We start from the raw sequence: 144179 nt of genomic DNA, 5'->3' as shown, positions 1-144179 counted from the left end.
TTCCCTGGTGGCGCAGTGGTTGAGAGTCCGCCTGCCGATGCAGGGGACACGGGTTCGTGCCCCGGTCCGGGAAGATCCCACATGCCGCGGAGCGGCTGGGCCCGTGAGCCATGGCCGCTGAGCCTGCGCGTCCGGAGCCTGTGTTCCGCAACGGGAGAGGCCACAACAGTGAGAGGCCCGCGTACCACAAAAAAAATAAAATAAAATAAAAAAATAATAGCCATAGCTTATGTTGATTGAGAACTTCCTGTGTGCTGGGCACTATTCTAAGGATTTCCTGTACTCACTCATTTACTCCTTCCTGAAATCCTATTATTTCTATTTTACAGTTAGGGGAACTGAGACACAGTCTTTGGAAACTCTTTGAAACCTCTAAAACACATTAAACAAATGTAAGCTATTGTCTTAATTCTCCCGATAGTATACGTTCCCCTATCAATTTGACCTAAGTCCAGCAAATGGCAGCATTCAAAATCTAAATCTGCGTTTTGCTCCATTTGTATCAAAATGTTCCCTTTCGCCCTCTAAGGTTTCCCGCAGATACCATGACGGTCACGATGGTGTATGATAATTCAGAGGCAACGGAGCTCTGTGCGGCTCAGCACCTCTACCTCAAGCCCATAGCAAAGTTGATGATCAATGTATTGCTCCCTGAGAGCACGGAACCCATGAGGCCCTTCTCTAACTGGGAAGTTCTTGACCAGCTGAAGAGCCTGATTTGTCCTGACCAGTTCACCACAGTGCGGCTCTCCAAGAGTACTAAGGACTTCATCCGATTTGAGGGGGAGGCTGAAACTCGAAGTTTGGTTCAGATCCTGAAGGCCAAGTTACACGGGAAGATCATCAAGCTAAGCGGTTTGAAAACAGACTTGAGAGTAGTGGCCACAGATGCCCAGGGGGAGTGGGAACACTTCCCCAAAGAAAACGGGGCACCGTTGGCTGACGGGTCTGAAGAGCAGGACCACGATAAGAGCCCAGATTCCATATACTTCGAAGGCCTGCCCTGCAAGTGGTTTGCACCTAAAGGTTCCAGCGGGGAGAAGCCGTGTGAAGAGATCCTTCGGGTGGTCTTTGAAAGTTTTGGGAAGATCAAGAATGTGGATATTCCGATGCTCGACCCCTACCGAGAAGTCATGACTGGTGGGAGCTTTGGTGGGTTCAGCTTCGGCTTGCAGACGTTCGAGGCCTTTATACAGTACCAGGAGTCAACTGACTTTGTAAAGGCCATGGAGTCCCTCCGCGGGATGAAGCTGATGCTTAAAGGAGATGATGGGAAAGCTCTGGCATGTAACATTAAGGTAAGGAACAGCCAGGGGTTTTTAAACAAAATTTCCCACTGTTCAGGTGGTCCTGAGTAAAAGCTAGGAGGAAGCGTCTGCAACAAATTTCCTTAGACCCCAGTAGGCTCTGATCAATAGCTAATGTAAAGATTTGTGTTATTGTTAATCAATGGATGATTAGGGGAAAAAATATCATCCTGATTTGAACATTCTTCTGCTATCAGCCATGCTGCCAGCTGTGGTTTGAAAACGATGGTTGTTATAGTCTGGGGCTCTGCCCCAGCTTCTTGGGGGCATCAAAGGATTCTTCATGGTCCTTATGGAAGTATCTCAGATACTTATTCCATTTGACAAGTTGCCAGGAGAGAGGGCAACATGCAGCTTGAAACCACGAGGAAAGCAGTTTACTCCCTCTTTGCTACTGGGGTCACAATTTATTATATGTTCCTGTTGTCTGTCAGGTAAATTGCTGAAACAAAATCCCAACAAACCTGGATCCTTTCCTTTCAGAGTCAGCCTGTCTATGCAGGCATGTCACTCCATCACTGTCTGAATGCCTGGTCACCTCCTTCTTGAAGCTTTAATCCAGCAGAAGAAAAGATGCAGCTAAACCCTCCTTTTTCTCTAAATCAGTCTTTAGTGTGAATTTGGACTTTCAGCTTCGGTAGCTTCGTGTGTGTGTGTGTGTGTGTGTGTGTGTGTGTATGTGGGTTAAAATATATATTTGAAAATTATGAGCTATTCAGTCCGACAAAAGATATAGCAAATACTATAATGACCGCCCATGTACCACTGCCCAGCTTAAAAAATAAAGCATTACCAGTGATATGAGAACATGCTCCCCTCTGTGTACCATCCTCAGTCTCAGGCCCCTCCCTCCCCTCAAAGGTAACCATGATGGTGAATTTGGTGTTTATCACTCATGCATATTTAAATAGCTACTTCTGCCTCCATTTATTTTTTAGGCAAGTTTATTTGTAGCACCTCAATCTGACTTCCACTTTATTTAGAGATTTGCAAAGTTGTTTAATAATCACTGTAGTCAGATCTTGTATCTCATTTGGTCAGTTTTCTTACATCTTTGCTCTCCCACCCTCGTCTCACCCATTTTTGGACTCTTTTTGTCTCTGGTGATTAAAAAAATACGTTAACTCAGTTAATCACTATAACAAACCAGAGGCAATATACTCACATCCCTTAGAACTTGCATCCATCATGGCACTGTGATGCCGCCTATGGCTGTCAAGTGAGCTCCTCAAGGGTTCTGCCAAAGAAAATTCTAGAGCCCCACAAGGACTGTTTGGCAGGTAACTGAGAAGCAGTGGAACAGTCTGGGTGCTGGGATGCAGAGAAGGCATTTTTAATTCATTTGGTTTGGCACTGCCACGTACAAATTAGTTTTATCTCTCTGGCCTTCGACACACCCAGCCAGTGGGCAAACTTTTCTAATGAAACTTTGAATTGTTTGGGGGCAGGTTATGTTTGATACAACCAAACACTTCAGTGAAGGAGCTATAAGGAGGAGAAATCAAGAAAGGCTGAAATTACAAGAGCTGGAGGAAGAAAGGAAAAAAAAGAAGAGAGAAGAGGAAGAGGCTGAAAGGTGAGGAGACCAACTTCAATGAAGAGGGTTTTTTTAAACTTTTGATTTATGGATTAATCCCTTCAGGTGAATGGCTGCGGGGAGGAGAAATTGGTGCAGTCTTTCCACTGTGCTGTTACAAAACCAAAAGAGAAAGCAGTTGAAAGCAAGAGACTTAAAAAGTATGCTTGTCAGGAAGAACAAGTAATGAAGAATTGTGGGACCAGCCAGATTAAGATGTCTGGGAGGAAATGGTCATTAAAAAAAAAAAAAAAGACCAGGAAATTTTAGAGTGAAAATTCTAGCAGTTTACCTAAATTTACCAAATTTTACCTTACCTATCAATTGAAATTTTGGGGAAAAATTCTTTTTAGGTCTGGAAAAGATTTTCTTCCATAAAGTGATCAATAATCATTCTAACCCACAGGCCAGAAAGCATGGATTTGTTGAGACTATTTTTCTCGTGGGCCCAAGTTCTTTCTGTGAATTTGAGGAGCCTCTGTATTTACTTCTTTGAGTTTATCATTGTTCCCCAGTTTAGGAGCTTGAGACTAGAAAGGGCTATTGGATCGCCAAAGGTTTGCTAAGAAGGGACAAATGGTCCAGAACCACAGGGCTCCCAAAACCAGTTTTACCTCCCGGCTCCTCCCCTTGCGTGTTTATTCTTCCAGTCTTTTATGCAAATTATAGCCATTCAAAAGAGGAGTTTAAGAGTACCCTTCCATCTTCCTCTCACTTTTTTTTGGCTGGCGGAGTGCCAGGAGTTACTTGAGGTCACATCTGTGAAACCTGGCCAGACGCTGAGCCCAGTCAAGGTAACGATTCCCCCCAAATTTCCAGATTGACCATGCAGCTTAGCTAATCCTCCAGTTTTTGGCTAAGCCCTCCCTCAGGCCACTGTCCTTTTCTCCCCCCTTTTCCATGTTTCCATGAGGGCCTACCCAAAACAGCTGAAATTTTCAGAAAATGGCAGAACAATAAGGCCGTGTGCTTCTAAGCCAGTCTCTTTATGGTGGTGTACTCTGTTAAGTAGTCTGCACCAAAGACCAGTTCTCACCTTTATTTTCTGAGTGCCTTGACTTACTGTCATTTGCCCTGTGCCACCAACTCACGGAAGGTTTTGATCTCAAGAGAAAAGGAATCTTCGCTGTGAAAGCTGGATCCAGTAGCCCCTGCTGATGGTTTGAGAAGGTGGAGGCTAGAGGCCTCTCCTTTGAATTCAGTTGCTTTCTTCTTCTTTTTTTAATACTCTCTGCATGAGGTCTCCTATACATGTTTCTAACTCATCAACTTAGTTATGCGTTGTCGGGCCCTGGCAGGGGGACGGGAGTGGGAAGGGCGGCAAATGACTGATAAATACCTTCTGAAGGGTTGACTCTGTTAATCATTATCCAGAAAGAGAAAAGAGGAGGAGAGGAAAGCCCAGGAAAAGAGGAGAAAGGCCAGAGTCAGGAGGCACGCCCTGAAGGAAAGAAACAGACACCGGCAAAGGAGACAGAAGGACAGTGCCAAAGCGGAGGCCCGTCAGGGGCCCAGCTCTTCCGAGGACTGGGAAGAGAGGAAGGGCCTGCTGGCCAGGAGGCGGCTGGAGGCCCTCCGCCTGCTGCGGGCGCTCCTGAGGAAAATCGCAATAAGGCCCTTGCCCCATTGTTCCTCGCTTTGGGTAGGTACTGACCTTTCTGAGACACGACCTTTACTTTTTTTTTTTTTTTTGGCGGTACGCGGGCCTCTCACTGTTGTGGCCTCTCCCGTTGCGGAGCACAGGCTCCAGACGCGCAGGCTCAGCGGTCACGGCTCACGGGCCCAGCCGCTCCGCGGCATGTGGGATCCTCCTGGGCCGGGGCACGAACCCGTGTCCCCTGCATCGGTAGGCGGACTCCCAACCACTGCACCACCAGGGAAGCCCATGACCTTTACTTTTAAACAATGGCCTATCCTTTAAACAGCACACGTGGAAGGCTCACTGTATTCATTGGGGTTTATTTTCAATAGGCTGTTCTCTAATAACCCCAATTGTGCATTTACCAAAGGGATACCCAGATTTTCTGAAGGCGTTGGGTCTCACACCCCCTTCCCCCCCCCCCCCCCACAACCATCTGGCACACACACACTTTGTGTTTCTAAACTTTAGGATGGTTTCACCCGGGGCGATACAGCTCATGCATCTACTTTTGTAAGTTCCTAATTGAGGTAACAAAAAATGCATGGGGGAAGAAATGGGTGGTGGGGGTGTTGGGTTTGTAGTCCTCCATTAATTTTCATTGGCCATTCATCTGTGACAGGTTTGGATGCGAAGGGAGAACCTTGAACAGAGACCTTGGTGGAGCAAGCTCCTGTTAGTCTAGTCCTTTTTAAAACTATTTATTTATTTATTTTTGGCTGTGTTGGGTCTTTGTTGCTGTGCGCGGGCTTTCTCTAGTTGTCGCGAGCGGGGATGACTGTGTTGTGGTGTGCAGGCTTCTCATCGTGGTGGCTTCTCTTGTTGCAGAGCATGGGCTCCATGCATGTGGGCTTCAGTAGTTGTGTCACGCAGGCTCAGTAGTTGTGGCTGTGGGCTCTAGAGCTCAGGCTCAGTAGTTGTGGCGCGTAGGCTCAGTAGTTGTGGCTCGCAGGCTCTAAAGCGCAGGCTCAGTAGTTGTGGCACATGGGCTTAGTTGCTCCGTGGCATGTGGGATCTTTCCGGACCAGGGCTCGAATCCGTGTCTCCTGCATTGGCAGGTGTATTCTTAACCACTGCACCACCAGGGAAGTCCCTTAGTCTAGTCTTAAACTATTTGCTAAGGAATGTCTCACATCACAGGCCAATTGTTTTGCTTGGAGAGTTTCAGTTTCGGAAGTTTTTTGTTCTCCCACTTACTGACCTCCTAAAGATAACCAGACTCAGCAGATGTCCCAGAGTAAAGGCCAGAAAGGCCTCCCAAAGTGTTAATTTAAAAAGCCATATTCAGTGTTCTTAAATATGAAAAGTGAATGGCATTCGTTTTATTTTTTTAAATTAATTTATTTAATTTATTTATTTTTGGCTGAGTTGGGTCTTTGTTGCTGCACACGGGCTTTCTCTAGTTGCGGCGAGCGGGGGCTGCTCTTCGTTGTGGTGCATGTGCTTCTCATTGCAGTGGCTTCTCGTTGCAGAGCATGGGCTCTAGGCGTGCGGGCTTCAGGAGTTGTGGCACGCAGACTCAGTAGTTGTGGCTCTCGGGCTCTAGAGCACAGGCTCAGTAGTTGTGGCAGGTGGGCTTAGTTGCTCCGTGGCATGTGGGATCTTCCCAGACCAGGACTCGAACCTGTGTCCCCTGCATTGTCAGGCAGATTCTTAACCACTGCACCACCAGGGAGGTCCCGTGGCATTCATTTTAGATAGAGCTAATTTTATGTGTATTTGCCATCTCAGCTTTTTGTTCTCATTGGTGTGGCCAATCAAACTGCATGAAATCAGGATCAGAAAAACCTCACATTTCCCTTTACAATAAGGTGAGCTTGATCTTTTTTAGTTTACCTTAATGACTGCCAAGGGTGACTCCTCGTGAAGAATTTCTCTCTTTAAATATGTGTGGTGCCTAATTCTCGGCCTCATCAATACCTTACACTGATTATGCAGTCCGCAGGTTCTAATTCCAAGTCCTGGGTAAGCTCTGTGCCCTGATTTGTGCCAGGTGTCAGTGGGAGCTCAGTACAAGCTCTCCCAGCGAGATAGGGCCCATGTGCAGGACCTTTCACCTGCCCTGCAGTCGTGCAGAGCAGAGAGCACCACAGAGAGAACCACTGTCACAGCCATATTTTCTACTTGCTGTCTTGTTTCCAACCGGGGCGGGTGAGGTGGGCAGCTCAGGGTCACGCCCCTCTGCAATCCATGGGAAGAAGCTGGACTATAGCCCAGAAAGCCCTTTGTTTATCTTTTTCAAAGGCAGCTGACCCTTTTAGACACACATTTCACCCATCAGTCTTTTCTTGTTCTAGGACTGTAGCCCCAGGGAGGGCTCTAGAGCATTTCTTATGCCTCTTCATGTCCCCAGCCCCTAGCACAATACCTGGACAGTAAGTAGACTCATCCATTTGTGAACAAAGGAAAAAGGGTCATGTGCTTTTAAAAAACTTTTTAAAAATTGAAGTATAGCTGATTTACAATGTTGTGGTAATCTCTGCTGTGCAGCAAAGGGACTCAGTTATATACATACAGACGTTCTTTTTTTAAATATTCTTTTCTATTATGGTTTATCACATGATATTGAATCTAGTTCCCTGTGCTATACAGTGGGACCTTGTTGTTTATCCATCCTATATATAATATTTCATATCTGCTAAGCCCACATTCCCAGTCCTTCCCTCCTCCACCCCCCGCCCCCTTGGCAACCACAAGTCTGTCCTCTATGTCTGTGAGTCTCTTTCTGTTTTGTAGATGGTTTGTTTGTGCTGTATTTTAGATTCCACATATGAGTGATATCATATGGTATTTGTCTCTCTTTCTGACTGACTTCACTTGGTATGAAAATCTCTAGTTGCATCCACGTTGCTGCAAATGGCATTATTTTGTTCTTTTTTGTGGCCGAGTAGTATTCCATTGTATATATGTACCGCATCTTCTTTATCCATTCATCTGTCGATGGACATTTAGGTTGTTTCCATGATTTGGCTTTGTAAATAGTGCTGCTATGAACATAGGGGTGCATGTACCTTTTTTTTTTAAACATCTTTATTGGGGTATAATTGCTTTACAAAGGTGTGTTAGTTTCTGCTTTATAACAAAGTGAATCAGTTATACATATACATATGTTCCCATATCTCTTCCCTCTTGCGTCTCCCTCCCTCCCACCCTCCCTATCCCACCCCTCCAGGCGGTCACAAAGCACCGAGACGATATCCCTGTGCCATGCGGCTGCTTCCCACTAGCTATCTACCTTACGTTTTTTAGTGTGTATATGCCCATGACTCTCTCTCGCCCTGTCACAGCTCACCCTTCCCCCTCCCCATATCCTCAAGTCCATTCTCCAGTAGGTCTGTGTCTTTATTCCTGTCTTACCTCTAGGTTCTTCATGACATTTTTTTTTCTTCTTAAATTCCATATATATGTGTTAGCATACGGTATTTGTCTTTTTCTTTCTGACTTACTTCACTCTGTATGACAGACTCTAGGTCCATCCACCTCATTACAAATAGCTCAATTTCGTTTCTTTTTATGGCTGAGTAATATTCCATTGTATATATGTGCCACATCTTCTTTATCCATTCATCCGATGATGGGCACTTAGGTTGTTTCCATGTCCTGGCTATTGTAAATAGAGCTGCAATGAACATTTTGGTACATGACTCTTTTTGAATTTTGGTTTTCTCAGGGTATATGCCCAGTAGTGGGATTGCTGGGTCATATGGTAGTTCTATTTGTAGTTTTTTAAGGAACCTCCATACTGTTCTCCATAGTGGCTGAACCAATTCACATTCCCACCAGCAGTGCAAGAGTGTTCCCTTTTCTCCACACCCTCTCCAGCATTTATTGTTTGTAGATTTTTTGATGATGGCCATTCTGACTGGTGTGAGATGATATCTCATTGTAGTTTTGATTTGCATTTATAGTTTTGTCTGGGTATACGAAGGGTCATGTGCTTTTGAAGGTATGTAAACCGGGGTGCCTTCTAACATAAAGACGGGCACAGACCTAATGAAAGCAGCTCCTGTTAGACCGAGACATTTAATTTAGCACCTCCTGTTTCTTCAGTGTGATATTGTTCCTAATTTCAGTCTATCCTAGGTGTAGTTAGAAACCTCTTCAGAACAATGCTAGAAAGCCCAATTTTCTTTGAAAATTTTAGTCTGTTTAGTTTTTCATGGAGATTTTTAACCTTTTTCTTTGAAGGGGTCTATACAATTTAACCCACGGGAGGTAGATGTTGCAGTCTCCAAAGCTAATCGTGCTCCGGGGACCACACTGGGAGCTCTGAAGAAAGAAGAGTTAAACACTCAGTATCTTCAAAATCAGGAGGAAATGCCAAGATATCAGGTTTCCAAGTCAGATAACAAGCGAAAACAAAAAATGAAGGAAAGAGCTACGGCTCACTTACGTAAATCTTCCCACTACCTTGGGGAAAAAAAATTAAGATATTCAGCTAGAAAAGAGAGAACTGGAAAATTATTAACCAGTGAATACAATCACAGTTTGCTCCCTGATGGGAATTCTTTGCAAATTGCCATGATTCAAGGTCAATCTCTTGCGAAAGAAGACTACCATGGTTCTAATAAATCCTATTCTTCCAGATTAGTTGAGAGAGACCATGGCAGGAAACAGAAGATCTATGAAACAGATGAATTTATTGACTATCTTCTTAACTATTATCACACTCCAAAATATGCCCGTATCTGCCTAGAACCAAGTCACATAACAAGCACATGTCAGTGGCACAGGGCCGTCCATGCGAAAGGAAGTGGATTTCAAATCAATTTGAGAAAACATAAGCGTCATTTAACCAGTTTGAGCCAAATGCAAAACCTAGATAGGAGAGAACAGGTGCAAGAAGACGATTCCTGCACAAAGATTTGTACTCAGGATCCTGAGCATAAAGCACAAAAGAGAGGAAAAGTGGATTATGCCAAAGAGTGTAGAATGTTTAAGGGGTTTAAACATCATTGCAAGGACACAGTATGTGAAGCTGGTGATCGGCCATCCCCAGCTTTTGGAAAGAGCCATCTGTTGGAACAGACTCATGCTTACCAGGTCCAAGATTCCATATCCACAAGTCAAAGCCAAGTTTCCTCGCCCAACAGGTCAGCAGACTTTGATTTGAGGTTGACAGATTTCTTAGAGGAAATTAGCAGTGATTCTGAATGTTTCAGTGAAATCCTTAGTATAAACAAAGAGGAGAAAGAGAAATCTGTGGCCACATATGATAGCTCCCCAGAAAAGGGATCTCTTGACACTGATGAAATCATCACTTGCGATCCAGAAATTAGGTCAAGTCAGCAAACCTTGTACTCAGAGTGGAAACATGAGGAGGAAAAATACTCTAAATACGAGCTTAGGAAACCAGGCAAGAGGTCCAATTATGAACTGAGATGTTCATGGCTTGAGGGTGAAAACAGTTCTATTAGAGATGAGAAGAGCAACAGCAAAAAGAGTGAAATATTGGCCCCCAAATACTTATTTGATAAAATCTACCACCACGAATCCAGTGCCAGTGATCAATTAGACACTGTCACAAGAAAGAGGATGCAGTTTAGTGATAGTACATTTAACCAGAAAGTGAACTATAGGCCCTTTCATGTGCCAATAACATCATCAAAAAGTGCTAATGCTTCCTATTTGGGGGATTTTCCCAAAAGAAGAGAGGCTCCACGGAAGTCAGAATATAACCAGGATGCAAGGAGGTTTAAAAGATATGAAAATTCTGAAGATTTCATGCTGAATTCTGATAATTACTATACCAGACATAACAGTCAGGAGCACATTGACTACGGAAGCTATTTAGGAAACAACCACGCTAGTTCTTTATATTTTCAAATGTTTTGAAGGTCTCTTAGATCAGGAAACTCTTACTCACAATAAAAATGTGCAAGAAGAAGATTTCAGACCAAATGTAGCTATGTAGTTAGCAACTACAGAGCAAGAGAGCAACACTTCGGAGCACGAGCAAGGTCAAATGCAAAACCTTGTTTCTCTTGCCAAAGGATAAAGCATAGATCTAAGTGTGTGTGTGTGTTGCAGGTGTGTTGGCAAACTTTGGAAACACAAAACATCCAGATTCTGAAGGTTGGTAAAACAATGTGCTTGCAAAACTTCCTTATCCAAGGACAGACATTTCTACAGTTCGATTGCAACTTCAATTCGGTGCCGTCAAAGGAGCAAATTAACGCCGAGAGGAGTGAAGGCAGCCCTCGATGGCTCTTCAGCGGTCATAACATTATCATTTAGCATCATTTATCTTCAGAGGGAATGGCAGTGAATGAATAATGATCTTTTTACTTGTTCTTTAATTTCGTCAGAACACCATGTGCAGCAACAAACTTTCCTGACTTTTATCTAGAAATACCTATAGATAAGAGGAGAGATGACACCTAGAACATATGATAGACTTCTTCATGACATTAGACAGTTCCATGAGCATCTACTAGAAAGAAATTAATCTTATTAATATGTTCATAGGACTTAAAGAGTTGTCCTTTTAGAAACAAAGCCTTGGAAGAAGAATCTGAAAGGGGCTCAGATCGTCCTTTGAGGTTTACACAGATAGTGGACCATTAGCAGAGTTGTTTTTTTGGAAGAACCCCATGTCATTCCCTCCTAGAAAAGCAACAGGATTGAAGCGATATAACATGGGATTTGCCAAAGGAAATATTGAACGATCATGGGGCACCAGTAATGGCACTTGGGAAGAGAGGACATGACAGTATTCCATTTCAGGTTATGTAATCCTTTCACTCAGGGTTGGGTGACATCAGTTTGTAAAAAGCCACTGAATATCCCAAAACTGACTTTTATAAAACATTAACAAGTGCCTCCTCAATCCTCAATAATGCCATGGAGTTAGGAAGAGTCATGGGTAAAGCCCATAGTTTTCTAGCGGGGGAAAAATTGTATGTGTGCCGGATTTGTAAACTCTTAACATAAGCAATTTATCTTTTTACCTACTGGTTTTGGACTCCTTGAATATGTTTTTAAATTGAGATATTTTATAGATTCGCAAAGACATACATCTTAATGCAGTGCATGTTCTATTGAAAGCTCGGCTGATTCATTCTGCCTTATATTGGATTTAGGACCTCAGGGGGCAGTAGATGACTTTTTTTCTTCCAAGAAAGCTATAGCTGACATGGCAATTGAAGACCTCAATGAGATTAGATTGCCTGCAGTGGGGAAAAGGTGATTTTAATCCACTGAAGTAGTGGAAGGCAACATTTTCATATGACATGATTCATTTCAAATAGTCCTAATTTGATAGTCCATAGAAAAGTACCAGGCTGGTAAAGCCAAGGTAGGATGCCAGTCCTTGTGGTTGCCCAGAATGACGAGGCACGATGTGTGCTCATAACCACCCTCTTGAGCAACCTGATATCTGAAATGGCTATAAAATCTTCTAATTGATCTAAAGTAAGAGCCACAAGTTGTTTCATTGATCTCCTCTAATAGCATTTAATAGAGGTATGCCAGTACAAGCAAAAGTTCAGAAAAGAATGTAACATAGCAGATTTATACTTATTATCAATGAATGATTTGTTGGCTCCCTTATATTCAATTCCACTTGCAAGCCAGTGACTCTGCCATCAAAACCAGGCTTGTCTTGTCTAATCTGAAACATTGCTCCTAGGGCGAGTGCCTTTTCTCCTCTGAGGGCTAGCAGTGATTATTAACGTTCAGAGGACTGTTGTCCGGAGTAGGCTTTTAAACTACTAACAGCTTGTATTTTGTCAGACAACTTCTGGTAACCAGGTATTATTCTCCTCCAATGAGACCCCCACCTCCTTATTTTTTCATGTTTCGTGCCCTTGAAACAAAGAGCATTATGGGTTTGTAATGGAAAGCAGCTATGCTTGTTTTGAAAAAGAAAAAACACCAACTCAATCTCTTCTGTCATTTGATAATTTTTCTTTGCAGAGATTTTAGGCGTGAAAACAATTTGCTGCTCAGTAACCAGACATAAAAAAATAAATTGCAGAATACAGCATGTGCAATTAAAAATTTTTTTTGTATAATAGAACTGGTGCTAAGTCACTCCTATATAATATTTTGGTCTTGTTTTGTTTGCTAAATACCATCCTGGGACCTAGAAGAAAGTAAAATTACTGGTTTTATGTTTACTTTCTGTACAACCTTGGATTTTTATGTCTCGTGGTAATGCATTCTAGATTTGAGTAAACCTCTTTTTTGGGGGGTGTGTAGGCCTTAAACAAGGAAGAGAACAATTTATCCTGAACTTTTCAAATGAATTGGCTTAGTAAGGAATGAAACAGAGCCGAAAATGTTGTAATCACTTTCTGTTAACATTGTTATTCTTTGTTGTGCTGTTGTTTAAGTGGTGCAGAAGTATTTTCTCATATCGTTTTCCTATGTCCCATTAAGTGAGGGCCTGAAGTTTAAGCTGTGTCTTTTAAAATAGATGTTTTTCCTTGTACGTGCTAATAGTGCTTTAAGAAAGCTAAAAATCTGTCAGTGCGTTTTTGTTCAATTTGTTTGAATTTCTCAGGGTAGAAAGCCATGTAACCTGGTAATTTGGAAAATAAGAACCAAATAAATGTATTTTCACTTGTCGCAAGACTGTTCAAAATGTTAACTTCTAAATGCTGATAATTCCACTTTGGGGGGTTGGGATTTCTACCCGTGGTATGCTGCTTTGCACTAACGTTGTTGATCCTTTTTGTCATTTGCATTGGTAGAGAAATAATACATATTTGATTTTCAGATATATTAAAAATAAAGTCATAGAGTCTTTGTTCATTGACCGCATGTACTGGCTAGAAGGTTGCACACCTGCAGTAACATTCTCTATGAAAATATGTCTGGTTTCAGTGGTTTCGAGGCAACTTCCCCAGTTTATGGTAATTGCCTGTCAGAGCTCATGAAACCACAGTTGTGTTTTCATCTTGGATAAATTAAAATCATGGTATTTGGACTCAAGACTATTCTCCCTTCAGCAAAGGTTTTAGTTCTTTAAAGGTAGCAAAACGGACTCCACAGAATTTCATCTCATCCCTTCAGGCCTTGCCTTGGTAGAAGTGTTGAAGTTACTCAACATCCAGAAACAAGTCAGACACATGGGGGGCTTCAGTGATCAGTCTTTGACCTTGCAAGCTTTAGCTGTATTTTCACATGAAATGTACAGCAAACCGCCTCTAAGCATCCCTAACAAAGGCGGACTGTACCTTAGAGAACAACTGGGCACTTTAGAGCTGAAAGGGTTCTTGTTGGGTTCAAAGAGCTCTTTCTGAGACAGCAAGGGCTGTTCTTGCTTGTTCTAGATTGAGGATTTGCATGAAGTTTGGCCCTCTGAGGCAAGGTGAACAGGACATTGTGTAGAGAGGCCACAGATACCACAAACGCACAGTGAATGCTGCTTCTGACCCACAGATGCTGGGACTGAGAACAGTGTATCTGGGCAGGGGCCAGAAGCAAGCAGGTGGGGCGCAAACAGCGGACCCTTCCCCCGCTGAAACCACCACTCCCTCATCTTCTTAAATGGCGCCTTTTACATAGTATGGCTTACCCGACTATGCGAACTGGATTTGAGTTTTTAGATCAAAGTCCTGCCTGATGGTAATATCACTTTACCTGTAATCAATACAATGTTGATTTAGTTCTGAATGGAGGGGAATCTGGCTATTTGGGATTGAAGCTTTTAACCAGGCTCTGGATGTTTTCCTCCTGGCATCAGACAACTGTTTAACTTAGTAAAAGGAATAGCCTAATCTTCACATCTAAATGAGATTTCAGGCTGCAAAGGTGGCCCAATTTCTCTCTCCCTCCCCTTCCCCCATAGCATATGGCCTAACAGGTTGCTTGGCACAAAACGGGCAACTCGAATATTTGTTGAATGAAAACTAGTTGGGGAAAAGGACACATTTAAAAACAACAAAAACAGGCAATATGGTTTGAGAACGTAAAAGCTGGAAAGCTTTTGAGCCCTCTTTGATTCAGGGAGTACTTCCTTTGTAAGAAAAGTCTGCCAATTTTAACACTAAAATGGCAGAACACTAATATTCAGGGTAATAGGTTGTCTGTGTTTATACAACCAACTGCACGTGCAAATCTGATATCCTTCTTTCGGCACAAAGTGAATCAACTTTACTACTATAAGGATTCCTGAACACTTTACTAATCCGATGATACATTACAGCAAAAACAAAACCTGCCTTGGCACTCGGTAACAGTCTTCACTAGAGTTACTCCTTAGTGACCTTGCCGTAGACCTCAAGGTGGAAGTCTGCCTCTGAGTTTATTAAGTTCTGACTTGAAGAGGCAGAATTTGACAAGTCACAAAAAATAAATTCAATTCACTATTTTTTTAACAGGACAAGCTGGTATTTGGTTTGTAGTGTGAGGCCTCTGTAAAGTTCTGCCCCTTTACTTGTCTCTTTTGGAATACAAAAAAAGTCACTCAAAAGTGAAACTCTTGAAGCTGGTTACTCAGATTAAGGTTTAAAAAAACAGGGCAACCCACCACACTATACTGGGTAAAACCATTTTATTAACTGACCAAAGCACTTCGTTTTGTTTTCTGATTTGAGGTAAAACCATTAAACACAGTTCACAAGAAAATACAATGACTATTCAACTACAAGAAACCTCACTAATTGTTCATATAATACTTTTACAAACTCTTACAACTGTACAGTCTACTTAAGCTAAGTTTATTGTTAACCAAAAGACCAATATCAAAGACCAAGACACTTGACTACTACTCTTGCAGTGGCTATAGTTTTGTAACAACAGAAGAATAACTGTTACTTTATGAATACACTTTAAAAACCACTTGGCTAGTGATGTATTCGGTTTCCTTATTCTTCAGGGGTGTGAAGGCTCTTAGGAGAGCAATCACCTGTTCCTGTTCTGCATGCCCCTCTCTCACGTCCAACCATGTAAAATAACCATGAACGTGGGGACTGGGAAGATAGTCCTACAATCTTATTCATGTGTTTTAGGTTTTTAGGCAAGCCAGCTGATTTTTTCCAAAGCTTGCTTTTGAATGTTCACATCCTGTTTTAATCCTCACTGCAGATTACTATGTCAGTGAGGGCATCTGAGGGTCCCAAGGAGGACAAGGACAGTGATGCAGACTGGAAACAAAGAAAGTAGATTTCTTGCAATTGAGCCGAGCTTTGAGATTTCGTTTTGTTACTGGACACCTCTCTTTAATCAATACCAAAGCCTGTGGAACACTGCAGATTTGCTTTAGAGGTAGATAAAACAGAAATCATGCAGTTACGTCAATTGAGAAGTGAGGGATTTGGTGTCTTCAGAGAACATCATGACTAAAAGTTAATCCTTTTGTTCCTTGGTGCTTGAAGGACTTTGCACATTTAACATTTTTACCTGTTTGGGGGCAAATACCCATGTCTTACCTGTCTCTCAGGAAAAGCAAATTCAAATGCAGCCTGTACTGACTACAGATAGAAGAAAAACAGTAATTACAGCACTGCAGTTCACTTTCTGAATTTGTGACACACGAACATATCATGCATTCTAAGACAGAAGTTAGCTTTATCAGTGTCACTAGTGATGTTAATTAAAAAAATGTACAGCAAGTTCAAAACTTTTCTAAATATTGAAATCACCGTGTTTTAAAGACAGACTGGAATGTTACAAATGATTCTGCAAAATACAAAAATAGATATGCGTCCACTGCAGGCTTTAATCACTTTTCCGCGCACTCTCATCCTTTGGCTCCTCCTCATCTGAGTACACAGCGGGCTCCTCCCCCTCCTTCAGCAGTTTGCCCACGTGATGATACTTGACTGGAAGGAGAGAGGAAGACACAACGGTCACTCTCACGCTTTCGAGAAAATCATGACATTTCATTTGAAAGCACTTGTGAGAGGCCTGCGAACGACACAATAGCACGTTGGGCTTCCTGAAGGTGGTTTATACCACAGTCCCAGCCAAGTCCCAGGGAGTTAGAGTTTTGTGCAGCAGACAGAAATATAGAACAGGTAGCGATGCCTGACAACGAGTGTGCAAGGTAATGTCAGAATGAGTTGTGTTAGTGCATAGGAGGTTTAGCAGAGCAAGGGCTTGTTATGAGTTAGGTGGAAGGGTTGCAGAACACTTTGTGGGAGAAGGATATGCTTTGGAAAATGTGTAGAAGGACTCGGGGAGGGAGGGGGTTCCAGAAAATGCAAATACCACACACAAAGGCATGCAGGTGTGACCGAATGTATCTGGGGGAGCAATAAAGAGACCAAGTTGGCAGGAGTAGACTGGGAGTAGCGCTAGCCAAACAGGGCGGGGAAATCCTAAGACAGATGTGGAAAGCCAGCCTGAGGAGTCCGGACTTGTCCCATGGGTGTGGCAAAGGGCGTTGAAAGTTTACGACAAAGGAATGACAGGGTAAAACAGTGCTGTGGCCACTACGGTATCACTGTGTATAGAGGGCACGGCAGATTACGGTCAGGAGAGCCCAGGAGCAGGGTGACCAGGAGGCCAGCGGGTGGATCCACATGCAGAGGAACAAGAGCCGGGAGGAGGGGGTGTCCGTGGGGATGGGAAGGGAAGGCTATGAGACACGTAAAGGAAGCTGGAAACATGAGTAAATGAAGTGAAAACTGGAGATTCCGTGGACCGAAACGGGGACTCTGGAGAGGGAGCCACTCTGGAGGGGCACGTGACTGGAGACTGACAACAGGACTGGAGAAGTGAAATTAGCATTGGCAAGAAGCAGGTCCCTGGAAACGTTTGAGAAAGAAGGTTCAATGGAATCGTGGGGCTAGAAACCATACTGCAGGGAGCAAGGAGGGATGGAGCAATGGTTAGGGACAACCGCGGATTACTAGATGGCTGTCTGACAGTGAAGGGAAGGAGTGATAACAGTCTAGTGGGTGAAGGGGAGAGCAGGAGACAGAATTCTCCCCCAACACGGGGCAACAGCTATACGTGGTTAAAGGGAAGTGCTAACAGAGACCAGAGAGCACTGGAGACTTTGGAGAAAATAGATTTAAGAGGGCAACCAGAACGTAAGGGACCTGAGAAGGGATGGAGTCAGCAGACAACCACCATATTGCCTGTATTATTAGGGCCAAGCTAACGTAGGGTTCATCATCTCAGTGTCAAAGGCCAAAAGAACTCCTCTTTCTGAGTATCGGTAGGAATTAGAGGGGTAACCAATCTGTTTAACCAGGCAACCGGAGCTACTTTGGTGTGAAATAATCGTCAGGAACAATTGGAACTTCCCTATTTGAACATTTTATAAAAGTCCCTGTGCAAGACAAATAAAAGCCACGTGGCGCCTCAGAGACCTGCCTTAAGGGGAATCCACGCCAGCTCTGAGTGTAGCTGAAGTGTCACAACAGTATTTGCGGCTAGCCTTAGTTTAAGGGGTTGGGGGAACCACACTTTTTACCCCACTGATGAAGGCAAGCCCTAGAAAATGGAGCTCTGTAAGTTATGAATTACGACTCATTGGTTTCATATAGAAGAATCTATTGTTACAAAGGCATCCTGAAGATGCAAAAAATGAGGGACTGTTAGATAGCTGAATTATGTTTTCAGAGTAAAAAGACTTGCTCTGGACTTGAAAGCTATTAGTCTGCTCGGGATCCAGACTCTAAAGGTAGAGCCATACCTGGCTAATTATTAATCCAGAACTCTCTGAAGTCAGCATTGTTTTCAAAGAAAATGGTTGGATTTAGCCCAAAAAGCCAATAATATTTAACAGATTATAGAGAATGGCAAATAGAAAATGACATTTACAATGAAAAATCCCCCTCAAGGAAGTGGTCACTGTCTTTATATACTGTTTCAAAGCTGGGAAAAATTATTATTCAAATTCTTAGCAGTGAAATATTGCTAAAGTGATCATCAAACACTTGGGTTGGACAAAAGCCACTTCCCCAAATCTCAAAATATGAACTTAACCCCCATCCTTACTTCCCCGCAAAGACCTCAGCCCATACCATAAGCCAGGAAACAAGTGTCTCCTTTTTGCTTTCTTCTTAAAAATGCAGACACCATTGTTGCTGGGCAGATTATAAGCATCATTTGTAGATGAGGCCTATAGTTGGGCTCAATTAGATTCAAAGAGAAGCTGTTTTGTAGAATACAAGTCTCTCTTTCTTTAACAGAAATGTGGGCTGCTTTTAAACGGCAAGTTCTACAAGTGAGGGCTTATGAAAATTCCCTCTTTCTGTAGCCAACATGGCCACTCTCCTTTCCCCTGCACACCAAGCACCAAAGCCTATTGTGAAATCTATGCAAACCTCTCAAAAATTTAAAAAAACAGAAACCCAGGTTTCCACAGAGAACTAGCTAGAAATTGGTATGCAATCACGGCAAGTGACTCAGCACTGCTGCAATTACTTCAAGCCATGAACTTGATCCGTCCAAGATTCAGGAGCCTATCAAAATGCTTCCCAGTTGTAGCCTGCTTAGTAATAACTATTGTACTGCCGTGAATCCCATTACTGGTAGAAATTTGATCCAGGCACAATTAAAAAAACAAAAAACAACCGCTTACAAGTGAACTGAGAGTCCCAGTCATTCAGGGTCTCCTGCTGGGCAGGAGTGAGGTCAGAAAGGTCATCGTACTCGTCCTTCAGTGCTTCCTTATCCAGGCAAAATGTGGCAAGGCCCCTGGATGCGTCTCTTCCGGCAAAGACCCCGTATGGCCCCTCTTTAAAAAAAAAAAACAAAACCAAAGTCGATTATTTATTAGGCAGTCAATTTCTCTGTGGTTCACACACAGAAAATGGCTTCCTTACCCATTAACATGGAGAGCCTGCTTTTTGAATGTCAGATTCCATTTGGAAACCATAAGTAATGTTGATCCTTTGATCATTACCTAGTGGATACTGAAAGACCTGTTGTCATTAAACTTTTAAACAACTAAAACTAAATCAAAATGCTATACATTAGCATTCATTTCTTGTGATTTTCAAACAGCTAATAAAAAAGCCATAAATGATTATCTCCTGGGGGGGAAGGTGTTAGTAGGGAATGATCCAAGATAATAGTGAATTCGTGGGTCAGAATTCAACTTCTGGATATTGAACCTGGAGCCTGGCTCTGTTCTAGGCACTTGGGCTGCATCAGTGAAAGTTACGGATTCTGAAGATAAGAAACACTAAAGTGTAAATGAAAACATCTTCTTATAAACATACTCTGATACAATTTAATGAGTCAAGAGCGTCTTATAGAGATCTTTGGTTGCACGACTAGACCGTGTTAAACATTAACATGTGGCATCTGCAGGAGAACTCATTTTATGAATATCAGTGGTTCAGAAATCTATCCACAGGTTACATAATCTTCAGTGTCAACAAAGGAGATGGCACGGGGCTCAGGTCTGTCACCCTGTTTTGGGTGGGCTTGAAGACTGTGAAAATTCTATAAGATATCTGAATGCTATTATACGTAGTATTATGCTATTATATATGATACTAAATTTTTGTCTAAGAGAGCAGTGAATCATTCTGTAGGTACTTAAAGTGGATTTTTAGACATATTTAAATATTGCACAAGTAAATGAAGAGAAGCCAGTGTACTTTAAACAATGTGTTGTTTCCCCAAAGGTGGACTGAGTAGCAAGTCTGACATGAAAAAGTTTGTAGGTAACCACCATGCCAAGTATGAGAACAGATCAAGTTTCATTAGGACCTGGCCACCTGAAACCTCAATCCACTAGGATTCTTTTATTTTTACAAATTAGATGAAATGTATGATCAACTTTAAAATGCCAAAGAAAAATGGTTATTTTTAATCATCATTACATACTACCATTTCCACTAGAGAAGGTAAATAGGCCAAGTGTACGGGTTTGGACCTCACCATTTCAGAAATTATGGTCACAGAATACTTAAACAATCTGAGGGGAGCATTAAAAGTCTTTGAAGTATATATATTATTCACCAGAATGTAAAGTCACTAGAATGTAAGCTCCAGGAGCAGATTTGTGCCTGTTTTGTTCACTGCTATATTCCCAGCACCCACAAAAGTGCCAGGCATACAATAATATCATTAAAAATAATAATTAATTTTTAGGAATCCTTTATAACATCAAGTATAATTTCCAAATGATGATGTCACATATTCATGGCCTCACCGGACAATAGTGCAGGTAGAGACTGAGAGTTCTCACAATGGGCCATCCTTATCATTTTAAAGAGGAGCAACTAAGGCCCAGAGAGAACAATGTTTTGCTCCAGGTCACACAGCTGGTCAGTGATCCAACCAGGCGGAGAACCCAGGTTGCCTGACTCCCAGTTTGGGGCTCTGTACACAGGCCTACATTCCTCTCAATGACTTTGCAAACTACAATCATATGATGATGCTCCAGGCACACATTTCACTTGCTTTATGGTGTAGCTCAGTAAGAACAGATATTGACACGATTATGCTTACTGATAATGCCTTTAGGTGTGCCACTGTAAGTGACAAATAACGTAGGTGTGGTTTTCAAATTATCTTGACCATTACATGCCTACAGAAAGCAGGTCTTCTAAAATCCTCCACGAGGAAAAACTGCTAAGTGGGAGAGTTCCTTAAGAACCTTAGCACATCTGATTTTGATGAGCTGGACTGGGAAAGTAAAACAGACCAGGAGCGGGAATGAAGGCAGGTCACTGTCTGCTATCCTCTCCCTCATCTCCAGACCAGTGGCCATACTCCCTGAGCCCCCTTATTTTTAGAGGCATCCATATTGGAGGAGCTAAAATCTCTTCTTCCTCCTCTGATCCAAACATTCTATAAAGCAGAACTTTCCAAACCTGGATTCTTCTCGAATTTGCCTGGGGGTGGGTGTGTTAAAATGCAGATTCCTCGATCTTCCCCCCGCCTCCCGCGGTTATGGAGATTAGGCCAGGAATCTGTATTGTACCTCAAGCGCATCAGGTGATTCTGATCCCCAACCAAGCTTGGAAAAGCCTCATCTCCAAGGCCCCGTCAAGCCTGTCCCCCTCCAACAGCTCAGCAGTCACCCACCCCTCATTTCCCCTCCGGTTGGCTTTTCCTGAAATCCCCACACCCAGCGGCCGTCATAGCCCTACCCCTCTTGTTTCTCCGGATCCTCCCATTTCTCCCTCCCTCCATTTTAAATTTTTTTTTTTTTTTTTGGCTTCTAGTCCTTTCTCTCCTGCTACGGAGTATAATACTGTGCTACCTTCTCGTCTTGCCACATTCCTGTCGTCCGCTACATTCAGCCTTCCTCATCCAGCTCCCTTCCCCCATGGAGCCTCCCTTGTTCACCTCCCAGCCTTCCCCGTCTGCCACACACAGCACGCGCGCACACACATACCAAACACATGCCACACACATACCTGACACATGCCACATTCCTAGCGCACGCGCGCTCACGCACACACACTCATACGACAAGCCGCATACACCGAATACGCACACACACATCACTCAGCGCCACGCACAATGCTCCTACCTGCTGCTAATCCCATCTCCGATTCCCTTCTCCCAGAACCTCACATTCCACCATGGCTACTCCTGGCGTCATCGGCCTTCGCGTCCCCTCCAAGGCTGGACCTCCCTACCTCCTCCCGCCCTCCCCCCCGTCAGGTTTCCCTCGAGACACCCTCATTTCCTTTCTCCAGCTGGACACCATCCCCTCCTTCCAGGAACCCTCAAACCCGATACCTTCGAAACCCCCCAACACTGCGCTCTGCTGTACCACCACCCCCGGCCTCCACCTTCCAGCCTCGCGACCTCACCCACCCGCCCCCGGCTTAAGCGCTTCAGCCGTCTTCCTCCAGCCCACGCCGGGGCTGGCGGCGCGGACCGGGAATTCTGCGTCCCCCACTGGCCCGCAGCCCTTCTAGGACGCCTCTTGCCCCCTGCCCGCCCGGGGAGCCGCCCTGCCCCGCCCTCCCCGGCTTGCCGCCATTCCGCCCCCACCTCCCCGGGGGCGCCCCGCTCCCCCTCGCCTCTCCGGGACCCAGCCCCGTGCCGGGGCCCCTTCTTTTGTCTTTGGGGCCCCCGGCCGGCCGCCGTACCAGGCCCGTAGAACTTGCGGCCTTTGGTCACGTCGAACACCTTGCCGTTGATGGCCATGAGTATACGCGGGTCCTGGACGCCGTCGAAGCGCCGCAGCTCGGCAGGGGTGAAGTCGCGCCGCTTAAGGCGGGGCAGCGGGGGCGGCTCGTCGTCGTCGCTGTCGCTGGCCGTCGGCTGGTCCCCGCGCACGATCTTGTAAAGCAGGAAGATGCAGAGGCCGAGCAGCAGCAGGTTGAGCGGCGACGTGAAAATCTCCTGCAGCAGCCCGCCGCCCTCTAGCTCGCTCGGGTCGGCGCCGGTCCCCGCCACATCCTCGGCAGCCATTATCGCTAGAGCAAAGGTTGGGCCGGGATAGGGAGGGCTCCGGAACTGGCTTTCTCCTCCCTCTCCGCGAGCTAGTGGCGCGCGGGGCCCGGCGGACAGGGACTAGCCAGCGGAGGAGGCGGAGCCAGGCGGTGGCGGGGCCGGATGGGCGGAGCCTCTCAGCCCCGCCTCCCCGCGGCCTCCGAAGCTCCCGGCGCTGCTCAGTCGGGCCCCGCCTAGGTCAGGCCCCCCACCTTGCCTCGGGATAGTGGCTCCCCTCCCCCAGCCGGATCCTGCATACCCAGGCGCCGAGATTGCGGAGCACTCCCCTCAGCAATACCTGCGAGGCCTGGCCCCAGCCTCACGCCATCCCCACGCCATCCTCTAGCTAACCGCGACGCAGCACGCTGCCCTCCTCCGCACCCCCAGTTGCTCGTCGCACACCGACCCGCTCGGCCTTGCCAGGTTCTGTGTGAGGCCCCGTCCGCCACCTGATGCGAGCGAAACACTTCAACTCCATTTCCCCTGCTTTAAGCTTCTCCCCGCCTTCCAATCCGAAGACTCATCTTTCCCCGGCCAACCCTTGGGACCACGAGGCTCTCTTAGGAGACGGGAAACTCACTCCTTGAGCTCCTTTCCCACCCTAGAGACCCAGACTACCCATTTTCACCTTGGGAATCCCCATTCGCTGCCCTTGACGACCTTTCTCCAATCCTCCCCCCACCAGATGCTGTGGGGCAGACACCCCCGGGATAGCTAAAGTCAGTGCACAGGCCTCATCTGACAGCTCTCCCAATATATGGGGAAAACAGATCGGATCGTCCGATTTGCTTTGGGTTCGTTTTTGGAACACTAAATCCTTTTGCAGTCACTGATTTGCTCAATCTCATTGCAATCACTGATTTGCTCTTGCATCAGCAAAAAACGTTCTGTTGCGTTTTTTTGTTTGTTTATTTTTGTTTGTTTTGCTCAGAATAATGACCAGAGTTTCTTTGTTTGGCAGCGTTCTTCTATTTGAAGTCGGTCGAGCTGTCCTTGGCAGTCATAATAGCCCTGTGCTGGAGCCCAGAGGAAGGTGGGAGTTTGGAAGGATCCTAGGTTTGGTCCCTTCGTTTCCTCGGTATTTCATCCGGCCTTTGATGTGCTAACCGGCTGCACAGGAGCGGCCTTACGGAGGAAGCAGAGTCTATACCCTTCAGAGTCCTAATCTGGCCGCCCTCTTTATGGTGGCAGGGGGAGGGGAGCGGAAGCAAGGATAGAGAGAAGGGGGAAAAATAATTAAAACCAAGCCATGTACACATCTGCAGCCCAGAGCAGTACTTTTCCATCAAGAGTTCTTGCACAAAATTTACTCCCCCTCCCAACAGGCAGGAGACTGGAGAGAATTGGCTTCTTACCTCAGAATTTGAAAAATTTCTGGCACAAACTGCTTCCATCCCTGCCCCCACCCCATCTTCTTAAATCGTTTAAAAAGTGCATATGAACTGAACAATCTTTAAATCGGGCCCACACACTTTTATTCACAGATCTAAATTTAGGATTAGCTGAAATGGCCTTTCCAGATCTTCCGTCAAACCTCTTCAATTTAATCAAGGGGGAAACAGGCTGAAACTGGGGGCACTCGGCTGTAGTTAGAACCTAATTATCTTAAAAAAAAAAAAACTGTGTACGGCCAAGACATTTAAAAAACAAAAAAACTTGTGAAAAATATTTACATTTGCAGCAAATATGGCAAAGGGTTAATATCTTTTAAGAGCTCATTTCGATTGACAAGAAAAATCTAAGAGTCTAGTCAATGAATGGGCAAAAATTGAAATAGGGAGTTCACGGGAGAAGGGATACCAATGGTGAATAAGCATATGAAAAATGTTCAGTCTCAGCAATGAAAAATGGAGATGACACTGTCACCTACCACTTTCCTATAGAAAGGATAAAAGACACACACACAAAAAAGGTTGGGGTGATATACAATAAAAAAAAGGTTGGGGTGATATACAATGCTGGCCAGAGAGCTGTGCGCTAGACGCTTGTACACTGTTGGGGGGAGTAGACATTGGTATAACCTTTTGTTATCCATAAAAATATTTTCAATCCACTGATCCCACTTCTGGAAATCTACTCTTTGGTTCAGTAATTCCACCGCTAGGAATCTATCCCAAGGAAACATTTAGAAATGCAAATGAAGATTTCATTGCTAAGATGCTCATCAAAGAATCATTTGTAATATGGAAATACTGAAAACAACCTAAATGTTCAACTTCAAGAAATAGCTGACTAATCCACTTGGATTGTGACAAAACCATAAAATGGTGTATGATGCAGCCATCCAAATGTGATCATGCATGACACAGGAAAATGCTTGTGTTTTAATCTTAAGAGAGAAAAACAGGATACAAAACTATACACAGCATGAACTCAACTATGTAAAAAAAAAAATGCATAAAAGGAAACCCGAAAGGAAACATGCTCAAATGTTAACTGTTGTGATTGTTAGCTTCTTCTTTATATTAGTCTACATTTTCCAGAATGAGCACATGTCCCTTTTAGCCTCAGGGGGAAAAATGGTTTATTATTTCTTCTCTGAAAAAGTGTAGAATGTATTATAATACATGTTCACTACAACAAACCTAAACAGTATGTAAGTGTATAAAGTAAAAAGTGAAACTCGTTTCTCCCCCTCCCAGCTCCCCAAACAATCTTTAAATCCGGCCCACACATTAGCAGTTTGGTCTATATGCCTGCAGACATATGAGACACACACACACAGATTTTGTTTTACAAAACTACGGAAATTTTTAAAATAATAAAGGATTCTTCAGGGGTTTTTTCCCCTGACAAACAGAGATACAAAGTAAAAAATAAGAACAAGCCATTAGCTCCCACCCAGATAAACCATGTTGGACAGTTTTGAAAGTTATATTTGTTTAAGTTTATAAAATTCAAACTATGGAAAGATACAAAAGGTAAATTAAATCCCCTCTTCTCACCCCTGGTTCTCTCCTCAAAGGTAACCGCTATTAAAAGTGGGGAAAACGTCAGACAGAGAAAGACAAATACTGTGTGATATCACTGATATGTGGAATCTGAAAAAAAAAATAACAAAACTAAACTAAACTTTAAAAAACAGATTGTGGAATGATGGTTACCAGGGGCTGGGGGTGGGGGGATAGGAGAGATGTTTAAGGACACATATTTGCAACTAGTAGATAAATAAGTCCTGGAGATCTAATATGCAGTACAGTGATCGTAGACAACAAAATCATATTATAAACATTAAACTTGCTAACAGACTAGATCTTAATTGTTCCCACCACTAGAAGAAATGATAATTATGTGAGGTGACAGAGGTTTTAGCTAACACGACAGTGGCAATCTATAACAATATGAATGTAACAAATCAATATGTCATGCACCTTAAACATACACAATGTTATATGTCACTTATATCTCAATAAAAAGCAGGGGGAAATGTTTTTATGGAGGGATGGGGGTTTAAAAATTTTCACTTATCACAGTCCAGTGTCCTTCCTGCTATACCTCTGTAGCAGGGTACACCCTCGGAGGGTTAAAGGATTAAAGTCCTACTTCATACAGAGGTTAGAAAATTTGTGCCATTGAAAACCTCAAGAAGTGATACAGCTTGAAAATATAAATGCTTTCAAAGCAGATTTGATGTTCAATAAAGTGGGCTATTAGGTAAACACTGAGATGTTGAGATTGTTGAAGGCAAGCCTCCTACCATTCCAGCTCATGTCACAGCGCTCAGTGGGAAGGTCTCGTACAGAGTGACAATTCTCAGGTTCTCTGGAAATAAGCCAGGTGCTCTTGACTAAAAAGCCCTCTCCAGAACATGAGAGTCGCATTATATATATTCTTTTCTTCAAATCAGTGTCTAAAGCCTATGTATTTGACCTGAGAACTACTTATTTCCCAAGATATATGTTAAATCTTTTAATGTTTCCAAACCTCTTGCCTCCTTTAAACTATTTTCAAAGGTTTTAAAGAACTCTTAAAGAAAAATAGGACAATTGACTGATTAGCTAGAAAAGGTGTAGGAAGGAATTCAACCTCACTCATAATCAAATAAACCCAAAGGAATGTAATAGCAACATATCATTTCTCATCATTCAAATTATTGGAGCATTCTTTTCTACCTTTTGTTGCTTGAAGCTTTTTAAGAACTCAGTGTTGGCAAGCGCTCTGACACAATGCTGGCCAGAGTGAAATTGCTAGGATGAAAGAGTCATCTTGTTCACCAGTGTATTTCCTGTCTGCCATGTAGTAGGTGATCAATAAATATTTGTTGAATTCGATTATATTGTAATAAAATAGATAACTAATGAGAACCTACTGTATAGCACAGGGGCCTCTACTTGGTGTTCTGTGGTGACCTAAATGGGAAGGAAATCCAAAAAGGAGGGGATATATGTATACGTATGACTGATTCACTTTGCTGTACAGCAGAAACTAGCACAGCAGTGTAAAGCAACTCTACTCCAATTAAAAAAACTGATTTTAAAGATCAAAAAAATAAATTACATCGTAAGTGGATGCAGACTTTCTAGAAAGCAGTCTTGGCAATATGCAACAAGAGCCTCAAAGTATTTGTACCCTGTGACCAAAGAATTTATCTTCTAGAAATTTTTTCTAGGGAAGTACTCAGAGATATGAGTAGTGATTTGTACAGAAAAATCACAAAGCCCAATACATGGTAGCAAAGAACTGGAAACCATGTTAAGTATCCAGAGATGCTCTCCATCTCACTCAGAATAAAAGCCCAAAGTTCTTACAGCCGCCTAAAGGCCCTACAGGGTTTGCACCGCCCCACCCTGCCTTTACCTTTAAGGCTTTAGGACCTCATTCCCACTTCCTTCCCTGGTCACTGTGCTCCAGCCACAGTGGCCACCTCGCTGGCCCTTGAACAATCAAGCATATTCCAATTCCTCCGTACTTATGATTCCTTTTGCTGGACTGTTCTTCCCCAGATAGCCTCATGGATCATTCCCTCACTGCTTTCAAATCTCAAAACACCCTCCCCCAACTCTCCTTCCTTCCTTCTCAAATTTATTTTTCTCCATCGCAGTATCGTTTACTCACTTTTTTGGTCATCTCCTCCAACGTGACTGTGAGTTATATGAGAACAGAGATTTTGTTTATTTCCTTCACTGCTGTATCCCCTGTGCTTAGACTAGTGGCTGGCATATAGTAGGAGCTCAATAAATATTTGTGGACTTGATTTGTCTTTTTAAAATTTCTTTTCATTGAAGTATAGTTGATTTACAATGTTGTGCTAATTTCTGCTGTACAGCAAAGTGGCTCAGGTATACACTTATATACATTACTTTTAAATATTCTTTTCCATTATGGTTTATCCCAAGAGATTGGGTATAGTTCCCTGTGCTGTACAGTAGGATCTTGTTGTTTATCCATTTTAAATGTAGTAGTTTGCATCTACTAACCCCAAACTCTCAGTCCATCCCTTTCCCTCCTCCCTCCCACCTTGGCAACTACAAGTCTGTTGTATATGTCTATGAGTCTGTTTCTGTTTTGTAGATAGGTTCATTTGTGTCATATTTTAGATTCCACATATGAGTGATATCATATGGTATTTGTCTTTCTCTTTGACTTATTTCACTTAGTATGATAATCTCTAGTTGCATCCAGGTTGCTGCAAATGGCATTACTTTGTCCTTTTTTATGGCTGAGTAGTATTCCATTGTATATATGTACCACATCTTCTTTATCCATTCATCTGTCAATGGACATTTAGGTTGTTTCCATGTCTTGGCTATTGTGAATAGTGCTGCTATGAACATAGGTGTGCATGTATCTTTTTGAATTATAGTTTTGTCCAGGTATATGCCAGGAGTGGGATTGCTGGATCGTATCGTAGCTTTATTTTTAGTTTTCTGAGGAACCTCCATACTGTTTTCCATAGTGGCTGCACCAACTTACATTCCCACCAACAGTGTAGGAGGGTTCCCTTTTCTTTTGTGGACTTGATTTGAACATGGCAACCCATTATGTTAAATATACATGTATAGAAAAAAATATGAAAGAAATACACATAAAAGTTAATAACAGTTATCTCTGGGTTGTGAGATTATGGGTAATTTTTGCTTACTTTTTTATATAGTGAGCATAAATTTCTTTCATTATTATAAAAAGCAATACAAAGTTCAAACTTTTAAGGGATAAATACAAAATTCCAAATCAACTATACGTCAATAAAATTTTAAAAAATTCCAAAGTTGCCAACTATGTCTTAAGTAATAGGAGTATATGGATGCCACACTTTCAATTTCAGAGACTAGAGTAGGCAGCACTTGGTGCTGAGGTTCTAAAGAGACCCAAAATGGGTGTGCCCGTCACATCCTCTTGACCATCCTCTCTTGAACTCCTGTTTCATGCTAGGCTCTGTGGTAGGTGCTGGGGATTCAAAGTCTTTGCCCCCAAGGAAGGAGCTCACTGTCTAGTAAGGGGAGACAGACAGCCAAAGTGTCATAGATGCTGTGATCGTGGTCTACACACGGTAAGAGGGAGGCAGGCAAAGGAGGGATGGGAGGTCTGATCCAGGAAGGTTTTGTACAAGAGGTGACATTTGAGCTGAGTCTTGAAAATGTTTACCAGATGGACAAGGAAATTGATGATTTTTCTAGGAAAACCAGTGGTTCTCAAGCTTCGGTGAGCATCGGAATAATTTGGAGAGGGGAGAAGGTACTTATAAAATGTCTATTCCTAGGATCAGCCCTCAAAGATTCTGAGCCAGTAGGTCTAAAGTAAAGTCTGAGAATCTGCATCTTTAGTAATAGCTAACATTACTTGGGCACTTACGTGAGCACTTATTATGTGCCAGGCAATGTTCTAAACCCTTTGTATGGAATAACGCTTGTGCTCCTTTTTTTATTGAAATATATTTGACTTATAACCTCGTGTAAATTTAAGGTATACAGCAACGTTAATTTGATACATTTATATATTGTAATATATTTGCCATTGTAGCGATAATTAGCACCTCTATCTCGTTACCTAATTATCATTTCTTTTTAGTGGTTGGATAACTCTTGGGCTTTGCATAAAACACTCTGAGGCAGGTGGCGTGTGGGGCACTCCCTGCGGGAGTGACTGGGGTGTATTGTGACCTCAGCTTCTCCCTCTGCCTGATCCTGCTTCTTGGCCTGACCATTCAGGCACAGAACCCAAGAACACTCACCAATAAATTTCCTTTGCACTAACCTCATCATGGAGCCTGTTTTCCCAGGGACCCCAACTTGAGACTCTAACCTTCCGTGATCTGGCCTCAGCCTACCTATCTCCTGCTTTATGTCTTTCTACTTCCTGCTTACCCTCAACACTCCAACTTTACTGAAGCTATAGGAGTGACATGGCCAACATCACAGCTCACACGTGCATTTATTGAGTGCTACAAACACTTTACAAATATTGCCTCATTTATCTCACAAAGAATTAGGTTCTACTATCATTCTCTTTTTATAGATGAGGAAACCGATATACATAGAGGTGAAGTTACCTGCCCAAAGTCACACAGTTAGTTAAGAGGCAGAGCTGGGATTTAAACCCACAAGTCTGGCCCAGGCTTTCCATGAGATCATTTCACTTTTTAGAAATATCATACTGGTAGGACAACTGAGGATGCACTGGAGGGGCGAATGCTAGAGCAGGGACACCAGTGAGGGGCCTAGCCGCAGGAGAGCACGAGGGTGTCAATCAAGGCTGTGACAGTGTGGACACACATGCAGGGATGAATAGGATCGATGTTAAGGAGTTGGATGGGACAGAGCTTAGGATTCCTCCTCTACTTCTCCTACTCTCTCTACATCCAATTTATGTCCCAAACCCTTGGTTGGGTGTGTGGACAGAAGCTCTATCATCCACCAAGAGGAGGTATGCGGGAGGAGAGCAAACTTGCAGAAAGGACCTTGTCTTCAGATGGGGGCTGTGTCTTAAAGTGTGGTTCATGGACCAGCAGCGTTGGCTGGGAGCCTGTTAGAAATGCACGATCTTGGGCAGTATCCCAGACCCACCGAAGCAGAATCTCCACTTTAACAAGACCCCACATGAGTCACCTGCACATTAATGTTTGAAAAGCACCAGCAGATATATTTAAAATAGATACCCAACAAGGGCCTACTGTATAGCACAGGGAATGCTGCTCAGCATTCTGTAATAACCTAAATGGGGAAAGAATTTGAAAAAGAATACATACATGTATGTGTATAAGTGAATCACTTTGCTGTACACCTGAAACTAACACAACATTGTTAATCAACTATGCTCCAATATAAAAATTTAAAATTCTAAAAAATACAAAAAAGAGAAAAGCACAGGCAGAAGGAACATGCTGGAGAGATCTAGTAAAGTAGCCAGTGGAGTACTGGGGCTTGGAGCTCATGCTAGGGGTCTGGACTGGAGAGATAAAGGCAGGAGGGATCAGGCTGCGACTGGGAGTTGAAATAAGTCACTGGCGTTGAATCGGATCACCAGGGAGAACATAGGGCAGAGGTGCTGCCAAGGTTCAATGCACAGTGTGCTAACCCAAGGCTGAAAATTGGTGGCCCTGTGACAAGAACTGGCTCCAATCCATGCTTATTTGACCCTCACATTTATGTTACTTTAAAAAATATTAGATGTAAACACTTAAGCAAAAGATTTTTACATAAAACCCATATTTCTGACTTCTCTTAAAAAGTGGGACGATCTGGAGATTTCTTTAAAAAACTGAAAATAAAACTACCATACGACCCAGCAATCCCACTACTGGGCATATACCCTGAGAAAACCATAATTCAAAAAGAGTCATGTACCACAATGTTCATTGCAGCTCTATTTACAATACACAGGACATGGAAGCAACCTAAGTGTCCATCGACAGATGAATGGATAAAGAAGATGTGGCACATATATGCAATGGAATATTACTCAGCCACAAAAAGAAACGAAATTGAGTTATTTGTAGTGAGGTGGATGGACCTAGAGACTATCATACAGACTGAAGTAAGTCAGAAAGCAAAAAACAAATACTGTATGCTAACACATATATATGGAATCTAAAAAAAAAAAAAAAGGTCATGAAGAACCTAGGGGCAGGACAAGAATAAAGACGCAGAAGTAGAGAATGGACTTGAGGACACGGGGAGGGGGAAGGGTAAGCTGGGACGAAGTGAGAGAGTGAAATGGACATATATACACTACGGAATGTGAAATCGATAGCTAGTGGGAAGCAGCCACATAGCACAGGGAGATCAGCTCGGTGCTTTGTGACCACCTAGAGGGGTGGGATAGGGAGGGGGAAGGGAGACGCAAGAGGGAGGAGATTAGGGGATATATGTATATGTATAGCTGATTCACTTTGTTATACAGCAGAAACTAACACACCATTGTAAAGCAATTATACTCCAATAAAGATGTTAAAAAAAGCAAAAGTTGGACGATGTGGCATTAGATCCGCGTGTGGCTAAAGTTGACAGAGCCGATTGGCAGCTGCCTCCCTCAGAGGGCGCACCTACAGGAAGCCAGCTGCTCCCTACTCTATCCCCAATGCCGAGACCAAATATCAGTCGTCTTTTAGCATATTTGCTCTGTTTTTCTTAATAGTAAAGAGGAGTCAAATGTTTTTTGTACCCATGACTCCATTGAAAATGGAAGGGGAAAGATAGAGAAGAGGGGAAGAGGGTTGTTACTAGTGCTTCAAAAAAAAAAAAAGGAGAGAGCAGGTTTCTTTGTGAATTCCGGCTCGTACTACATTGTCACGTATCCACCATCCTCGCATGACTCATTCAAATTACTTGCCTGGCATCTATAGGTTGTTAGCCAGTTGTAGAAAGAAACTGAGGGCCAAGGTAGAATCTTGGGGGAAGACTGCCATTTTAGGGAGAGGTACAGGAAGAAGGACCCACCAAGGAGATTGAGATTAAAAACTCCCAGTGATGGGGGACTTCCCTGGTGATCCAGTGGTTAAGAATCCGCCTTTCAATGCAGGGGACGCGGTTGGGGAACTAAGTTGGGGAACTAAGATCCCACATGCCGGGGAGCAACTAAGCCTGTGCACTTCAACTACTGACCCCGCATGCTCTAGAGCTTGTGTGCCACAACTAGAGAGCCTGCGCGCCACAACGAAAAGACCCTGCGTGCTGCAACGATAAATCAATCAATAAATAAGTAAATAAATAAATATTTTTTAAATAAAACAAAACAAACTCCCAGTCACGGACAGATGACTAGGAGATTGTGGTCTGACAGAAGCAAAGGGAGGGGAGACAGTTTCCTGGAGGGAGAGGTTCACAGTGCTGCAGAGGGATCAAGAAAAATGAAGACTAAAGAGTAAACTGGACTAGGCCACTTGGAAGTCCCAGTTTACCTGTGCCACAGTCCTGTGAGTGTGGGAGCGTGAGAAAGACCAAAGCCTGGTTCCAGGGGCCTAGGGAGTGAGTGGGATGTGAGGATTGAGGAGATCCAGCTCTCAAACAATAAGCTTGAGGAGCTTGACTAAAGGGAAGGGATGGAGGACAGAGGGTAGTTGGATTTCTTGGTTTGATTTGTTTTTCTGAGAGCTGTGATAGACTCAGGCTGTAGTCACAGAGCTAGTAGGTGTTTAGAGGTTGAAAAATACAGAAGAGAGGGGATATTAATCAACCCTGTGGCAGGAAGTGAGACAGAAGAGGATGAAATCCAAGGCGACAGGGGTAGGGATCGGAGGCAGGGATTGTACTTCATCCTTTAAGAGGAGGGGGAGAAAGGTGCGGGGACCTCAAGGCAGAGGGAATTCACACCTGACAGCTTCAATGTTTTCCATGAAGCAGGAGGCAAGGTCAACTGCTGGGGGAGTAAAGTGGGGAGTAGTTGGGGGGAAGAGCAGGGACTTGAGTGTTAGCCAAGATTAATATTTTCACCATTCCTTCCATAGGGGCTTTTAGAAACAGGAAGAAACAGGAGACATCCAGGCATTATGTTGCCTAGGAAACTCAGTGGTTTGCTAAAGCAACAGTAGGTTGTTTTTAATCTCATTAACCCATTCGCATCCATTGTCACTTAAAAGAGAACTGGTGAGTAGGGGTAGAAACAGGGAGAGTTCTGCTTCACAGAGCACACAGTGGGCATCCTCTGTAGCTAAGGGAATGTAGAGGGGCAGGAGTGGCCCTGGGACAAGAGACTCCAATAAAATGGGAGGAATCATCAAATAAGTGGCAGACAGTAGGTGTCAAAGACAAATTTCCTTTATTTCCTTGTGCTTGTGTGTGTCTACCGAGACACACACACACACACACACACACACACACACACACACACACACACACATACACACACACTCCATACCTCTGCATGCGTATAGGTGTGATTCCACTATACCACCAACCAGAAATATATAGTGTTAAAATGTGGGAATTATTCCTTCTTTGATTTTTTTTTTTTCTGTGCGGCAGCATAATCTGACTGTTGCCTGTTTTCTCTGCTGTAGCTTCATCACTAAGTAAAATTTATTTTTCTCTCCCTTACTCAATCTTGCCACAAAGGGTGGCCAAGGCCTGTGACATGGAGGTCTGGACCTTACTTGCCTCAGGAGGAGAGTGAACAGGCATTTGTTTTCAAAAAGTCTAGGTTATTGAGACTTTTTGAGAGCTTAGAGCCGGATTGTCTGAGGGTGGAGGGCTCTGGGGCGGGGGTGGGGGTGGTGGGGGTGGGTGGGGGTGGTGGGGGTGGGGGGGTGGGGGGGGCATGAGCGCAGGCCAGCCCCGGAGAGTGCTAGATCCCCGCAGCTTGGCCCCACACTGGGCATGGAGGCGGAGTCCTAGAGAATCCAAGATCGAAGCCCTGGACCCCTTCAGTTCCCAGAAGCCTGCAGCGGGAGGTGTGTAAATTGTATTGAGGGAGACTTTTCCTCCAGGCTCAGTTGTCCTGCCCAAGGTTATGCGGTGCCTTTAACATCCACATGGCTGAACCATCCCACACTTCCCCTCCCACTTCCTTGATGTTCTTCAGCTCCAACGACCTTTTCCTCTACCCCCCCCACCCCCGCCCGCCGTCAGCCACCCTCTCTCTTGATCACACACTAGACCTTTTTGAAAGCACAACTCTGGTTAAACCCAATCGTCCCCTTATTCCCTAATTGCACATAAACGACTGGACATTGTAGCAGAAGGCATCATACTCTAGTGGCTGGTCTCACTTGAAAGAAATTTTTTTGGAAAATAAGAAGTAAAACTGTTTTTATTCACAGATGACACAATCATTTGTATAGAAAATCCAATGGATGCTACAAATAAGCTCCTAGAACTTATGAGTGAGTTTAACAAGGTTGAAGGATACAAAATTGACAAATAAATCTCAATTTTGGGCTTCCCTGGTGGCGCAGTGGTTAAGAATCTGAATGCAGGGGACATGGGTTCCAGCCCTGGTCCAGGAAGATCCCACATGCCTCAGAGCAACTAAGCCCATGCGCCACAACTACTGAAGCCTGCGTGCCTAGAGCCCGTGCTCCACAACAAGAGAAGCCACTGCAATGAGAAGCCCGCGCACCACAACGAAGAGTAGCCCCTGCTCGCCGCAACTAGAGAAAGCCCGTGTGCAGCAACGAAGACCCAACGCAGCCAAAGATAAATAAAATAAATACATTTATGAAAAAAAATCTCAATTTTATTTCTATATAATAGCAACGAACACTCAAAAATTGAAACGAAAAAGTTATTGTTTGCAATAGCATCAAAATATGAAATATTTTGGGACAAAAAGGCATACATGTGATTCCATCAGTACAAATCTCCAGAAAAGGCAATCTGATGTGTAATAACAGAAAGCAGGTCAGCAGCTGCCTGGGGGTGGGGAATGGGGAGGGGCTCACTTGAAAATTTTTGACTATAATTCACAAATGGACAATGCAGTCCAACAGTTATGTTCTACAGTCACTGCCACTCTCCTTCTCCCACTCTCTCACTCTCTCCCGCTCTCATTCTCCGGGAGCAGTATCTCACACCACCTCCACTCCTCAAACCTCCCATATTCCCTCTATTCTCATTCTCCACCGATGACCTTGCATTGTATTTCAGTAAGAAAGTAGAAGCAGTTAGATGGAAATTCCATCATCTTCCCACCACCAACCGCCCCCATCTCTGTCGACATTCTCTGTTTACCTCCTTGGTGCAGTGCAGTATCCTTCCTCCTATCAAGGACCTTCCCCTTGGACTCTGAATCCATTTCCCTCACATACTCTCAAGACCTTGGCTGCCACAGTTATCCACCCCCTCTCTCCTGCATATACATATCATCCTCTCTACTTGATCATACCTCTGTGCAAATAAACATGCTCCGGTGTTTCTTCTCTTATAAAACCCCTTTCCTTGACCCCAGATCTTCCTTCCAGCTACTGCCCCATTTATCTGCTCCTTAGATCTCCAAACTTCTCACAAGGGTTGTCTGTTCACACACACCATCTCCACACCCTCGCCTCCCATTCTCTCTTCCACCCACTCCGTTGGGCTTTTGCCCCCATCACTCCTTCAAAACCATTCTTGTCTATGCTCCCGATCCCAGGGACATTTCTGTAACCTTGACTTAGTCTCTCAACAGCATTTGACAGAATTGATCTCTGCCCCTCAAGATGCTTTCCTTACTTACTTGGTTTCTGGGATACACATACTCTGATGGTTTTTCTCCTTTCTCACTGGCTACTCCTTCTCAGCCTTTTTTTTTTTTTTCTTTTTACGATTTCCACCTCTCTTACGAGATTTTTTTAAAAAGATTTTTTTGATGTCAACCATTTTTTTAAACATCTTTATTGGAGTATAATTGGTTTACAATAGTGTGTTAGTTTCTGCTTTATAACAAAGTGAATCAGCTATACATATACATATATCCCCATATCCCCTCCCTCTCGCGTCTCCCTCCCTCCCACCCTCCCTATCCCACCCCTCTAGGTGGACACACAGCACGGAGCTGATCTCCCTGTGCTATGCGGCTGCTTCCCACTAGCTATCTATTTTACGTTTGGTAGTGTATATATGTCAATGTTACTCTCTCACTTCGTCCCAGCTTACTCTTCCCCCTCCCCCTGTCCTCAAGTCCACTCTCTACGTCTGCGTCTTTATTCCTGTCCTGCCCCTAGGTTCTTCAGAACCTTTTTTTTTTTTAGATTCCATATATATGTGTTAGCATACGGTATTTGTTTTTCTCTTTCTGACTTACTTCACTCTGCATGACAGACTCTAGGTCCATCCACCTCATTACAAATAACTCAATTTCGTTTCTTTTTATGGCTGAGCAATATCCATTGTATGTATGTGGATGTGGACCATTTCTAAAGTCTTTATTGAATTTGTTACAATATTGCTTCTGCTTTTATATTTTGGTGTGTTTTTTGTTTTTTTTTTGTTTTTTTTTGGTTTTGAGGCATGTGGGATCTTAGCTCTGCATTGGAAGGCAAAGTCTTAACCACTGGACCACCAGGGAAATCCCTAGCAGATTTTTAAATGTTGGAGTGCACCAGGTATGTCCAGGGCCAGCATCTGTTCTCACTCTCTCCCTAGATAATTTCATCCATCATCCAGTCCTACGACTTAAAATGTGATTCATAGACTTACGACTCACATACTTAAACTATTTACTCTGGTTTTATCCCAGACTTCAGACTCTTCTATCCAGTTAGGCATACCTGACATCAGTAGGCATCAGAATCTTTCCATGTCCCAAATAAGTCTTTCTATTTCATCCTTGTATTAGTCAGAGTTCAGTGGTAAGAAACAGAAACTGTTTAGTTATTTTGAAAAAGGAATTCAACACAGGGAAGTAAGTACTCACAAAATCACTAGAAGAGTTGGAGGAGTAGGGCGGCAGGAATGACTTCCAGGATGCTGCAGCTACGTATGCCCACCAGAGGTGCCTCTGCCCCAGTCAGGGAAGTGGGCAATCAGGAAGCCTCTACCAGGACTATTTACTTCAAGAACACAGCCCCGTAGCTGCAATCCAGGGAAGCCGAGCCACTGCCGTCACCCCCATAAACTGCTTCCCAACATCCAAGAGACTTGCTGAGATATAGGAACACTGAGTTGGGTTGTTGCCATTATTACAACTTTCTCTTGACCACCATTTCTCTTCCTTTCTCTCTCTCCTCAAATGCACATGTGTGCGCACGCGCACACACACACGCACACCAGCTAATGCTTTGTGCGTGCAAGGTACCATTCTATGTTCTGTCGTTATATTATCCCCATTTTACTGATGAGTAAACAGATAGAGGTTAAGTTGCCGAAGATTATATAGCTAGTGAGTTATATCTGCAATTATCTGCCCTGCTTTTATCTCTGAACATTCCTTTGTCAGAGTTTTCCACATAGCTAAAATGCTTCATAAACATAATTTTACTGACTGCATAAGATACCATCATATGTATTAACCATAATTTATTTCACCATTCTCCTAGTTGCATATTTAGGCTTATTTCCAATTTTTTTTGATGAGTACTATGCATACAAATTATTTTGCCTGTTTCTGATCATTTCCTTAGGATAAATTCCTTAAAATTCAACTTCTGGGTCAAAGGCTAGGATGAGTTCTAAAAATAGAATTATTGGGTCAGAAATTGTGAATGTTTTTAATGCACTTGGTGCAACGGTTGATCTTACGTGTCAGCTTGACTGGGCCAAGGGGTGCCCAGATTAAACATTATTTCTGGATGTATCTGTGACAGTGTTTCCGGATGAGATTGAATTTGAATTGGTGGACTCTTTGAAGCAGATTGCCCTCCCCAGAGGCAGTGGGCCGATGATCCAATCCATTGAAGAATAGAACAAAACAGAGGAAGGAAGGATTCGCTCCTCACCCCCATGCCTTCCTGCCTGCTTGAGCTGGGACATTGGTCTTCTTCTGCCCTTGAACTGAGATTTACACCATCAGTGCCCCTGGTTCTCAGGCCTTTGGACTCGGACTGGAATTACACCACTGGCTGTCCTGGGTCTCCAGTTTGCAGAAGGTAGATTGTGGGACTTCTCAGCCTCCATAGTCACGTGAGCCAATTCCTATAATAAATCTCTTATATACACATTGGTTCTGTTTCTCTGGAAACCCGTGACTAATACACTTGGGTGTACTAATGCATGCGCCTACTGGCAGTCAATAAGGGTACTTGTCTCCCTCCTCCCTCAAACTAGGCATGATTGTCTTCTCAAGTTTTTGCTCTCAGTATGCAATATTTTCATACTTATACTATAAAAGAAGCATTCTTTTTTTCCCCTGAATTCAAATTTAACTGGGTGTCCTGTATTTTATCTGGCAACCCTCCCTGAGGTCACTATCCAAGCCCTCTTCTCCTTCTTCTTTTTTAAAAAAATTTTATTGGAGTATAGTTGATTTCTAACGTGGTGTTAGTCAAGCCCTCTTCTTTTTTGAGGTAATCCCTCATTGTGAATCTGGAAAGCAAAGCCTCAACTCCCACCATGGAAACCAAGGGAAGCATATATTGCCTCTTCATCCATACGCCTTGGGGCAGTTAGGGCACCAACAGGGGACTCAGGCTCTCATCAAAGACTTTGAATCCTGAGAGATTTATACAAAAAGTGGAAGTTTTGAATTTATTCATAGAAACTGCATCTAGCAGAGGCCCCAGCAACCAACGTGGGATCAGCAGAGTCCAGAGGCACCAAAGATTTGTGGTGATGGTGTCTAGAAGCAGTGGACATAGCTGTTGCCAGTAGTGACATGCTAGCCAAGCTGGTCCTGTGGCATGACCTTAGCTGGGGTCCCCACTGCCAAGCCTCCCTGGCTTCCTGCCCATTTCCTTAGCTTGGTTCATCTGCCTTCCTGTTGTTTCTGTGAAATGCCCAATAATTTGCTTAATTCAGTCAATCTGTTGCTGTTGTTTGCAGTCAACAATTCTGACTGTTATAAATACAAGCCCAGATAGACTAGAGAAATATTGAAATCAAGATATTTCAAAAAATTCTTTTTGTATTCCTAAAAATGGTTCTTCTTTTTTTTCCCTTTAAAATATTCTCTCAAGCAAATGACTGTTGCTTAGAGGATAGATGTGGAGGCTCCCCAGATAAGCACTAGATGGTGCTATGAGGTAATACAGTCTTGATTGTGTAAGTGGCCAAATAACTAGGCCTAGGACAGTAAGACCACTACCAAGGGCACTGCCAACAGGAGTAGCTAACATTAATTGAGTGCTTAATATGTGCCAGAAACTGTTCTAAGTGTTTTCTAGAATGAACTCATTCCTTACAACCAGTAAAGCAAGTACGTTCATTACCCACATTTTGCAGAAGAGGAAACCAAAACACGTTCAGGTTTAGTAACTTGTCCAAGATCAGAACATTAATTAGTGCTAAAAATAAAATTTGAACCCAAGAAATATGGCCCTAGAGCCTGTAGTCTTTTTTTTTTAATAAATTTATTTATTTATTTTGGGCTGCATTGGGTCTTTGTTGCTGCGCACGGTCTTTCTCTAGTTGTGGCGAGCGGGGCTACTATTAGTTGCGGTGCGCAGGCTTCTCATTGCAGTGACTTCTCTTGTCATGGAGCACGGGCTCTAGGCACGCGGGCTTCAGTAGTTGTGGCACGCAGGCTTCAGTAGTTGTGGCTCGCAGGCCCTAGAGCGCAGGCAGAGCCTGCAGTCTTAACCCACATGCTCTCCTAGCTCTCATAACTATGCTATAGCTGCCGTTTACTGATTGCCTACTCTGAGTCAGATTCTGGGCCAGGCATCTTGCATAATGAGGTCGTTGCTGCCATTTTATGGTTCAGGGACCTGAGATTCAGAGAGGCTGAGTAACTGGTTCATGTTCCACAGACAGAGACAAATCCAAGAGCTTTTATATGTGTAATTCCATCATGTGGATAGTAAAATTAAGGTAAATGAAATAAAAAATAATCTGTCCCTTGAGAGAGTAATTCCACTTTGGAGAGAGGGAAAAGTAGACTTTGAAAGTGGTGGGCATGGTGAACTATTCCTTTTCATTTCAGCTCTTCAGGCAACTGTGGCCAAAATCTTCTTCCCTCTTTAGATCTCTCCCTCTAGGAGGTAAAGGAGGTATGACAGCACAATTGGAGCCTGGCTCATGTGGGCTTTTGCTTTGTTCATTATGAGGATGCTGTTTAATGATCCAAGTAGGTGAATTAGGCAGCCCCCAATTCGTATAACTTACGTGGGCTCTGGGAAGGAACCGGCCCTCCCGACAAAATGTAATATTTATCTGAAAAGAAAACAAATATAAATAGCTAAGAAAAGTTCAAATCAGAGGAGTAATGCTATCAAAAACATATTATAAAAACCACAGAATTAAATAAATAAAATTTTGTTTGTCAAAGTAGCATCATCATTCTCATTGAATTCTTTTATAAGTAAACATCATAAAATTTGAACTAAAAAAGAAATCTATTCTAATAACTTATATATATTAAAAAAGACAAACAAAAGAACCCCACAGCATTTAAAAGAGTGTGACTGTAGTGCAAGAAGAGACAAATCAATGAAACAGAATAGACAGCCCAGAAAAACGAAACAAAAATAGATGTGTGTGTGTGTACATATGTATGCATACATATATTTGAATTTATAAGGTAAAAGGAAAGATCAAAAATCATTGGGAAAGGGAAGGATTATTCAATAAACAGTGCTGGGATGACTTGCGATTTGGGGAAAAGTAATCACATCAAACACTGAAATCAATTCTGCATGTATAAAAGATAAATTTTTAAGAGGGAGGAAATGAGATTACCCATCTGATTCCCAGGTGGGGAAGTACTTTTAGGCATACATAGGATAGAAGAGCTCATGAAGGAAGAAATTGATTGGTATGCCTACCTAAAAATTAAGCCTCTGGACACCAAGAAACAGCATATACAAATTTAGAGGCAAAAACCCCCTGAAAGTTCTTGCAATAAATACTGAAGATAATTGATAAAGAGACAATATGAATCAATAAGAAAGACACTAAAAGAACAAAGACAAACAAATGGATAAAGAACTGAATAGATGAATCGCATATGAAGAAATACAAACATGTAATGAAATATTAACAAATTTTGACCCCACTTGAAATTTTTAAATAACAGCTAAAAATAAGATGGCATTTCTCACCCATCAAATTGGCAAAGATGTTTTAAAAATCACAACCCCTAACATTATAAAGCACTTGAATGCACTGATGAGAACAACAAATTGGTCTGACCTTTGGGGATGGCAAATTGGCGAGATGCATTAAAAACCTTAAGAAAAGTTCAGGCTTTTGTCCCAGAAACTCCTTGTCTAGGGATTTATCTTAAGGAACTAGTAATACAGACAGATTTTGTACAAAGACATTTATTTCAGCTCTGAATAACCTGAGGAGAACCATTAGGAGAACGGTTAAATAAAACATGGGGGCTTCCCTGGTGGGGCAGTGGTTGAGAGTCCGCCTGCCAATGCAGGGGACACGGGTTCGTGCTCTGGTCTGGGAAGATCCCACATGCCGCGGAGCGGCTGGCCCCGTGAGCCATGGCTGCTGAGCCTGTGCGTCCGGAGCCTGTGCTCCGCAACGGGGGAGGCCACAGCAGTGAGAGGCCTGCGTACTGCAAAAAAAGAAAAAAAACATGGGACAGCCATACAATAGAAAACTATGCAGCTATCAAAAATAATACTTACAAAGGACTTTTAATGACACAGGAAAATGTACAATAATAAATTAGACAATCTAGATGAAACGGACAAACTCTCAGAAACACACATATTACCAAAACTGACTCAAGAAAAAACAGAAAAGTTGAACAGACCTATAACAAGTAAAGAGATTGAATCAGTGATCAAAAGCTTCCTCTTATCACACAGGCCACTCCTACTCTCCATCAATACCTTTTATAAAGAAGAGTCATTTTTCAATGAAATGATTTATATACAATTTGAGGTTCAGGTTTTGGACGAAGGCAACACTGGAGATGGATAAATTTCGTCTTCACCTCCCTCTTCATATGCTTTTGGATCATCTCAGGGGCACTATTTTCTCTTTCCAGTGGCCTCTTGGTATCACCACGTGCCCCTCTAAGCAAAGTTTTCTGTAATGCAAAGAGTAAGTGAATGAACTTATACTCAGTTGTACTTGGCTGGTAATACACACTATTCCCAGGAATATTTGCTTGTTGATAGAGGCCAAAGCCTTAGCCAACAGAATGAATCCTGAGCGGCCAGGCATTCAATGCCATTCCCTACCTCCTCCCACTAATCTCCTATCTTGCTACCCCATATATGACCTGAGCTATGGGAACAGTCTCTTGCTCTTCCAGCCAAATGGAGCTACTGGCTGTATTCCCCCCAAGTGCTTCATACAAGCTCAGTTTTCTCAGGATTTCCTTCCATTTGGAAGCCTTCTTGCCCACCTACTCAATTCTTAACCATCTTCCGGGGCCACCTACATCCCACATCGCTCCTGAATTCTTCTTTCATTTATTCATTAATTCAAAGACTATTTCTTGAGCACCTGCCATCTTCCCGGTACTGTTCCAGGTACAGGAGATATAATGGTGGTGAAAACACACATGGGCCCTGGCCTCATGGAGCTTAGTTTCTTGGGAAAGACTGGCACCAAACAAATATACAAATATATGTATAATTACCAACTGTGATGTGTACACTGAAGGAAAAGAACGGGGTGCAGTGAGAGACCAATGAGGTCAGGGGAAGCAGCTTCCCTGAGTAGCCCAGCTGACCCTGACCCATCCCTAATTTAAACCCGAAAGCCTTACTGAGTGAACCACTCACTCAGATATGTATCTGGCATCCTTTTAGGTGCCAAGCCCTGTGTAATAATAATACCAAGTACCACTGACTGAGCAATTACTATATGCCAGGCACTATGCTCTCTGTGCACTTTCTATATATCCTCGCATTTGATCCTTAAAATGACTCCGTGAGAGAAGTACTGTTATTATTCCCATTGTAGAGATGAGGTGACTGAGTCACAGAGTGGGTCAGTTATTTTCCGAAGGTCATTCACTTAGTTAGTGACAAAGCTGGAACTCAAACCCAGGCCGTCTGAATCCTGAGCTCACCCACATAACCACAATACTGTACTCTGTAAGATGTGTGTGTGTGTGTGTATGTGTGTGTGTGTGTGTGTGTGTTTGGGGAAAGTGCACAGCTGAAGAGATGGGTCCAGCTGGGGAGTCCGCGCTGCATGCATTGACCGTATCTTGCCATAGCCCCGTCCTCTCCTTGGTGCACAGGGGGACGGGAGGGAAATCCAGTCTGCTGAAGTATGTGGGGGCACGGGTGATGGGGTTCACAAGATGCAACGACAGTATTTGAGCGGGATCTTAGCTGAATTTCAAACTTGTCTGTGGAGAAGGGGAAGAGAGTGAGAAGCCTCGACAACAGCCTGTTCAAAGGCACAGACATGGAAAGAACATGGAGTGTTTGAAGCACGGGCAGTCCGCTCTTGACCCCGCTCAGGGGCCAGGGCTAGGGCCGGGGCAAGGGGGCGGGGAGGCTGGGGCCGGTGCTGTCCTGTCTTCTTCCTTCCATGTTTGGAAATACATATTCTCTTTTCCCAGGGAAGGTGTCCATTTCTTCATTTTGGAGGCAAAGCCGGTCATTGAAGATGCACAGAGACAGGAGGTCACATGCTACCCCTCTGCTTTCCAGAGAGTGAAAGATGGTCACTGCAGGAAGCACGATGAAACAGCTGACGGCACATTCAGTCTCCCACGTAAATTACAAGAGATGAGTTATGGTTCTGTTTTTTTCTGGGACAATTTAGTCTAAACATCGAAAATTTATCCTCAAGCTAGAAAATGAAATCTTACCAGTCGCAAACTATCCATACTCTCCTTCAGTTCTTGCAGATCCTTTCAGTGACTTTATCCTAAACATCCGACACAATTTTTGTTCACAGAACCATTCCAGATTTTCGGGAACCTACTATCCGGTATCCCCCCAGAGTCCCTGGAAGAGTGCTGAACACAGACTAGGTGCCTCAATTTCCTCATCTGCTCTTACTGTGGTAATAGCCCCTACCTCAGAGAGTCGGTGGGAGGATTAAATGAGATATTGGATGGAAATAAAGTTCTTAGCAAAGAGCCTGGCACACTGTAAGCCCCTCCCCCCCATGAATGCTACTATCGCCCCTCCCCCCCATGAATGTTACTATCATCTTGAGATTTGTTGATTGTGTGTGGGTTTTTCATCTTGCTTTGTTTTGGTTTTCTAACAGTAAGCTGGGAAAAGAGGTATTTGATGAGGGCAAAGGAGTCTTTATGTTGCCGACACTCCTAAACACAGACAACATCTAAGGTCAACCCCCCTGGGGTTATTTTGACCATTATGAACTTAAGAAAAGTTTCTAACCAGTCACCCAAACAAGCCCCATTTCCCTTGGCTTGCTTCTCAATCCAGGGCAAGCAGAAATACTGCCTCCTGCCCCAGATCATCAGCGTATTTCTCTGTGGAAATCAACCAGTAACTGAATCTGTCACAGCCTGTTGCCTCCTGCCCCTTTTTTCTTGGTCTCTGGGAAGTATCCCACTGACTCCCAAGCCTGGTCTCAGCGTTAACCCCCTCCTGGCTGCCCTTCTAGGTTGATACACCTCATTGGCTATGGTTCTATAAACCATAAGATGGCCATGTTAGAAAAACCCGTAAAGGGGACTTCCCTAGTGGCGCAGTGGTTAAGAACCCGCCTGCCAATGCAGGGGACACAGGTTCAACCCCTGGTCTGGGAAGATCCCACATGCCGTGGAGCACTAAGCCCGTGTGCCACAACTACTGAGCCTGTGTTCTGGAGCCCGCGAGCCACAGCTACTGAGCCCGTTCGCCTAGAGCCCGTGCTCCGTTACAAGAGAAGCCACAGCAATGAGAAGCCGCGCACTGAAACAAAGAGTAGCCCTCGCTCGCCGCAACTAGAGAAAGCCCGTGTACAGCAAAGAAGACCCAATGCAGCCAAAAATAAATATTTATTAATTAATTAATTTAAAAAAGAGAAAGACCCATAGATAACGACTACTCACACTCTTCTCCCTCATTTTACAAAGGAAATGCACCAGAGGGGCAGAGTGGTGTGATTTAGTCAAGGTCACACATTGAGTTTGTGGCAAAGCCATGCCAAGGGCCTGGGAGCTTTGTAAATACAGCCTTGCATTGGTTTTATAAGTTCTTGAGGCAGATGCCAGAGTTGACAGCAGTGTCCAAATGACTGGCCAGGCACATCTCCTGGGTACAAATTAAAACCACCACATCATGACAGTGGTCAAGCATGACTATGAACTGTCCCACAGAGTTGTTTCAGGACTCTCAGCCTGACCCAGCAGCAGAGCTAGCCTGGGACAGGAATGGAGCCTGATTTTGGCACGTGCTCATCGTGCCTCTCCCTTTTCACTGGAGTATTTTGGCATCCAGTAAACACTGCTCTGGAGAGAGATTGTGCAGCCAGGGGAAGAAGATAGCCGGAGGAGCCATCTTGTTCTTCTAGGTGCCTTGCGCTTGGCAGGCACTCAACAAACATTTGCTGAGCTGAATTTCATATAGCTCTGAGGGCAAATATTCATTGCAGTGTGGATGAGGATGTATGCTGACTGGGCATTGAAAACACCCTTGATAGCACATTCAAAACGGGGAGGTGAATGAAACGTCAGCCAGATGTTGAGGAAAAACGTGTTCATGCCTAGAATCCCGGGGAGATGGGGTGAGCACAGTTGATCCTTATGGCACGATTCCTCTGCAATATTGCCAAGGCCAATGAAACCTTAGGTTACTTGAAATGTACACACTAATCACTTTCATGGGGTTCCTTGGGCTTTGGTTTTGTTTTGATAGGTTTCGTTTAAGCCGTTTTTTTTTTCCAGTAACCTCATCATCAGAGAAAACAGTCCTCCACCCACCCACCTTTACCCCATCCCTAGGGTTTCTTAGTTTTAGCAAAGGAGCATTTAGAAAACATAAAAGCAATGGCTAAATATTAATATAGTATACCAACTCTTAAGAGCAATTTGACAGTGAAAATCCAGTTACCCTTCAGTGTGTATACATATTTATGGGCTTCGTATGTGACGTGAATACAGACGTCTATCTGGTCTTTTTTTTTTTGGCTGCCCTGGGTCTTAGTTGCAGCTCGCCAGCTCTTCATTGTGGCACGTGGGATCTTAGTTCCCTGACAAGGGATCGAACCAGGGTCCCCTGCATTGGGGGCATGGAATCTTAACCACTGGACCACCAGGGTTAAGATAATTTCTTTGAAATAACAGCTTGATTGAGAAATAATTCACCTCTCATAATGTTCATTCCTTTAAAGTATATAATTCAGTGGTTTTTAGTATATTCAGAGCTGTTCAACCATCATCACTATCTAATTCCAGAACATTTCATCACTCTAAAAGGAAATCCTGTACCCATGGGCAGTCACTCTCTATTCCCTCCTCCCCCAGCCCCTGGCAACCACTAATCTACTTTCCGTCTCGATGGATTTGCCCATTCTGGACCTTTCATACAAATGGAATCAGACAATATGTGCCCTTTCTGGTCTCATGTCACGTCCCTGTAATGTGCCTCTGAGCACTTTTATCCACATCATCCTCTAGGCAACAAGCCCAAGAGAAGATGCCACTCAGGCCATCACGACAGGGGAGTTAGGAATGTACCTAGAGTAATGAGGACTTGAAAAGCTGGTATCATGAAGAGCATTGCTCTCTTTCCCAATCCAGAGAGACCAGGGATGGTGGAACCATGGGGCTTTCCCCAGGCCAGTGCTCACCGGGCAGTGTGGTGTAGCTGAGCCCTTCCAAATCCTTCTCCACAAACTGTCAGGATGCAGCCCCAGGTCTATCCCTCACCTAGTTCAGACTATGAGGCAAACAGAGCTGCTCAGAACCTTTGTTACCAGGCAGCACAAAGGAACGCAAACCTAAAATATGATTGATGGCAAAAGCATCATGTTCCTCATCTTCGTCACCATGGCAATCCAGACAGCCCCTAATATCAAAGCACCATTTAATGACACATGTTCTGCTTCTCTCTCTCTTCTTTTAGGCAGATTTCTTCTGCTGAATACATTGGAGGATCAGAAAACTGCGGAACTGGCCCAGTGTGATCTGCCCTATCTCAGCATCCCCTAAGGCTCAGCAACCTTTCCAGCTGTATTCCTTTCATTTACAGGAATCAGTCTCAAGCTACCTACTTCAGTAGAAGGTTTTGCTTCAGTTTGGTGTCTTGCTGTCCCAAGGACACAGCTGGCACGTACCACCCTATTTTTTCCCTCCAGACTGGGTCCCCTTCCTTCTTCTCTTAAAGGCAGTATCACAGGTCCCCTGGCTGGAAGCCCTTTGGTCACCCTTAACTCATCCCTTTCCTCATATCCACCAAGGCACCAGGCCTCAGAATCTGTCACCTTGATGACAGTCTTTACTGGACTCTCTGCCTCTAGTCCTGCCTCTTTCCACACCAGCCTCCACGCTGCTCTTAAATGAGCCCCGTTGAACTTTAATTTTACCATGTCATGATTATGCTCCTAATCTGTTAAAGATCTTCCACCCCCTTTCCTGCCCTAGTGGTCAACTGGAAAGCTCAACCCCGTGGATTCAGCATCAGCTTCCACATGGAGGGAAGGCACCCATCTGGTCTCTCCTGCGGCCCTGTCCCTGCTCACACCCCTTAGAGCTCATGAACTTAACTGTCAGTACTTCTTACACACACACACACACACACACACACACACACACATATACACACAGTCCTTGTGGGCCCAAGTTTCAGGTAGATACTCCTACAAATAAGTACAATCAATGCACTTTTTGAGTATCCATTGCATGCCAAGTGCTGCATCTTTACCATCTCATCTAATCCTCTAAACAAGCCCATGGTAGCAAATGATTATCCTTATGTTGCAGAGAAAGAAACTGGGCCTCTGAGAGGTTAAGAGAATTGATCAAGAACCAAACCTGGCATTCGAGCCTAGATCTTTTCTGACTCCAAAGACATTTAATCACCAAGTTACTGAAGACCAACAATACTGCGGTCAAACTTCTCTTCCTAGTATTCGAGGCTTTCCAGATACCAGTCCCACGAATCCCCAGTGCACCCCATCTGCTCTAGCCATTTACTTTGGATGGGTAGTCTTGTGTCCCCAACTGACAAAGAAGTTCCCTCGGGTCAGGACCAAGGCTTTAGTCACCTTGGGGTCCTTCACAGGGCCTAGAGCAGGGTACAAAGCGTTAGTTCTTGTGGAAGAGAATCGAAGTGCTTAAAATGCAGTCCAAGCAATAGCAAGCCATGCAGAGCAGTGCTTTGCAAAGGAAAGACTTGTTTTGTGACCTCTGATTACGAGTGAAGAGCAAGCCCTCCCGTGTTTGCAGGAACAAACTAGAAATGCTGAAAAAAAATCCCAATCTGAACTTGGAGAGGAGGTAATAAAGAACGAAGCAAAGTGTCAATGGAAGGACGTCGAAGAAACTGGTCCTAGTGCTTGCCTCAGGTGAGGGACCCTGAGTGGGACAGACGTGGGAGAGAGGCTTCTCCCTGCATGCTCTTTTGTACCTTTTGAGTTTTCAACCATAGAAATACCTTCACAATTTCAAAAGCAAATGAAAATGTAAATTTTTTAAAAAGAAAAACTGCATCGCTGAGTGAGATACAGGGTGGTATTTCAGATCTTGTCCTGAAATGGTTTAATTTACTGCACTCTGTGAAACGGAGCCCTTACCTGGCTCCAGGGTCTGAGGCCAGTATCCTAAGGTGCAAGGTATATGTCCCAAACATTCCAGGGCATCACAGTATCCAACTGCTTCCCCCAACTTGAGGACAGTCTTTGTTTATCCTTCAGGGCCACTAGAGCACAGAAGTCAGCATGTGGTGGAAATATACATACACAGACAGGAATCTGATGAGATACCCAATGAATCTTCAGGGAGATGGATTCTTTCCTCGCGTTCAGAGGTACCTCCAAGCCCCAGGAGATAGAGCTCCTTGGCTTCAACTACTTGTATTTGTCTGGGTCTGAGCAGGAGCTTCAGTAACTTCAGGAGCAGTAACTTCAGTAACTAGGATAATAGTTACTGAATGATCTGAACATGGCAAAGGGAAGAGAGAGATGCAGATCAGGTCTTTGTTCTCACTTAGCCACAATCCTTGGAATGTTCCCAAGAAAATGCTCACTGGGCTGAGAGGTGAGGTGGAGTAGGAGAGCCACGTCAATTCTTTTGTTCCTCTTGCCTGGTAAAACAAAGGATGTTCTTGGTTTGAGAAAGCCTGAGATGCATCCGTTAAAGAGATAAAGTAAGTGACATCATAAAATGATGCAAGATGCATTTTGATCTTGGGGTTATTACATTGCCCCTGCGGGATAAATAGAAGTTACGTTAACAGGGATTCAGAGGCCCCACCAAACCCTTTTTATTCCTCCCCTCACCCCTCAAGCCCTATGTAGTACGTTTTCTAAGTTCCTTTGGTACTGCGACCAACTTCAAGTGTGTAGCAACCTTTCACCCTTGTAACTCACTCCTTATATCTTACTTTGCACAAATCTGAAGTCATGGAAGATATCCTAGGCATCATCATCTGTCTCCAGACATAGTGCTACCTAGAAAATCAATGGATTTTGCATCCTGGAAACAACTCAAATGGCTAAAACCCAAATGGCTAAGGACTGGAAGTACAAATCAATGAGATCAAAAGTGGGCTGGAGGACATGAAACTAAGAGAGAGAGAATCGTTCTTTCATGATCAAATGCTAGGTGAATAGCTAGCTATGGCCTTCCTGTCTGCCTACTGTCTTTAAAAAAAATTGTGGTAAAATGCACAACATAAAACTTGCCATCTTGCCCATTTTTAAGTGCATAGTTCAGTGGTATTAAATACATTCACACAGTTGTGCAACCATGACCACCATTTACCCCCAGAGCTCCTTTCATCTTGTAAAACTGAAACTCTATATCCATTAAGCAATAACTCCCAATTCTCCCCTTCCCCAAGTCCCTGACAACCACCATTCTATTTTCTTTCTTTATGAATTTGACTACTCTAAGTACCTCATATAAGTGGAATCATACAGTATTTATCTTTTTATGATTGGCTTATTTCACTTGGTATAATGTTCTCAAGGTTTATCCATGTTGTAGCACCTTGCAGAATTTCCTTTTTTAAAAAAAAGTTTGAAAGATATTCCATTGTATGTATATAGCACAATTTTCTTATCCCTTCATCCATCAATGGACATATGGGTTGTTTCCACGTTTTAGCTAGTGAATAATGCTGCTATGAACATGGGTATACAAGTATCTCTTCAAGATCCTGCTTTCAATTATTTTGGGTATATACCAAAAGTAGAATCGCTGGATCATATGGTAGTTCTTATTTTTAATTTTTTGAGGAAATATCATACTGTTTTCCACAGTGGCTGTACCATTTTACATTCCCACCAACAGTTCACAAGGGATCCAATTTCTCCACATCCTCACCAAAACTGCTTTCTGTGTTTTGTTTTGTTTTGTTTTTGACAATAGCCATTCTGACAGGTGCGAGGTGATATCTCATTGTGGTTCTGATTTGCGTTTCCCTGATGATTAGTGGTGTTGAGCATCTTTTCATGTGCCTGTTGGCCACCTGTATGTCTTCTTTGGAAAAATGTCTGTTTAGATCTGCTGCCCATTTTTGCACTGGGTTTCTTTTTGTTGAGTTTTAGGAGTTCTCTGTATATTCTGGATATTAACCCCTTATCAGATATATGATTTGCAAATATTTTCTCCCATTCTGTGGGTTTCCTTTTTACTCTATGATAGTGTCTCTTGATGCACAAACTTTTTAAAATTTCATGAAACTCAGTTTGTCTTTTTATTTTCTTTTATTATCTGTGCCTTTGGTGTCATATCCAAGAAGTCATTGCCAAATCCAATGTGATGACACTTGTCTTATGCTTTCTTCTAAGAGTCTTATTGTTTTAGATCTTACATTTAGGTCCTTGATCTGTTTTGAGTTAATTTTTGTATATGGTGCTAGGTAAGGGTCCAACTTCATTCTTTTGCAGGTGGATACCCAGTTTCCCAGCACTATTCAGCACTATTAGTTGAAAAGATTGTCCTTTGTCAAAAAACCTATATGCAAGGGTTTATTTTTGAACTCTCTATTTTATTCCATTAGTGTTTATGCCAATACCACATTGGTTTATGCCAATACCACATTGTTTTAATTACTGTAACTTTTTAATATGTTTTGAAATCAGGAAATATGTCTTCAGTTTTGTTTTTCTTTTTCAAGATTGTTTTAGCTATTTGGAATCCCTTAAGACTCTGTCTATTGTCTTTTGTCATTGGATATAACATCTTGGCTACTCAAGAAGATGGAGAGGAGAATGCTTTGGCGGGGGGGGGGGGGGGCAGAGAGAAAAGAAGCTTTCTGTCCCCTGAAGGGGAAGAAGAACATACAGGTTGCCACTTCCTCTAATCCAGAAGATCTTAGAGTGGGGCCCAAGGATTACTCCTTAGGTAGTTGCAAACACCCCAAAACTGAAGGCATAACTGTGGGTCCATCCCAGGGGCATTTTTTTTTCTGGGAAGAAAGTCCAAAACTATTTTATCAAATTTTCAAAAGACTCTGGGACCCATTGATGGTTAAGAACCACTACCTTTGATTGCTTTCTCTTCTGGTCTCTACCTCCCCTTCCTGTACCTGGTTCCTTGGGAGCCCATATCTTTGTTCCAGCCATACTTTGGGAGGAGGAAGGGAGAAGAGGAGTGGAGAGATCTGGCTAAAAGTTGGGGTTCTCCATGCACAATTTCGCCCTCACAATTTCTCACACTGTTGCCCCCACCTTGCTGCTCCCAGGGAAAACTGCATTTGGGGGTGTGGGGCTGGGGGCTTGTGGGGCCCGTGCTCAGAGAGGAGTAGAGGGCAGTGTGCTCCTTGGGGCTGGAACAAGCAAACAGTACATGCTAGGAGGAAATCGTGGCCCTTACTTGTGCTGCCCCAGGGAAGAAAGGAAGGAAGGTGCTATCTTTGATCCTTTGGCTTTGACTTTCCAGGCTACCTGCACCCCAGAGAACTGTGCTCAGATGAGCATGGGCATCGGGCTGGGCAGGACCATCCTGGTGTGGAGGCCCAGGCCAGGCCAGGCCAGTTGAGGAAAATCTAGGTTTCCTTCATTCCCACCTGCACTATGGGAGCTGCCAGCATTGTGAGGGCCTTCCCACCAGGCTCCTCCAGGTCCACAGAGCCAGGGGTCAGGCCTTAGGCAAAGCTGTAATAGAAACAATTATAATAGAAACTCCAGTGTAATGCTTCCCCTGCTTGTGGTCCCTTCCCCCAATCAATACTCTCTTAGGGGCCAACCAATCTCTACATCCTGCTCTGTGGGTGGAAAAGACTTAATCAGCTAAATGTATCTAATCCCAAGTGCTTCCTCCCAGAGAACATGGAGCTTTAGGTCAGTGAAACCATTACATTCTGTACTTGTGTGGGAGAGACTTGGGGTCAGGGAGTTCTTTTTCCTGGTGCCCTTAAATCAGATTTTCAACATCCTCTACTCAGTCCCCAGAGCAGTGGGTCTTAAGTGAGGGCTGCATTTCATTTCCCCAAATCTGGTTTAAAATGTTGATGCCTGAGACAAAATCAGCAAGGGTATAGAAGAATTCAACATCATCAACCAACTTGATCTAGTTGACATATATAGAACATTCCACCCACTCCCACAAAATACACATTTTTTTTCTAGTGTACATAGAACATGCATCACGATGGGTTGTATCTTGTGTTATAAATAAACCTCAGTAAATTTAAAAGAATTTAAATCATACAGAGTAAGTTCCCTGATGACAATGGAATCAAACTAGAAATCAATAACAGAAAGAGGAAAATTTCTAAATACTTGGAAACTAAACAACAGATTTCTGAGTAATCCAGGGGTCAGAGAATAAGATTCAAGGAAAATTAGAAAATATTTTGAACTGAATGAAAATGAAAGTACAACATATCAAAAATTGTGGGATGCAGCTAAAGCAGTGCTGAGAGGGAAACTTACATCACATTCTTATATAAGAAAAGAAGAAAGGTCTCAAATCAATGATCTAATCTTCCTCCTCAAGAAACTACAAAAAGAGCAAAATAATCCAAAACAAGCGAAATAAGGAAATAAAAAATGAAATTGAAAACAAAAAAACAACAGAGAAAAAGCAATGACAACAAAAGCAGATTCTTTGAAAAGATCAATGAAAATGACAGACTGGATCCAGTAAGACTGACAAAGAAAAAGAAAGAAGACAAATTACTAATATCAGGAATGAAACAGGATACCAATACAGATACTGCAGACATCATAGGAATAATAAGGGAATACCTCCAACAATTCTATATCATAAATTTGACAATTCAGATGAAATGTTCCAGTTCCTTGAAAATCACAAACCACTCAAACTCACCCAAGAAGAATTAAATAGCCTGAATAGTTCTATAATTATTAAAGAAATTAAATTACTAATTTAAAACATTCCACCAAGAATAGCCCAGTCCCAGATGGCTTCCTTGGTGAATTCTACCAAACATTTAAAGGAGAAATAACACCAGTTCTACCTAATTTCTTTCAGAAAACAGAAGAGAAAGGAACACTTCTCATTTTATGAGGCCAGCATCGGCCTGATAACAAAACCAGATAAATATGGTCCAAAAATCAATCAATCAATCAAACTACAGACCAGTATTCCTCATGAATACAGATGCAACAATTTTCAACAACATATTAGTAAATAGAATTCAGCAACGTAGAAAAAGAATATGCCACAACCAAGTGGAGTTATCTGATAATGTAAGGCAGATTCTAATTTGAAAAGCAACCAATGTAATCCACCACACTAACAGTCTAAAGAAGAAAATATAGATGCCTGGGCCTCAAGTTCAGACCAAGTGAATCAGCACCTTTGGGAGCAGGGACAGGCCATCTGCATTTTAACAAGTCCCCCAGGTGTTTCTTGGGGTGTTTCAAGACCTGCAACCCTTCAGGATAAAGAATGCCCTTCCTAGCTTGGCACACAAGGCTCTTTGTGAGCAGGCTCCTGCCTACCACTCTGCCCTCATCTTTTATTTCTTCCCTCCTGAAGCTGGGGAAATATTCAACAACCTGGGGTAACTACTACGCTCCACACACACACCATGCTATCTCAACCATCTGCTCTAGACCCCTCTCTGGCCTTACTTAGCCCAGCCCGGCCTAGCCTAGCCTTTGTCTTGCTAATTCCTGTAAGGAACGGCACCAAAAACGGAGGAGCGCTTAAACAAGCTTTATTTGGGTACGCTCCCGGGGGAGGTTCACTGGTCCGAGAGAAAGGGGCCAGAGAAGTCGCGCCCGGGCAAGGGTTTGGGCAGAATTTACAGGGGGAGAAGGGAAAGGGGTGTGGTGAATCCGGGAGGGTGCAGGTTATTCCTTATTTGGTAGTCTTTTCAGGTATCGTGGGGGACCGTTAGTCCCGTCCCTCGAAAGACGGGAAGGCTGGGCCGGGTGGAAAGTCCCCAGGTCAGTTTCTGGAACTGAGTGGTCCGGAAAGTCTCCAGGTCAGTTTCTGGAACTGGGTGGTCCGGAAAGTCTCCAGGTCAGTTTCAACCTGTGAGTCTGATTGCTTTCCCCTGCCTCGGGCCAGTTGGCCTTACAATTCCCATTCTTTTTTCATAACAGCAATAAATGTCACCTTCTCTGGGGCCCCTTCCCTGAACCAGGCACCCTTCTTGGGGATCCCACAGTCTCTTTTGAGTTTTCCTCTCTCAGATCCCTGGTCAGACTATTGGGATTGTCTGTTCGTTGTCACCTTAGCCTTCTCTTTAACCCAGGGCCAACACATGGTAGGTGTCCAGTACTTAGCACTTAGCTGGGAGGCAAGGGCTCCCTCCTACAATTGTAGGGTAAAGGGAGTTAAGCAATGGTCACCTCTGAAAATCCCTCAAAGGCCAAGGGGCCAGTGACAGAGAGATGCCTGGGAACCCTCCTCCATTGCAGGAAGCCAGGGTTTGCTCTAGATTGGGTGCTATTAGGAAGCAGGGCCACTTCTGTGACTGAATATTTCAATAAATTTTAGCTAGAAGGAGGGCAGACTAGAGAGATGCTAAAGCTATAATTGGTGAACAAGCAGCAGCCACTCATATTAGCCAGGAGAGGGAGATGTTTGGTCATTTGGGTGGTTTGGACAACGGTCATGTTTTGCCTGGGTTCAGACCCGATTAAGGGGTGCTTACATTTCTGCCTTGGTCCATCACTGTTACAGAGCGGCCTTGTCTGATGTTGTTACTGAGTCCAAGCTCACTCTGCTCGCTGCATGACAGGCCAATAAATCAGAGACGAGGTGTTGAGGCAGGGAATAGGACTTTATTTGGAAAGCCGGGTATCCAAGAAAATGGCACACGACAGTCTCAAAATAACTATCTTGTCCGGGTTTGGATGCCAGTTTCTTTTTTTTTTTTGCCAGTTTCTTTTATAGCCCAGAGAAGGGAAGGAGATGAGGAAAGTAAAATAAAAAGCCCATAGATTTGCAAATGTCCCCTGGAATGGCCAGCCTCGGGGAGGGGATGTGTTAATTTCTTCTTTCTTGCAGCCATCCACAGGGGGTCAGGGTCCAGATGTTTCCCTGAACAAAGGCACTTTGGTTTAACATTCAGGCAGAGGGGCAGGGTCTCCCGAGGCAGGCCATTATGTATAGACAGTAACCTTTTAGTGAACAAAAACAATGGGAAGCAAAGGTTAAAGTAGAAACTGATCCAACATGCAGCCAGATTTGGCTCCTGCCTGTTACAGTATTACTGTTCATGAAATTGTTTATATTCAACAGGAGAAGAGCAAAGCCTAGCTGTGAGTGCAAGACCAGCTCCTGGATGGTGGGGAATGCTTCTCCCTTTCTCCGTATATCATATCATTATATCATATCATATTGTAATCCTATATTTTTTATATATAAACATACGTGTGTGTGTGTGTGTGTGTGTGTGTGTGTATAGAGCCCGCCACATCCATAGGTTCTCCATCCACAGATTCAACCAACTGTGGATGGAAAATATTCAGGAAAAATAATTCCAAAAAGTTCCAAAACGAAAAACTTGAATTTGCCAGGCTCCAGGCAACTATTTACATAGTATTTACATTGTAGTAGGTATTATCGGCAATCTAGAGATGACTTAAAGTATACAGGAGGATGTGCATAGGTTATATGCAAATATTATGACATCATATAAGGGACTTAAACATCCTTGGATTTTGGCATCCGCAGCAGGTCCTGGAACAAATCCCCCGCAGGTACCAAGGGGCGACTGTATGTTATATATATCATATTCCCATAACCTAGCGTCAACTAGTATTAACTTAGTGTTCTTCCTTCTGGTCATTTCTTCAGTGCCCATGTTTTCATTTGCACAAAGACTTTCTTTTCATAAAAGAAAACCAATTTTTATTGGTTTTCTTTGCATAAAGACTTTAAGCCTGCTCTTTGGTTACTTTAGGAGACACTGATTTCTCCTCTGAGACATCCACAAAGTTAGGACACTCCACCACCATGATTCTTCAGGCCTGCCCTCATCCCAGTATGGTCCTTCTCCCTTCCAACCCGACCATCTCTCTTATCTCCACAACCACTGAAAGCGTTTTCGTACTTGAGCTTCACCGTGAGAACACTGTAGCACGTACCCTCTCCTGGCAGCGGCGGGGAGGTGCATTTTGGCAGCAGAGGGGACCTAGCTGGTCCTTACCCCACACAGGAGAAAACAGCCCTAAACTAAAGGAAGGATGGAAGTTCAGGTTTAGCAAATGGTGCGGGGAGGCACCCTGAAATTACACCACTCAGATTTTAGGCCACTTAGGTTTCTGGGTGAGGGTTGGGGGATGCCCGACTTGATGGAGTGGGAGGTTTGAAACCAAACATGTAACTGAATTGGGGTCCTGATCGTCCCCTGGCTCTTTATCTGATCTCCAGCTTACAGCCTGTCTCCAGGGAATTGGGAGCCTAACAGCTGTGGATGTACAAGTGCTGGCTGAGTCCCGAGGATAGAGGGGGATCTGGAGAAGACTCCTTTGGACTCTTTCTCTGGAATGCCTTCCCTGACCCCTCCTATTATAGTCTCTTTCAAAGAAGTTCTTTGGGACCAGACTAGACCTGGGATCTTAACCTGGGTATATCAAGCTTCTTGGCCTCTCTGAAGCTGTTTCTACATCTTTATTTATTTATTTAGTTTCTACATCTTTAAAGAGATGCTAAAAATAGTATCCTCTTTGTAAGATCTGTTGTGAAAATGAGAGAAAATGTCTGCATCGTTCCTGGCACATAGTAGACACTTAAAACATGGCAGCTCAGGCTGCTCGCTCTGCCTCGCTGCACTGAGCTCTCAGCAGTGGGTAAGAAGGGTGAGGAATGCGCCCTGACCAGCTGAGATATCCACAAAGGCTGAGAAGGGAAGACTTCTCCCCCTTCTTACCTGTATCCTGCGTTCCCTTCTTCCCTCAACTGAGAGCTGGCAGAGTCTCCTCTGGTCAAAATCTACTCTTAGGTAAGATTAGGGCTATAACAGGGAGTCTGGCCTTAAGCTGGAGGATGTAAACTCTGAGGGGGAAATACCAAGCATCAAGCAGTGGATGGGAGAGAACCGGATGGGGAGGATTTGCTTCAGTGCCCCAGAAAGCCCACTCCAGACACAAGAAAAAAGGCCGTTTTCGTCAGGAGGTGTAATTAAAGAAGTCACATGGCCCTAGTAAGATACGGTCATTTCCAGCAACATGCCACCAATGCTAAGATTGCCCTGACCGTCCGTTCTCAGACTTTTGGTTAGAGTTAATGATCTGTAAACAAAATCATAACTGCAGGCTGGTCTTTCAAGACCTTGAAGGATACTCCTTCTGTAATCCCAACTTCTAATTTGCCTAATTTGTACTTCTAATTTAAAAAAAGCTCTCATGGATTCCCTTCTCCTCTCTGCCCTCCTCCTGTCCCCTCTATTTAACACAGCTTAAGTCTCCCAGACTCAGAATGTCACCCTAGACACAGGCTCTTTTATTTCCCTGCAGCAGGGCTGAGCTAGAGGCTCCCTGAAAACAGGAGGCAACATCTGGTTTAAATAGTAGCTACATTTCAACAAATGCTTTTACATGCCAGGTACTGTGTTTTCTCTTTTTTTTTTTCAAACTGAAAAACAATTCACAGGAAGTTGTGAAGATTCTCCAGAGGGTTCTTGCGTGTTCTTCGCCCAGTTTGTCCCGATGGTTAAACCTTACATTCCTCTACTACAGTATCAAGACCGGGAAATCGACACCAGTACAATGTGTGTATGTAGTTCACTATCATTTCATGGCAGGTGTAACCACCACGTCAATCAAGATCCAGAACTGTTCCAGCACCACGAAAATCTCCCTCTAGCTATCCCTGTGTAGTCACATCCGTTCACTTCCCATCCCCCTGTCATCCCTAACCCCTGGAAACTACCCATCTGTTCTCCATCTCTATAATTTTGTCACTTCAAGAAAGTTATATACATGGAATCATACTGTATGTAGCCTCTCGAGGTTGGCTTTTTCCATTCAGCATAACGCCCTTGATACCCATCCAAGTCATTGCATTTGTTGAAAGTTTGAATCTTCTTTTCATTGGTGGCTAGTGCTTTTGGTATCTTGTTTAAGAACTCTAACAAGCTCTTCGTTCTGAAGCTTTTCTCCTGTGTGTTCTCACCCATCACTCTAGAGAATGGGAACAAACCCTCCCTTCCCCGAAGCTCCACAGCCGATCCACCGCGATGGCCTGTTGATTCCGCCTCCTAACTGTGCCTGGAGCCTGCCCATCGCTTTCCATCTTCACCGCCCGCGCAACGTGAGGCTTCTGTCATCACCTCCCACCTGAATGCCTAGAGTGGCTTTCTAACTGTCTCCCCGTTTCCACTCTCGGCCACTCCCAAAGTCAAGGCAAACCTGACTCTGTCTCCCGCGAGGAGTCCTTCGGTGGCTCCCCAAAGTTCTTAGGCTGCAACCCAAATCCTTCTCAAGGCCTGTGAGGCCCCGGCTCTCTGGTCCCTCCTTGTTTATCCCCCAGAACTCATTTGAGCCCCTCTTCCTTCTTCCCTCAGCCCCAATGCCTGGCTGGCTTTCTGTTCTTTGAAAGCACACGCCATCCGGCCTCTGGGCTTCCATGTGCTATGTCCCTTCCCGCCTCTCCACCTAGCCAAATCCTGTTCATCTTTCAGCTTTAAATGTCACCTCCTCTGGAAAGCCTTCCCAGACCCCTCCACAGAATGAGGGCCTCTCTAGCAAAGCATTTAGCACAGTTGTAATTAATTAGTTATTCATGAAAGGAATTAATCTCTGTCGCTTCCATTGATTAGACTCTAAGCTCCCGAGGAGGCCGTGGCTATCCAGTTCCCCCTTGCATCTCCAGTTCCCAGAGAAGTGTCAGTGCTTTGTGGCTGTTCAGCAGATTCTTCTTGAGTACATGGATGAAGGAAAGTCGAACCAACTGGTCCTGAGTTACTGTGACTTTAAAAGACAGGGAGGTTGGGCTTCCCTGGTGGCGCAGTGGTTGAGAGTCCGCCTGCCGATGCAGGGGACACGGGTTCGTGCCCCGGTCCGGGAAGATCCCACATGCCGCAGAGTGGCTGGGCCATGGCCGCTGAGCCTGCGCGTCCGGAGCCTGTGCTCCACAATGGGAGGGGCCACAGCAGTGAGAGTCCCACGTAATGCAAAAAATTAAAAAATAAAAGACAGGGAGGGACTTTCTGGAGCTACTGGGAGGCAGGGATTACTGAATGACACACTGGCTGAACAGCTGGTTGTTCAAAAGGCCTCCTCGCTGTAACCTCATCCTCCTCTTTCCTCCCTCTTCCAACCTTCCTTTACGGGTGAGAGGCCCTGAGAAGGGAGAAGGTTTTTATGAGGTGCTAGGGACCCATGTCTGCAAAATGTTGGCAGTTTCTTCAGGACACTTAGATTTCAGGTTTGGCAGCACTAACTGGAAAGCATCCTAGGATCTTTAGGAGGTGGGGTGTGGCCTCGTGGTAAGAGAGGCCTCTTTTAAGTACCCTATCCAAACAAGCCCCCCTGCCCCTCTCTCCTCCACTAGGCTGTAAGCTCCAGAAGGGCAGAGAGCCTGCCCTGTTCACCACCGAGCTGCCAGGACCCAGCATGTAATAGGCGCAGCATAAATATTTATTAAGTGAAGAAATGGGTAAAGAGTGAATGAATAAAGGAACGAATGAATGGTCAGGTGAATTTCTGAAGGTCCAACGAGTTGCCTGGAAGCCAAAACTGACCAGCCTGATTATATGCTCTTGTCCGCGTGTCTTCCCTGGGAGCTCTGCCCTGTCCCCTCATCCCAGACTGAGAGCAACCAGAGGGCCGGAGCAGTGGCCTCCAGGCACAGCCTGGGGCCAGACCCAAGGCCGGCCCAGTGGCTTGCTGACAGTTCAAGAGTCCTTGCTGCAGCTCCCCTTCCCGAATCCCCCATCCAAACCTCCCTGGCCTCAGAGTTGCTCGGCTTTCCAAGTTGGCAATCTGCAAATGGATGAACTAATCCCAAAACACAGCTTCCGGTTCTCCGCCTCCCAAGCAGCACGTGCACTTTCATATTTCGGTTTTATCATCAGAGACCTGGTGGGGCACTGTGGAGAGATGGGGCCCTTGGGGAGAGCATCCAGACCAGCCCCCAGCCCCCAGCCCGGTGGGGGAGGGGCACTGCTACCTCCCCCCAGGGACACTGGGCCTGCGGGGACAGATAAGAAGAAAACACCCTCCCCACCTCACCGCAGCTGTCGCCCCCGGAAGAGGCGCCTGGGAAGGGCCTGGAGAGCCACCTGTGGGAAACACCCTCTTGGGAGAGACCCAAACCTCAGACTGGTTTCTCTGCCTTTAAATAGGTCACCAAGAGCTCCGAGCTGGGAGAAAGGGAAGCCAACCTCCCTGGGCAGCACCCCGCAGAGAACGCCAGGCCCACTGTGACAGCACCTCCTGCAGATCGGAAGTTGTGGGGAAAGGCCTGGGGAGGCCGGCCACAATTCCCTCAGGAGAGGCTCCAGGTCGGGCTGGGGCAGGGCTGCGTTGCCCTTGTCTTAGCTTTTCCATTTGGATGCCATCCATGCTGTGGGAAACGCTTGGCCCAGGGGTTCTGGCCCCAGCTGTGCCACTGACTCATTCGCTCTGTGAACCTTGGGCAGGTCTCAGCCCTGACTCGCTTCAGCGTTTGTAAATGTAGAGTGAGCATGCTCCCTGCCAGGCCTGCTTCAGGATGGTGATGGGGAGCGGAGGTGATACCGGAGAGGAAAGTTCTTAGTCAAAGTGAGAAGCTTTTCTTCTCTCCCATCATCTCTGCTTCCCCAAACTGGCAGCTGGTCTGTTCCATGGGCCCGGGCTCTCCATCCCATGGCATCTCGGAGTGGAGTTTTGCCCAGGGCAGGGAGCTCTCTACGTGGGATGCTACAAAGGGCCCTTCAAAGTCTCACCACTGTCTTGCTGGGCTCTGAACCTTCCTTCTCCCCGACTGGCGCTAACCCCTGGCTTTACACCTTCTGCCATTATCAGCATTAATAAGCACTGAGTAAACACCTCCTGGGGCAGTGACTCAGGCTACCATGGTGATACGAGAAGACCTAGGACACAGTCCCCTCCTCCAATCAGTAGCAGTGAGGACTGGAAAGGAGGGAGAGAGGGAGAGGGAGGAAGACCTTCCATTTTGTGTACTGCTTTACAACTTACCCAGTGTTTTCACACTTTCATTTAAACTTCAAAAGTTATCTACAAGGATGAAATGGAATCTCAGAGAGGCTAAGCAATTTGTCCAAGGTCACAAAGCATATTAAGACCAGGCCTCAAGGTGTCCTGATTTTAAATTCAAGGCAGTTCTATAAAAAGTTGCCCTTCTATGATCTCCAGAAGCCCTTGTTGAGATGTAATGGGAGATGGGGATAATTTCAGTGCCCTGACTACCCCCTAACACCTCAGCGCGGATTACTGTAGCAGGGTCCAAGGGAAGGGGACAAACAGAGGAACAGAAGGGTCTTTTCTTTTTAAATTAAATGTTTTATTTTGAGCTAGGTTGACATGCACGTGTAGGAAATAATACAGAGGGATCCCATGTACCCTTTAGCCCGTTTCTCCCAATGGGAACATCCTGAAAAACAATAGTATAATGTCACAACCAGGGTATTAACATTAATACAGTCAAGATACAGACTATCGGGCTTCCCTGGTGGCGCAGTGGTTGAGAGTCCACCTGCTGATGCAGGGGACACGGGTTCCTGCCCTGGTCTGGGAAGATCCCACATGCCGTGGAGCAGCTGGGCCCGTGAGCCATGGCCGCTGAGCCTGTGCGTCCAGAGCCTGTGCTCCACAACGGGAGAGGCCACGGCAGTGAGAAGCCCACGTACCGAAAAAAAAAAAAAAGATACAGACTATTTCCATCACCACAAGGATCCCTCATGTTGCCCTTTCACAGCCACACCAACTTCCGCCCCCCCACCCCTGCCAACCCTCTCCTCAATCCCTGGCAACCACTTATCTGTTCTCCCTTTCTATAATTCTGTCTTTTCAAGAATGTTATCTGAATAAAATTATACAGGTGTGCAGCCTTTAGGGATTGACTTTTTCCACTCAGTGTGATTCTCTGGAGGTTCATCCAAGTTGTTGGCATGTATCAAGACCTGCTTCTTTTTGTGGCTGGGTAGTAGTCGATGGTATGAATTGTCAGTTTGCTTAACCATTCACCTGCTGGAGGACATCTGGGCTGATTCCAGTTTTGGGCTATTATGAACAAAGCTACTATCAACATTCATATACAAGTGTTTGTGTGACCATGTTTTCATCTTTCCAGGATAGATGGCACAAGAGTGTAATCTCTGGATCATACAGTAGTTGCAAGTTTATTTTTTTAAGAGCCTGCCAAACTGCTTCCCAGAGTAGCCAAACCAATTTACAGCCTTACCAGTAACATATGAATGACTCAGTTTCTCTAGATCCTCACCAACTCTTGGCGTTGCCACTATTTTCTTTCATTTTAACCTTTCTGTTAGGTATGTCATTGTGATTTTAGTTTTCATTTCCCTAATGGCTAGTGATATTGAGCATGTTTTCATGTACTTATTGGCCATCTGTATATCCTTTTTGGTGAAATAACTGTTCATGTCATTTTGGCATTTTCTAATTGGATTGTTTGTTTTAATGAGGTTGAGTTTGAGAGTTCTTTATATATTCCAGATACTAGTCCTTTGTTGGACATGTGCTTTACAAATATTTTCTCCAAGTGTTTTTTCATCCTTTTAAAGGTCTTTCACAGAGTAAAAGTTTTTACTTTGATGAAGTCCATCTTATCCATTTTTGTTCATGGATCATGCTTTTGGTATCAAGTCTAAGAACTTTTGCCTTGCCCTAGATCCTAAAGATTTTCTTCTACATTTTTTGCCTAAAAGTTTTTTAATTTTACATTTTATTCTTAAATCTATCATCCATTTTGAGTTAATTTTTTTGGTCTATGATGCCTACTTGCTCCAGCATCATTTGCACCTTTATCACCAATCAGTTGGGTGTGTTTGTGTACCTAGTTCTGGGTTCTCTGTTTTGTTCATTAATCTATGTGTCTGTCACTCTGATTCCACTCACCTGTTATTTTTCAACATTGTTTTATCTATTCTAGTTTCTCTGCCTTTCCATATGCAGTTTTGAGTAAGCTTGCTGGGTTTTGCATTAAACATATACATAACTTGGAGGAGAAATGACATTTTTACTATGTTGAATCTTTTTATAATTTTTTTTTTTTTTTGCGGTATGCGGGCCTCTCACTGTTGTGGCCTCTCCCGCTGCGGAGCACAGGCTCCGGACACGCAGGCTCAGCGGCCATGGCTCACGGGTCCAGCCGCTCCGCGGCATGTGGGATCTTCCTGGACCGGGGCACAAACCTGTGTCCCCTGCATCAGCAGGCGGACTCTCAACCACTACGCCACCAGGGAAGCCCTGAATCTTTTAATTCATGAACATCTCTATGTCTCTCCATTTATTTAGATCTTCGATTTCTTTCATCAGTGTTTTGAAATTTTCAGCAAACAAGTGTTGTATATATGTTGTTAGATTTATACTTAAATATTTAAAAATTTTGAGGGATTGTAAATGGTATTGTATTTTTAAAATTTTGTGTCCATGCATTCATTGCTAACATATAGGAATATAATTGATTTTTCTATGTTGTATCTTGTGACCTTGTTAACTCACTTATTAGTTCTAGATTTTTTGTAGCTTGCGTGGGATTTTCTATTTATACAACCATGTAATCTGCAAATAGGGACAATTTTATTTTTTTCTTTTATATCTGTGTGCCTTCCCACGTGGTGGCGCCTCATTACTGTTGGGCAGCAGTGAAATTCCTCATTTTCCACTAGGCCTCCTCCGAGGCCATCCTGGTGGGAGGGTGGAAGTGTGGGATCCCCACTAGGCCTTTGCTGCCTTTAATGGGGATGGGGCCACAGTTTTTCTGTGGTGTCTGTCTGGAGTAGAGAATTTATTTAAAATTTGTTTTCTATCTTATGGCCTCTCCTTTTCCTGGTTCTTTGGCTAGGGAGAGCAGGCTTTTCCTGGGGCTTTTTTTGGACTGCATCTCTTGTCCTTTCTCGGTTGTTGGCTTCTCCAGCCCAAGTCTGAGATATGTGAGGCAAAAAAAAAGCCCAAGGAACTCCCCACTATTGTTGTTCTTCATGTCCTAAGGCTTCTAGTCTGTCTTTTTTTTTTTTTTTTTTTTTTTGCGGTACCCGGGCCTCTCACTGCTGTGGCCTCTCCCGTTGTGGAGCACAGGCTCCGGACGCGCAGGCTCAGTGGCCATGGCTCACGGATCCAGCCGCTCAGGGCATGTGGGATTCTCCCGGGCCAGGGCACGAAGCCGCGTCCCCTGCATCGGCAGGCGGACTCTCAACCACTGCGTCACCAGGGAAGCCCTAGTCTGTCTTCTTCTATCCACCTTTGAGTCCTTCTTCTTCTCCTCCTTCACCCCTCCCCATTCTTCTCTTCCTCTTCCTCCTTCTTCTTCTTCATAATGTCCAGTGTTCTTATTTGTATTTAGCGGGAGGAATGGGGAAAAGTACATCCACTCCATCTTCCTGGAAGCAGAAGTCTCCACAGGAAGGTTTTGTTTGGTAAGGGAGGCCGGAGAGAGAGAGAGAGAGATATCTGGAATTCAGATTTTATAGCCCCACCTAGGTATTGTGGGCCTGCCTCTAGGCCAGGTACCATCATGGGTCCAGGTTAAAGTCATCCCAATGGTCCTGGTTGCCTGAGGTAAGAGGTATTGAGAAGGATGCATAAAAGGGCAGGTGCGAGGCCCCCAAACATGGCCCAGACCCAAGTTATCCAAATGGATCATGCCAAGGCTTCAGAAGGCCTGGGCAGGCCCCACAGCAGCCTTGACCAGGATGCCTGAGTAACTCGGCCAGACTCCCAGCAGCCTGTAGGTGGCACCTGGCATCAGGGAATTCAGATGTGGGCCTTCCAGGGAGTCCAGTGACTGTGGCCATGACTGGTTGGTCCCAAGTGTGAGCTCAGCTGATTCAACCAGTTCTCCTTCCTGTAAGCCCACAGGGCCCTGCAGTGAGACTGAGCTCCTACCTCAAAATGCAGAGACTACCCTGGACATGGCTGCTCAGAAAGTGGGAGCTTCTCATGAAGCATTCTTGGGTAACGAGTGGGCAGGAAGCAAGAGCTTTTTATTTAGGTTTCTATGAAGGTTTGTTTAAGAAAAACTCTGGTTCATTGAAAATTAACTCATCAAGCACCAGGAGCTTTTTGGTGTGGCCGCCCTTCATTTATTCATCAGCTATCATTGTGTACCAGGCACAATTCTAGGCACCATGGACAGAAAACAGACAAAATCACTTCTCCCAAGGAACTTTCCAGTGGCATTATTGTTTGAAATCTTTCCCTTCTCAGTGAATAACACTTAGCACACGTCTGCTGAGTGGGGTGATGCTGCAGGCCTTGAGGCCAGGGTTCTGAATGACGGTGGAGTCTGGGGGTTCTCAGCTGGGCCTGCACCTCTGAACCACCTGGCAGGGGACTCTTGTTAAAAATGCAGCTTCCTGGCCCTTTTCTAAGATCTAATGAAAATGACTCTCTGGGCCTTCCGTCTGTCTGTCCTTCTACCCTGGAGTGAATCAAGCACTTTCCTATCTCAGCATGGTCTCTGTATGTGCTCTTCCTTCTGACATAACACCCTCCCCATGGCCGACTCCTTCTGTTCACTCAGGCCTCAGTCAAATGTCACCCTCTCAGAGAGGCCTGCCCCGATCACCATCTCTAAAATCACACTCCCAAGCTAGTCTCTCCATATCACATCCATATTGTGTCTACCTTATAGCACTCATGGATTTTTGCAATTACCTTTTTTCTTTCTTGCCTATCTCATCCACTAAATTGTAATTTCTTTGTGAACAGGGATTCTGTGTTGTTCACTATTGGATCCCTAGTGCCTATAACACTGCCTGGCATGTAGTAGTATTCCGTGAATATTAGCTGACTATCCAACTGAGTGACTGGGGGGAAGCTTGGGACGTTGCCTGTTAAACAAGTGTCTCAGGTGATTTCGGTGCCACTAAAATTTGACAACCAATGGCCAAGAACAGAGAGAGAGAGAGAGAGAGAGAGAGAGAGAGACATGGGAGACTGGGCTGCCTGTGGATGTGCTCAAAATGTTCCCCACTTGAAAAATTTCCCCACTGTCTTGTGATTTGGCCCATTTCCCTTTAAGGGGCTAGGGCAAGCCAGGACAAAATTGCTGATTATTTGAAGTCGCTGGTCAAGACAGTTTTAATTCATTGAGGCTCAGGTCTAGCTCCAATGGAATTGAAATATTTTTATATTTCAGTCTGAGAGTTTGTTATAGCACATCTATGCCTTTCCAGTCCATTCCTGACTTACACTCATAACAAAACCAGTGTGATCTCCTTGTGTGCACTACAGTCAGCAGTAGAGATTTGGGCATCAGAGAGAAGCTAATCTAGAATTGTTTTTTTTTAATGAAATTGCTTTATTTTTATTCCCCCCCCCGCAGTTTTATTGAGATATAGTTGATATACAGCACTGTGTAAGCTTAAGGTGCCCAGCACATAAAGATTTGACCTGCATACATCATGAAATGATTATCACAGTAAGTTTAGTGAACATCCATCATCTTATACAGATACAAAATTACAGAAATAGAAGAAAAATGTTTTCCTTGTAATGAGAACTCAGGATTTACTCTCTTAACTTTCATATGTAACATACAGCAGTGTTAGTTATATTTATTATGCAGTACATTACATCCCTAGTAAGTATTTATCTTATAACTGGAAGTTTGGACCTTTTGACCACCTTCATTCAGTTCCCCTCCCCCACCCCCACCCCTGCCTCTGGTAGCCACAAATCTGATCTCTTTTTCTATGAGTTTACTTGTTTGTTTTCAAAGTATAATGGACCTACAGCACTATGTTAGTTCCTGGTACACAACATAGTGATTTGATATTTCTGTATATTTCAAAATGATCATCATGAGAAGTCTAGTTAACTTCTGTCACCCTACAAAGATATTACATAATTATTGACTAGATTCCCCACACTGTACATTTCATACCTGTGATAGAATTATTGTTTTGTGTTTTTTTTACAAATTCATCTTTTTAAAAAATAATTAATTAATTTGTTTTTGGCTGCGTTGGGTCTGCGTTGCTGCACGCAGGCTTTCTCTAGTTGTGGAGAGCGGGGGTTACTCTTTGTGGCGGTGCACGGGCTTCTCTTTGCAGTGGTTTCTCTGTTGTGGAGCACGGGCTCTAGGCGCACAGGTTTCAGTAGTTGTGGCACGTGGGCTCAGTAGTTGTGGCTTGTGGGCTCTAGAGCGCAGGCTCAGTAGTTGTGGCGCACGGGCTTAGTTGCTCCGCGGCATGTGGGATCTTCCCGGACCAGGGCTTGAACCTGTGTCCCCTGCATTGGCAGGCGGATTCTTAACCACTGCGCCACGAGGGAAGCCCAGAATTATTGGTTTTAAATTTATCATAGTGATCTGCAAAGCAGATGAATCCCATCTGCCTAAGGAAAAATGGACTTGGCTGCATTTCTTGCCCAGCTGTGTGCCTTCCCTCATGCTCCCCACATTTATAGCTGGATCCAGATTGCCCAGAGGAATCTGCTGCTTCGCTAACATGTGGGTTTCTTGTTCCGCTCCACAGTGTGGCTACTGCTTTGGCATCTGGCATCAGGCTCAGGGTAGAGAGGCAGGGATATAAAAAGGGATCCAGAGACAACGGACTGTATGGCGGGCAGTAAGCTGGTGGCCGAGTGGCTCCTCAAAAGGTAGAGAGCCCTGCTCTGTTGCCACAGGGGTCAGATGGCTGGGGGGCTGAGCGCCCCTGCTGTAGCACCCTCTGTAAGTGCAGCCCAGAGTGCATATGCCACCATCTCCCATTTGTGGTTTCTCACAACCGAGCCTTTTCATCAAAGACGGCTAGAGCCTGCCCCTGAAACCCTGGGTCCTGGGCAGAACAATGGAACTGGGAGAACAACGGGGCCACTGTCACCCAGAAGGGCTATTGTTGGAGAGATAGTAATAGGCTCTTTGGGCTCTGGGTCCCACACAGTTTGTCATCTGTTGACCCCTGCTCACTAGGCCCTCAAAGCCTGTGGCTCTTTGCAGATGTGGTCTCCCGGGTCCCAGAGGAACATGGCTGTGACTAATGGCAGTGACTGTGGCTGTGGCAGTGGGGTCTGTTTTGTTGTGTAGCTGGACCTGCCCTGAGCTTGCTAGTCAGTCTTTCCTTATGGTTTTTGCTACGTTTCCTAAAGCAGGGTTTGTTTCTATTTTTAAAAATTCATCCAAGAGACCCTCAAGATTCTATGTAGGGAAAATCAGATGCCCCATGTTGCTTATTTCCTAGGAGTTGCAGAGGTTTCTTTCAGTCTTGTTTGTTAAGCTGGCATTCTTATTAAGTACCACTCACAGGAAATCAAAATAAGTAGCAGGGTGTGTGTAAGAGCAGATTACAGGGCTCCGCTTACAGAACTGCAGACTGGTTGGACTTCAGGAGGCATCCTTAGAGGGTTGGACTGGTTTAAAATGCCTTAATACCATTCTGGATAGAAAAATTGTTTCAAGAAATAAAGTTATTAAAAACAAACTTAAAGCAAGAGAATAGTGAAGAAGTAGGTTACAGGATGAGGCCATCTCTTCTCCATTTGTAGCTAATGTACGACTTCCATTTGGAGAATTCGAGGAAGGAATTAATGGCATTTGACCACGAGGTGCTGATTCACTGTAATCCATCACCGTTTGTCATTGCACTTGAAGTGTTGGCCACTGGATGGCCCACCCTGAGTGGAGACTGGAGTGTCACTCTCTGGTCACTTCCTCTCGGGCCTAGAGCGCATCCATATGAGCTCTGGGGGACTGGTTTGTAGTGTAGCCATCCAAAGAAAACAGCATGAATGAGAATAACATTTACTGAGTACTCCCTCTGTGCCCAGGCCCAGTTCCGAGGGCTTTACCTAGATACAGGCACGCCTCAGAGGTATCTCCACTGTGGTTCCAGACCACCACAATACAGTAAATATCTCAATAAAGCGACTCACACCAATGTTTTTGGTTCCCCAGTACATATAAAAGTTATGTTTATGCTATACTGTAGTCTATTAAGTGTGCAATAGCATTATGTCTAAAAAACAATGTAATACCTTAAGTAAAAAATACTTTATTGCTAAAAAGTGCTGAGCAAATGCTGTTGGAAAAGTGGCGCCCAGAGACTCGCTCGACGAAGGGTTGCCACAAATCTTCAATTTGTAAAAATCACGGTATCTGCAGAGTGCAATAAAGTGAGGCGCAATAAAATGAGATATGCCCGTAATCTCATGGAAACCTCACGTCAACCATTGTCATCCCCATTTTACAAAGAAATTACAGTGACAGAGGGGCCCGTGCTATAAAACATGAAGGTGTGGCTAGGCCAGCTCTGCAGATTGCTGTATGTTTAGTCACTTCCCCAAGCAAAGGCTGCAGTATTTGGGGGACCCACGGGAGAGGCCGCTTCAGGCTTCATAGGTACGAAGCGGGGTGAGCAGACTCTTTGCAGACGTTTGTATATAGGCAGTGGGGTCACTCCTCAGCCCCTCGCCCCACAGGCTTCTGTATAGAAAGCCTGTTGGTGATTACTCTGTGGTCTGTCTTGTTAACAAATCTCATGGCCAATTGTTAGCTTTAAGAACAATCTTCCTTTATAAAAAATCATTCAGGAAACCTCTTTCTTATTGTAAGCTTTAGACAGCAGGGAAGCAGGCCTGGTCAGGGGATGTCCGCTACATTTAAGTTTCTCTTTGTAAAGTGCTCTGAACATGGAATGTAAGTGATAATTATCATTATTGTGCTCATTATTAGCAGAGTAACGCCTATTACTAGAGGCAATTAGGCTTCCAGCTTGTGGCCCTTCATATACAGCAACTAGCGAGACACCCTCCCCACCTCACTGCGGCCTGCTGGGGGCCGTTCCTGCCATCTTAGCAAGACCAAGAGATCTTGACTAACTGTTCTGTTGCCTGAAGGAACAGCAGGCGGGAGAGTAAATGTTTCTCTCTTGGCCTTTAGTGTGTCCATTGGCGGATTTAGGCAGGTCTAGAATAGCAGGTTAGTTTAAAACAAAAAAAAAACAAAAAAACAGCTTTATTGAGATATAATTCACATACCATGCAGTTCAACTTAACTTTTTATAGCTTTTTATTATGGCCATTTCTAAACTTCGACAAAAGTAGAGAGAAGAGTAGAATGAATTCCCATGTACCCATCTCCCAGCTTCAACAGTGGCCAATCTTGTGGCAACCATCCTGATACTCCCCGCCCACCGCACTCTCACATACCTGGGAGTATTTTATTATTTTTTTTAACATTTTACACCATTTGCTTTATTTATTATTTGTGCTCACTCTCTATGTATTTATACTTTGTTTCCTATTTATTATATATAATATTTTTAATCATTTGAGGCTAAGTTACACACATCAAAGCTCTGTACTTTTGAATGCTTCATGTACATGTATGGGCTTCCTAAGAATTGAGCTTTTCTCTTTTCATAAGCATGTACACTTCAATTTTAGTAAGGTTAATATTGATACCGTACTTTCATCTACTGCACCATCCATGTTTCAGTGATGTCCTTTGTACCCTTTATCTCCTTCAGTACAGCATTCAGAGTCAGGAGTTGCATTCACTTGTTATGAACCGTAGGATTTTGAGGTTTGATTCTATGAAGGAATAGAGCACTTCCTTTATAGTTCATCTCCTGGGAGTATTTTAAAACCAATCCCAGAAAATACGTCATTTCACCTATAATACTCCATTGTGTATCTCTAACACAGAAAGGATGAAAATAAAATAAAACCACAGGAGCTAATCTGGGTTCAGATTTCTAGACTGGAAGCTTCTGTAATGTGGGGTCCGTGGGCTGGGCGGGTGGTCATGCAGGGGCTTCAGAGGATCTATATCCTCCCCGAAACTATGCCAAGGACTATGTGTGTATTGTGAGGGGGCCACCAAAGGAGTGCGGGACTCTGCGTGGACGTGTCTGGGGGGAGGAGGGGGAAGACCCAGACCTTTCAACAAGCCTCAAAGACGTGTGTGACCCCGTAAAAGCTTGGAGTCCCTGGTCTAGAGGAAGGGGCTAAGCAGACCTGGCCTGGCTGAAAGACTCCTGGTTTCCAGTGGCCAGTACTGGGTGGCAGCTTTGCTGGGAGGATCGCCGAGCAACGTTGGGCCTGGCGTGGAGGCTTTAGCGTTCCCGGCCTACACTGTATGCCACCTCAGGAGATGGCAGGGTGTCGAGTGGGGCCCTCAATCTTCCCGGTGCCTCAGAACCCCTTGGCGTGGCATTGAGCATGCAGATGCCCAGGCCCACGCTCCAGGATTCTGTCAGTAGATCTGAGATGGGGCCCGGGAATCTGCTCGTGTTTACCAAGCTCTGGCTTTGAGAAGCACAGGTGCGGTGGCTAAGAGCATGGGCTTTGGAGTCCCACAGCCCTGGGCCTGAACCTGGGCTCTGCCTCACATCAGCTGTGTGGTCCCGGGCAAGTCATGAAACCTCTCTGAAGTGGGCCTACTTATAGCACCTCTGCCCTACGGTTGTAAGAGTTAGGTTAGATAATACACGTAAAGTATGCGAGTGGTGCCTTGTATGAAGGATGGCGCTCAATTGGATGGTAGATGTTTTTCTTCTTTTTCTCGTTAAAATGTCCCAGAGTGACAGACCTTGGAAGGGCTCCCCTTACTCCCCCCAGGATTATAAGGGTTTACTGTCCTTCTCATAGAATTGTCTAGATCTGAGATGTATCTGAAAGTTTATATGATCCATGGGTCCTCTGGGCTCTACTGACTTCAGCTCAGAATGAAGCTCAGTAAACTGATGGGCTGAGGTATTGTCAAGCTGCATGGGCCTGGGGGGAACTGGACTGTTTCTTTCCCTAGGCGCCTTCCTGGCGTTGGTGGTCTTGTTATCTCAGTCGTTTGGTAAGTGGTACATCAGTTGGGAAACCCTCCATAGCAAAGCCAGCCCGATTCGGTGCATTGGTTTCCTTGGCCACACAGGAGACTCCAGGAGAGAATGCGGATGACTCAGGGAAAAGAATTCAAAGCTCCCATCCAGCTGATGGGGGACTGGGGATGAGTGCTTGACATCCTCTCGCATGCACGAGGCCTCACTGTGATGCCAATGGCCTTTTCTAGCTTCCAAACCGTGGTGGTCTCTGGGGACACAGGGCTGGGAGGCACCAGTGCTGGGTCTGGATTTCTTTATGTGAGGGAAAGGCCCTGCTAGGCTAAACTCTATGAGGACATGGCCCTGTCTAGGCCTCACCAGAAAATTGTAGCATCTGCCCAGCTTCCCTGGGCTTTAAAGCAGGATGAACTGCCCATGAACCCTGAGGCCTCAACTCGCCCAGCCCCAACCCTTTTCTTTTTCTTTTTTTTTTTTGCGGTACACGGGCCTCTCACTGCTGTGGCCTGTCCTGTTGCGGAGCACAGGCTCCGGACGTGCAGGCTCAGCGGCCATGGCTCACGGGCCCAGCCGCTCCGCGGTACGTGGGATCCTCCCAGACCGGGGCACGAACCCGTGTCCCCTGTATCAGCAGGCGGACTCTCAACCACTGCGCCACCAGGGAAGCCTGCCCCAACCCTTTTCAAGGTAATTGGACTTTCTCACTTGCTGCCACCCTTGTTTTCCAAGCCTACCTCCATTCTAGTGTCTACCTGGTGTCTGACTTTTCAGGTCACATCTTTTGTTGCTGGCTCTGCGTGAGCCCTTGGAAATTATCAACCAAACATGGCCTTTTTCCCGCCGCTCCCCCACACCCACCCCACCCCTGCAGACCCTCTGCTCTCCCAGGACACAGCTCATACTTTTTTGGGGACTTCAGGTAATTGTCCTGCCTCTGGGCCTCCTGCTCAGGGGAGCTTGCCTGGTCACCTCCATCCCCAGGGGAGTGGCCAGATTAGCTGTGGATGTAAATGAGTAGTAATGGGCTCCAGAAAGCACTTGCTGTCCAGGTTGCCGTAAGTGGATGGCTAGTGAGGGAAGGAGTAACCCTTCCTTCCTCTAGCCGCTGCTCCTGCCTGTGCAACTATGCTCACAGATCCAGGGACAGGCCAGTGGCCTTCTGTTAATGGAAAGAACTTTGGGGCCAGGTTGGGGCTGATTCCATGGCTGTTCTCTGATGGCTGACAAACAGGTAGGCCACTTTTCTTCCCAGGGTCAGTGGAGCCAGTGGGGAGAGAGCCTGAGCTATCTCTGGCCTTCTCGGCCTAGGGAAACCTTGACTGGTCAGAATCTTGGGGAAGGGGCTTTGTGGGAATTTCTGGGAAACTGAGGCTAAAGCAGAAAGCCTATTTGGTCATCCTCCCTGTTGAAAGAGTTACCAAAATGTCTGAGGCCTTCTTCCTGCCTCCCTGAGCTCAGCCTTGTGACTGTAATGAGCCTTTGTGATTAAGCTTCCCGGGTCTCTGGGATCGTGGCCTGGGCTGAGGATAGACACCAATAGAGTGTAATATTGTGACCCTAGTAGATGCCCAGGTAATCATGCATTTGTGTGTGTGTGTGTGTGTGTGTGTGTGTGTGTTGGAATGTTGAGTTTTTCCCTAAAGGAGAGTTAAGGAAAATGTTTCAGGGGGTCCAAGTAATTGACCCTTTGTCCCCCTAGGAAATAGAATCTTCTAACCTGAAATCATTTTGGTCAGGGATGACTTGGAAAATCAGACAGAAAGCAGCATTTGGGGAGGGCTGCGGAAGCCACCTCTTCCTTGGTACCCTCGGAGAGACTAACTTCAAGCTGGGTTTCTATGTTTATTTGAGTTTTCTCATGGAGAATAGCCCAGGGGCTCATCACTGAAGAAAACTTCATAGGGCACTACTGTGCTGAGTGCTGTGGGAGACACAGAGAGCTAGGAAGAAAGAGCCTCTACCATCAAACAGCCTCTCGAGGAAACGCAACAGGCATGTAGCACAGGGCAGTTTGGGGCTTATTCAGAGCCTTATTCTGATTTCATGGGTCTAGGGTGGAGTCTAGGAACCTATTTGATCACACTTTCCAGGAGACTTGGAATCTCTGGCAAGCTACTCCTCTCGCCAAGCCTCAGGGCCCTGGGCACAATGAGACAGTCAGACCAGATGATCTCCTGGGGTTTCTCCTGCTCTGACATTCTGAGATTCCCTGGAAAGCCAATTAACTGACCCAACAAGGTGGTCTACAATGGGTGCCAGACTTACCCAGGGAAATAGCCTTTCTAGGAGTTCAGAGGAGGGGGAATTCCTTGTCGAATTGGGGTGAGAATGACCTGTCTTCACGGAGAAAGAAGCTCCAGACTAGGCCTCAAAGGATGGAAGGGAGATTTGGAGAGTGTGGAGAAACTATGTGACCAAAGGCTCAAGGCTATGCAGTACTGCTTCTCTGTTTTTCTTTGTGCCTCTTAGCTGGGACTGGAGATGGAGGAGCTGAGTTGGGGATAAGAAGTCACACTGAGCACCAGTCAAAGCCAGACTTCAAGTCCCTTGAAATTTTTCAGATTCTGTTCCTGCCCAAAGTCAGGGAACCCTCATTAGGTACTGACCTGTTGTTATTGCGAATAGAGATTTAGTGAGGCCATTAATTCATTCCATAAACCTTTGCCGAATGCTTACTTTGGGCTAGGCCTTTTTTTGAGGTATAATTGACATATAACATGATATTAATTTCAGGTGTACAACATACTGATTCACGATATTTGTATATATTGCTAAATGGTCACCATAATGTCTAGTTAACATCTGTCACCACACATAGTTACAAAATTTTTTTCTTGTGATGAGAACTTTTAAGATCTAATATCTTAGCAACTTTCAAATATGCAGTACAGTATCATTAACTATAGCTACCGTGCTATACATTACATCCCCAGGACTTATTTATTTTATAACTGGAAGTCTGTACTTTTTGATCTCCCTGACTAGGTCCTATGTTGAGTGCTAAAGATACATAGATGAATAAAATATTATCTCTGTCCTGGAGAGGCCTTAGTTTGAGCAATTACAATGATGGGTGTGTCCAAGACCTTATATGGACATTAGTGATCAGAGAGGCTATAGTTGGGGAGAGGGGACAGGGAAGACCTCACAAAGGAGGTAGGTAAGATTCACCATGTTGGGGGAGGAAGGGGGGCGCACTTTTGGGTAGAGGTGGTAGAGAAGTGAAAAATAGTGTGGCACACCAGTGATGAATTAGCACAGCTAGGCAGCTTGTAGGTCTATAGTCTGTCCCTCCTCTAGTTGATGTAAATGGTCTGAGGTCCCCAGGGGAAGGGGGAGTGTTGAGCACAATGTACCTGGGGCCATTGCTTTTGTCTCACCAGGTTTTTCCACTTCACCTGAAGGCCCTAGGGAGACAGGGAGGTGATTTGAAAACAAGAATTGACTTGGACAAATTTGAGTTTTAGAATGTTCCCTCTGGTGGTTTTGTAGATGGTGGGGATGGAATGAGTTGAGTAATAGCCAAAGAGCTATCAAGAAGAAACTTCTCTGGTCCACTGAGAGTTGATGAATTGGGGCAGTACAGTGGACAGCGTGAGCCACAGGTGGATTGGAGAGCTATCTGGGAGTTCAAATCTGTACAGTTTATTGATTAGTTGATGGTGGGTGTTGAGGGAGAAGGTAGAGCTGAGGAGGACTTCCCAGTTTGTGACCTGGCTTATTGGGTGGGAGGGGAAGGTTTAGGGGATTGTGGATTAAGGAGAGAAAACAAGTTCAGTTTTGGACCAGCTGAGTTTGAAGTGTCTATGGGACATCCCAGGTGGAGATGCCCAGTAGGCAGCTAGATAATGAGAGAGGCTCAGCTGAGAAGTGTTTCTTAGGAGGGATTTCTGGATCCTGTGTGAATTTCCTCCTTATATATTAAAGAGGAATCTTTTTACTCTTAATGTAGTTCTAAGAACAGATTTTGGTGATATCTAAGGTTCTATACTTTCTCCTTCCCAATATCCCCATATCCACCATTCATAACACATCACATATCCACCCTTGAATTCCCATTATTTACATAAACATTCCCCTATATCATGAGGGCAATTAAAAGAAGATCTCAGATCATCAATTCTTGCCTCCTTGCAGTCAAGTGTGGATATTCCAGAAGGCAATCAGACATTTGTTCAAGATTCTAGAAGTCACTTGTACTTTTTAAGGAACGGGAAGGAAGTAACAGTGGGTCAAATGTCCATAGACATTCTGCCTTGAGGCCAAGCCTCCTGGGATTGGTTGACATCTCATCACCATCATCATCACTACCATTATCATTGAAGAGCCAACAGCTTGGAACATTTCCTATATGCTAGACAGTGTGCTGAAGACTTTTCATGCATGATCTCACTGAAACTTGGTAACAGTCCCAAGGTAATACTAATACTACGCCCATTTTAATAGATGAAAAAGGCACAGTGAATATGAATCACTTTCTCACAAACCCACAGTTAGTACTCAATAGAGCTGCATTTCAAACCCGCATCTACCTGCATCTGAGTCCAGAATCCTTATTCTTAACCATACTTGGCCTGCTTAGGAAGGCTGTTTAACTGTAATTGCTGTTGCTTTTCTTTCAGAAAGTCTTCTGGTTTTCTTTCATCTTCAGTATGTAACTGCCTGATTAGTTAGGCAGTCAATCTGGATTGCATACTAGTTTTAAAAGGAGAGCTATACTACATGTTGAGGGTGGGGTGTGAGACAAAAGAACCAGAAAGCACAGTTCCTGTACTCAAGGACCTACCTAGCAAAAGACACCCATGAGATGACTCGAATGAGATGATGCAGTCTGAAGCTAGGATCTGGTGGAATTCAGAATAAGGCAAGGCTTTCTGGAAGAGATGAGTGCCAGCTATTTCTCCACCTAGAAGGAAGAGACAGACAGATGGAGCAAGGCATTCTACGTTCCAATTAGGAGAATTCAGAATCTCCCCATTTCTCCTACTTCCCAGCCCCTGGCAACCAGCATCTCACTATTTCTATGAGTTCAACATTTTTAGATTCCATATGTAAGTGAGATCATACAGTATTTGTCTTTCTCTGTCTGACTTATTTCACTTAGCATAATGCCCTCAAGGTCCACCCATGTTGTCACAAATGGCAGGATTTCCTTCTTTTTTCATGGCTGAATAATATTCCTGTGTGTGTGTGTGTGTGTGTGTGTGTGTGTGAGAGAGAGAGAGAGAGAGAGAGAGAGAGAGAGAGAGAGAGAGAGAGAGAGATTTTCTTTATCTATTCATCTGTTGGTGGACACTTAGGTTGTTCCATGTCTTGGCTATTGTGAATAATGTGCATGAGGGTGCAGATATTTCTTTGAGGTAGTGATTTCATTTCCTTTGGATATATACTCAGTGGGATTGCTGGATGATATGGCAGTTCTATTTTAACTTTTTGAGGAACCTCCATACTGTTTTCCATAGTGGCTGATTTTATTTATAACATAATTCTGTATGATTTTATTTATATAACATTATTGTAATGACAAAATATAGAAATGGAGAACAGATTAGTAGTTGCCAGGGATTGAGGTGAGGGTTGGGGTGGGAGGGAAGTAGATGTAACTGTAAAAGGGCAACAGGAGGGATCCTTGTAGTGATGAAAATGTTCTATATCTTGATTGTATTAATGTTATTTCCCTGGTTGTGACATTACACTATAGTTCTGCAAGATGTTACCGTTGGGAGAAACTAGGCAAATGGTACATGGGATCTCTCTGTATTACTTCTTACAACTGCGTGTAAACCTAGTTTAAAATAAAAAGTTTTTTAAAAAAAATTTATTTTATTTTATTTATTTTTGGCTGCGTTGGGTCTTTGTTGCTGTGCGCGGGCTTTCTCCAGGATGGGGCTCTCTTAGGAGCCCCTTCTCCAGGATGTTAAGTAATGAAGGAAATAAAATGACAGCAGGAGGCTGTTGAGGTCGGCCAGTGTGAATCACTGACTCCAGACCTGGGGGTCGCTTCCTTCTCAGCTGCACCGGCAAGGAAGCCTTCATTCTTAGCTCTGGGCTAAGTAAACTGTGAGTGTTAAACGTGTGTGCTTTCTCTTTCCTGGTGATTTTCAGGTTGGAGATCATTATTTTGGCCACGAGGGAAGCAAAGAAAAAGAAAACTGGATTCTGTAAGGCCAACTAGCCCGAGGCAGGGGAACGCAATCAGACTCACAGGTTGAAACTGACCTGGAGACTTTCCGGATCACCCAGTTCCAGAAACTGACCTGGGGACTTTCCACCCGGCCCAGCCTTCCCGCCTTTCGAGGGACGGGACTAACGGTCCCCCACGATACCTGAAAAGACTACCAAATAAAGAATAACCTGCACCCTCCCGGATTCACCACACCCCTTTCCCTTCTCCCCCTGTAAATTCTGCCCAAACCCTTGCCCGGGCGCGACTTCTCTGGCCCCTTTCTCTCGGACCAGTGAACCTCCCCCCGGGGGGGGGGGGAACCCAAAAAAAGGTTGTTTTAAGCCTCCCTCCGTTTTTGGGGCCGTTCCTTACAGATTCCTCCTCCTTCCTAAGCACTGTTCCATCCTCAGGCTCTTGAGGGCCGGGGAGCTGGGGCAGCAGTGGGGGGAATCATTCTAGAGTTTTCACACAGCCAGGAGAAAGGAAATGAAGGCATCCAGCAAGAAACTGGCAAGGATATCCCACTTCCTTGCACCTTCACTCCCAACATCATTGGCCCCATCTGAGCTCCAGTTTCCACTCAGGAAAGGGAAAATCTGAAACACAGGCTAACCAAGCAGGCAGGCAGATGGACAGGTGTGCATTTAGAAACATTTCACAATGTCTGTTTACAGACTCTTCTCATCTCTGCTCAGTCAGGAGGGTCCCCTAGGACCACACCTGGAGCCAAGTTTGTGTTATTGGATACAGAGCCTGAAAGTAATAAAACTACATCCTAAACACTCTATAGAATACAGACTTCCTCCACATCTGGCTGCTCTCCTCCACCACAAGAACAAGCCTGGAGTGTGGCAAGTGATGGTGACTTTCCTGGTTGTCCCCTCCCCAATCCAAGGTGTCGAGGCAGAAGGAGATGATCAATGACCTGAAGACTGCCTGATAGAGGAGGAGAAGGGAAAGGGGGAGGAGGGTTTGAAGGAAGAAGTAGTCAGGACTGCAGTCTACCATTAGCCGATGGCTTTATAAGCCTTATTATGTAGGCATTCTTCCCTTTCAGCACTCCAATCCCAAGGAGGCATCTTTTCCTCGCCACTCTCCCATCACAGTATCTTATTGGTTTTCCCCTCCCCATTCCTACCTCCTCTGCCCTGAATGTGAATTTGCATCAGACTTGAGCTGTTTAAAAATGTTGGGGACTGGGGGAGGTCCTTGCCCCACCAAGTGCAGTTTCCCCCAGTCCAGCTCCCTTAGAGATCGCTCTGGCTCTGCTGGGTTTTAATTCCTGAATATCACTTGCCCCCAGACTCCCTAGGGTGTTGTGAGGGCAGAGTTTCTGAAGGCAATCTGAAATGTCTGGATCAATGGCTGCATAGAAGCTGTAAGTCAGCTCTCTAGCTTATCCTCCCAGGCTTTCTGAGATGTCACTCCATCTAGGATGCTGTGATCAGCAGGGTCACATGCATTCAGACACTAAACTGCTTTGTGTTTCTCATTCCTAACCCCTAAACCCACCATTTCTTTGCCAGCCTTTAGTGGGAACTCATACAGTGAGCCTCAGGAGGTAAGCTGAGGGGAGAGGGAAAGGGGAAGGAGGGAGACAGAAGCCACAAGCCACGGGACTGAGAGGAACCTTCTGGAATGGTTTGCATCTGTTTAGAAGTGAGTCTCACCATTCTCTATTTCAGGCTCTAGTGATTACAGATTTTTTTTCAAGAGCCAGATGTTTAAAAGTCTTGGCATGGTTTTAAAGTCAGTCCTGAAGGTTTCAGCTGAATTTACCCTGCATGTTTTAGACTCACTGGAATGACTGATTAGAGCCAGGAAGCTCAGACTCCCTCCAAAAGCAATGGAGGCATTTATCCAAGAATGGGGGCAGTCACTTGCAGTGTTTGCATGCCCCCTTTTGTTGGGAGGGAGCAGCTATACCCTGCTACCTCTGGAAATCTGCCTTATTGGCCTGGCATCCTAAGGATGTGCCCACCTTGCTTAGTAGAGGCCATCTCCATCCTGAAAGCCAAGTCATGGAATGTATGCCTTTCTGGCATTTACAAAAGGCAACGCTTTCCCCAAAAGTCTGGATGTGCATGAAGGTATCTACCTTCAACTTTAAGAATTAAAAAAAAATCTATTCCCCCAAATAGTTGTTTTTGTAGTCCTATCTTCTTACCCAGCTCCCACCATGCAATGCTAACATTCTCTTCTACTGGTCTGTCATGAACAACATGCCTTTGGGCATGTGATCATTTTCAAGTCATGTTATGACCGACCTCAGATCCCACAGAACAGTAACCTCAAAGTCAACTCAGCAAGGCATTCTGTTCACTATCTATGATTCACGAAGTGCTGTGCCAGACACTGTGGTAGATACAAGAAAAAAAATGTAAGAAATGCGTTTTAGCCTCTGAAGACTTAAAACCAAAGTTAAGGAGATAGGATATATGCATTTGAAACACCTTAAGAGCAATAAAAAACAGCGTATAACCGAATGGTAAATGACAAGAGCATGATAATAGCAATTCCGCTCAGTTATTGAGACCTTCCTAAGAAACAGGCACCATGCTTAGGGCATTACATTTGTTATCTCATTTTAATCCTCCTAACAACCCTATGGGGTAGGTTCTATTAATATCTCCATTTTAGAGCTGAGGGAACTCAGATTTGCAAAGAGTAAATAATTTGCTGCTATATATTTGATAAAGGCAGGCAGGCAGAGCTAAGATTTTGTTCCCAACTTTTAATTTTAAAGACACTTCAAAGCTACAGGAAAGTTGAAAGAATAGTATAATATTCGTATGCTTCACCTAGATTCACCAACTGTTAACGTTTTACCACATTCTGCTTTATCATTCCCTGTGTCTGTCTCTACACACACACACACACACACACACACACACACACACACACCCCTACATATTTTTTTCTGAACTATTGGAGCATAAATTGCAGACATCATTCCACTTCACCTCTAAATACTTCAGTGTGTATCTCCTAAGAACAAAGACGTTTTCCCACAAAATGCCAATGCAGTTATCACATCTCACAAACTTAGCCAGAGGCAGCATTTGAACCCAGCTCTCACTCCAGAGTACAAATGGCAAGTTCTGTGAGAGTTCAGCAGGAGGAGCCATCGGTGCAGTCTGGGAATTACAGGATGGATTTTTTGTGGACCCTTACTCCTAATTATTCATAGCAATGGAAGAAAGGAGTTGGCCAAATAATCACAAAGCATGCATAATCAAAAAACCAAATTCCATGCTTTTCGGATTGTGTTCTATTTGGATGGGAGGGGAATGACACAGATTTGCTTTCCTAATTAGTTTCTTCTCTGGCCAATATTAAAATTGGTTTTTCCCAACCACCCACTGACATTACAACTAGGGTAGCTACCCCAGAAGTTCTTTGATTAAAACACAATAGCAGGGCTTCCCTGGTGGCGCAGTGGTTGGGAGTCCGCCTGCCGATGCAGGGGACATGCGTTCGTGCCCCGGTCCGGGAAGATCCCACATGCCGCGGAGCGGCTGGGCCCGTGAGCCATGGCCGCTGAGCCTGCGCAGCCAGAGCCTGTGCTCCACAACGGGAGAGGCCACAACAGTGAGAGGCCCGCGTACTGGAAAAAAAAAAACAACACACACACACAATAGCAGAAGTGGGAAGCAGCCGCACAGCACAGGGAGATCAGCTCGGTGCTTTGTGTCCACCTAGAGGGGTGGGATAGGGAGGGTGGGAGGGAGACGCAAGAGGGAGGGGATATGGGGATATATGCCTATGTATAACTGATTCACTTTGTTATACAGCAGGAACTAACACACCATTGTAAAGCAATTATACTCCAATAAAGATGTGAAAAAAAAAGCGCACAATAGCAGAAATCCACTAAGTAGGTAAGCCATATACGAATAATAGAGAACTGACCACAAATTCCAGCTAAAAAGGAATTCTAGCTAGAAATTTTAGCCACAGGTCAGGGTTCAGTATCCACAATATAAATCTAGTCCTTGGTCAGTTATGTTAAGAGAGAGTTCCATGCACTCCCCTGCTCCAGAGGCCCAAGTCTACTCACCCAATGAAATTCCAGAAGCAGGGTGTTGCCCACTGCAGCCTGAAGGAGAAAGCAGGCCCTGTGCTGCAGATCAGCCCAAACCCCCCGAGGAGCTCTGACCTGGCTTTCTTGTTTCTTTTTATTCAGGGAAGCCGGATTTAGAAAGGCTGTCAGATTAGCCCAGTCCTGCGGTGCTTAATGACCTCCCTGAATGCGGTCACAGGAGAAATCTTGACCTTTTAAAATCCTTGATTTCGCTCAGTAATTTTAAGAAGCTAAAGCCCGCATCTGCATTTGCTTTGCTTTTCATGCTTTCACCAGACACTTCAAAAGTGAAAATCTTGCAAATCTCTGCGTCTCAGATGCCAAGGCAGGGACACCCCTTCATCGAACTGGGACTGGGAGAGATGCCCTACTGGACCTTCTGGGTAGCCAGCGTTAGGTCACACTTTTGCGCTCTCTCCAGACCTTTTGGTTTGGGGCAGACACAATCTGATCAGCAGTATCTCTGAATCCATGTAAGGTGAGCCATGTTATAACTGGGATCCGCTGTGTATACGCAACCTTTGGTGGGGACTTTTATCTCATGGGCATCCCTTGAGATCGCACAACTTTAAAGACATTCTTGCTCTTTCTGTTTGTGACCCCGGGCTTGCTTAGGGAGTAAATCGTTTCCCTTGAGATTTAACAGGAACAAACGGGTCAAAAAATAGTGTTCAGGTTGAGGTGGGAATACTTGCAGCCTTGCTATTTAAATTCCCTTTGAGGCTTCACCTCTCTCTCCCTCCCTCTGTTCCTCCCTGTCCTCAGCCTGCAGATCTAAAATGCCAGAAAGCGACTCCTTTACATCTCCTTCCCAGAGCTGTTGAGTGGCCTTCCCCGCCTGGATCAAAGTCTCTAACTCCTCAGGGCTTCCCCTCCAAGTTACCCCTCACACTCGTCAGCCCTGCAGGGACACAGGGAGGCTAAGAAAGAGCATCTGGTATTTTGCACTAAGCATGCTGTGGTGGCGGGAAGTTGGAGGCAGAGGAAAAAGGGAGAGTTAGTTCCTAACCATGTAAGGAACAAGCTCAGCCCTTTCTGGAACTAGTACATAAGACAGTGAGAGGCCTCCGAGAAGAAACTTTATCTGGCTGGTGATTGCACTGGCCGGTGGCTTTGGGGCTGAGTGCGTGTGGGCGCTGGGCATACAGAGTTGCCCGCACGTGGCAGCCCCCCAGGGCAGGCCCACAGCGCGGGCTCCTAGGCACCCCAGCGGACAGGGCGCGTAACTGGCCTCCGGCTCCCTGGCAGGCACCATGGCTGGGTTTTATGGTTGCCTGAAGACTCCAGAGTGGTGGACGCAGAAAGCACTGCAACTGGACTGCACGGAGTGCAGAGTGGCAGAACGCCGGCCGCCGGTGCGGGCACCGCTTCCCACCCCATCGGGGCGCCCGCCGAGAAGAGGAGCAACTGTGAGCCAGCCGAGGGCGCGCGGCGGGGAACTCGCCGTCTCCGGTGCTCGAACTCGAGGCGACGCGCTTGCCGCGTGCGGGCGGCCCGCTCCTACGAGGGCTCGCGCAGGTGTGCGTGCGTGTGCGCGTGCGTGGGAAAGCGGCGGCGGGGGCGCGGGCGCGGGGCGCGCGCTTCCAGGACTCGGCCAGCCCGGAGGGGGCGGGGCGGGGCGGGGCGGGGCGGGGCGGGGCGGGGTGGGGTGGCTGGACCCAGAGGCTCCCGACTTGCAGGCTTTCTGCTTTCCGCCGCCGTCTCCACCCGGCTCACCTGAGTCCCCGGGAGCGTGGGCAAGAAATGGGAGAAAGAGGAGGGAAAGCAGGAGAGAGGGATGGAAAGAGAGGGAAATTCGGGGGAGTGGAGAAAATGACCTCAAATTTTCTGAGTTGTCTTAATTTTCTAAATCTGTTCCAAGCTGTACAATACGCAGTCTCCCGCTTATCTGATGTGGCGTTAGCTCCAGTTTATGCTCACTACGTGTCCATGGAGGTGTTTTTGCATGTCGTGTGTACGGATTTCAAGCAGTGACAACAGGAAGAAGCACAATAGATCTAGTCATATGGTTGATTAGTGGGTGTGCAATTATTTTCAATTTTCGTTCACGAAGCTGACACTCTTCTCCCTCAGCTATCACAATCTGGAATCATGCCAGAAACTCACCTCACTCATTGCAGGTCTCCAACAGTCGAGAGTTGCACGGGTTCCTCTGGTCCCTGCAGTCCTCTGCCTTCATGGAAAGGCACCACCGTGGTATTCCATGTGATTTTTCGTGGCACCCCATTTGAGGAGCCAGAGACGGGAGGTTGATGCATGGAGGTGTGAGTAGGGCTGGCTAACCCTCCGCTGCGTCCTCACGATCGGTGCCAGAGCGCGCTCCCGCTCTTCCGGTGGGGAATGGGCCTGGACTCTTGAAGCTTGAAAAGCGGCCTTGCAACTATTTTATCCCCCCAGCTCCTGGGCTCACTGTTGTGCCCTCAACCTATGGCCTCGGATGGTTGCTGTGGAAATTATAGGCTTTCTCTGCGGAACTCACCATGGCACCAGATGACAGAGAGGTAGATGGTGAAGCCTTTGGGAGGAGGAGGGAGGTGACAGTCATTACGGTGGGAGATGCTAAGGGCATTGTTGCTGCTCCCAGGTGGTGTGCGAGCCCTTCCTCCCTGGGGTTCAGTGCTGGCTTCTGTTAGATCCTCCTGCTTGCAAATGCAGCAGGGGCCCTTCGTCCTAATGTCCACTTTCCATGCAGGGGATCTGGGGAAGCCTGAGGTCTTTGGGGGTGGAAAAAGGGGACTCAGTGGACCAAAGGCCACTTCCTGTGGCCACCGTTATAGGCCCGAGCTCATCTGATGATTTATGTAATCTGGGCTGAAGGAATAAGAGAAATGATAAGAGAGCATTTGAGGAGATTATTATAGAGTCAAGGCTTCTATAAATAAGAGGCTTGGAGTCCCTCGCAGGACCTAGACGGTATGGAGACGCAGTGAGCGTTCAGGAATATTGTGCACCTGCTCTGTAGCAAGCTTTGTGCTGAGCAGCGTGGAAGAAACTTATGCTTTCTTCTCCCGGAACCAAGCAAGCACAGTGCCTGGCACCAATATTTGTTGAAGGAATGTTGTTGACTGAACCAACATGCCCTTGAGGAACTTGCCTTTTTAGGGAGTGGTCAGCCCAGTCAGCAGCAGTTTGCAGGAGGTGGGGTGGGAGGTGTAGGCTCAGTAGGACAGAATGTAAAGGAGGACAGGAGATGGACGAGCCTGGGGCGAGAAGTGGGAGAGAGACCAGAAGAAGGGGGCGACAGGAATGGAAACATAAAGCAGAATTTGGGTTAGTGGAGAAAATCACCTTACGTTTTCTGAGTTGTCTTCATTTTCGAAATCTGTTCCAACCTGGACAATATGCAGTCTTCAGTTATCTGATGTGGCGTCAGGGTCCCTTCTCTGAGCTTTTTTGAGGGCGTAGTGGGAGAGGAAGACCAGGAGAGAAATTGGGCTGCTGGAACATTCACTGCTCCCCCTGTGAGCCTTGGGTTTCCTGCTACCCTCCATCCCCTCAACACCCCCCCAGAGGGGGGCTTTCCTAGAATCACAGCTTGGCCACCTCAGGAGAGTTGGACCCTTTCAAGGAAGCCCAGTAGGCTTTGAAAGTTGAATTTGGGTGGAAACACAGTATCGGTTCCCAGTTTCCTCTGCACATCACAGTTGCGTTCTAGATTTTATATCCAGGTAGATACATTTATGATATGAGTTGGAGCTGTTTGGCCAGTGGCGGAAATATTTTCAGAGGCATCCATACCCTTGTAGGCTTGACTCCATGCCACTAGCCCCACTGGCCCCTCACTGGAACCAAGTGAGTTGCTAGGGTACCGGTTTTGGTGTTTAAATTCGGAACTAGCTCTTGTTAGATATAGCTCTTGCTTAAGTTAACTAGCTGTTAAGTTCTGTTCTTTTCATAGACATAGAGTGACAGCAGGTGACAAGCAAATTATCAAGGGATCAATTAATATGTGTATCGGTAGAAGGGAGAAAATAGTAGGCTTCTTGAGTTATGCGAGACCGTTTTGTACAAGTACGTGAGAAGATGGAGGCAAAGCCCAAGAACTGTCTCAACCAGACGAGATCTTGCAATGGTGAGATGGGTGAAAATGGCTTCATTTTAAGGGTGAGGAAACCAGACCCCAAAGATGGTAAGTGATTCTCCTTGGGTCACACAATCAATGACAAATGTAAGATTAGAGTCCTGGGTACCCCGTCTTCCGGTGTAGAGCTGTACAGCCTGGGAAAGAGGAAAGATCATCCTCTGAGCAAAGGACGAAAAGCATGCATCATGGGATACAGTGGCCCCTCACTGGGCTGTTGCAGATGTCGATTCAACCCAAGGCAAAATAGTGAGCTAGGACAGCTTTGGTTTTGGCAACCTCAGTCCCTCCTGTCACAACCCTTTCCCATTTCAGCCCCTTCCCTCTCCGGGTGCCCTGGGCCTGCATCTTGCCCTCCTCTCCCAGCCTCTGGTGTCCCAGGCTGTGGACTCCCCTTGGCTAACACATTGCCATCCTGTGGCCCAGGGGCTGGCTCTTGGCCAGACTGGCCGATGGGTGCTAGGTTAGTGGGCCTGGATGGATTACTCCAGACGATGTGCATTTCGATATGACCTGGATGCACTTGTGTCACTCTGATGCTCGGAGGTCATCTGGGGGAGTTTGCAGGTTGGTGGGTCCCTCACATCATGCCGGTCAGCTTCTTCTGCTCTAAGAACAGGATGCAGGAAGCTGAGGCTGAGCGCTTCTGCCACAAGCCCCTGGCCCCCAACCAGGGAAGAACTATTGTAATTGGTGTGCCAGTCTTCTCCCCTTGGCTGCAGAACTTTCCTGATGCCCCGCAAAGCAGTGCAGCCTATTTGAGATCAGAGGACACACATATTGACTTTTTCTGAATTCCAGTTGTTGGTAGTCAGGGGGCCCCTGCATTCTTTCTTGGCCCTGGGTAGCCCCCTGGCACCCAGTGGCTGGAGGAGACACACCCCCAGGTCCTTCCAGTGGCTGACGGTTTCAGGGCTATCTCCCCTCCCACCTGCAATCTGTTCTCCTGAACCCGAGGCCGGCCTGCATCCGGGGAGCTATGATGAACCTGAAGCCTGGCTCCATTTGACCTTCCAGCTGGGGAAGGCAAATGCGGACTAGCAGAAAGCACCAGAAATGTGCACGTAGCTGCATGCACTCAGCCTGCCAGCTCAGACCCAACCTCCACTCCTTACTGTTATTAAGAGTGTTTAATGTGGTCACTAGAGATCCCTGTGGCACTTTGCATCCTTCTCGCCTCCCCTTCTTCCATTGTTTTGCTTCTTCTAGTTTTAGAAGAAAAGCTATTAACTCCAGTTCCCCTGGCAAGGGGCCCAGACTGGCTACTGCATTTTGCTAACCTGCGTTCATCCTGTGGCATCTGTCTGAGGCACTGTCCATTCATGAGCGTGATAAGGGAGCCATGGGGTGGCAGGTGAGTACCCAGGAGGTTCCACCCTAGGCCCCCAGCCTCACCCTCTGCTGGGGAGGTGGGGAGAAAGCCGGCTCTCTGGAAAGTTCTTGAATAAACTACTTGCCATATTTACCGGTTTACCGGAACTTTGTCTCCTTTGACTATAACGTCATTAAAATATTGAACTCTTTGTGAAAATTCATTTAGGAGGGAATGGTTATAAAAGCTTTCAGAGATTTCTCTGAAGATGCAGTTGACAAATTCCATTTGGTCTTTAGCAGCTTTCTAAGGAGTGTTCCATTTGTTGTATGAAAAATGTGGAAAAGTATATTATTTCATCCGTAACCAAAATTTCAGCACTTTGTATGGGAATGTTTACACTAGTTTCTTTTGAATCCCTTGAAAGCCCATATTCTGTTGGGCCACCTTTAACATTTTGGGGATTCTTTCACCAGTTTCTCAAGTAGCACAATATTTTGTTATTTCTGGAAATTAGTAGCCAAAATGCGGTATGTGATGTGATTGCTCCTGTGGTTTCCTCGTTGATTTTCTATGCTGACATTCCTTTAACTTTTTAAACCAATTCATTTCTTATCCTTCCTTGGCAATTTCATGGTTATGGTTAATGGAGAGCACATTGGAGGAACTAATCGTACAGTACATTGTAGTGAGCCCTCCTTGGCATCTTCACACTCAACCTGCTTCATTAAATGGCCTTACTCTTTCATGAAATCTTCAATAGCTTTTAAACCCACTCATTCACTGCAAATTACCGTATAGACTGTGATTCACTAGAAAAAAATGAGTGTCAGTGAAATGGCTTGTTTTCAGGAGGCTAAGGTAAGGTAATGATAAGATTTGCCATTTGATTCTTCAAATACATACGCTAACCTTAACCCAGAGGTTCTTAGCAGAGGTGTGGGGAGCAATTTGGCTCCCCCAGGGGATGGTTGGCAGTATCTGAAGACTTGTCCAGTCATCAAAACTAGGGGGAAGGTGTGCTACTGGCATCTAGTGGGTGGAGGCCAGGGATGCTGCCCTCACAGCAAAGAATTCTCCAGCCCCAAATGTCAATAGTGTCAGGATTGAGAAACCCTGCCTTCAATGAATAGCATTTTACCAAAGTAGAAGTCTGAGGAGGACCCCCTTAAGTGTTTAGAGCAGTTTCTGTGGTGATGGAAATGTCCTCTATCTGTGCTGTCCAGTGCCATAGCCACTAGCCACGCGTGGCTATTGAGCAAATGTGGTGCACCCAATGTGACCAAGGAACTGAGATTTTAATTTCATTTCACTTTAATGAGTTTAAAGTTAAATAACCCCATGTGGCTAGTGGTTTCCATATTGGACTCAACTTGAGAGGCGCTATAGTCTAGTGGAGCGTGGTTCTGGGATCAGACAGTCCTGGGCTTGGGTCCCCTGTCTACCACTTCCTAGCTTCCTTGTGTATGTTCCTCTAAGCCTTCTGAGCCCCAGTTTCCTCAGCTGTAAAATGGGCGTAATAATGGGACCTAGTCCTCGAAGGATTATGGTATCCACTGAGAAATAATGCATGAGAAATGAAGCATGTAGTGCAGTGCCCCGCACAGTAAGCGTTTGAGAGATGTTAGTAACTATTGCCAGAGATTTATGATTAATATAGTAATTGTCATCCCGTAAATAGGGCTTCCGCAGGGCTTACAAATGTGTCCTCCCCTGGGGTATTATTTAAAGGTCACTTCAGAAGCAGAGCCCTAACACTCAGCTCTCACAGCATTACCATAGACGTGTCCCCATGCCTTTTTGGGGCCTTGGTTTTCTTATCTGTAAAATGGGAATAATAAAAATAATAATGTCGCTTCCCTGTTTATGTCAGAATTGTCTGGACGGTCAAATGGATGTGGAAGTTCTTTGAAGAGCACAAGGCCGTCTATAAGTATAAGGTTTATGTTATAAGTTTGCACACAAGTGTGCTTTTGTTTAGATATGGTGCAAAAGTTCTGCCTCGGTAGAACCATCTTAAGTTCGGAATGGGAGCGCCTGAATCGGGGAGGTTGTATTGGAGAGCAGCAGAAGTTAGGAGCTCTTCACAATGTCAGGCCCTCCTCTGTCTGACACCCAGCCAGTAATGTGGCGGGAGATCCCAGGTACCACTTTAAGGATACGTGGAAGTTTGGCGTTTGGGGTTGGGAAACCAGAGCAGCGTATGGACCAGCCTGGCCCCCAGGCTGCTAATGAAGGAGCAAGGCATCTGGCCCAAAAGGAGAGAAGAGGGCACCTCACAGCAGCTTACGGTGTGCTATCGAAGGCCACGCTGCCCCAGGGCTCAGCCACCCGGCATAGTGTCTGGCCTGAGAGATACACACGTACAATTGCTCAACGTATTTGGCACCATATAGAGAAATGAGCGTGGGGCTTTGGAGTCAGACATGGGCTTGAATCCTCACAATGCTGCTTACTAGCTGTGTGGCCATGGGTGACTGCCAGAGCCTTCCTGGGCCTCAGTTGTCTCATCTGTAAAATGGAGAGAATGACTCCTACCTCACAGGGTTGTCACAAGGATTCAATCAGGTAACTGACAGGCACATAGGTTGCCCTTAGTCAATGTGAGTTCCCTTGCCGCCTAATGTTGATAAAAAAAGAACAGCTTGGAACCAACTAATGACTCATAATCCCGTCTTTGTTCTTCTGAGAGGGAAAAGGAAAATGAGAGTTTTCTGCTGGTGGCCTGGAAGAACAGTTTAGATCTTTCTTGAGAAGAGGAAAGGGGGAAAGGATTCTCCTTGCTGTGCTACTAAGAGCAGTCTGAACTGTTTAGGGATGGACTAGGATGAAGGATAAAGCACAGTGCTCTGAGTTAGTCACGATACAGTGTAAATGAGGAGCCTGAACAGCCTCGCCTGGGCTCAGGAGTGCCCCTGAGAGAAGTCACCAGGCATACTCTGTGTGCCCAGAGAGAGGCTTTCTGGGGACAGTGGGTTTTCCAGGAATTTGGAATTTAAACTCAAGCCATATCTGTGGCCGCTTGACCCAGTGACAGCTAACGAGCAAAGGACACAAGCTGGATGCAGTTGGCTTTGTCTTCACACAGCCCCAGGCCCCAGTGCACAGAGCCATTTGACAACACTGCTGGTCTCCAGAGGGCTGGCTGCTGGAGAGAGTGTGGATAACACAGGGAGTCTCATCCCCTGCTTTTGGGAAACCAATGAAGACACAGGGGGACATAGGTCATTAACACCAGGGGAAGGACAGCCTTCCATGGAGAAGGGAGGGTAACAATGATAGTAGCTACCATGTATTGAGAGCTTACTATGTGCTACGCCTCATGCCAAGAGCTTTATGTGAATTAGTTCACCAAACTGTCTGTGAGAGCAGGCCCTTCTCTTTTTTGAGCACTATTCTGATTTCTTCTCAGCACATAGTAGGTGCTCAACAAACAGTTATTAAGTGAATGAGTCCTCACAGTTAGCCTATGCTGAAGGTACTCTTAGCCCCACTAGACAGATGAGGAAATTTCATTTCTGAACAGTTTAGTGACTTGCCCAAGATCACAGGCTAGTCATTGACAAGAGCCAGGATTCACACCTAGATTTGCCCTACTCCGTAGCCTAATCCTTTTGCAATTACATCATGCTTCCTCCTCAGAAGGTCAAGATGCCATATTTCTCTTTCTGTGACAAAGGAACTACTGGATCAGAGACTCAAGAACACTGCACAAAGACATGATACTGTGACATCAATAACTCCTTCATCCCACCTACTCCCTCCATCCCCCCAGTTCTGTCCCCAGACAGGTTCATTTTGTGGTTAAAGAAACTGAGGTATGAAAAAATTATATGACTTTTCCAAGGTCACACAGCTTGTTGGGATCTTTATTTGTTTGATGTTCTAGCCCTCAAAGAACTCAGAGCCTGATAGGGAGGGGAAGGGTGTCATCTATTGGGGCCAAGGCTAAATGGGAAAAAATAAACAAAGGCCCCCATATTGTTAAAGCAACTTGCTTGAATTTTTTAAAAAGTTGAAACATAAAACAGTGTACACATCTTATTTGAACATTTGGAACTCTACTCCTTGTTACGAACACAACACATTATAACAATACAATTCAGTATCTACTATAGCATATACAGTAGATGTTCAAAATGAGGAATGGAAAGAAGAAAAAAGAAAAAGAAGAGATACAGACGTGGGAAAGTCTAGATATGGATAGGAAAAAGGCAACAAATGGTAGGCACTGTATTTCAGAAAAGATTCTACTAAAGATTGATAAAGTCATGTTACATTTTCACATTGACAAGGTCATTATGCCTATCCCGGGGGCCTCATGGCCCAGCGACCAGCTCATCCTGTAAGCTGTGGGTCATGGTTACTTCCCCTTCCTTATTGCATCCAAATCTCCCCTTCCCATAAGCCCAACTGTTCTGGAAGAATGGAGAGGAAAGTAAGTCAGAGGGAGACTCTTCTGAGCCCCATGGAGGTTAGGGAACAGAAAGGGTCCTGGGAACCCAGGCATATCTGCCTGTTCACATTTTGAGCAGAGCTCAGTAGGTAAGGCAGGAAGTCTACTCTCCTGGGTTTGCATAAAACATATGAACAGAGGTTTCCGGATTAGTTCACTATTCATTTGTGATACTTGGAGGGGGTCTTTAGAAGCCCTTTAAGGGAATGAGATGGAAAAAAGTCCCCACTAAACCTTCATCTTCAGTTTTTGAAGGACATAATTTTACTTTTACTTGTGAAGAGTGTTTGTTCCTTCTGTGCCTGTGGTTTCCAAAGCCAAATGTCAATGATCTGAAGACCTTATTTCATGTAGAAATGGCCTGTGTTTGCTTATTCAGAATTGAAGGAAACTCTGAGATATTAATTCTCTGATAGGGATGAACTCCTGATCTGAAAAAAAATTTTTTTTTAATTTCTTTCAAAGGTGAAGAAAAAATGAATGGTGAATTTTAAATCAAATCTCCTGCGACCCTGTGCATTTTTTTAAAATGGGAAAAAGAGCTTAGGTTTCTAAACAAGCTAAAAGTAGGAGCATTTTCTGAAAATATCAACAGGCTGGTCCCCTGATGGCCAACTCAAGCAAGGCTTATAGGGGGTCTCTTCAAAATCTGGCTTCTCTAGGGATGAACTGGGAACTTTGATTGTCTCGATGAATCATAGGACCCTGGAATGCCTGGGCTAGCAGGACCCCTAGATCCAAGTCCAGCCCAATCCCTTACTTCTTAGGTGAGGAAACTGCAACTCAGAGAGAGGACTCAGTGTGCCCGAGGCCTCACAGCTAATTCATAGCAGGGCTGGGGTGTCAACTCTCCATCAGCTGCTCTAGGACTCATTGGAGGTTCAAGTCTTAGAGACGTTCATTAGAAAAACAAAATGCCTTCCTTTGCGGCCACACTTCTCTCTAGATGTCATCCGAGTTGCTTTTTCTTCACCACCACATCCATTTCTTACGGATCCCATTTCAGCTTTTCTGTTCCAGCCAGGCCCAGTAGCCAACATGATTTATAGCAGGGTCTCCTTAAAGCGGGGTGTTTGGACTGTGTACCTCAGCATCACCCTGGGAACTTACGGAACGTACAGATCTCTGGGCCCCGCCCCAATGGAAGAATCAGAATCCCTGGGGGTGAGGTCCCCGGAATCAGTGGTTGTCATGCAGGCTGGTGACTTACAGCCTTCCTCCTCGAACCCATTTTTCGCACCATTGTCCATATCTGTACTAGTAGTTTTAGAAACCCCGCTATTTCTTTTCTTTTTTTAAATTGAAATATCATTGATTTTACAAAGCTGTGTTAGTTTCAGGTGTACAGCAGAGTGATTCAGATATATATATATATATATATATATATATATATATATATATATTCTTTTTCATATTCTTTTTTTTTCTTTTTTTTCAGATTCTTTTAAAAAAAATTTTATTTATTTATTTTTGGCCATGCCACGCAGCTTGTGGGATCTTAGCTCCCTGACCAGGGATTGGACCCGTGCCCCCTGCATTGGAAGCACGGAGTCTTAACCACTGGACGGCCAGGGAGGCCCCTCAGATTCTTTTCGATTGTAGGTTTTTACAAGATATTGAATATAGTTCCCTGTGCTATACAACAGGTCCTTGTTGTTTATCTACTTTATACATAGTAGTGTGTTTCTGCTAATCCCTATCTCCTAATTTATCCCTCCTCCCCCACCCCCACTATTTCTTGAGCACTTACTTTGTACCAGGTGCTGTGCTATTTTTCATGCATTATCTCATGCATTCCTCAGATGCTGGCTGCGTGCTTCCCTCTCACTCTCAAGTGGACCACAGAGCAGTGTCCAGCCTGGGGAGGGGCCGGCCACCTCGCACCGCCATGTAAGCAACCCTCCCGGGCACTGCTCCCAGGGTGGCTTTTTTTGTCCCCAGGCCATTCTGACTAGGGATTCTCACACTTTAAAGTTGAAGGAAGCCTGGTAGCTTTCTTCCTTCCTGGGTCTCACTGCCACTTTTCTTTTCCTATGAGGTTGTTACCCGGGTGGGAAGGGCCTGGCACACATCACTGACTTCTTCAAAGTGGAGATCCTTTGCCCTTCCCTGCCGGGAGTGACGGCAGCCGAATGAGGGAATGAGTGTGAGGGTGCCCTGAGTGCTGTGCATGGGGATCCCCTCTGCTTCTGCGGCCTGCAGTGAGCACAGGAGGGAACCAGGAATCTCCTTTCTGCCCTTGGCAGTCTGGGCCTTTCTCTCCTCCCCTACCAGCTGCCATCTAGCCTGGCCCAGCTGTGGGCCCTCTTTCTTCACCCTCTTGGTGTCCTGTCTAGCCCCAGGCCCTGGGACACTCCATTTTCCAGTCCGCTGCTGTCTGGTGTCCCTTGTCCTGGAATCTCCTTCCTGTGGCTTGTCAATATTTCTCCAGAAGCTTCTGGCTTCTTTTGCAGGCACTGGACCAAAGAGATATGAGAGTCAGGTGTGAGAGCAGACTTGACCTTGGGCAGAAGGGATGTAGGTGAGCCAGGTATCACCCAAGCCTCAGTGCCCCAAGCGCATCGTTCTGGGCCAGAGTCCTCAGGCTCTTCCTGGTCACTCAGGGTTTGTGGCTGTCACCTGCCCTTTCTGCCCTCATCCCCAGCTCACCTATGCTGACACTCAGTGCTTCAGGCCGCAAGCTGTCAAACTTTTCTGCCCAGCAAATGGCCCTTCTGAAGGCGGGCTTCTCCTCCCAGGCCTTTCACTGTGACTCCAGCCTACACGGAGTGGCCCCTTCCAGTCCCTTTCGCTTTAAATGGAGCCGCCAACACAAGCGCCCTCCAGAACCTCCTGTGGCTGTGCTGCCTCCCATCCCCCAATCCTCCCATCTGAGGCTCCCCTTCACTCTCACCTTCCCTCTTCCTTGACCTCATTTACAGCTAGATCTCAGTGTTCTAGCCCTGCTTTGCTACACCCTGCCCAGCTCAGCTTCGTGATATGCTTTGGACACACTTCTCCGGCTTAACCTTGGCGCTCTGCCTCATTTCTGCCTCCCGGTCCCCTGTACCACACGCATGCATGCAACACACACTCTGGCTTCCTGTGCCACGACTCTTGGGCCCTGCAGACCCCTCCTATATGGAGTCAGTACCCAAGAGTTTAGCCTTTGAGTCCTCATCTTAAAATGAATACTTGTCCTAAAATATCATAAGAGAGCACACGACAAGTTTCTCTCACCTCCTCATTTTACAAATGCAGGAACTGGACTTCCCCAGTGGTCCAGTGGTTAAGACTTCATGCTTCCACTGCAGGGGGTGTGGGTTCGATCCCTGGTTGGGGAACTAAGATTCCACAAGCCACACAGTGTGGTCAAAAAACAACAGCAACAACAACAACAGAAGAACATAAATACAGGAACTGAGGCCCAGCGAGGAGCTATGTCTGGGGCAAGGCCACAAGGATAATCTGTAGGAAGGGCACAATCAGGACACAGGCCTTCTGATTCCCAATCAAGCACTGCTTTCAATTTTTCATGTGTATCTTTTTCCTCGTCATCAGGTTTAGCATAGCACTTAATGGGCTCTGGAGTCAAACTACCTCAGTTTAAATCCCGCCCTCACCATGTACTTGCGTGTGACCCCGGGCAGTTACTTAGCCTTTCGGTTTCCTCATCTACCAAGTGGGGGAGGAGTGAAAATAAATAGTACCTACTGCACAGGATTGTTCTGAGAATTAAATGAGACGGTGTATGCAAAACACTTCAGTATCTGCACATATTAAATGCCCAGTAAATGTTAACTGTTTTATTTTGTCATTGTCTCCATGGCCCCTAAAACAGGACTCAGTATATAGTAGGTCTGCATGAAGATTTTGGGGTGCAAAGAGAGAGGCCCTGGGAAATAATATTCTGACTTTGCTGTCTGGTTCTAATGGTGGGTTCTAACTCTAATGGTCCTAATTCTAATGGTGGGTATTTTAGGCCATGGAGAAAGGGGGAGATCTGGGGACCAGAGAACCTTTGGAAAACTCTTCCTGTAGCTCCAGATAAACAGCTGCTTCTTTGCCCTGTGGCAGGGCTGTCTGTGGGGTTAAGGGCTAAGGAAATCTGAGGATTTAAAGACCCCTAAACATGACCTTGACTGAGTTTGGCCAGGGCTCTCAGATTCTTGGAGGCACGTTTATTTCCGTGGGCCTGGGCCCCTTGGCGACAGCGGCACACCCTTTCTTCTGCCCGTCCCCTCCCTGGGGTGACGCAGTTCACTCTGAGACCTCTCTCTATTTTAGCCTGGAACTGGGAGACCAAAGGCTATTCATCATAACCATGAGGTGACTGCCTCTCCAGCCCCCTCCCTCCCTGTGGGCTAAAGGACCTTAGATAAGACCCCAAAATTACAAGCTGGCTTCACGAAAGTCACAGATCGTTCAGCTTGGGCTGGGGTCACATTCTTTTTTTTTTTTTTTTTTTTGCATCATAAGGAATTGTTATTTATTTATTTATTTATTTTTTACACAGACACTGTACTTTATTTTTACAAGAGATAGACTGACACCAAGCATTGTAAATGTATGACCACAACAAAAGCAACAATGATTGCAATTACCAAACATGAAACACACTCACACTATGTCATATTGACATTCAGTCCAGGAATCCTCCACTGTAACAGCTCCTTTACTTTGCAGTGAAAATTGATGTGTATATTTTTTGCCTCTGAGTCCTTGTGGGATTTTTTTTTTAATCCAAACAGAAAGGGGGACACATTCTTGTGGCTGAGTTCTCTTCCTCCTTTATCTCCCCTGCGTCTCCCGCCACGTAGAAGTCACAGCCTGCCTCAGCACCACCAACCTCTTTTCTTCTTCTTTTGCCTTTTTTCCCTCCTTGGAGACTTTTCCCCCACCCCCAACTGATGGCTTGTTGCCTGCTGGGAGCAGTGATAACAGCAACCACAACAAATACAGGATAAAACAAAAAACCTCAGACATACTCTGCTTGGGATGGACTTGAGAGCTGGTGGAGAGTTTGGGTCTAGAGCTCTTGGCATCCAACATGCACTTAAAGCTGTGACATCTATCCTCAGGGCCCCTCACCTCAATTCTGGCTCTTCCTTGAGTCTCTCAGGGTCCCCATGCTTCTCGCGCCCCTTGCTGGTACCCCACTTCAGCCTGGCCACCCAAGGGGCCCATGCTATAGACCTATCCCCTCTTAATATTTTGTGATCTCTCATCACAATATATGTGTCCAGTGAGCCATTTCTAGCAGGACTCTCTATTGTTAAAATGACCAACAAATCTTTGGCAAAGATATTAGGGGCTGATAATGACCTGGCGAGTTATCCTGCTTTCAAATCCTGTAATGGGCTAATGCATGAGATTCTTTGGGGTAGGAGTGAGTGGTCATTTAATACTTACCAGATTTTGCCAAGTAAGGAGGGAGCAGAGTGTAGTGGTCAAATCACGGGCTCTGAAATCCTCCAGAACTGGATTTGAGTCCTAGCTCGATTACTTGTATGGCCTTGTCCAGATGACCTAATTTCAGTGAGACTCGGTTTCCTCATCTGGGAAATGGGGCTGAAAATAATAAAAACGAAATAACAAAGCCTACCTCATAGGGCTCTTGCGAGATTCAATGAGATAATGCATGGAAAACCATTTTCACAGTGCCAGGCTGGCACAGAGTTAGGACTCAGCAATTTCATTCATTGTATTAATTGTGTAATATGAATTGCCCTTGACTGTGAAAGAGCAGAGCTTTTAATTAGAGGCTATGTGGATTGACAAGACAAATAGGACTCCCCATCAACAAGGCTCTGAGGCCGCTAAGGAGACGGAAGAAGGAACCTTTGAGGACAAGTTCTCTGCATTACTAACCCCTGCCCCCAGCAGAAGATCTAAGGGGTTAGGGGTGGCATGAGTTGGGCCTTTCTGTGCTTCTCCTGGTTTACTCTAGGGGTGAGGTACAGTGAGGAGGAAGGGAAGGCAGAACTGGAGGCAAAACCAGAGCCCTTTTATTTTTATTTTTTTAACATCTTTATTGGAGTATAATTGCTTTACAATGGTGTGTTAGTTTCCGCTTTATAACAAGGTGAATCAGCTATACATATACATATATCCCCATATCTCCTCCCTCTTGCGTCTCCCTCCCCCCCGCCCTCCCTATCCCATCCCTCTAGGTGGTCACAAAGCACCGAGCTGATCTCCCTGTGCTATGCGGCTGCTTCCCGCCAGCTATCTATTTTACATTTGGTAGTGTATATATGTCCATGCCACTCTCTCACTTCATCCCAGCTTACCATTCCCCCTCCCGGTGTCCTCAAGTCCATTCTCTACATCTGTGTCTTTATTCCTGTCCTGCCCCAAGATTCTTCAGAACCATTTCTTTTTTTTTTTTTTTTTTTTACATTCCATATATATATGTTAGCATACGGTATTTTTCTCTTTCTGACTTACTTCACTCTGTATGACAGACTTTAGGTCCATCCGCCTTACTACCAATAACTCAATTTTGTTTCTTTTTATGGCTGAGTAATATTCCATTGTATATATGTGCCACATCTTCTTATCCATTCATCTGTCGATGGACACTTAGGTTGCTTCCATGTCCTGGCTATTGTGAATAGCGCTGCAATGAACATTGTGGTACATGACTCTTTTTGAATTATGGTTTTCTCTGGGTATATGCCCAGTAGTGGGATTGCTGGGTCATATGGTAGTTCTATTTTTAGTTTTTTAAGGAATCTCCATACTGTTCTCCATAGTGGCTGTATCAATTTACATTCCCACCAATAGTGCAAGAGGGTTCCCTTTTCTCCACACCCTCTCCAGCATTTATTGTTTGTAGACTTTTTGATGATGGCCATTCTGACTGGTGTGAGGTGATACCTCATTGTGGTTTTGATTTGCATTTCTCTAATGATTAGTGATGTTGCGCATCCTTTCATGTGTTTGTTGGCAGTCTGTATATCTTCTTTGGAGAAATGTCGATTTAGGTCTTCTGCCCATTTTTGGATTGGGTTGTTTGTTTTTTGATAGTGAGCTGCATGAGCTGCTTGTAAATTTTGGAGATCAATCCTTTGTCAGTTGTTTCATTTGCAAATATTTTCTCCCATTCTGAGGCCAAAATATAGCAGAGGGAGGAACACTTCCAAACTCATTCTATGAGGCCACCATCACCCTGATACCAAAACCAGACAAAGATGTCACAAAGAAAGAAAACTACAGGCCAATATCACTGATGAACACGGATGTAAAAATCATCAACAAAATACTAGCAAACAGAATCCAACAGCACATTAAAAGGATCATACACCATGATCAAGTGGGGTTTATCCCAGGAATGCAAGGATTCTTCAATATACGCAAATCTATCAACGTGATACACCATATTAACAAATTGAAGGAGAAAAACCATATGATCATCTCAATAGATGCAGAGAAAGCTTTTGACAAAATTCAGCACCCATTTATGATGAAAACTCTTCAGAAAGGGGGCATAGAGGGAACTTACCTCAACATAATAAAGGCCATATATGACAAACCCACAGCCAACATTGTTCTCAATGGTGAAATACTGAAACCACTTTCTCTAAGATCAGGAACAAGACAAGGTTGCCCACTCTCACCACTCTTATTCAACATAGTTTTGGAAGTTTTAGCCACAGCAATCAGAGAAGAAAAAGAAATAAAAGGAATCCAAATTGGAAGAGAAGAAGTAAAGCTGTCGCTGTTTGCAGATGACATGATACTATACATAGAGAGACCTAAAGATGCTACCAGAAAACTACTAGAGCTAATCAATAAATTTGGTAAAGTAACAGGATTCAAAATTAATGCACAGAAATCTCTTGCATTCCTATACACTAATGATGAAAAATCTGAAAGAGAAATTAAGGAAACACTCCCATTTACCACTGCAACAAAAAGAATAAAATATCTAGGAATAAACCTACTTAGGGAGACAAAAGACCTGTATGCAGAAAACTATAAGACACTGATGAAAGAAATTAAAGATGATACCAACAGATGGAGAGATATACCATGTTCTTGGATTGGAAGAATCAACATTGTGAAAATGACTACACTACCCAGATCCCTTTTAAATGGAAGCGCTGGAAGAGAAAAAGACACAGAGATAGATGACCATGAAGATTGTTCTCCTAAGTCCAGTATCCCATGAGGGCACTCACCTCTGCACCCAGGGGCATGAGCAAACAGACATCCCGGAGCTAACTAGTTGGCCTCGAGCCTGCTGAGAGCTGCTGCCGCTCCTGGCCCCTGCTGTGGAAATGCCAATCATGCCAATGACCTCGGAAAGCCCCGATTTGTACATGGACGTAGTCAAAGCCTGGGTGGAAGTCGGCATCACAGCCCTACCACCCCGAGTGAATGCTGCCAGTCAGTGGGGTGACTGTCCACGTCAGAGCCATTCTGATTACTGGTGGCTTGAGGGGTGGGAGTTCTGGAGCTCATTGTGTGATCTGAGGGGCAGCCGTCTCCATCGTGGAGTCCGAGGACTGCATTTCAAGAACTGGGTGAATCTCTGGTGTCCTCCCGCCAACCCCACACAAGGAAAAGAAGAAGGGGGAGTGATCACGCTCTGCTAGAGGTTAGCTTATTTTACAACTAGTAAGGGGAAAGGGGGCCCTTTCTCATACTTTCATTTCAGGTGGAGCCCAGGTTCCTCAATGAGTTGGCATCCCCGCAAAAGACACTTCCTCTAGAAGTAGCTGGGTTCTTCCCCTCCCCCTCCCTGGGTCATGCCTCGGAATGATCAGCTCCAAGGTTCTTCATCCACTGATTGGTGGATACACAACACACACACCTGGTTGGGGGAACAGAGTATAGGCGTATTTGAAAGGAGTTGGAGACATTCTCTTGAAGGTCGGGAAAGCCATGTCACACAAGGTGAGCCTTCAGGGGGTTAGTTTGTTCTAACATTTTGGCAAGGTCTATCCAACCTGCTCAGCCGATAACCCACTTGAGAGAGTGGCAACTTATGTTCTTCATAAAGAAGTGTTTGTGGCGGGATGGGTTGGGGAAGGGTTGCAAACAGTCCCCTCATGGGCCTCTTACCAAGTTCTGCGTTGCAGCTTACATAGCTCCAAACCTGCCCCACTTTTTGCTTCATTCTCAATTAGAGCTGGGGCCCATAGGGCTTGCATTCATATTCTATTCCTATTCATTGCTGTGTAACAGATGACAAAAATTTGAGTGTCTTACCACACAAATTCACTATCTCTCAGTTTCCATGAGTCAAGGGACTAGGCATGGTTTAGCGGGTCCTCTGCACAGGACCTCACAAGGCTGCAATCAGTGGATGAGCCAGGGCTGAGGGCTCATCTGAGGTTCAGGGTTATCTTCGAAACTGACTGGTTATTGGCAGAATACAGTTTCTTTGAGGCCCCTACTTTCTTTTTTTAAATTTATTTATTTTACTTTTGGCTGCGTTGGGTCTTTGTTGCTGCACGCGGACTTTCTCTAGTTGTGGCGAGTGGGGGCTACTCTTCGTTGCGGTGCGCGGGCTTCTCATTGCAGTGGCTTCTCTTGTTGTGGAGCACGGGCTCTAGGCGCACAGGCTTCAGTAGTTGTGGCATGCGAGGTCAGTAGTTGTGGCTCGCGGGCTCTAGAGCATAGGCTCAGTAGCTGTGGCGCACGGGCTTAGTTGCTCCGCGGCATGTGGGATCTTCCCGGACCAGGGCTCGAACCCGTGTCCCCCGCATTGGCAGGCGGATTCTTAACCACTGCGCCACCAGGGAAGCCCGAGGTCCCTACTTTCTTGATAGCTGTCAACCAAGGGTTGCTGTCAGCCACTGCCATTCTCTGCCACTTGGTCCTCTCCACAGCACGGTACTTCGTTCCTTCAAGGCCTACAGGAGCGTGTCTGCTGCAGCTCTCAATCTCTCTGACTTCTGTATCTGACCTCTACACCCTCTTTTCAAAGAGCTCACCTGTTTAGGCCAGGCCCGCCCACACTCAAGGGGAGGGGATGTACAGGGCATACAGACCAGGGAGGCAACAACCTTGGGGGCCATCTGCCTACCACAGACTCTATGAAAAACATTTCATCCTATCAGATTGTTTTTTTAAAAAATGAGGCCAGCTGCTTCTCATTAGCATTCCCCACTCTGGGAAGGCAGAAAATCTGTCAAGCAAAGTCTTCTGAATCCTTGAATCTGAACCACGCTGTGGTTAAAACATTTCAATAACCTTGGAAGACAGGCCTTTTTCCTTGTTTTTCTCGCTTCCCCCCCCCCCCCCCCCCAGAGCCCTTGTTCAGTCCTTCAGTCAGTTTGAGAAGGAAAAGGCAGTTCTGGGGCTTAAGCCCCTGAGGTTGGCCTAGAGAGAGCAGGCAAGCATTTACATAGTGACTGATAATGCAGCTTTATATCTCGGCTGGGCCAGACTCCCTGATGACCATTAGTACAGGACTTTATCCTCTTTGGAAGTGGTTCTGGAGGCCCCTCATCCTTCACTGGATAAAAACGTACATTATTTCCTCTTTCCTTACACAGCTTGCCAGCTTTTTCATGTGACTTCATGCAGAGGGGTCTTTTGCTGCAAATGTGTCTTAGGTTGTCCCTGTATGTTTAAAAAAGGGGGTCATTTCCCCACTGATGCCTATTTGTCACTGCATGCCTCCCCCAACTCCTGCATTCATCCATCCATAAAAATGCACAGTGAGCACCTTCCACATGCCTGGTGTCGTGCTAGGTGCTGGGGGTCTCCAGATACGTGAAATGGGGTCCTTGTCTTCAAGGGGATATCAGCTATGACAGGGGCACGTACAAGGGGCGAGAGCGTGAGGCAAGGCTGGTAACCTTTGAGCTGGATTTTGAAGAATGTGTAGGATTTCAAGGTTGTAGAGCTGAGGGAGGCGAGGTTCCGGGCTAAGTGAACAGCCTGTGCAGAGCACAGAGAATGCAAAAGAACGTGGTGTATTTAGGGAATGACTGGTGATTCTGGGAGACCAAACCATGAGGGTGGGAATGGGGTTGGACTGCTGGAGAAGGGAGGGGGGCAGGGAGCACCCGATCGCTGAGAACTTTGTGAAGAACTTGGCTTTTGTCCTGCAGGCAGCAGGATGTCGGTGAACTAGTCTAAGCTCATGGTCAGATTGGTATTTTAGAGAGAGCGTTGTGACTTTTTTTTTGAGATACGACTGAGGTGACATTTTGCTAAATATCATAAATAAAAATAGAGACCAGCCTGGAGGCAGTGCCGAGGCCGCTATTAAAGAGCCCTGGTATAATTAAGGAACCAATTCACTTTAAACTTATATTAGCCATGAGACACATGAAAGAAATACAGTCTTTTGTCCTCTGTGAGGAGATACTGGGGAAGCAGAGCTCTGGTTAATAAGTCAGCCTGGGGTAAATGGAAAGAAGTTTTGCCAGTGGTGGTATCTCTTCCTGAAACCTCCTCTAGGAGGATCTGGGCCTCGCCCAGCTGAGTGGGGCTCCACACACAGGAGTCTCGTGTCCGGGACACCCGGGAGTATGCTCTCTGTGACAAGGACAAGAGGCGCCCACCTTGCTGGGAGGGAAGGCAGGGCCTGCTAAGCTGGCAAGGAAGGAGCTTCCCGCCCCCGCCACGACAAGTCTTCCTTTGCGTCCTGTAGCATGCCTCGACTTCTCAAAAATTTCTGACCACAAAGATGGTTCTTACGTTACTTCTCCTTCTTTCGCTGAATGTACGCATTCATTGAACAAACATTTAGCAGGTGCCTGACAGATGTACCAGGTACCATTCCAGGTGCTGGGGGATCCAGTGATGAACAAAATGGACAAGGCCCCTGCCCTAATGGAATTTACATTCTAGTAGAGGAGACAGATAAGAGACTGTAACTAAATTAATACAGAATATAATTTCAGACATCGATGAGTGCTACGAAGATGTTAGTAAAGGATAATGTGATGGAGAGAGACTAGATGCTTTAACTAGGATGATCATGGAGGTCCTCTCTGGGAGGGACCCTTTGAGCTGACTTGAATGCTATAAAAGAGGCAGCCATGCAGCTAGCTGGGGAAAGAGCCCTCTGGGCAGGGGGAGCAGCAAATGCAAAGACCCTGAGACTGAAAGGGGCTGGCTGTGTTGGGGATTAGCAAGAAGGCCAGTGAAGCTGGAGCACAGGGAGAAAGTGGGAGGGTAGCAGGATGGGTGGTCAGTCGGGGGGACGTGGGCATGGGGCCAGAGCACATAAAACCCAGGAGGAGTGAGTGTGAGGGGACCCAATCGGCCGATATGCACTGTTAGGTGGAGATGTTGGATAGACAGTTGGCTATAGGAATATGGAGTTCAGGGATGAGATCCAGTCTAGACAGAAATTTTGGAGTTCAGTGTCTAGATAGTATTCATAAGGTGTGAATGAGATCATCTAGAATATGGTAGTCCCTAGACCCATGTGACTACCGAGCAGTTGAAACGTGGCTAAGTCTGAATAGAAATGTGCTATACGTGAAAAATACAAACCAGATTTCAAAGGCTTAGTATGATAAAAAGAACATAGAATATCTCATTGATACTATTTTTTATAATGATTACATGTTGAAATGATAATATTTTGGTTCTACTGACCTAAGTAAAATATATTATTAAAAGTAACTTCACCTGTTTCTTTTTGCTCTTTTGAACGTGGCTACTAGAAAATTTAAAATTACCTATGTGGCTTGCAATTGTGGTTCACGTTAACATTTCTATTTAATGGCGCTGGTCTAGGAAATGACTGTAGATAAAGAAAAGGGCCAAGGGTAGAGCCCTCGGGTGCTACAACATTTCAGAAACAGGGAAAGGAGAAAGATACAGCAAGGGAGGTTGAGAAGAAACAGCCAGTGAGGTAGGAGGAAAATGAAGGGAGTGTGATGTTCAGAAAGGCAAGTGATAACATTATTCAAAAAAGAGGGAGTGTCACATGCTGCTGGGAGGTCAAGTAACAGATGGGTGGATTGAACGAGAGCAGTTTTAGTGGAGCGGTTTGGAAGCAGTTGGATTTGGAAGACCTGTTGGAGAGAGTGCAAAAGAATAAGAAGTGAAGACATAAAGGTAGTAAGTATAGATAACCTTTCAGAGTTTGGCTTTAAAGGGAGGCAGAGAAATGGGTGGTAACAGGAAGAGGATTTCGAATCAAGGGGAGGTTTATATGTTTTGTTGTGGTTGTTGGTTTGTTTGGAAGAGGAGGTAGCTCAGCTGACGGTTCTACTGTCCTCAGGGCCTGCAGTCGGGGATACAAGGTAAGTATGCCAGAAAGAATTTGAGACAGTTTAAACTCAAAAGTTAGTTAGATCCAATGATTCTATTAGTGCTCCAGGGATGCAGATGCCGCCATGATGCCCTCTTTCTTTGTTCTCCCTTTGTCTTTCATATTCTTCTCTTTGGTTATCATTCCCCTTTCTTCTTCTGCCCCTGACAGTGGTGGGTCAGGGGCAACGTTAGCCTGCTGTGGCCTGGCATTTTGGAAAATGGGCTTCTTTTCCATGGGCTTCTCTAAAGCTCAGAGGTAGTTTATTTCCCCAGTGTCTAAGAAGCGTTTCTTAGTGGCAGGGGCTGGGGTGCTGCCATGTTTATTAAGATGGCCCAGGGACTCGCCAGTGATGTGAATTGCTCCTGGCCCAAGGAATTCTCCTGTTCTCCCGCTGAATTTCTGAGGGCCTTCTGAATTTCCCTACCCCTCTGCTCTGTCCAGATCTCCAGATGGAACTTGTGTATGTGTGTGTATATGTGTGTGTGGTAATTAGTGAGCATTGTGTGGGCCTGGGGTTGTCATCTTCAGGTAGAATTATGATATTGGCTCATAGAGTTTGAGTGACTTGAATAAAGTGTCGATACCTTTCAGCCAAAGCCCACCTGCAACACACCTGCTGTTGAACAAGCTAGGTTTATTCCTCATTGCAGCGAGAATGAACGTACAGTGTGGGGAACCTTAGGACTTCTCAGTGAGAGGGTCTCAAGCCATCTTGACACCAGGACCCTGTCAGCTCTCCCTGTGGTTTGGAAGCTTTTGCTTTCCAAAGGCCTCAGTCACTCTCAGTGGGTGACCTCTCAAATTCACCTTAACCTCAGAGCCTGTGGTCACCCCCCTCTAGCTCCAGAGAAGTATCAGGGGCTTAACGGCTAGAGGGCAGCACACGATGGGCCTGGAGCCCATCCATGAAACAGCAATGGCAGCTTGACTGTTTCTGGGAGCAGGACAGATCCAGTGTAGGGAGGGGGGCTCCAGAATCTACTTAATCCAACCTGATGGTACTTGAGTCAGACACATCGAGACCCCAAGGCGAGCTGTGAGGAGGGCAGTCTCTGCTTGCCTCTCCGCAGCATTCTTGCTCTTTTCTCTGGGTCTGCTGATCAGGTCCCCCCTCCCCTCCACCCACAAACTCCCATCAAAAATGTCAGCATTGATTTATAAAGGTTTGATTATCAACTGACATGCTTCCCTGGCTAGAAGGCTAGACTGAAATGTACAGTAGGCTCTCAATTGATTATCTGCACTAGTGGAAAGGAACCCAGGGACAGATAATTCTCCCGTGATATAGAATCAGAGTCATGGGAGGATTATCCTTTCGATGGTCACTTTGGTTGTTTCCCACTTTGGACTGCTTAAAACAATGCTGTGATAAACATTCTTGCATATATATTTTTGTGTACAAGTGTGAGTATAGCTACAGGGTGAAGTTCTAGTGGTGATGCTACTGGATCAAAAGGTATGTGTATTTTTAACTTTTGATACTGTGAAATTGTTCTTCAGAGAGCAATTTACACTTCATAATGTATGAGCGTGTCCACTTTTCTCATCCTTGTCAGCATGGAATATCATCAGAATTAAAACTTTTGGACAATCTGATAGGTAAAAATGTTAACTTGATACTTTGATTTACATTTCTTTAATTATGAGTAGGACTGAACTTTTCTTTATGTATTTCTTTTTCTATAAACTTCCTGTTGTATCCTTTGCCCCATTTTATATCCAGTTGTTTGTCATTTATTGGTTTATATGCACTCTTGACAAATTTAGAAAATTGGCACCTTTATCTATATTTGTTGTAAGTATTGCTTCCTAGTTTGTTATTCTTTTGTAAACTCTTTACTCTTTGTGGCCAAAAGTTAAAAGTTTTTATGTAGTCAACTATCTCAGTTTTTTTCTTTATGGCTTATCTATACAATTTTGTCTGCCTGGGCACACCCATGAATAGTAACAGACCTCCAAATGTAATGGGCCCCAACACAAAGCAATAGATCAGGTTTTGTACATTTGCCTTTTATATTTTGGTAACAGCTTTATTGAGCTATAATTCACATATTATACAATTCACCCATTTAAAGTGTACAAGTCAATGCTTTTTAATATATTCAAAGATTTGTGCAACCATTACCACAATTAATTTTAGAACATTGTCATCACCTCAAAAAGAAACCCTGTACTCTATCACTCAAAAAAAACACCCTCGTCCCTCTAGCCTTAAGCAAGACACTTTCTGTGTCTATGTGTCTGCCTATCCTGGACATTTCATATATGTGGAATCACTGTCTTTTTTTTTTTTTTTGGCGGTACGTGGGCCTCTCACTGTTGTGGCCTCTCCCGTTGCGGAGCACAGGCTCCGGACGCGCAGGCTCAGCGGCAATGGCTCACGGGCCCAGCCGCTCTGCGGCATGTGGGATCTTCCTGGACCGGGGCACGAATCTGCGTCCCCTGCATCGGCAGGCGGACTCCCAACCACTGCGTCACCAGGGAAGCCCCATTATCTTTTTTAAGGAAGAATAATTCTCTCTAATGGCAATTTCCTTTGTATATCTTTTCTTGCATAGTGTAAGAATTTAACTGGAGGATAAGGAGTAGGGTAAAATGATTGTATTATATCCTAGATAGTAAATGATTTTTTGTTTTTTCCTCTATATTTTATTTTAGTGATTGAACTATAGCTGAATCACTAAGTGAAATTTCTGGCAGTATGGAAGTTCTGGAGTCCAGTGATGAGGGTAAGTAACCCAATAAAATCTTGGTAACTAGAACTAGATTTGTTTAATGTGTTTAACCCCTAGAAAAAGAATCAAGTCACAGAAAATAAGTTCATATCAAATTTCTAATGACACTAGACTCAGTCCATATTTAGTTTTCCATCTTCTAATCTGTTCTCTTTCATCTCAAACTCTGATAGTCAAAAGAGTTTTGTCTAGGCCCTGCAATCTTCTTTGGGGATGGTTAGCAGATTCCATTTACTAAGGCATGAGAAGAATTTCTGCTTAATCAGAAAAAAAAAAATCAGAGCAGGCCAGGATCTGAGAGATTCAACTGAGGTTTTGCTGTAGATAGGAATCCAGACTTAACCAACAGATAAATTTGTAATTTGAGGAGTCAAGGGGGGATAGTAACAAAGAAGCCACCATAGGCTTCTGTTAAATGGGAATCAATTTACAAAAATTTCTTTTGCAAAACCTATCCATTGCATAAATTATGGTGCCACCTGTGAATGATAGGAGACCATGAGTGGGGTAATAGAGAGGCAAAGGTCACTAAACAATGATACGCTTTATTGACACTGGAAAAAGGTGGGGGGAAGGGGAGGAACCATAAGACACAAGATGAGCCATTGCATTTAAAGGTAGAACTGAATTTAACAGTTCACTGGGTTGTTCTTCAATGTTTGCTGAGTTTTCTTAGTGTGGTGCAGAAGACTTGGTCTGGAAGGACAGAGAGAGGGGAACCTTCTTGTGGCTTCCTGGAGGCCCTTCATCTCTGTGTCACCATTGTTCAGTATTGGGTCTCAGAGAGACTGATTAGCCACTCAAAAGTTTGTAGTGAATGAATGAATAAATGAATGAATGATAGGCCTCCTCACCAAGGCAACCCCAACTGCCAAATGAACTGATCTATCTTTCTGGATATGAGCTAGACAGGTGCCTAGAGAAAAAGGTGTCATTGCGCTGCATCTCGATAAAGGGTGGAGGTAAGGAAATGCCCTTTCTCTGTTCCCAAGATGTTTTTCTCACAGAGACCCAGCATTTGGGTACATGTTTAGTATTAGTCATTGCCAGCCAGAGAATAAGGTGCTGTTGGAGGTTGAAGGGAAGAAAGGCCGGTTAGAAGAGTCTTCTTTCCAAGCAGCAACACAAGAGAACAAGGTCACCGTTATGCGCGATGCATTTTGAAAGCTCAAGTGCAACCCAGAAGGGCTGCCTGTGTGCGTGGAAAATAAGCAAATATACAACCCAAAGCAATGATCTCTTCATTGGATTTAAGTGTGTTCTTGTCTGGGGGAACGGGAGAGGACTGCTTCCATGGGCTCTTTTCTGGTATGTGATGCCATGCAGGCCCTCGGTGGATGAGGATGCTGAAAGCTACTGCCTGTTTGGGGATATGTAGTCCTTGGGCTTGGACAGAGAAGTCAATGGCTTCGTTACAGAAGTCCAAACAGCAGTCAGCTCACTGACCACCACTGCTGTGCCTTGTGGTGGCATAAGTTACCCAGTGTATAGGTGACCTCCATAGACATTGCTGGATACAAATGTGGGTTTTGACCCAAACCTGCTGTCTAGGTCTATCTACCCTTTACACTTTCAACAACTTTGGAAACCAGCCCACACAGGGCTCAGCTGCTGGCAATATATTTTTTAAAATAAATTTATTTATTTATTTATCTATCTATTTTTGGCTGTGTTGGGTCTTCGTTGCTGCACGCAGTCTTTCTCTAGTTGTGGCGAGCGGGGGCTACTCTTCGTTGTGGTGCGCAGGCTTCTCATGGCGGTGGCTTCTCTTGTTGCGGAGCACGGGCTCTAGGCGCACGGGCTTCAGTAGTTGTGGCTCGTGGGCTCTAAAGCGCAGGCTCAGTAGTTGTGGCACACGGGCTTAAGTTGCACGTGGGATCTTCCCGGACCAGGGATTGAACCCGTGTCCCCTGCATTGGCAGGCGGACGCTCAACCACTGTGCCACCAGGGAAGCCCCAGCTGCTGGCAATTTAAAGGCACCCCTTTGCAAAAGAAAGTTTGAAAGGCCAATTTACACCAGTGAATATATGGCAAGTGTCTCGGATTCCATTAGGGTTTCGAAAGTAACATAGCACGCGGACAGTTCCCAGCTTTGTATCTCACTCCCAGGGTCTCCATACACGGGGTCTGGTGCTGTCGGGGATGGAGAGCTCTCCTAAGCCAGAGCAGGCTGAAGACTTGGACTCTTGCAGCTGAGCTGGATGTCTGGCAATGGGTTGCTTAGTAAGGCTATGTCCAATTTTCAAGTCACTGCCCCAGATCAATGGGCAGCCCACCCCACCTCTTGGTGTCTCCCCAACTCCCTACCAACGAAGCTATACCACCACTATACCCAGAGCTACCCCCGAGGGAGGAAAGGAAACATTCTTTGCCTCCTAGTGGCCAAGGTTGAAAGAAACATGCATTGCTTAAGGTATTTTAAATCCTCGTGGGAAAATAAGTTGTTTCTGCCGAGCAAAAAACGGAAGACTGGGGGAAACATTGGAATATACGCATACTTAATTTTTAACACCTTTTACAGTTCTATAGTCACTAGTCATTTGGTTAATTTAGGAACATAAAAATGTGTTAATGCATAATTTGGTTTGCTCATACAATGACTATGTTTGGTACATTCAGTTTTACAACCTGAAAAGTTTATTAGAAGCATTTTTATTCAGTTCTTAAGTGTTTGTAGATTGTGTCACCTACTGATTCTGTCCCTCTGTCTTTGCTGGTTTGTGAAAAGCAGGTTTGCAACTCCAAATCGTCTAGCTTTGCCCTCCTCCCTTCCATTCTGGGATTTCAAAGCAAGAAGGGCAATAATCATTATGTTTCCAAACACTCTGAGCAGAAAGTTGTTCTCGTTTCAGAAGGCCAGAAGGAGATCCATCTGTCAAGAATCGATAAATGTCATTCCTTCTGTTTGAAAAATGGCGGTGCCTGCAAAGGCTCCTTCCCGCTTGTGAGGGGACACTGCCCAGTTCATCCTCACTGGGCAGGAGTTATTTAGTGGTGTGTTGGAGCTACCTTACGCTGGCTTGGGAGGCTGTGCACATCTCTCCCTAAATGTCATGTTAGTAGCTTGAAATTGACCATGATGGGAGGATTTACACCACAGAAGTAGGCAGATATTACAAATAAGGGCATTTTCCCCAGAGACCCAGTTGGTAAATACATCTCAGCAAAAAACTGATTCTAGTGATTAGTATAGTATAGTAATCAGGATTTTACAGAAAAATCGCACTATTTCATGGATTTTAGAAATCCTTTGGGGGTGGGAAGATTAAGAAAGAAGGCCGGAGAGCAAAATATAGATTACTCTAGAGCCAGCCTACTGCATCCTGTATACTTCTCAGCACTTTCACGTTGAATCCTCACAGTGGTTCTATGAGGTCAAATAGCATTTTAAATAATTTATTATCATAGAAATTAGTTTAATTTTGTCCTTAAAAAATTGAAGAAGGAAGCTTGGGAAAACATGTTTCCTATTGTACCTTTGCTCTTTATTCTGTCTATCTCAAGGTAGAATTGCCAAGTTTATCCTAACCATGACCCTATCTATATAGGTACATCCTAGTAGATGAGAAATTCCTCAAATCATTCAAAACTGAAGTTACTTAAGCAACGATTACCAAGCACACAGGCCTACCACCTTCTTGTATTGCCCCAAGCCGTGCTGGCTTCTGCTTCTAATCATGTATATTTTAGAATTCACTATTGAGTTATAGATATGGGGTTCTTCCCCTTATCGCTAGATAGATAGAGTAGATGGATAGAATTGATAGATCAATTCTACAGATAGAATTGAATCTGGTCTTAATAGACAATTATTGATTCCCTAATTTTATCTCACATTTATTAGCATTTACTACATGCCAGATCTTATGCCAAGATCTTTACCACATTATTTATCATTTATATCAACCCCAATAAGGGCCAGTGTATAAATTATAGGATGCTTAAGGATGGCGCTGCCCAGTGTTCTCAATTTAAGGGAAGTGACAAGCTGTGTTGGTACTCTGCACCCCTCAATGGACTCAGTTGTCTCTCGAGTGTCACAGCGTGCTTTGCACTGTGCTAGTTGCTAAAGAGGATGCTAAAGAGGCCCCGCCTACAGCCTAGATGTGGGAGACAGTAGCTAAGACGTAGAACCGTATCTTATTTCTTTCTCACTGATACCCAAAACATAGTAAGTGCTTGACCTTAATAAACGTTCATTGAATAGGTGAATGAATGAATGAATGCGCAGACTAGAGAACATTCAGATGCAAAACTTGTGGTGCCGACAGTCAAGTTTTAGGTGTACAGAGAGGAGCATGAATTGTAGTGATGGTGGGAAACTGGACTTAAGTCAGGCCTTGAAGTTTAGAAACCTTTCGAATAGGCAGGCCTAGGATTAATCAGTACACAAGCTGGCCATAGCGTTCAGCGCTAGAAGGAGCGCTACTTCAGCATTTCCCAAAGTGTGTTTTGCCAGAGATTCTGCATACACGCGTTGGAGAGACAACACCGTTTCCCCGTTTCTCGGCGCTACACCATACACATAGGCATGCTGAAGTTTCAGAAGAGTCTTGTTGCAAATCACACCCTTAAACTCTGTTTAATCAGCATTTCCCAGATTGACGAGACTGCAAACCCCCTTTTCATGCAACAGACCTATGAGTATCCCTCTGAACGTACTCTGGGAGATGCTGATTAGCGTGATACCCTCATTTTCCAGCTGAGCCCCAGAGAGGTTGAGTGACTTACCCGAGGTCACAGAGCTAATCGATAGCAGAGCCAAGCCCGGGATTCCAGAGTTTTCTGACTCTTTGGTGGTGCGTTCCGTCACACCACTCAGTCTTTCTAATGGCAGCCTTGTCGGCAATTCCCTTGGCTGGACCCTTCACTGCCGCTGCAGCATTGCTGTGCTGACAAGAGCCCTTCCAGAGGCCAGGCTGTTGGAAATTGGAATGAGACACCTGAGTTGGTAAATTATTGCATGCGAAACAGTAAGAGTTGGTTCCTTGCCTCTGAAGAATGCAGTGCAAACTCCCCTGCCTTTTCCCCTCTTCTACTGAGCCCTGATAAAGATATATGTGTTTACTAGGAAGCTCAAGAAAGCCCAAACAAAGCCTGAGGAGCATTTAAAGCTCACATTCCTTACTGCTGCAGAGGGCATCAGCACTGTAGATAATCTGAACCAATCAGTAATAATTGAAGAACATACACAATGCACATAACACACACACACACACACACACACACACACACACACACACACTCACACACATCCTCCCTTGCAAAACTCTTTCGTAGGTGATTTTGTCATATCCTTTGCACAGGGAGCTTCTTTGCCCAGCAGCTCTTTCTTCCCTGTTCCCAGCCCTCTCCCTTGCTCATAAATCCCTTCCTTGAGGACGTCTTCCCTGACTGCACCAACCCCACTGCACTCACTCCTTGGGTCTGCATCCTTTCAGCACACAGGTTGGGCAGTACCAACTCCCACAGGGATTTCCAAGGGTCCTGAAGAGTTTGTCACATGTGGAAGCTTTGCTCCCCAACTGGATCACCATGACTCCAGTGACCGGGGTACCAAGTGCTTATGTTGGCTCAAGAATTGCTGCCTATGAGTGAACTTCTTAGGGCCAGGAAAGAGGTGTGTGTTCATAGTTGAAATTGAGTGGCAAGTGAACGCATGGTGAGTTGAGCCAGAATAGAGGCTGCCCAGAGGCCACAAGCTGGGATCTGAGCTTCTGCTTTCACCAGAAACTCAGCTACTTTGTTAGTGAGTTACTAAGAAGAGAACAAACCGGATGAATGGTGCTGTGGGCACTGGGGATGAGGGCCGAGACCTGGAGGGCCTCCGGGATCATACTCCTCATTCCTGCAACGAAGGCCGTTTCCTCTCCTGTCTTCCCTTCCACCATCACACTCTGCCTCACTTTCAATTCTAACTTCCAGGAAAGGAGAAATCCAAATTTAAAGGCTTCAAGAGATTTTTTGGGAAGAAGAAGAAAAAAGAGCCTGAAGATGCCCAGGGAAAGAGGAACCTCAAACCAAACTTGTCCAGTGATAGTACTAACATCTCTTCCGTGAAGCCAGTTTGGGAAGGTCGACAAACCAAGCCTAGGTAAGCTCAGGTGGGGTGGGGAGTGGGAACGGGGCAAGGGGCAGGTAGCTAGATCCAGGTCCCCCTTTGGCAGCCAAGTCTCCAATGGGCCTTTGGTCCCAGGGACTCTTGGCCTCCCTGCCTGTGGGAGCTGGGCCTGGAGGTCTTTCCCTGTATGCGTGTGTGTGTGTGTGTGTGTATATATATATATATATATATATATATATATATATATATACACATATATATACATGTTTGCCGTCTGGGCTGCACAGCTCAGTGGGTTGCATGGAGTATGACAAATGCATACCCCCTCCCCCAAGAGTGCTGCGTGAGAGGGTGCGGGTAGATCAGGGCAACCTGCGCAGTCACAGCTACAATGAGATGTAGGGGCCTACCATTAGTTAGGAGCCAGAGGACTCTGTTTCATAAGGTAAGGATGGCCTCCGTCGTTTAGGAAGCTTGAGCTGGTTTGCTTGCCCAGTCCTCAGACTCCAGATCTCCTAATGTGTGATTAAAGTCTTAGATAGTGAAGCCGTCTAGCTGGGTTGGGGCATAAGGATGAAATCACTGTGTTAACGTAAAAACAAAAAAGCAAGCAAGCAAAGAACCCAAATTCATTTCTCCCTCCATCCCAGGAGACTGGGGTAAATGCTGTAACTGGTCACAGAAGGTATGGGGAAGACTGTTTCTCAGCCAACATTGCCACTCCTATTCAAATTTTCATCTTTGAAGCCTCAACTTCCACATCTTATTGTGGAAAATCTGGACACCCAGTACCTGTAGCTGTTCCTGGATCAATTGGATTCCTGTCTATGGAGTTCCACTTGGGTCTGTTCCCCTGGCCTTAAATTCCAGACTTATCTGGACTCCCTACAGAGCTCACGTGTACTGCTACCCATTCCCTCAAGGCTTTACTTGGAGGTAATGGGATAGTTAGCAAACATGTTATACTGCCCACTCACAGCACGTAGGTCTCCTTAAAAAGGACCTTACTGAGTGCATTGAATGTGAGGTATTTCAGATAGCTTTACTAGCAAGGGAGATGGTTTTGCAAAGGGGCTTGTCTCATACCTCACAAATCATACCATTATAGACCATTGCATTAGAGGTCTAAGGAAAACTGAGACTAGCCCTAAAAAAACCCCAGAGGGTGAGGTGGGAGAGGGAAGTTTGGGTTTATTCTGATTTGTCTCTACAAATTGGCAAGGGCTGTCTCTACTGAAGTTCTACCTTGCCCCTTTTTACTTGTGCCTCTCCCTCCAAAATGGTCCACTTAGTCTGATGTATTCTCCAGACTAAGAAGGTGTGGGCATGTGCACCTCTGGGGCGGGGAAGGGAGGAAAGGAGAGTGAGAGGGAGTGGGTGTAAGTGCATGAACTAGTTCATACATGAGGAAGGGTGTTTTTCTAAGGACCTGAGATTGGTCTTTTTTTTTTTTTTTTTTTTTGCAAGGAGCGTAAATTAATTAAGAATATACCTTAGGAGGCCTGAAGTTCACCCCTGACCCGAACCTCTTGCTTAATTGCTAGGGGAGAAACCCTGGAGAATATCACTCGGGAGTTAGGGAGATCAGATCCATTGAAGCGATCCATTGAAGCGATCAATCATAACAAAACTTATGGCCAGCCCTCTCCTGTGCTGTACAATAGGTCCAGTATCTATTTCCAAGAGTGTTTTAAGCTGTATCTGATAGAACAGACAAATCCCATTCCTCTATTTGATTCTTTCGTGGGTGCTGGTGTACTACACTTTATTGCCTTTAATTAAGGCCAAGATTTTATTTAGATTTGGGATGTGTTTTCTTTGCCTCCAGGGAGTGGACAGGAGGTTTGGTTTCCGACAGACCTGACCACAGCTGGTGCTAATGTAATCCTTTGATCAGGGAGGGCTTGACACTAGACAGCCAGTGCAACGGTTATACTCTGGCTGACGCACGGCATGGAAATGACAGAGTTCCTAAGCCCACTTATGGCCTAAGATTTCCTTGCAGTTTTTCTGCACAAAGCAGGGGAGGTGGAGTAGTCACAGATCCTACACTGGTCTCAAGCCTGATTTGAGCCAGCAGGTCATAGAGAAGCAGTGAATGGAAGTGTGTATGTGTGTGTAATGAGCGAACGTGTAGAGATGCTCTCCCAGTGCTGCATCAGAAACAACTCCATTGTGTTCCTCTGGAGTCACGTTAATTTTCTGCTATTTTCATAAAGCAGAGAACCTTGCCTTCACCACCAGGGCCACCTGGGTAGGAGAGTTTTAGGGAAAATGTGGGTAGGACTTTACTACAAAGTGGCAGACATCTGCCTCCTCTCCTCCCTGCTGGCCCACAAGCCACCTTAGCGTGGGTGCCATTTTAATCCCCAGAACACCACATTGTCCTCGGAGTGTGTCACAATTAAATATCCCATGTGCTCATCCCTCAGCCAGGCAGGCTAACAACGACAAGGTGGGTGCTAGCCCTACACTGCCTGAGCTGCTACTCTAGTTAGCATTTACAGATTCTTTTTAAAAATGCCAACCTACATGTATAATTTGGTAAGAAAGGTAGTAAATGGAAAAAAAGTATTTGAGGTATTAAAAATTACTTTAACAACATTTTCATCCCTCCCTAAAAGAACCCCTGTACCCATTAGCAGTCAACCCCAGTCCAGTCATAGGTGGCCACTTATCTACTTTCTGCCTCTGTAAATTTGCTTATTCTGGATATTTCATATATATGGAATCATACAATATATGGTCTTTTGTGACTGGCTTGATTCCCTGAGCGTGTCTTCCAGAGTCATCCATGCTGTAACATGTATCAGTACTTTATTCCTTTAAAAATTGAATTGTATTCCACTGCCTGGATATATTACACTTTATGCACTCATCAGTTGACATATATTGGGTTATTTCCACCTTTGGGCTGTTATGAAGCATGCTGCTGTGGAGATATGTGTCTCAGTTTTTGGATAGATATATTTTTATTTCTCTTGGGTCTATACCTAGGAGTGAGGTTGCTGGGTCACGTGGTAAGTTAATGTTTAATTTTTCAAGGAACCACCAGACGACTGTTTTCCAAAGTGTCTGAATTCTTTTACATTCCCACCAGCAGTGTATGGGGTTTCCAATTTCTCTACAACCTTGCCAATACTTGTTATCTTAGTTTTGTTTCTAGCCATTCTAGTGGGTATGACGTGGCATTTCATTATAGTTTGAATTTGTATTTCCCTGCTGACTAATGACGTTGAGCATCTTTTCATGGGTTTGTTAGCTATTTGTATGCCTTCTTTGGAGGAATGTTTATTGAGATCCTTTGTCCATTTTTAATTAGGTTATCTGTATTTTTATTTTTTTATTTTTTGAATGAAAAATTCTTTAAATTCTATTGTGCTTTACAATTTTCAAAAGTTTCACACACATGATTTCATATAATCCCATAGTAATCCTTTTCCCCCCTTACCTCTATATTGCCCTTCCACCTTCCCTCTTCCCACTGGTAACCACTAGCTTGTTCTCTATATCTGTGAGTCTCCTTCTTTTTTTGTTTTATTCACTAGTTTGTTGTAGTTTCTAGATTCCACATATAAGTGCTATCATACAGTACTTGTCTTTCTCTGTCTGACTTGTTTCACTTAGCGTAATGTCCTCCAAGTCCATTCATGTTGCTGCAAATGGCAAAATTTCATTCTTTTTTATTTTTATTATTGAATTGTAAGAGTTTCTTGTATATTCTAGATACAAGTCCCTTATCAGGTATACAGTTTTTCTCCCATTATGTGGGTTGTCCTTTGAAGTACAAAAGGTTGTAATTTTGATGAAATCTATTTATCTGTTTTTTTTTTCCTTTTGCTGCTTAAGTTTTTGGTGTCATGTCTAAGACTCCATTGCCAAATGCAGGTTATGAAGATACACCCCTATGATTTCTTCTAAGAGTTCTGGCTCTTATATTTCGGTCTTTGACCCATTTGGAGTTAATTTTTATATATGGTATGAAATAAGGGTCTAACTTCATTCTCTTGCATGCGGCTATCCAGTTGTCCCAGCACTATTTATTAAAAAAACTATTCTTTCCCAATTGAATGGTCTTGGCACCCTTCTTGCAAATCAGTTAACCATAGATTAATGGGTTCATTTATGGAATCTCCCTTCTATTTCATTGATCTGTATGTCTATCAAGCCGTACTACCCTGTCTTGATTACTGTAGCTTTGTAGTAAGTTTAAAATTGGCAAGTGTGAGTCCTCCAACTTTATGCATCGTTTTCAAGATTGTTTTGGCTATTTGTGGTCCCTAGCACTTCGCTTTGAATTTTAAGATCAGCTTGTCCATTACTGCAAAAAAAAACTTAAGGCAGCTGAAATTTCTAAAGAGATTGCATTAAACCTGTAGATCAATTGGTGGAGTATTGCCCTCTTGACAAGATTGTCTTCCAATTTGTGAACATAGGCTGTCTTTCCATTTATTTAGATCTTCTTTAATTTCTTTCATCAGTGTTTTATAGTTTTCAGAGTATAAGTTTTACACAGCTTTCATTAAATTTATTCCTATTTTATTCTTTTTTGTAAAAAATTTTAAATTGAAGTATAGTTGACACACAATATTGTTAGTTTCAGCTGTGCAACATACTGAGTCGATCAAATACATTATGAAAGGATCACCATGAGAAGTTTAGTAGCCATCTGTCACCACACAAAATTATTACAGTATTATTGACTATAGTCCTTATGTTGTATAGTACATCCCCGTGACATTTATTTTATACCTGGGAGTTTGTATCTCTTAATCCCCTTCACCTATTGAGCCCAGCCCCCCACCTCCCCTCCTCTCTGGCAACCACTAGTTTGCTCTCTGTTTCTATAAGTCTGTTTCTGTTTTGTCTTGATTTTTGTTTTGTTTTTTAGATTCCACATATAAGTGAGATCATACGGTATTTGTCTTTCTCTGTCTGATTTATTTCACTTAGCATAATAATCTCTAGGTCCATCCATATTTTATTCTTTTTGGTGGTATTGTAAGTGGAAGTGTTTTCTAAATTTCACTTTTGGATTGTTCATTGCAAGTATATAGAAATACAATCAATTTTTATATATTGGTCTTGTATCCTGCAACCTTGCTGAACTCATTGATTAGCTCTAGTAGTTTTTAATGGGTTCCTTAGGAGTTTTATACACAAGATTATGTCATCTGTGATTAGAGATAATTTCACTTCTCCCTGTCCAGTATGGATGCCCTTTATTTCATTTTCTTACCTGATTTCCCTGGCTAGAACCCAGTACAATGCAGAGTAGAAGTGGTGAGAGCAGACATCCTTGTCTTGTTCTTGATCCGAGGGAGAAAGCATCCAGTCTTTCATCATTATGATATTAGCTGTGTGTTTCTCACAGATGTTCTCCGTCAAGGTTGAGTGTATTTTTCATGAAAAAATGTTGGATTCTACAAATGCTTTTTCTGCATCTATTGAAGTGACCATGTATGTGGTTTCTTCTTTTTATTCTATTGATATTGTATATTACATTAATTGGTTTTCATATATTAAAGTAACCTTGCATTCCTTGCAAGTCCTACTTGGTCATAGTGTATAATTCTTTTTATATGCTGCTGGATTCAGATGGCTAGTATTTTATTGAAGAATTTTGCATCTATATTCATAAGATATATTGGTTTGTAGTTTTCTTTTCTTGTGATGTCTTTGGTTGAAAATTTTAAAAGGTGAAATATATTTCCACATCCCCAAAGGAGTGTCTTGTGCCTTTAGCCTTTCATTTGCTTCTAACTTTCCCCTGATTTGTCCTAACGTAATTCTTATCAACCTGGTTCCATTCCCAATCAGAAGGTGTTTCCATCTGGGTTTAGCAAGCTGGAGGTGGGTAGGGTGGGTGCATAAGATGAATTTGAAAATAGGACAAATATATTGCAGAACCCTTGTGTGAAAGAGGAAAAGACCTGGTGAATGAAAGTATCCAGCATCTGGGCACATATGTGATATATATATATATTTTTTTTGCGGTACGCGGGCCTCTCACTGTTGTGGCCTCTCCCGTTGCGGAGCACAGGCTCTGGACGCGCAGGCTCAGCGGCCATGGCTCACGGGCCCAGTCACTCCACGGCATGTGGGATCTTCCCGGACTGGGGCACGAACCCGTGTCCCCTGCATCGGCAGGCGGACTCTCAACCACTGCGCCACCAGGGAAGCCCACATATGTGATATTTATCATCAAAACAAAAACACTAGAGACAAATTGTGTGTGAAAGATCTTTTATAACTCTCATCTTAATAATAGCAAGATTCAGGGTCTTCCCTCCCCTTCCTCAGTGTTGCCACTACTGAACTATATACTTTCAATGGTGAATTGTATGGTAGGTAAACTATATCTCAGTAAAAGTAAAGCTATTATATAAAAAAGATACATGTTGATCATTTTAAAAAATCAAAATTATGCAGAAGTACATAGAGTATAAAATGAAAATATCCCTCCTGTTCCTAGTGCCATTCCTCAGAGTTCCTAGTGCCATTCCACCACTAACAATATGGTGGATATCCTTCCAGACTTTTCTCTATGAACACAAACTACATATGTATGTAATATATGTATATGTATTAAATGGGACCATACTGTTCTTTATTTTGTTCACTCTATATCTCATGGACAACTTTCTGTGTCAGCACATATGCTTCTGAGGTGTCTATGGTAGGCCATATTATAGACGTATTGATACATGTGTCTTTGGTTCATTTGGTTCCCTTGGCTGCTTTCAAGACTTTTTCCTTCCTGTCCAGGGCCAAGAGCAGCATGGGGAACAAAGTCCTGTCCCACGACAGCATCTTCATGTTGAAGTCTGAGTCTGAAAGATCAGGAAGCAGAATATGCCCCTCTCCAGAGGTCCAGAGAGGCAGACAGCTTCAGGTAACAGTGAACTTGAGCATCAGTGCCTAATTGGACTATTCATCTTCCATTCCCGACTCCTCTCCTGTCAAAAAACAAGGAGGGAGGAATTTGGACCTGCTTCTCAGCTGATTCTACCCCACTGTTGTAAACATTGATGAGAGAACAAATAAATACATGATGTGCTTACCTAGTACCCGGCACACAGTGTTGGCTGGTATCACCATATTCACTTCTCTTTACACACCCCAAGAATGCTTTAAGTATTATGACAGTGACATTCCACTGTTAATGTGCAGACATTCCAACCCCCATGTTTTTTCTTTCTTCCACAGAGATCTTATATTTTTAGAACTCTGCCTAGAGCTTTGAATGGTAGTGTGCATAGAGCTGCGTTTGGAGCTAGGCCGCAATCTGTGCCCAGAAGTGGAGTCGGGGTTGCAGGCACCAAGATCACTGAGGTAATAGAAGAGAATTGTTCAAAGTCGGACAGATAGCCCTACACTTGAATCCTTGCTCTGCTACTTATTGGCTCTGAGACTTTGGGCTGATTGCTTAACCTCGCTAAGCCTTCCTTTCCTCATCTACATTGGGTATAATATTAATATCTACCTCAAAGGGTTGCTCGTGAGGATTGAATACAGATTCAGAGAGATTAAAGAAATTGCTCAAGCTGACCCGTATAGTTAGTGGTAGACCTGGAACTCTGACCCAGATGTGTTGACCTCCAAACCCATAGTCTTTCCCTTACACCAGTCTCTAAGATGTTGAGCTTCTCTGGCCCTGCCTCCACAGGAAGGAGGGTACATCTTTAGTCTATGTAAAATGCAACACCTACGTAGAACAGTCTCTTACCTTCAGTTACCCCTACCCATTGCTCAGTCAGACTCTTCTCCACTAGAGAGCTGATTATTTTGCATTTGGCAAGAGGTAACTGGGGCTTATTTCTGACATGTCTGCTTAAGACCCCCTATCTCTCGCTCTGATTTTCATACTGTGTGTGGAAGTTCTGCTGGGTACATTAGCCATGAAGGGTGGAGAAGCAAACACTGAGATGGTCACCAGTAGCGCTGATCTTATGGTTGTAAAGCAGCCCCTAGGTCAGTGTTGGCCTCTCGCACTACAGCAGGAAAAGTCACTTCCATGAACTTTCCAGTCTTCAGTTTTAAACATCAACACCAGCTTTCACCTGTCTCCACAGCTATACTCCCTTGGCATCCAGTGGCAAAAATCGGCAAAAATCCAGGTACACACGAGCAAATGCCACGGGGTTATTTCTTACATTCAGAAAGGGGAACATTGTTTCCTGGACTCCTCCCTCTCTCCCTCCTCTCAGTCCCAGAAACAAAGAGACTCTTATAGAAGAGATAGTCCATTAAAATAAAAAAAGATAAGAAAAAGATTCTAGGGGTGTTTCTTCCCACAATGAAGGGGGCAGGGAAAACCACAGTAGCCCAAAAACAAGTTTTCTTCAATGTCTGGTTTGGGCCCACACCTCATACTTTTGGTTTGCTCCCTTAGTCCCTCCCTTGGGAAACAGGGCTGAAGGTGGAGTAGGGTGTTAACAGAAGCTGAGTCATCAACAACCAGATTGATGCTTGCGTGGGAAACTTCCCTTAAGTGCCAAGGTGACATTCCTAAATGACAGGGTGGTTGATAGCATTAAGTCAAGGGTCCTGACATGCAGTGTTGCATAGAAGCTGGGGTAAATACGGACTTGGCCAATGGTTGGGTCCCTTGAAGGAGCAGGATTCTTAATGGATTAAGTGACATTCAGAGCAAGTGGGAGATTGTGGGAGAGGAAATCCAGGCATACAGTTTTGTTAGAAATACCAAGACCGAGCCAATTTTTTGTTTTGATCTGATAAATGCACGCATCCCCCACCCCCCGAGAGGGGGTGTCAGCGCCCATCGACATGTATTAGCTCTAGAATTACCACAGTTATCTAAATAGGAGAGGAGTGAACGGCCAAAGGAACCATAAGTGATTTCATGAGCCATTCGGAGTTTCACCGCCCCAGCTGTGCGTACTTAGACATACATGGATTCATCTCTGACAAGCATATGCTACTGGCAGATTTTCACCTGATGTCCTATCTGAAGTGTTAGGAATGTGGGTGCCTAGATTACTCTTCAAGATGTTTCATGTTCTTTTTATTTGAGGACAAATTGACAAGAAGAGGTAATAGCAGATTATTAGCATCTTCTTATTGTTGAATCAAACTGAATTCAGTCATTTAAGAAACTGAGAGCACAAAGCAGCTTTTCTTATTGCTCACAGACCTGACTCTCCCTCTGCAGCCCTTCTTAAGGAAGCAGGCACACCACCTCTTCTGGCTGTTGCCTTTAAACTTCCTGAACTTGAGTATGGGACATCCCCTTCCCGGCCCTCTTAGTTAGGAGACAGGAGTGCGGATTGGTTAAGAACGTAGGCTTAAAGACAAACAGACCTTTTCAGATGCTTGCTCTGCCACTGTGAGAGTTAGGGCCAGTCATGTGATTTCTCAGACCTGGTTTCCCCCATCGGTAATATGGAGACCACAAGAGCAAACGCTTTCAAAGAATTGTAAGGTTTGAATGAAATACATCTATGGAGAGCACTCCCTGCCTAGCAGGAAATAATAAAGATTAAAGCAGAATAATGCCTTCAGTAAAAGTTAGCTGCCATTAGTATAGTGATTATTATCGCAGTTGGGCTTGGGGATGGTTAATCCCCAAGGTCTCTCCTCAAGAGCCCCCAGTGGGACCTGGTAGTAATAAGAGGGCACCTTAGACATTGGCTGGGAGTACCCCACAGGCAGAAACTCATTGTGGCCCCTTTTCTTTGGCTTTGAGAGTTTGACTGCCGTCTGTCCTGAACAGGAGCAGAGCCTATGACAGAAGCAAGCATGTCAGCTCCATGACAACAAGGATTTTGTTTTGTTTATTGCTGTGGCCTCACTGCCTAGAATGGGTATGGTACACTGCACATGCTTAGCCAGTACTTGTTAAAGATAAAATCAGGTGTTCTGATCCACATCAAGGGGACCGTGGCAGGGATCGGTGCCTCAAATTCAAGTGTACCATGAACTTCAAACTGGAATCAACTAAATCAGTCTGCTGAAGCTCAAGGTAAACCCAAACGATCAACTTTATCCACTTCAGAAAACTAGTAAAAACCAGTTCTAACCAGGACTCGTTCTGTAGATTTTCTAAAAATCCCAGAAAATCAATCTTGACAGGCTTAAGACAAGCAACCAACACGGTCAAGATTTGATCCAGACAATTCCTGGACTGATAGAATGATAGAAAGCCCAGATCGTAACTCAAAGACTCACCTTCACAAGATCTGGACTTCCAAAGACAGGGCCAAGGTCAAAACAAAGATCAGACTCAAACAAGATTTATAGTTGGCATCAGTAGGAGGTAACACCAGGATTCTGGTTTGGATCAAACAAGCAATTTGAAGTTTCTGTCTTTGGGGATTGGCAAACGGGTGCAGCCAATCCCCAGAGAGTGAACCAAGGCTATTCGTCTTTGGTTTGAGGACGTACTGGAAGGGAAGACAAGGAGGTAGGAGATGCTTTCCGTGGCTCATAGTTTTCACTTTGGGTTCTTAGCCCTTCAATCATTAAGCAACAAGTAATTTGGAGGAAGGCACACAAGTTTTAACTTTTTCCTTCTATCCTCCTCCTTGACAGATCCCACCACGGGGCCCACGCCAACCCAGCATCAGCTCACCTCTTATTCAATCTGACACAGTCTCTAAGGAGTTTGAAGAAATCTCTGTTGCTGATGAGTCACTGAAGAGCCCACGGAAGAAGGGTTTATCACACACGATCTTGACATTGAAGAAGGCAAGTGTTAGTTCCATCCTAAGTCGCAGGTTGTGGGGGACGCTTTTATTCCTGCTGTAGCTCACTACTAGGGGGATGTCTGGGGAAGGAGCTGCCATTCTTGCTTTTGGTTTGCCTGGTGGTTTACATTTTCTGTCCAAGTCTACAAACCAAATAATCAGCACTGTAATTTATAAGAAATGGAAGACAGTATTTCTGAAAAAAAAGTTTGCGGATGTTTTCAGTTATTTCACGAAGAAAACAATAGAGATTTTTATGGAAGTAAAGCCTCTATAGATTCCAATGCCCAAATCTCAAAGGTTAGGGCATGTAGTATTGTTTGATAGACACATATTCGTATGAAAAGTCATTTGACACGAGAGGGCAGGTATGTGTATTTCATATGTCCAGCTTTGCCAACCAAAAAATACCCATCAACAATTGGAAAATCAGCAGATTTTGCTCACATCAACACTTCCATTCTCATACTATTGTGTGGTTAATTTGATTGGTTGTTTTTGAGCTTGAGAGAGCTTTTAGAGTGAAGTAGAGTTTAGAACAATTAACCTTGGGGACTAAAAAGTATACAGACAGGTAATTTATGATGAAGATAATTGTCCAGTCAGCGCAAAACTCCTCTGTTTTGATGTTAAAAGATTCTATGGAGAGAAGCAGCCTTCAGTTAGATATGGCAACAAAAAAACAATTTGGTTAGGACCAAAGTTAAAGCACAGGCTTTAACATTCCTTGTTGTCATGGAGCTGACATGCTTGCTTCTGTCATAGGCTCTGCTCAGGACAGATGGCCGTCAAACTCTCAAAGCCAAATTAGGATGCTCACTGATTTATGAATTTAGGCTACGACAATAGCACTAAGTCAGACAACTTGGAACAGTCTGAACTGGTGGAAGGATTGAATTAGATAACATTTTTTATCATGGTAAAATACACATAACATAAAATTCATCATGTTGAAGTGTACAACTCAGTGGCATTAAGTACATTCACAATGTTGTGCAACCATCACCGCTCTCCAGTTCCAGAATAGCTTTGGTTCCTGCATAAGGAAGCCCCAGGCCCACTAATCACTCATCACTCCTCCTCCCTCTCAGCCCCTGGTAACTACTAATCTGCTTTCTGTCTCTGGATTTGCCCACTCTGGATACTTCATGTAAATGTAATCACACAATATATGGCCTTCTGTGTCTGGCTTCTTTCACTTAGCATAATGTTTTTGAGGTCCACAGCACAGATCAGTACTTCAGTCATTTTTATGGCTGAATAATACTCCATTGTATGGATGTCCCATGTTTAGTTTAGCTGTTCATCCATTGATGAACATTTGGGTCCTATCCACCATTGGCTATTGCTGCTGTGAACATTCATACACAAGTCTTTGTTTGAACACCTGTTTTTAATTCATTTAGGTATATACCTAGAAGTGGAACTGCTGGGTCATATGGTAATTCTATACTTAACTTTTTGAGGACCCACCAAATTGTTTTCCCCAGCAGCTACACCACTTTACATTCCCACCAACTATATATGAGGGTTCCAATATCTCTACATCCTGGCTAACACTTGTTATTTTCCTTTTTTTATATACAGTGTTTCTAGTGGGTGTGAAGTATCTCACTGCGGTTTTGATTTGCATTTCCCTAGTGACTAATGACGTGAAGCATCATTTCATATGCTTATTGGCCATTTGTATTATCTTCTTAGGAGAAATGTCTATTCAAGTTCTTTGCCCATTTTTAAATTGGGTTGTTTGTTTTTTTGTTGTTGAGTTGTAAAAGGTTTTTTATATATTCTGGATACTACACCTTTATCAAATATACGATTTGCAAAAAAATTCTCCCATTCTGTGAGTTGTTTTTTAACTTTATCAAGAGAACAAAATTGGATAAAATTTTTAAATTTTTGTTGAAGTTCAATTTATTGATTTTTTTCTTTTGGTACTTGTGCTTTTGGTGTCATATTTAAGAAACCATTGCCAAATCTAAGATCATGAAGATTTACCCCTATGTTTTCTTCTAAGAGTTTTAGCTCTTATATTTAGACCTTTGATCCAGTTTGAGTTTATTTTTACATATTGTGTGAGATAAGGGTCTAACTTCATTCTTTTGCATGTGGCTATCCAGTTGTCGCAGCACCATTTGTTGAAAAGACTATTCTTTTCTCCATTGAATGGTCTTGTCACCCTTCTGCAAATCACTTAACCGTAGATGAATGGGCTTATTTCTGGACTCTCAATTCTATTCCATTGATCTATATGTCTATGCTTATGCCAGTACTACACTGTCCTGATTACTGTAGCTTTGTAGTAAGGTTTGAAATCAAGAAGTGTGAGTCCTCCAATTCTATTCTTCCTTTTCAAGATCGTTTAGGCTATTCAAGATCCCTTGAAATTCTGTATGAATTTTACAATCAGTTTTTCCATATCTTCAAAAAGACACATTGGCATTTTGATAAGGATGGCACTGAATTTGTAGATCACTTTCGGGAGTATCACCATCTTAACATTAGGTTTTCCAATCCATGAACATGAGATGTCTTTTCATTTTTTTAGTTCTTTAATTTCTTTCAGCAATATTTTGTAGTTTACAGTGTGCAAGTCTTGAACCCCTTGGTTAAATTTATTTCCAATTAGTTCATTCTTTTTGATGCTATTGTAAATGGAAATGTTTTCTTAATTACCTTTTTTGGGTTGTTCATTCTGAGTGTATAGAGATACAACTAGATTTTGTGTGTTGATTTTGTATCTTTCAACTATGATTGATTCATTTATTAGCTCTAACAGATTTATGGGGATTTTTCAGAATTTTCTTTTTTTAAATTTGTTAATCTTTTAATTTCTTTTCTTCATAGTATGTCATTTATATTGACTTCTCTATACAAATTTATTTGGTATTTTCTTCTGCTTTCATGAGTATGCAAAATCTATCTGGGAATTTTTTTCCCCAGACATTGTAATTTTCATATGTTCTGGGAATTTCTATTTGGCTCCTTTTAAAAATAGTTTCCATTTCTCTTTGAAATTCCACATCTGATCATTCATTATAAGTATAATGACTATATCTATATACAGAATTTTCTGTACATAAGATTATGTCATTTGTAAAGAGGGATAGTTTTACTTCCTTTCCAATTTGTAGGCATTTTCTTTCTTTTCCTTGCCTAATTGCTCTGGTTAGAACTTCCAGTAGACTGCTGAATAAAAGTGGCAAAAGCAGACATCTTTGTCTTGTTCCTCATCTTAGGGGAAAAGCTTTCACCATTAAGCCTTTCACCATTAAGTATGATGTTAGCTATGGGTTTTTCATATATGCTTTTTATCCCTAGTTTGTTAGGTGCTTTTAGCATAAAGGGTATTAGATTTTGTAAAATGCTTTTTTTACATCAATTGTGATGATATTATTTTTTCTTTCTTTCTATTAATATGGTATATTACATTTGATTTTCATAATATATGACATAATTATTTTCATATGTTGAACCTCCTTGCAATTCTGGGATAAATCCCAGTTGCTTATAAAGTATAATTGCCCTTAATATGCTGTTGGATTTGGTTTGCTAGTATTTTGCACATGTATTCATGAGGGATGTAGGTCTATAGCATTCTTTTCTTGTGATGCCTTTATCTGGCTTTGGAATCATGGTAATGTTTGCCTCATAGAATCAGGAAGTGTTCCCTCATATTTTTTTTGAAATATTTGTGAAGGATTGGCATTATCCTTTAAAAGTTTGGTAGAATTCACCAGTAAAGCCATCTGGTCCTGGGTTTCTCTTTGTTGGGAGGTTTTGATTACTGATTCACTCTCTTTACTTGTTATAGGCATATTCAGATTTTCTATTTCTTTTTGATTCAATTCTGGTAATTTGGATGTGTCTAGGAATTTATCCATTTCATCTAGGCTATCTATACAGTTATTCATAGTACTGTCTTATAATCCTTTTTATTTCTATAAGGTCCGTAGTAATTGTTCCCTTTCATTCTTATTTTAGTAATTTGTATCTTGTCTCTTTTTTTCTTAATCAATCTAGCTAAAGATTTGTCAGTTTTGTTTTACTTTTCAAGGAACCAACTTTTGGTTTCATTGATTTTCCGTATTGTTTTTCTGTTCCCTATTTCATTACCTCTGCTTTAATCTTTGTTATTTCCTTCCTTTTGCTAGCTTTGGGTTTAGTTTTATCTTTCTAGTTTCTTAAGGTGGAGAGTTAGGTTATTGATTTGAGACCTTTCTTCTTTTTTAACAAGCATATACAGCTATAAATTTCTAAGGACTGCTTTTGCTGTATCACATAAGTTTTGTTATGTTGTGTTTTAGTATTAATTCATGTCAAAGTATTTTCTAACTTTCCTTTTGATTTCTTCTTTGACCCATTTGTTGCTTAAGGGAGTGTTGTTTAATTTCCACCTATTTGTGAATTTTCCAGTCTTCCTTCTGTTATTGATTTCTAGTTTTGTTCTGTTGTGGTCAGAGAAGAGACTTTGCATGATTTCAATCTTTTAACATTTATTAAGATTTATTTTGTGGCCTAGCATATGGTCTATACAGGAGAATGTTCCATGTGAATTTCAGAAGAATATGTATTATGCTCTCGTTGAATGGAATGTTCTGTATATATCTGTTAGGCTTACTTGGTTTATAGTATTGTTGCAAGTCCTCTATTTCCTTATTGCTCTTCTGTCTAACTATTTATTCATTATTGAAAGTGGGATACTGAAGTCTCTATTATTGTATAACTGTCCATTTCTCCCTTCAATTCTGTCAATTTCTGCTTCATGTATTTAGGAGTGGGTCAGTTGTTTGGTGTGTATACATTTATGATTGTTCTATCTTCCTGATGGATTGACCCTTTTATCAACGTATAATGTCCATCTTTGTCTCCTATAACAATTTTGACCTGAAGTCTGTTTTGTTTGATGTTAGTATAGCCACCTGACCTCTCTCTTGGCTACCGTTTGCTTGGAAGCCCTTTAATCATCCTTTCACTTTCAACTTATTTGTGTCTTTGGATCTAAAGTGGGTCTCTTGTAGATAGCATATAAATGGATCATGCTTTTAAAATTCATCTCGCCAATTTCTGCCTTTTAATTGGAGAGTTTAATTCATTTACATTCATAGCAATTACTGATAAGGAAGGACTTCTTCTGTTTTGCTCTTTTTTCCCTATATATCTTACATCTTTTTTGTACCTCAGTTCTTCCATTACTACCTTATTTTGGATTTAATTAATTTTTTTCAGTGTACTGTTTTCATTCCCTTCTCTATATATTTTAAAATTACTTTCTTAGTGGTTACCTTGGGGATTACAATTAAGAAAATTAACATTTTAAGGCATGTAGTTTTCTCTTTCTATTAATTTGAGTAAGCTAACTATGTATTTTATAGGTTAATGAATAGAGTTAAATTATTTATAGTCAATATTTCCTAACATCAATCTAAACATTTGTCCTGCTTTAATGTCATAAACTCTCTATTAGTAAATTGAAGAATTGAGTCAGGTTGTTATAGGTTAAATCTTGGGCTTGCAGGCAGAAAGTCTAATCTTTGGTGGTGCAGTTAAACCCTTACCATCCCTAGGCATGAGAGTTTCTCAGCTATTTCTGCCATCCTCCCTCGTTTATTAATTCACTAGGGTGACTACAAGGGGGGCAGATGGCAGCAACAGTAGCAGGGCCACACTGTATCCAGTGTAATAGGTCATGTTCATTATTCATCCAAATCATCAAGAAAATTTGGACTATACTCCCTGATCCCTATTGAGGAAGATAGGGAAGTAAAGCCTTTGGAAAAGATGTTTACTAAAAGCTAAGAATGAAAAGATGTTGGTATTTTAAAGGCTGTGTCAGTTAGCTGGAAGATCCACTTTGGTGAATCTTTAGTCTCAGTAACTCTGGACTATAAGTAAAGGGCTGTAAATCAGAGCTGGAAAAGATGAAAAGATTTCATAGTTAAACGCATTTTACCAGGAAGGACAGTAAAGCACAAATAGATGCCCAGGGTCAAACACTCTGGTAGTGGCAGAGCTAAGACCAGAACCCAGTCTTTTGACTTCCATCCCAGTACCCTTTTCACCCCATCATGTTGCCCCTAGCTTACACATTACAGTTTAGCTTTAAAAGGAAAACAAAGTATAAGTTGAAAGAACAGTTGGTAGGGTGGCCAGCCTAGGAGGGCGTTCTGGTGGCCCTGAGAGAATCTCTTTGGTTTGGTGTCACGCAGAGGCTGATCAATTGCTATGCACTAAATCCTGTATGTGCATGGATTCCTCACCACAAACCTGGAAGACAGGGAATGTTGGCTAAGGGAAACTTAGTGTGACTCTTCTTTCTGACTTTCTTCCTTCTGCCTAATTGAGGAAAGGCCTGGGTAGCGCTCTCTAACAAGGCCAGGACATCTACTTCTTCCTTGTGACTCTCTCCCTGACACATGGATGAATACAAAAGAGTCCGGGAACATTTATGACACAGAGGCTGCTGCCACTGGCTCCCTGCTTTGGAATCTCTTAGGTCTGCAAGTCCCACAGGAGGTTTCCCCTTATCCTTAATTTATAGATGCGGACAGAGATTTAGAAAATAATTTGCCCAAGATCACACAGAGAGTAAATGATGGAGCAAAGATCTGAATCCAGGTCTATCTGACCTCATTCACTCAAAAGTAAATAATTTTGAGCTGTGTCTGTTTACATAGGCACTTCGAGTAGGAGCATAAAGAGTTGTATGTTTGCCTTTAGATGTATATCACAAAGGCTTATGCAAAGCTAATTACAGACACTGTTCAGTGCAGTGCAACTCTGACATTTCCAAAGCTGCACTGTCATTACCTGAAAACCTTGATTATACTAAACCAATTTCACCCCCTTCAGTGTGAGGGCTGAGCCCTTCATCTTTTTCTCTCTTCCTTCCTAACCAAACCCCAATCCTTTTTCTTCTTTTGAGCTAGAAAGATATAATTCATGCTTTCATTAAATCCCCTGAAAAGAAGCCAAACAGGACTTGAATGTGGCTCCCAGGTCTGGTGAAGCAAATTTAAGAATTCCAGTGTTGCCAAGAGTATGATTGTTGTCAGGCCCAGCAACCCCATTTTCAGATTTATGGCCTTGCAGTGTGGGTCAGTGGTTTCTGGGGTGTTTTCTAGAGTTCCCTGCAGCATATCACTCAGAGATCAGAAACCTCAAATCTAGGTGAACCACTTCTAATAGGTAGAATGATCACCAGGTTATGGACGCCATTGGAAATAATTTCCATTGTGAATTGTATTATTATGCTTCCAACAGAGCCATTTGGATAGTAAGGACTTTTTTCCTGATGCTTTTTTCTTCAGCAACCATTCAGGGGTGGGTTCAGAGCACTTAAGTTTGATTCAAGCTCTTTCTTTCCCTCTTTTAGGCAAAACCAAAGCAGGCGAAGCCACGCCTTCCACTGGCTTCTGAAGAAGAGAAAAGCACAACCGAAGGGAAAGAAGCTGACCAAAAGAGGCCGAAAAAAGACAGTATAGGTTGGCATATCTTCACCCTCACCCAGAAACATGTCCTCAAGCTTACTGGCATGATGCTATGTGACAGGAACCCAGGCCTGCTGTTGTGGTCCTCAGAGAGCTTTCAGTTTAAGATGCATACTAATGTGGTCCAAGTTTATCCATCTAAACTGCCCAATTAATACAGTTGCCACTTGTGTGAGATTTAGGTAAAGGGCCATACCTGGATTCCTATTGTACCTAAATGAATTTCCAACCAGAGAGGTGTTTTATGTTTGTTTGTGTGTTTAATTCTATGTCTAATGTACATGCTGAGTTCCTCCGTGAGCCCAGATATCTGAGGGCAGCCAGTGATTTCCCCTTCAGCATTCCCCCTCAGCAACAGAACCAGACAGTAATAACAGAACTGGTGAAAAAGACCCTGGTTTTTTAAAGTTGCTTTTCTCTTCCAGTACAGAGAAAAGGTCTTGTGTTAACAGTGAGACCAGTTCCCATATCCATGGGCAAAGAGGGCTTGGGAAGCTGCAGACAGATGTCCTTGGCGGCCAACACCCATCAAATCCCCAAACAACAAATACCACTGGAGTGAAAACCTGTGTGTGTGTGTGTGTGTGTGTGTGTGTGTGTGTGTGTGTGTGTGTGTGTTAGCTCCAGCTGATGGCAATCTAATTTCAGGCAATACTTGATAAACCAAAATTCCTGTTCCACAAATTAAGTCAAACAGCTCTTTCATATTTTTTCCACAAAGGATTTCACATGTGGGTTCAAAGGCAGGATATCCCTAAATATGTTTTCCCATGAAAAGAAACAAAACCACAAAACTCTTCTGCATAACAACAACAAAACAAGAAATTAAATGAGTAATTTCTTTTGCTTTCTTTTTATCCTCTTTTCATAATTAATTAATTAATTAATTAATTAATTAATTTTTGCAGTACACGGGCCTCTCACTGTTGTGGCCTCTCCCGTTGCGGAGCCCAGGCTTCCGACGTCCAGGTTCAGCGGCCATGGCTCACGGGCCCAGCAGCTCCGCGGCATGTGGGATCTTCCCGGACCGGGGCACGAACCCGCGTCCCCTGCATCGGCAGGCGGACTCTCAACAACTGCGCCACCAGGGAAGCCCTCATATTTATTTTTAATAGCTGTCACTTTTACACACAGAGGATAATACTTATTCAGTGTCCATGAGGGCAGATACTTTGGTTTTCCATGTCATGGGAGTGGTTTGGAGTACAGCACCCCATGCTCAACACTGTATGCTGGATGTGAAACCACTAGATGGAGCTAGGGACCAGTGGATGATGAGGGAGGGGAGGCCCCCGAGGGCCCTCCCACCTGGGGATTAAAATAAGTTCCTTAGTAAAAGTACTAGAGAGGAGAGGAGCAGTCTGTAGAACTGCTGCCTTGTGCTCAACCTGAAGCCTGTGGACCGATGCAGTTGTTAAGGCTTTCCAAGAATGGCTTTGCATGTATATTACATCAGATTATTTTAATAAAGAGAGTTGAAAGCAGAAGAAATGGGGGGCCATAATCCTACCTTCCAGATAACCCCTGTTGACACCTTTCTAAAAAATAAAGCAATACCTGCACATTATATAAAAATTAAGTAGAATTAAGTAGAAAATAGAAATACTAAGTAGGAAGTAGAATTTCCCTTCACCCTGCCCCAGTCAGTTTCCTAAAAGGTAATCGTTGTTACAAGTTCAAAAATTGCCTTTTGCTGTGTCTCACATCTAATGGTGGAACAGAGTATTGATATAATGGTGATGTGCCGACCTTGGAATCAGTTCATAAAACCGGATTTCACTTTGATTTAAAAATTTCCCACCACAGAAGGCTAATAGTGACCAAGTTGTTCCCTGTGTTCTGAATAGCTACTTCTCCATGCTAGGGAATTCAATAGCAAATAGGTACCCATTGGGCCAGGGAGGAGTATTCTTATCTTACAGAATCAAAAGTACACATCTTTCCTTTTCCTTACTTCTATTTGGTACAGGTGCCTCAGGCTGGGAACAGAGAAACAAAACTGGGATTTATGAACAGAAGACAAGAGATCCGGCTGCAAACAGAGATGCCGCTGAGAGCCAGGGCTACCCATTTCTAGCGGCATACAGAAGACAGTGTGGAAGGAGAGGCTCAAGTACTTTGGAAAGAAGTGAGCATGAATCCAAAGGAAGAAGCTTTAAAGCATCCAGTCTAGCACTTGACCTAGGTAATGGAGCTTGGTTCCCACCTGCCGGTAAGACTGCCAGGGATTTCCGTTCCTGGAACCTGCCCTTGCTGAAGCAAGTCATGGAGCAGCCCCCGACGGCACAAACAGAAAGCGCTACTCCTCAGGAGCTGCTTTCAGATAAAGATGACATGAGAAGGAGCAATGCCGGTATAGATTTTGAACGCAGAAAAGCACCAGCATCACAGCCCATACCTGGAGACATGGAAGAGTCCATGGTTAGTGGTCTGTCACCATCCCGTGAAGATGGGGCTTCTGGAGCCGAGAAGACAGAAGCCAGAGCCGCTCTTTTACCCGTGGTGGGAAGCCCTTCTACAACCCGAGATATTTTCTCAGTGTTTACGGATCCTTCTGATAGCCAGTCAGAAGAGGAAGAAGCGTCCATCTTTGATTTGAAAAGTGTCCAATTTAAAATGAAGTCAGCTCAAGATACCTACAAAGAAAAGTCTCCTGGAAACGTTCTCCAGGCCTTTACCGCAAGCACTTCAGATAGCTTGCTGAGAGCTTCGGTAGAGGGAGGTATTTCTGCAGAGAGGCTGCCTCCCAGAAGCCTTTCCCTGTCCTCGGGGGAGCTGAAAGCTGAAGCCATTGCCTCAGAGGGTACTTTAGAGGCTGACAGTGGTTCTGAGCAGCAGCTGGCTCTTGGATATCTTTTCCAGCCCTCCAAGAAGCACAGAAATGAACAAGAAGACTTCCCAGAATCAGAAAGTTCAGCTGCGGGAGTGAGCGGTCCTGAGCAGAAGCAGGTTCCTAGGCGGTGGGCTCCTAGATATTCTTCCCGTGCCTCGGGGAAGCCAGAAGTGGAAGCCGTCTTTTCGTGTTACGAGAGTGCTTCCAAAGAGGGGAGTGGCTTTGGGCAGCAGCGGGCTCCCAGGCACTCTCTCCAGCCTTTGAGGAAGTCCAAAGATGGCCAAGAAGTCTTTGCAGAATCCGGTTTTGCTGTGCAAATGACCGGTTCTGATGAGCAGCTGGCTCCCAGATGCGCTTCCCAGACTTTGGGGAGGCCCAAAGACCAAAAAGAAGTCTCCTGGGCTTCAAAGAACGTACCTGGAGTGTGGGGTGCTTCTGTGCAGCAGATGCCTCCCAGGCGCCCTTTCCAGTCCTGGGTGGGCCCTACATCCGAGCAACAAGCCTCTGCAGGTCCAGAGAGCGCTGCTGTGGAGTGGGGCTTTTCCACGGAGGCGCGGCCTCCCAGAGTGACTTCTCAGGCCCAGAGGAGACCAGTAGTGAAACAACCAATCTCTGCAGGTCCAGAGAGTGTCGACACTGAAGGGGATGCTTCTACCAAGCTGCTGCCTTCCAAACATTCCCAGGCCACTGTGAGACCTAAACTCCAGCAAATGTCAAGTTATGAGGGTGCTGCTGTTGAGGTGGGCATTTCTGGGGGGTCACTGCCTCCCAAATATCCTGCCCAGCGGGTTAACAAGTTTAAAGTTGAGGAAATGTCCTCACGTCTAGAGAGCATGGCAGTTGAAGAAGGCATATCTAAGGAATCGGTGCTTCCCAATCATCTTTTCCAGTTGTTCATGAAGTTTATGGTACAGCATATCTTTTCAGAGATCCCTTCTACTGAGGAGGGAATCCATGTGGATCCTCTGTTTTCAAATCAACCTTCCAAACCCTTGTCGAGGCCTGAAGTCGAGCACCAAGTTTTCTCAGGCTACGAGGGGACCGATGTTGAGGGAGGCATTTTTTTGAAGCAGCTGCCTGCGAAAAGCCCTTTACCGTGCTTGGGGAGGCCCGAAGGCCTGCAGGAAGTCTTCTCACGTTCAGAGAGCACTCCTGTAAAGTGCAGTAGTTCTAAAGAGCAGCCGCCTTGCAGACACCCTGGCCAAGCCGAAGATGAGGCTGAATTTCAGCCACAGACTTTCGCAACAGGCCCAGTGAGTGCAACTGTGGAGTGGAGAGGCTCGGAGGAGCACCCGCCTCCCAGACACCCTTTTCAGGCTCCTGCAGCCCCTGAACACCAGCAACAGGTTTATTCAAGTCCCATGAGAGTTGCTGCTGAGGGAAGCATGTTGGAGAGCGATCCTAGCTGCTGGTCCCTACCGAGAGACCCAGCTTCTGCAAACAAAACCAAGAAACACAGCCAAGACTCTGAAGACCTCACTAAGAACGTCCCGATTCCTGCTACCAAAACTGTGACGTTCACCGATGCTCCTGTCTGGCAAACATCCACTTCTTGGGGCACCTACTCTAAGGAGGAAGTTCTTGAGAGTGGTGATCAAGGTAACAGACATTCAAATTTATCCACCAATCGGGCTGTTGTTGAAAACATTTTTGGAGTCCAACTGAGAAAAACCTCTTCCTCATAGAAGTATAAGGGTGAGAAAAGAGATTTTACCAAGCTTCCTTCTGTTTCCCAAAGGGGTCCCCTCTGGACATTTGTCCACATTCTGTAATGGACACATAACCGTCTCCCCATCCCCCTTTCCCCGTGCACCTTACATGTAGATGGGAGTTTATGCTTTTCTCAAAATACCGTTACGTGGATGCTCTCCTCGGCACCATGTAGATTTTAAAAGCCGGCTCATTAATAGAGCACTATGTTCAGACCCTCAGCTTGAAATCTTAATCTATTGTAAATGTTTGTGCTTACACAGCTTCTTAACTCACCTGAAATGTCCAAGAATCCAGAGCTAGGTGATTTCTTGAGCATTTATGGCTCTCAAAGCCTTTGTACCTTCAGACTCATCATCACACAGTCTTGTACGTGCCTGTAACCGTATCCATTTAACCACACACTTTCATTAGACACCACGAAGTAACAAATGCAATAATATTTTCCTTGGAGTTAGAGAAATGACATCAGTGACCTAAGCGTCTGGCCTCCTAGGAATTTTCCCAGCCCACCTGGCAGCCATTGTCCTACCCTGAAATGGGGATAGGAAGAGGGATGGACAAGGGAGGCAAAGGGACCAGTAAGAGGATGGTTTGCAAACTTTGAAGTACAGCTTCTTATCTACTCAAGGAACTCCTGCCTTGCCAAGTTGTGGGGAGGGCACAAAAGAAGGGGGCCCTTCTCTATATGTTATCTTTTTATTTTCATTTGGCAGTTAACAAGGATCCCCATTTGGGACATTATTGTGGGTAGGTCCCAGCCAGTCTCAAGACCCTGCCTGCCTCACTTTATTTATTTATTTTTAAAATAAATTTATTTATTTAATATTTTTGGCTGCGTTGGGGGGTCCTCGTTGCGGTGCGCGGGCTTATCACTGTGGTGGCTTCTCGTTGCGGAGCACGGGCTCTAGGCGCGTGGGCTTCAGTAGTGGTGGTTCGCGGGCTCTAGAGCACAGGCTTCAGTAGTTGTGGCACGTGGGCTTCAGTAGTTGTGGCTCGCGAGTTCCGGAGCACAGGCTCAGTAGTTGTGGTGCATGGGCTTAGTTGCTCCGCGGCATGTGGGATCTTCCCAGACCAGGGCTCAAACCCGTGTCCCCTGCATCGGAAGGGGAACTCTCAACCACTGCGCCACCAGGGAAGCCCCTGCCTCACTTTAGTTCTAACTTCTTTCATTCCTTTCTCAGGTAGAGCTCCTGGTCGACAGTCAGATCATGCCACCTCAGAGCCAGCTTGGATAACCATGATAAACCAGAGGCAGGAGAGTCTCCAGGCCAACATTCCTGTGAAAGAGCCAGAAACCAAGAATAGAGCTGGAGCCGAGGCTGAGACTAAGGAACCTAGATATGGGGTAGGACCTGGAACAGCCCACAAAACACTCCAAAAGGGTGCTGGAGCCAACTGATTGAGCTTACAATGGGAACTTTCCCAGACATGCAGCTCCCCAGCTCTTTGGATGTATTAGGCAAGGGAAGGGAACTCTTTGGGGGAAAAGACTTGCTTTGTACTCATAGAAATGTGCTCCACTTTATGTTCTTAAAGCATTTGTGAAAAGTAATGAATACGAGAAGGTTCTGTAAATCAAATCCTGTCCTAAATATTCTAGAGCAGGATTCCATGAAATTGGTTGAGAAATAAGTAGTTATTAAAAATCCCCAAAGGTCACCACTGGGGTGAGAGTTGAGTAACTATTCTTACAGATATTTTAGGCCTATAAATATGTATATGTATTTAAGAAAATATAAATGGAATTAAACTATACATATTATTTTTCACTTATTTTATTTCTGGGCACCTTTCCATATCAGTACATAATGATTTAACTTCATGTAAATAAAGGTAGTGTTTGGTGTTGGGTTTCCATATATTGATTTGGTTTGGTCTGGCATCTCCCTATAGGTTAAAAGAGGAGTTATATGATGAACTAGGCTAATGGTACCACAGGTGGATCAGGCATGCTGGGATGATGTCTTGCTTCCAATGTCCCATTTTCAATGTCTTTGGAAGTTTAAGAATGAGAACCCCTCTTGTCAAAACTACATAAAACTGACTCAAGAAAACTCAATGAAATTTACATATCGAGATGTCTAAGTTCCTATACTTTTTTAGGTGCTTACTGAATTTGTTGTGGGATCATGTGAAAATCTGTTTAACTCTTTGCTTTAAAGATCTTTTCATTTCATTATTAGTATTTTTAAGGGAGCAGGGTCATACAGGGGGCAAAGTCCACCTTGGTTAAAGCTTTGTCAGAGGGAAATACACTAGGGTATATGAACTAATTAATTTAGACCAGTTGTGGAGAGGTTAATTTGAAAAGCTTAAACTGTACAATTTTGAAAAGACCTATTGTTATATCACTTTGTAATGCAAGGAGCGCACATCAGATGTAAATAGGTTTTGTTCCATAGAAATCTATGGAACTCAAGTCAGTTAACTGATAAGGTTTGTTTGTGACCACCGCATTTCTGTTAGCTTTCTGTTAAGTGCTGGTAAAGTCCTAGAGAAAACGTTGTTGTCAAGTTACATAATTCTCTTGTTAACCTGTTTACACTGTTTGTATGATTAGACAGCCTTTTCTCCCAGCTCAGAAAGGTGATAAAGTTGAGCCAGCTTAGATTTTGTGAACCTAAATTCTGAACCAAGGTGCTTTCTGTGCTATTTCTTTCCTTATCTCTCTCTTTCCTTTTGATTAATGTTGAACTTATAATACCCAGGACAGGACTTGCACCTTGTGATCTGAGTAAGTAATTTGCTGTTTTCATGTCAGGACTTACAAGCTTTCTGTTTTCGTTTTTGTATTAAAGAGAACTGGCCTTGCAGATGAAAACCAACCGAGGAGTGTTTTCACTTCTGATGTTAACAGACAGGAGAAGATGGCACTGAAGCCACCGAAGTCTACCAGAGCAGGTAAAAAACACACCCCAACCCCCCACTCCCAAAATAGCCCTGGCAGAAGTTGTGAAACTTTTGCAATTTCAGACAATACATGTCTCTTCCCCCAAATCAGCTTATGATTCTCTCATGGTTCTTCCATTAGATACAGATATTAGCTTGTTTTAGGAAAATCCAATTATTATGACTAAGTCAGTCCAATGTATAATTTTCAGAGGGTCTTATAGTCTTTTGCCCCATCGAGGAAGCTGTATCGGAACAAAATTGTGATCACTCACTAGAACTTTCCTGTGGCTGGTATTCAAGAGGAAAGAACCAAGCCACTTTCTAGTCCATAGCAAAACGGTATTTTCTCACCTTCTACATTCCCAGGGAAACTGTGGAAAGTAATCCACTATAAATGCCCAATGGTATTGAATTGTTTTTTAACTATTTAGAAGGCTTGTTTCAGCCCCTCTGCATTCTGAGCAGAGGTATGAGAGGTGGGGAAATGTTGAAAGCTGAAACAAACACTGTGCTGTGATAGAATAGAATGGGGTCTCGTCAGTAGAGTCATGTGCCAGAGGGATTTGTTTTTCAGAAGGAGCAGGGGGAGGGGAGGATAGATTTATATTGAGTCATCTTTGTTCTCTGCCTCAGTCCACCTCATGAAGAAATTAAACTAGGAATTAGGAACCCACCATCTGGCCATGATACAGCAGCACTTGACCTGCTTATAGCTGTGAATATTCTCATGGGCACAGTAATCCAACTCTCACTGTGCATTAGGATCACCTGATGTACTTTTTAAAAATTACAGATGGCCCTGGATCCATTGCTAGAGATTCTAATTCAATTAGTTCAGGAAATAGCATGTGCATTTGTATTTTTAAAAAGAGCCCTAGGGGGTTCTAATGTGTGGCCAGGGTTGAGAACCACTGGTTGAGTCTAAGCCACTAAGTCAATCAACCGTAAAGCAGGATGAGGGAAGGAGTAGAACTGGGGAATAGTGAAGTACGCTGCTAGGTAGGAGTAGTTGATATAATGTTATTTAGCATATAGACTTTTACAGGGTGTATCTATTGAGTCATCAACAATCATTTCATACAGCATAATGGATTGGCAAAACGAAAACAATATTACCTAATATGAAATTTTAAAAACTGGACAGATACCATACAACGTGTTTCCTCTCTGATCTCAATTCAAACGGGTAAGACAATCCAATAATAACCACCCAAAGATTGGCATTTATAGCTGTAGGTATCTTCTCTCAGGCCTTCCCATGTCAGGCCCCTGTGGCTCTAGCCATATTGATGTTACCCTTTTCACATACCACCCTATGGCATTGCCCATGCACTGACTTTTAGAAGCCAGAGGAAACCTGAAAGGAGGAAAATTTTTACTGCATCCCATAAACATACTTCAGTATCTCTGGGGCTTCTTAACTGCTTGTGTGTTATTTGCTATGGTTCCAGTAGGATTCGAAGATGAGAAGATATTTCAAGTACCTTCTACGGAAGAAGAAACCAGAAGGTTTTCAACTCTCCCAGCCGTGCTACAACAGCCGGCTGAGCCGGATGAGCCAGCTGAGCCGGATGAGCCAGTCTGGTTCTCCCTGGCCAAGAAGAAAGCCAAAGCATGGAGCCGTGTAGAAGAAGCCATGCAATAACTAGCTCCTGGGTGGAGTATCAGCATTTTAAATGATAATTGCCAATAGCTGTATTAATGTCACGTAGTGAATTATTTACTGTAATCATTTTTATTACGCATAAGAGCCTTAAAAGGGGAATTAAAGCTAATAATTATTTGAATGAAACAGATGCCATGAATGCCTAACCTTCAGTACAGTCACTGCCAGCATCTGAAAACCCAGCTTTTCCTCTATAAAAACTATGTAAAATGTAAAACAGAAAGATAGATCAATGGAACAGGATAGAAAGCCCAGAGATAAACCCACGTACATACCGTCACCTTATCCTTGATGAAGGAGCCAAGAATGTAGTGGAGAAAGGACAGCCTCTTCAATAAGTGGTGCTGGGAAAACTGGACAGGTACATGTCAAAGTATGAGATTAGATCACTCCCTAATCCATACACAAAAATAAGCTCAAAATGGATTAAAGACCTAAATGTAAGGCCAGACACTATCAAACTCTTAGAGGAAAACACAGGCAGAACACTCTATGACATAAATCACAGCAAGATCCTTTCTGACCCACCTCCTAGAGTAATGGAAATAAAAACAAAAATAAACAAATGGGACCTAATGAAACTTCAAAGCTTTTGCACAGCGAAGGAAACCATAAACAAGACCAAAAGGCAACCCTCAGAATGGGAGAAAATATTTGCAAATGAAGCAACCGACAAAGGATTAATCTCCAAAATTTATAAGCAGCTCATGCAGCTCAATAACAAAAAAACAAACAACCCAATCCAAAAATGGGCAGAAGACCTAAATAGACATTTCTCCAAAGAAGATATACAGATTGCCAACAAACACGTGAAAGAATGCTCAACATCATTAATCATTAGAGAAATGCAAATCAAAACTACAATGAGGTATCATCTCACACCAGTCAGAATGGCCATCATCAAAAAATCTAGAAACAATAAATGCTGGAGAGGGTGTGGAGAAAAGGGAACACTCTTGCACTGCTGGTGGGAATGTGAATTGGTACAGCCACTATGGAGAACAGTATGGAGGTTCCTTAAAAAACTACAAATAGAACTACCATATTACCCAGCAATCCCACTCCTGGGCATATACCCTGAGAAAACCAAAATTCAAAAAGAGTCATGTACCAAAATGTTCATTGCAGCTGTATTTACAATAGCCCGGAGATGGAAACAACCTAAGTGTCCATCATCGGATGAATGGATAAAGAAGATGTGGCACATATATACAATGGAATATTACTCAGCCATAAAAAGAAACGAAATTGAGCTATTTGTAATGAGGTGGATGGACCTAGAGTCTGTCATACAGAGTGAAGTAAGTCAGAAAGAGAAAGACAAATACCGTATGCTAACACATATATATGGAATATAAAAAAAAAAAGGTTCTGAAGAACTTAGGGGCAGGGCAGGAATAAAGACGCAGACGTAGAGAATGGACTTGAGGACACGGGGTGGGGGAAGGGTAAGTTGGGACAAAGTGAGAGAGTGGCATGGACATATATACACTAACAAACGTAAAATAGATAGCTAGTGGAAAGCAGCTGCATAGCACAGGGAG

At 44.3% G+C, this 144179-nt stretch overlaps 3 protein-coding genes across 3 annotated transcripts; 2 read left to right on the top strand and 1 right to left on the bottom strand.

The window, feature by feature from the left end:
- Positions 1 to 535: 535 nt before the first annotated feature.
- LOC113610916 (A-kinase anchor protein 17B) lies at positions 536 to 13271 on the top strand. The gene is made up of 4 exons (XM_027089421.1): positions 536 to 1298; positions 2756 to 2883; positions 4258 to 4525; positions 8711 to 13271. The coding sequence occupies exons 1-4, from the start codon at positions 546 to 548 to the stop codon at positions 10355 to 10357; spliced, it is 2796 nt and encodes a 931-aa protein (XP_026945222.1). The 5' UTR covers positions 536 to 545; the 3' UTR covers positions 10358 to 13271.
- A 1735-nt stretch (positions 13272 to 15006) lies between these two features.
- Positions 15007 to 22890, bottom strand: PGRMC1 (progesterone receptor membrane component 1). Its single transcript, XM_027089422.1, has 3 exons — positions 22489 to 22890; positions 19008 to 19163; positions 15007 to 16293 (listed from the first exon to the last, which is right to left on the bottom strand). Exons 1-3 carry the CDS (start codon positions 22811 to 22813, stop codon positions 16190 to 16192), a joined length of 585 nt encoding a protein of 194 aa, XP_026945223.1. The 5' UTR covers positions 22814 to 22890; the 3' UTR covers positions 15007 to 16189.
- Positions 22891 to 84723: 61833 nt separating this feature from the next.
- On the top strand, positions 84724 to 143026 carry KIAA1210 (KIAA1210 ortholog). The gene is given in 10 exon segments (XM_027089539.1): positions 84724 to 84988; positions 115197 to 115365; positions 122101 to 122227; positions 125887 to 126042; positions 133166 to 133229; positions 133421 to 133525; positions 135501 to 138104; positions 139259 to 139422; positions 140876 to 140978; positions 142421 to 143026. Coding segments are annotated over 10 exon segments (3951 nt in total). The 3' UTR covers positions 142615 to 143026.
- The last annotated feature ends 1153 nt before the right edge of the window (positions 143027 to 144179 follow it).

This window comes from Aethalodelphis obliquidens, unplaced genomic scaffold, assembly GCF_003676395.1.
Source record: "Aethalodelphis obliquidens isolate GAN/ISIS:26980383/991018 unplaced genomic scaffold, ASM367639v1 scaffold66, whole genome shotgun sequence".
In the NCBI taxonomy this organism is placed as follows: Eukaryota; Metazoa; Chordata; class Mammalia; order Artiodactyla; family Delphinidae; genus Aethalodelphis; species Aethalodelphis obliquidens.
The sequence above is the reverse complement of the archived record's forward strand: the minus strand, read 5'-3'. Positions and strand labels throughout refer to the sequence as shown.

Coding starts and splice junctions, on each gene's coding strand:
- LOC113610916 (XM_027089421.1), top strand. CDS start 546: ATGACGGTCACGATGGTGTATGATAATTCAGAGGCAACGGAGCTCTGT. Junction 1,299..2,755: donor CTCTGGCATGTAACATTAAG/GTAAGGAACAGC, acceptor GTTTGGGGGCAG/GTTATGTTTGATACAACCAA. Junction 4,526..8,710: donor CCCATTGTTCCTCGCTTTGG/GTAGGTACTGAC, acceptor TTTTCTTTGAAG/GGGTCTATACAATTTAACCC.
- PGRMC1 (XM_027089422.1), bottom strand. CDS start 22,813: ATGGCTGCCGAGGATGTGGCGGGGACCGGCGCCGACCCGAGCGAGCTA. Junction 19,164..22,488: donor CCGCAAGTTCTACGGGCCTG/GTACGGCGGCCG, acceptor TTTTTTTTAAAG/AGGGGCCATACGGGGTCTTT. Junction 16,294..19,007: donor CTGGGACTCTCAGTTCACTT/GTAAGCGGTTGT, acceptor CTCTCCTTCCAG/TCAAGTATCATCACGTGGGC.